The 110991-nt window shown below is 45.7% G+C and overlaps 2 protein-coding genes across 3 annotated transcripts; one reads left to right on the top strand and one right to left on the bottom strand.

Moving 5' to 3' along the window:
* Window positions 1-24911: 24911 nt before the first annotated feature.
* Window positions 24912-34575, bottom strand: LOC135261822 (gonadotropin-releasing hormone II receptor-like). Its single transcript, XM_064348458.1, has 3 exons — window positions 33964-34575; window positions 30521-30722; window positions 24912-27553 (listed from the first exon to the last, which is right to left on the bottom strand). Exons 1-3 carry the CDS (start codon window positions 34543-34545, stop codon window positions 27144-27146), a joined length of 1194 nt encoding a protein of 397 aa, XP_064204528.1. The 5' UTR covers window positions 34546-34575; the 3' UTR covers window positions 24912-27143.
* Window positions 34576-61040: 26465 nt separating this feature from the next.
* On the top strand, window positions 61041-110648 carry gatad2b (GATA zinc finger domain containing 2B). 2 transcript variants are annotated; one of them, XR_010332043.1, is made up of 12 exons: window positions 61041-61296; window positions 96348-96698; window positions 97502-97631; window positions 97897-98028; window positions 100218-100346; window positions 101354-101524; window positions 101749-102100; window positions 103423-103625; window positions 104170-104280; window positions 104692-104917; window positions 105630-109948; window positions 109996-110648. XR_010332043.1 is itself a non-coding variant. In XM_064348457.1 (11 exons), exons 2-11 carry the CDS (start codon window positions 96349-96351, stop codon window positions 105764-105766), a joined length of 1941 nt encoding a protein of 646 aa, XP_064204527.1. In that variant the 5' UTR covers window positions 61041-61296; window position 96348; the 3' UTR covers window positions 105767-110648. The 2 variants fall into 2 exon arrangements, 1 of the variants encoding a protein (XP_064204527.1); XM_064348457.1 differs by having other exon boundaries at window positions 105630-110648.
* Window positions 110649-110991: the final 343 nt, after the last annotated feature.

Raw genomic sequence — 110991 nt, 5'->3', positions numbered from 1 at the left:
GCTTTGATTTCTCCTGTAGCTTTTCCATTAACAAGAGCTCTTATTTTAAAATCTTTCTTTTTTCGCAGCTTCACAGTTCCAACGGCGGGAATTTGATGTTCTCACTTTTTTCTTAGTTTTAGTGCTGAGTATTACTGTCATGGTCCTGCGTTCCTGTCTGCGTTTTCCCTGTTGGGCCGCCAGATGGCGGCACTTCTGTTTTGTGTCCTGCTTCCCCTGTGTTAATTGTATGATTGTTTCCAATTGTCCAATCATTGTTTTCTGGCTGTCTCGTTTTCCCTTCCCCTTCCGTGGCCTGATTGTTCATGGTGCCCTCCTGTGTCTCGTCAGTGTGTTCTATTTAAGTTTCCCCCTCCCTTGACTCAGGTGCTGGATTCTTGTGGTAATGTCAGATTGTTTGTTCGTTAGCCTCTGCTCCATGTGTTCTTGCCTATGCCCTGAATTTCTAGTGTTTTTTTTTAAGTTTTCCTTGTTTGTTTAAGGTTGCCCTTTTGTTCCCTTTGTTTCCTGGTTTCCAGTAAAGTCTTTTGTTCTTTCACGTGGAGTTTTGTATTTTTTCCACCCTCTGCGTTTGGGTCCCAACCCCACGCAACCTGACAGAAGAATCCAGCCAGTGCTGGACCCAGCGGAGTTTTTTTTTTCTTCCCCCCCTCTTCCCTTTTGAAGAGTTTTTTTTTTTCATGCCACCAGTCTGGAGCAAGCCGGTGGTCGCTGGGGGGGCCTCTGAGTTCAGCCCTGCCGTCGGACAGGCCCTCTTGTCCAGTGGACATGAGGCGGACCAGCTGACGAGCATACGCCAGGGGTCGCGGTCATTCATAGAATACGCGACCGAGTTTTGCTCGTTGGCTGCGCAGAGCGATTTGGCCCAGGCTGTTCTGTGCCAGTTATTTCTGGACGGTGTTAAGGACTCCCTCCATGGTGGCCTGGCCTACTCCGGGCTTATCGGGTCATCTGACCTAAAAGCCCTGATGACCGTGGCCCTCCAGTGGGAGGCTTACCTCCAGGGGCGCACAGAGATGCCCCCACTGGCCCAGCCCTGTCTCCCGCAGGGGTCTCCGCTGCCTGCTCGGCCCGCCGTTCCCCAGGAGCTGCCTGCTCGGCCCGCCGTTCCGCAGGAGCTGCCTGCTCGGTCGGCCGTTCCCCAGGAGCGGCCTGCTCTGCCCCGCGCCCCAGAGAATCCGCCTGCTCCGTCTGTTCCGCAGGGGCCACGGCCGCCTGCTCCGTCTGTTCCGCAGGGGCCACGGCCGCCTGCTCCGTCTGCAGTCCCGGAGGGGCCTTCACGGCCTGCTCTGCCCCAAGCCCCGGAGGGGCCTGCTCGGCTTGCACTGCCCCACGCCCCGGAGGGGCCTGCACGGCCTGCTCCATCCCACGTCCCGGAGGGGCCTTCACGGCCTGCGCCACCCCAAGCCCAGGAGGGGCCTTCATGGCCTGCGCCGCCCCAAGCCCAGGAGGGGCCTTCACGGCCTGCGCCGCCCCAAGTCCCGGAGGGGCCTCTGTCGCCGGCTCTGACCGCCGCTCCGCAGGAGCTGCCTCCTGCTTCGCCCCGCGCCCAGGAGCTGCCTCCTGCTTCGCCCTGCGCCCAGGAGCTGCCTCCTGCTTCGCCCCGCACCCAGGAGCTGCCTCCTGCTTCGCCCCGCGCCCAGGAGCTGCCTCCTGCTTCGCCCCACGCCCAGGAACTGCCTCCTGCTTCGCCCCGCGCCCAGGAACTGCCTCCTGCTTCGCCCCGCGCCCAGGAACTGCCTCCTGCTTCGCCCCGCGCCCAGGAACTGCCTCCTGCTTCGCCCCGCACCCAGGAGAGGCCTCCTGCTTCGCCCCGCGCCCAGGAGAGGCCTCCTGCTTCGCCCCGCGCCCAGGAGAGGCCTCCTGCTTCGCCCCGCGCCCAGGAGAGGCCTCCTGCTTCGCCCCGCGCCCAGGAGAGGCCTCCTGCTTCGCCCCGCGCCCAGGAGAGGCCTCCTGCTTCGCCCCGCGCCCAGGAGAGGCCTCCTGCTTCGCCCCGCGCCCAGGAGAGGCCTCCTGCTTTGCCCCGCGCCCAGGAGAGACTTCCTGCTTCGCCCCGCGCCCTGGAGAAGCCTCCGAAGCTGCCCGGTGCTCCTGCCCTGCCTTGTGCCCCTGCGCCCCCTGTTCCCTCGTCCCTAGGTGTTCCCTCATCCCTTGGTGTCGTCGCTCCCCCTAGTTTTCGCCCTCCCCCCTGTGTCCGTCCTCCCCCTAGAGTCCGCACTCCACCTAATGTATTCACGCCACCCAGTGTTCCCAACCGTGTGTCTGTGTGTTCCCCGGCCCCCGTATCTATTTGTCTGCCCGCCTGTTTGTCTGCCTGTTTACCCGCATGTGTGTCAGCCAGTTTGTTAGCCTGTTTGTCTGCCCCCCGGGCCATCGGCTCATCGGCTAATGTGTTCTCCCGCCTGTCGGCCTGTCTGTCTGCATGTCTCTTGTCTTGTCTGCCTATTTGTCAGTCCATGTGCCAGTTGTTGGGTTCCCCCCTCTCCTTCCATGTCTGTCTGTCCCTTTGTGTGTCGGTTAGTCTAGCAGTGTGCCTCCCCGCCTGCTTGTCCCTTTGTCTGTCCGTGTAGATCTCCTGGTGTTGTTCCTGTGTCTGTCAGTCCGTTTTGTCAGTCCTGGTCCACCCCTGTGTAGTGTCCTTGCCCGTCTAGTTCCTTGTAGTGTTTTGTTCTGCTCCGTGTTTGTCTTGTACCCAGTCCTGTGTTGGGTGGGCATCTGTTATGTAGGGTCTTGGTGTTGTCCCTTCCTGTCATAGGTCCAGTCCGGTGTTCAGTCTTGAGTCTTTACCCAGTCCAGTGTTCTGTCTCGTCTCGTCATGTACTAGTCCGGTGTTTGTCGCGTTGTTCCTGTCCAGTGTTTCTGTCTAGTCACGCCCCAGTCCAGTCCTGTGCGTCTGCCTCACCCCAGTCCAGTCCTGTGCATCTGCCTCACCCCAGTCCAGTCCTGTTTGTCTGCCTCGCCCCAGTCTGAGTCCCTGTCCAGCCCTGAGTCCCTGTCCAGCCCTGTCCAGCCCTGAGTCCCTGTCCAGCCCTGTCCAGCCCTGAGTCCCTGTCCAGCCCTGTCCAGCCCTGAGTCCCTGTCCAGCCCAGTCCAGCCCTGAGTCCCTGTCCAGCCCAGTCCAGCCCTGAGTCCCTGTCCAGCCCAGTCCAGCCCTGAGTCCCTGTCCAGCCCAGTCCAGCCCTGAGTCCCTGTCCAGCCCAGTCCAGCCCTGAGTCCCTGTCCTGTCTAGTCCAGCCCTGAGTCCCTGTCCTGTCTAGTCCAGCCCTGAGTCCCTGTCCTGTCTAGTCCAGCCCTGAGTCCCTGTCCTGTCTAGTCCAGCCCTGAGTCCCTGTCCTGTCCAGTCTTGTTCCTGCCCCAGTCCTGTTCCTGCTCTGTGTCCAGTCCCTGTTCCTGTCTGAGTCCTGTTCCCCTGTCAGAGTCCGGTCCAGAGTCCTGTTCCTGTGTTCTGTCCCTGTTCTTGTCAAGTCCAGTCCTGAGTCCGGTCTCCAGCCCCCACCCTCTGTTCACTCCCTCCCCGGGTCGGCCTCCTGGGACGTCAGGAGCCGTCCCTTGGGGGGGGGGTACTGTCATGGTCCTGCGTTCCTGTCTGCGTTTTCCCTGTTGGGCCGCCAGATGGCGGCACTTCTGTTTTGTGTCCTGCTTCCCCTGTGTTAATTGTATGATTGTTTCCAATTGTCCAATCATTGTTTTCTGGCTGTCTCGTTTTCCCTTCCCCTTCCGTGGCCTGATTGTTCATGGTACCCTCCTGTGTCTCGTCAGTGTGTTCTATTTAAGTTTCCCCCTCCCTTGACTCAGGTGCTGGATTCTTGTGGTAATGTCAGATTGTTTGTTCGTTAGCCTCTGCTCCATGTGTTCTTGCCTATGCCCTGAATTTCTAGTGTTTTTTTTTTTTAAGTTTTCCTTGTTTGTTTAAGGTTGCCCTTTTGTTCCCTTTGTTTCCTGGTTTCCAGTAAAGTCTTTTGTTCAATGAGACGTTCTGCACCGGCTGTCGTCTGCAATTAGCTGAATTCTGGTTGGCACGTGCTTCAATTGGCTGGGTGTGGGGGATGTCACATACGAACACATAATTCAGTCATATTTGCCCGGTGTTAGTCACAGGGTTGGGGCCGACACTTGGGCTCCTTTAAGAGAGGGGCGCGGATGTTGAGCGGGCGCTCGAGAGTGACCTGTTTGTCTGTATTTATCAGGAAGTTTCAGGAGGTAGCCTGACAGCTGTGCTGGATTCACTGGGAGATTGATAATTGGAGTCTTGGTGCACATGCAGATCGGGGCGTAAGCCGATTCGCCGGTCGCGGGAGTTGGGGGCGTGGTGCAGCGGGTTTGTGTGTGCCCTAACGAGCTTGCAGGGTTAAGGAGGCAGGTGAGAGGGAGAACACAAGAGACGCCAGGGGTGAATGTTGGGTTCCTCAGATGAGGATTTTTCCTTTATTTAGTTTTAAGTTAGTTTAGTTTAGTTTTTGTTGAGGTTGGGTTTGCTTTCCTTTTGTTATTGTTATTTCTGCTTCCTTCTTTTGTTTGAGCTGTCTCCCGTCCTGGTGTTGGCTGGCTGGTGGTCCCGGACGCTGCACTGGTGCCACGAGGAGCGAGCTGCGCCTGGACTAAGTGGAAAACGTGGTGGGATTCTGGGAGGAGCGGCGCTGTGCAGAGCCGGACTGGTCCTGTGGCAAGGACACTGCGCTACTTCGGCAAGGACCAACGCCACGAGGGGAGACTCTAGACTAGCCCTGATGAGGACGGAGGAACAGCGAGTCTCAAACTCTGTGAGACTGTAAAGCGCAGACCAGGACCGGAGCCGGCGCCGACTCGCTCTCCAGCGGCAGGGCGCAGCAGGGACTCTGCGTGGCAAACAGTGGGACGTCAATAATGTGCAGCGGACGGCAGAGTGGCCCAGCCGCCCAGCAGCCCAGAGACTGACGTGGACAGTAGGAGACAGTGGAGGTTTGATTTTTTTGCTTTTTCTTTTTTTGTGGATGTAGAGTGGCCCAGCATTGAGGCGTGGGCCAATTACATCCTTTCTTTAATTTTCGCCTGTGTTAGTGGCTCCCCCTGTGAGACGGCAGGGTGAGGTCTCCCCCCTCCAGAGGCGGGGCTGAGACGCAGGGGGGCCAGAGTGGGTACACTGTTTTTCTGCTGAGTGTGGGCACATGTGAGGGGAATCCCAGCGGCTTAAGTGTGTGGCGTGTGAGGGGTGTCGCTCCTACCTGCGTCGGGGCTTCATGGAAGGGAAGGGGAGGGTCAGAGTGGGAGAGTGCTAGAGAAAGCCGGGGGGAAGAAGGGAGGGTGGGGTTGGTGCGAGATTGTGGCGTGCTCTGTTTTTATGAATTGACAATTAAATAAGTTTCCCTTTTACCTGCCTTGTCCTGATCTCCTGGTGGTGGGTGGGTTCCTGGACAGGAAAAAAAAGAAAACATTGTTAGGTGGCGGGAGGCAGCGTGGGGCTGCTCCTGACTCCCGACAGAAGTAATTAGTAAAGAGACACTCTGGTGTATTGCATCTAACAAACCGTCTTGCAGTCCTTTTGTTCCATGCTCCTCTACATTGGTGAACCTCATGTTCATTTTTGGACGCTTCCAGAGACTTTTTGAACATGGCAGTAGCGATCAAGCTACCGGATTTGGATAGCTCTTTGTTTCTCAGAGAGCTCAGTTCGTTTGAGGATTCCAGACGATACTAAATATTACTACGTGGTCTCTGCCCTCGGCAACGCTACCGTCCAGAGTAGCGCATCTGCTTGAGAATCCTCCGGAGGATAACAAATATGCTACATTGAAAGCGTATCTTCTAGAGACTTTTGGGCTGACGGAGGCTGAGCTTGCCCACCAGCTCCCCTCTCTACCCGGCCTGGGCGATGCTAAACCACCGGAGCTAATGGATTGTATGTTGCTCTACTGGGCAACTACACAGCAATATTATACAGCTAATTTGGAATACTCTGTTGACCCTGTCGAGTCAGCGCCACCCACTGTTGTTGCTACCACCACTAAAGCCACCACCGCTGCCCAGCGACACTGGTCCACAGGTATGTGCTTTTACCATGCACAGTTTGGCTCTAAAGCTAGGTGGTGCCGACCCCCATGTAATTGCAATGTGTCGGGAAATGAGTAGGCGGGTGCCCACTAGCTGCCATAGGTGTCGGCCGGGCGGGCAGTTCGTTATCCATTACGGACACACTTTATGGATGGCGTTTTCCTTGTGACACGGGTGCAGAGCGTCCTGCCCACGTCAGCCTTGGATATACAGGCGGGGGGGCGCAGGCGCGGGCCCGCCCTGGAAGCGGCCAACGGCAGTACTATAGGGACCTTTGATAAACGGAATGTGACATTGTGTTTGGGGCAGTTCTCTGGCGTTTGTTACAGCCAAGATGTCTAATCCTCTTTTGGATTACACTTCCATGCCCACTCAGTGGTTCCAGCTCATCAAAACTGTCCAGTGCACTCACCGCCTCCAACAGGTTTTCACGCCTGCTGGCTGAGAATCTAACATCTCACGAAACCCACCTTTTCATCAGCTACAGCCAAGCACAGTGTGAAATATTACATACTGACTACGGGCCCGCCGGTCTACGCCCGCGCACGGCGTCTCAATCCGGGGAAACTGGCTATCGCTGCGGCTGAGTTTGAAGCGATGGATCGCCTCGGCATCGTTCGACGGTCCAATAGCCCATGGACCTCGCCTCTCCACATGGTGCCGAAGGCTGGCGGCGATTGGCGCCCGTGTAGTGACCATGACCCCTGACCTCTATCCTATCCCACACATTCAGGACTTTTCAATCCAACTGGCAGGGAAAGTGATTTTTTCTAAAGTTGACCGCGTTTGAGGTTACCACCAGGTTCCTGTGCGGCTGCAGGACGTCCCCAAGACTGCGGTAATCACCCCTTTTTGGCTCTTAGAATTCCTCCGCATGGCTTTTGGACTTAAGAACGCTGCCCAGGCATTCCAGCGCCTGATGGATAGTGTGTTACAGGATCTGTCGTTCCTGTTTATTTACTTGGACGACATTCTCATTGCCAGCTCCTCCAGGGCTGAGCACATGGCCCACCTCCAAACTCTCTTTAAGCATCTTAAGGCTGCTTCATATTGTCCACGTCCGCGTGTAGGTGAGAGTATGAGCTTTCTAACGATGTATAGCATGTCTAATTTTGCTTTATGAATAGCGTTTTATAGGTCAGGGTAACTGAAAATTTTCTTATCAGCATGCGTGGAACGCCAGACTGACGCGGACCCTCAGTTGTAGTATGAATGGAACCGCGTGCTCGTCTGCGCAACCGGTACAAGTCCACAGCTGTCTGGGGAGGTATGAACGCGGAAAGTATGAAGCAGCCTTTAGCCAGCACGGCTTGATTGTCAACTCAACTAAGTGCCAATTTGGACTCACGTTGATTGATTTCCTGGGACATCGCATCATAAAAGATGGGGCTGTGCCACTGCCATCGAAAGTGGAGGCCGTGAGCACTTTCCCGCAGCCCCTCACTGTCCGGGCCCTGCAGGAGTTTTTGGGAATGGTGAACTTTCATCATCGGTTTGTTCTTAGGGCAGCCCAGCTCATGCAGCCCCTTTACGAGGCACTCAAGGGCAAGTCTGCTAAACTCACTATTACCTGGACCGAGGGGATGGACAAAGCTTTTAAGAACACTAAACAGGCCTTAGCTAAGGCAACCATGCTGGCACACCCATTATCTGATGCGCCGATTGCTCTCACAACTGACACTTTGGATTATGCTGTCGGTGCAGTGTATGAGCAGTTAGTCGATAGCGACTGGCAGCCCCTCGCTTTTTTTAGTCGGCAGGTCAGAGCCAATGAACGGAAATACAGCATGTTCGACCTTGAGCTCCTCAGCCTCTACCTTGCTGTACGGCATTTCCGTTGCCTGTTGGAGAGCCGCCCGTTCACAGCATTTGTGGACACAAAGCCACTGGCTTTTGCTATGGCAAAGGTTTCGGAGCCACAGTCCGCTCGCCAGCAATGCCAGTTGCCCTTCATCTCTGAGTTTAAAACGGACATCCAACATGTCGCTGGGAAGAACAACTCCGTCCCCGACAGTCTCTCTCGAGGTATCACCAGTACTGTCCACCTCGAGATCGACTACTCACGCACGGCAGCTGATCAGGTTTCCGACCAGGACGTCCAACCATGGACATGGGCCTTCATTTGGTGGACATCTCCTTTGACGATGCTGGGTCCACACTCCTGTGTGACGTTTTGCTTGGACAGCCACGCCCCATTGTTCCTGCCGCTTGGAGAAGACAAGTTTTCAATGCCCTCCACGGCCTTTCTCACCCGGACAGGAGACCGTCACAGCGGTTGGTGGTGGCCAGGTTCATCTGGCATGGACTCAAAAAGGACATTCGAGACTGGGTTAATGCCTGTGTAGAGTGCCAGCGCGCCAAGGTGCACCGCCACACCAAGGCCCCATTGACTCCTTTCACTGTGCCTGAAAGGCGGTTTTATCATGTTCATGTGGACCTGGTTGGACCCCTGCCACCCTCCTGTGGTTGCACCTACCTCCTTACTATGATTGACAGAACGGCCCGGTGGCCAGAAGCGGTTCCACTGTCTTCAACAACATCTGCCGGCGTGGCACGTGCATTCATTGGCACGTGGGTTGCCCGATTTGGTGCCCCATCGGACATTTCCTCATGACTGGGGGCCCCAGTTCACATCAGAGCTTTGGGATGCTGTTGGCCAGGGTCTCGGGGTGAAGCTGCACCACACCACCGCTTATCATGCTCAAGCTAACGGGCTATGCGAGAGGTTTCATCGCTCTACGAAGGCAGCATTCAGGGTCAGTCTCCGGGACAATGGGTGGGTTGACAGACTTCCGTGGGTCATGCTGGGCCTCAGAACAGCCCCCAAGGAGGACCTCCATTCCTCCTCAGCTGAACTCGTCTATGGGCAGCTGCTGCGAGTTCCTGGGTATTTTATCCCCAATACTACGACATCCTGGTTTGCAGCCCAGCAACGTTCTGTTTTCCTGTACAATGCCAAGGTTTTCGCGCCTGTACCCACGTCACAGCACGGTTTGCTCTGGGCCCACATTCCACCTGATCTTCATACGGCAGAGTACGTCTTTGTCCGCCATGATGCCCATCCAGCACCACTACAGCCGCCTTAGGTGGATCCTTCCGTGTTTTGAAGACAGGGGACAAGTCGTTTGTGGTCGACATAGGAGGGAGGCCGGACCACATTTCAGTGGACCGCCTGAAGCTGGCTCACGTGGACCTGGATCGGCCCGTTCCCTTAGCTCAACCTACGAGGTGAGGCCGCCCTCCGGCTGTCAAGTCCTCAGCCCGCCCGCAAGTGGCCGCGAGTCCCACCACAACACAGACTCTGGACACCCGCAGCCGTTTCGGCAGGGGTCCTCAACGACTCATGTTGCCAGTTCTAGTAAATTCTGTGGGGGCACATGTGTGGGATATCACATAAGGACATGTAATTCACTCATATTTGCCCGGTGTTAGTCACAGGGTTGGGGCCGACACTTGGGCTCCTTTAAGAGAGGGGCGGGGATGTTGAGCGGGCGCTCAAGAGTGACCTGTTTGTCTGTATTTATCAGGAAGTAAATAGTAAAGAGACACTCTGGTGTATTGCATCTAACAAACCTTCTTGCAGTCCTTTTGTTCCGCACTCCTCTACAGGGGTGGGGCCTATGTCATCCATGCACACCCTCTTATAGAACTGCGATCAATTACAAGATTCTTTATCTGAGCTTGTTTTAATCTATGTTTTGACTCAGGTATCACATTTAATATAACAAAAGTAGCTCTGAGAGCATGCCAGTACTTTCAGCTGGTGTTGAATTTTTGGTGGTTTTTGTATTGTTTTTGGCTGGATCGCAACAGCAGGGCCAGCCCTACAAACGTGAATGTCTGTGACTGACTGAGTGAGTGATGAAGTTACACCATTGGTCGGCCGAGTTATGACGTCACACCATTGGTCGGCTGGTCCAGCCATATACTAGGTTTTCACCTGGTCTTGTTTCTGGTCATGCTGGCTGTGTAGTTGAAGGATTTGGAGCCAGATCCTTCAACCAGATCCTGTTAAAGCAGTCATTTTTGGCGGGAGCTTTATGTAGTTGTTAACGTGAATTTAACAAATACGTTAACTGATGTATTAGTTATATGATTATTTATACTCTAGTAAACCATAGGATTAACTTATAATTTGTTAAGCATTAACAAATACATGGACTGTTTTAAAAAAAAATTCTGTTATGAACTGGCATTAACCAATGCAGTTGTTAGCATGAATTAATGGTGTACAAATACAGTAACAAAGCTGTACAGATTAACTTTTCAGTAGTTAGTCATTAAAAACTGCATTAATTAATGCAAATTCATGTGACCTTATTGTGAAGTGTCACCGCAGAGTTAACTTTCAACAATAGGATTTCCTCCAGCTTCTGTTTGGCAGAATTTCTTGGCTAATTTAGGGTCTGATAAACTGACCTGATTTTCACACTATAGTTTAATTAGCAGTTTTTTTTACATTAGTTTATTAGTCGAATAGCTGTTGGTTTATTGCTAACACCAATGAAAATCATAGGAGAAAATTAAATGTATAACTTCCTTACGAATTTCCACAAAATGGTAAAAGGTCAGTGAAGCCGTGAATCATCTGTGGTGAATGTTAAGCCGAGCAGCTTGGAGATTCAACCAATGGGGTGCATCAGAACTGTGCGATTGTGCTTGTTTGTGATATCACAATGCTTCCCTTCTGCATTGTTTCCCAGAGACGGTCAGCCTGCCCTTTCCACCAGGCCCAGACCAGCCACTGTGATGAATCTTTGGGTGCCGTGGAAACCAGTGGGTATTGCGATGGTGCCATGTACCCAGTGATAAATCCTGATTGGTTAGCAGAGGAGCGCAGAGCCACACTCTGCGGCATTTGTTCGGAAGCACGGGGTAGGGGCATGAGGCTGTTGATTCGTGGGCCAGTTTAACAGTGACTCCATCCAATGAAAGGGCAGTTTTGGTGTAGTCACATTTGATGCCTACACTGGAGGATCCATCTGCATCATTTCTCATCTTCCTTCGTTTTCCCTTCATCTCTGGTTTTTGTTTTTCCTCCTGCTCTCTCTCTCCCTCTCTTCTGTTTTACATTTGTGCTTTCTTCTCTCCTGTCTCCTCTATCTCTCCTCCCCTTCCCTTCCTCTCTTTCTAAACTTCTCTCACTCTCTATCTCTTTCTCCTTCTCTTTCTAAACCTCTCTTCCTCTCTTTCTCAACCTCTCTATAATCATACTTGGTGTACTTATGAATTGATTGATGTGTACGATCACATTATTTGGACCTGCTTGTTTGAGACCACTTGCCCCTGATGACAACCTCCTGGCTGAGACACATTGTGTGTTAGTCTTCGAATGCTCTTGTCAGCACCATAAGTGTATTTATTTATTAACCCTTGAAAAGAATGTGCTTTTGTTGAGATTGTATGGTATTATTTATTTTAGTCACGTTCATCCCAGTGTAGCCCAGGTGTTAGCAACGGGCGCCAGTGAATATATCAACAAAGCCAAACAGGTGTGCAGCATCCTGTGTATCCCCCAGGATCTCCTGAGATACGGGATGGCTGGCTGGTGTTCAGCCACTCCAGGTGTGAAGGTGGTGTTCAGCCACTCCAGGTGTGAAGGTGGTGTTCAGCCACTCCAGGTGTGAAGGTGGTGTTCAGCCACTCCAGGTTTGAAGGTGGTGTTTGGCCACTCCAGGTGTGAATTATCTAGCATAGATCCCAAAACCTGAAATTGCAGGAAAATGTCTTTGCTTCTTACAGAAAAAGAACTACTGCTCATAAAAGATGTGATCAAAGTTGTTGCTTTGTGGAGCAAGGGCTGTTTATCTTTCAGAAAGAACAGCCAAAAGCAAGAGGAGAAAAGCAGATCCTGGCAGTCTTTTTTGTGAAAAGGTCAGAAAGATTTTATTTACAAAAACATGGTTAGTTAGTTTGGTCATTCTTTCTCAGAGGTCAGAAAACATCGCCGGTCATTCTGGCGTAGACTGCGGATAAAAATCTGGGTAAAAAATGAGAGCTTTTTACTGTAGGTTGTCTCGGTTTCTTATTTGACGCAAGGTTTGTGATTGATTTCTGAGATATGATTTTGCACTTTAACCCAGAGCTACAGATCTACAATGATATCTGTGCCATCGTAGAGACACACAAGGGCTTCAAAACAAAGATGCATTACAGTAAGAGAACATTACAAGCATTTAGCAGATGCTCTTACCCAGAGCAACTTACACAGCTTTTTAAATATCATTTACATTGCATCCATTTATACAGCTGGATATATACTGAGGCAATGCAGGTTAAGTACCTCGCTGAAGGATACAACGGCAGCATCCGACCTTAGAGTCAAACGTGTGACCTTTACAAGTGCATTTCCTTACTCCATTATACCCCACTGCTGCAGAAAAGCAGCTCCATATTGTGGTCTTGTAATGTCTTGATAAAAAGGTCAGCACTGATTTTCACAGTCTAACTGTGATGTGGTTGGGTTAAATGGGGTGTTGTGGCAGGTTAAATGGGGTGTTGTGGCAGGTCAAATGGGGTGTTGTGGCAGGTTAAATGGGGGTGATGTGGCTGGTTAAATGGGGTGATGTAGCTGGTTAAATGGGGAGATGTGGCTGGTTAAATGGGGGTGTTGTAGCTGGTTAAATGTAGGTGATGTGGCAGGTTAAATGGGGAGATGTAGCTGGTTAAATGGGGGTGATGTGGCTGGTTAAATGGGGTGATGTAGCTGGTTAAATGGGGGTGATGTGGCAGGTTAAATGGGGAGATGTGGCTGGTTAAATGGGGGTTTTGTCATTGGTTAAAAGGACTCAAAAGCTGACTCAGACAGACAGGTACTGTTCAACTCAAAGAGATATATTTACTACAAAAAGAGGCAGACAAAACCGGACTGGATTCCGACAGGACAGGACTGGATTCAGGCAGACAGGACCAGACAAGACCAGACTGGATTCCGACAGGACAGGACTGAATTCAGGCAGACAAGACCGGACTGGATTCTGACAGGACAGGACTCAAGCAGACAGGACTGGACCGGACTCAGGTAGGACAGGACTGGGCTCAGGCAGACCGGACCGAACAGGGACAGGCTGGACGAAGCTGGGCTCAGACAAACTGGACCAGACAGGACAGGCTCAGACAGACGGGACAGGTTACAGAACTTTACATTCACCCCCTATCGCAGAACTAGCGGTATAAGTTGAAAATGGAACGGCAACAGAACAGTTCATGACAATGTAATGTAGGAATGATTTTATCAAGTAAAACCTGCCCCCGCCCCAACCCCCCCCCCCCCCCCCCCCGGTTGACAGAATCCAGCTAAATCCCCCCCACCAACAGACTTGTTTAGGGCCACCAAAACCCTAGGGCCGGACCTGTGATCTTCATGAATATATACTGTGCACGCCAAAGGGAAGGCTTTAGCAGAAGAGATAGCTGTTTGCCTTACCCCATCACTGCAGGCCAATGGAATTTGTGACCATGGTCTGTGGTCTAATTTGTTCACAATAACAAGCCATAGCCAAAGTAAGGCAACATAGCCCATTTGATTATAGCGACCCTAGAACATAAACCACTCAAGGTTCCAGCTGTCTGCTGACAAGCACAATGTTCCTCTCTGGTACATAAACAATCATTAGTTCTCTGTATCCAGGGAGTGGGGTCAGTACTCTGATATAAGCACTCCAATGTGATTGGGCAAGACCAGTACTGAAGCCAAATAATCCCTCTGACATGAGAGGCACCTAATTAAAGAAAAATAATAGCTTGTTACAATTCCGGGATTGCAATTGTGGTTGGAACAAAAACCAGCATACATAGTGGGCCCCAGGACCGAGATTGAGAACCACTGGCCTATACTATGCAGGGTTTTGCGGCCATTGTAGACTCTGTTTGTAGACCCCACTCACACTTCCTTTGTCCTCAACCCCACCCACACCTGGGTTGAGGACACACTAGAAAAACAAGCATGAAACCGTCCAGACCCACGGCGCACCTGTACAAAGTGTCATGAGTAAAACTTGGCTAACTATATAGCAAGCTAGCCATGGCATGTCCTCACCTCTGTAACATTATTCGCTGTCCTCCGTGTGTCCATACATCTGTATCGGTGGTACGCGCTAACTAGGTTAACTAAAGTAGGCAAAACGCTAGCATGTTAGGGTTAGCTAAAGTAACGTTAGGCAATAAAGCTGTGCTTAAAAATGTTGTGCCGTTCAAAGTGGTGATTTTGGGAGATGTACCTGCGCATGCGTCCTACTAAACGAAGCACCACCGCACCACCTGTGCATGCATCCTACAAAACGTCTCTCAAAGGTCGTCCATGAGTGAGTGACCACAATTTGCCATGCATAGCCCATGGCGGCAGGCAATCCTGCACGCCGTGGGAAAAAGGCAAGCGAAGAGGTCAGTGATTCTGATGAATTAATGCAAATTCATGTGACCTTATTGTGAAGTGTTACCACAGAGTTAACTTTCAACAATAGGATTTCCTCCAGCTTCTGTTTGGCAGAATTTCTTGGCTAATTTAGGCTCTGATTAACTGACCTGATTTTCACACTATGGTTTAATTTGCAGTTTTATTACATTCGTTTATTAGTCGAATAGCTGTTGGTTTATTGCTAACACCGATGAAAATCATAGCAGAAAATTAAATGTATAACTTCCTTAAGAATTTCCAACAAATTGTATAAGGTCAGTGAAGCCGTGAATCATCTGTGGTGAATGTTAAGCCGAGAAGCTTGGAGATTCAACCAATGGGGTGCATCAGAACTGTGCGACTGTGCTTGTTTGTGATATCACAATGCTTCCCTTCTGCATTGTTTCCCAGAGACGGTCAGCCTGCCCTTTCCACCAGGCCCAGACCAGCCACTGTGATGAATCTTTGGGTGCCGTGGAAACCAGTGGGTATTGCGATGGTGCGATGTACCCAGTGATAAATCCTGATTGGTTAGCAGAGGAGCGCAGAGCCACACCTTGCGGCATTTGTTCGGACGCCCAGGGTAGGGGAATGAGGCTGTTGATTCATGGGCCAGTTTAACAGTGACTCCACCAGCACTCATCCAATGAAAGGGCAGTTTTGGTGTAGTCACATTTGATGCCTACACTGGAGGATCCATCTGCATCATTTCTCATCTTACTTCATTTTCCCTTCATCTCTGGTTTTTGTTTTTCCTCCTGCTCTCTCTCTCCCTTTCTTCTGTTTTACATTTGTGCTTTCTTCTCTCCTGTCTCCTTTCTCTCCTCCCCTTCCCTTCCTCTTTCTAAACTTCTCTCACTCTCTATCCCTTTCTCCTTCTCTTTCTAAACCTCTCTTCCTCTCTTTCTCAACCTCTCTATAATCATACTTGGTGTACTTATGAAGTGATTGATGTGTACAATCACATTATTTGGACCTGCTTGTTTGAGACCACTTGCCCCTGATGACAACCTCCTGGCTGAGACACATTGTGTGTTAGTCCTTGAATGCTCTTGTCAGCACCATAAGTGTATTTATTTATTAAACCTTGAAAAGAATGTGCTTTTGTTGAGATTGTATGGTATTATTTATTTTAGTCACGTTCATCCCAGTGTAGCCCAGGTGTTAGCAATGGGCGCCAGTGAATATATCAACAAAGCCAAACAGGTGTGCAGCATCCTGTGTATCCCCCAGGATCTCCTGAGATATGGGATGGCTGGCTGGTGTTCAGCCACTCCAGGTGTGAAGGTGGTGTTCAGCCACTCCAGGTGTGAAGGTGGTGTTCAGCCACTCCAGGTTTGAAGGTGGTGTTCGGCCACTCCAGGTGTGAATTATCTAGCATAGATCCCAAAACCTGAAATTGCAGGAAAATGTCTTTGCTTCTTACAGAAAAAGAACTACTGCTCATAAAAGATGTGATCAAAGTTGTTGCTTTGTGGAGCAAGGGCCGTTTATGTTTCAGAAAGAACAGCCAAAAACAAGAGGAGAAAAGCAGATCCTGGCAGTCTTTTTTGTGAAAAGGCCAGAAAAAGATTTTATTTACAAAAACATGGTTAGTTAGTTTGGTCATTCTTTCTCAGAGGTGAAAAAACATCGCCGGTCTTTCTGGCGTAGACTGCGGATAAAAATCTGGGTAAAAAATGAGAAAGCTTTTTACTGTAGGTTGTCTCGGTTTCTTATTTGACGCAAGGTTTGTGATTGATTTCTGAGATATGATTTTGCACTTTAACCCAGAGCTACAGATCTACAATGATATCTGTGCCATCGTAGAGACACACAAGGGCTTCAAAACAAAGATGCATTACAGTAAGATAACATTACAAGCATTTAGCAGATGCTCTTACCCAGAGCAACTTACACAGCTTTTTAAATATCATTTACATTGCATCCATTTATACAGCTGGATATATACTGAGGCAATGCAGGTTAAGTACCTCGCAGAAGGATACAACGGCAGCATCCGACCTTGGAGTCAAACGTGTGACCTTTACAAGTGCATTTCCTTACTCCATTATACCCCACTGCTGCAGAAAAGCAGCTCCATATTGTGAAGTCTTGTAATGTCTTGATAAAAAGGTCAGCACTGATTTGCACAGTCTAACTGTGATGTGGTTGGGTTAAATGGGGTGTTGTGGCAGGTTAAATGGGGTGTTGTGGCAGGTCAAATGGGGTGTTGTGGCAGGTTAAATGGGGGTGATGTGGCTGGTTAAATGGGGAGATGTGGCTGGTTAAATGGGGGTGATGTGGCTGGTTAAATGGGGGTGTTGTAGCTGGTTAAATGGAGGTGATGTGGCTGGTTAAATGGGGAGATGTGGCTGGTTAAATGGGGGTGTTGTAGCTGGTTAAATGGAGGTGATGTGGCTGGTTAAATGGGGAGATGTGGCTGGTTAAATGGGGTGATGTAGCTGGTTAAATGGGGGTGTTGTAGCTGGTTAAATGGCGGTGATGTGGCAGATTAAATGGGGAGATGTAGCTGGTTAAATGGGGGTGATGTGGCTGGTTAAATGGGGTGATGTAGCTGGTTAAATGGGGAAATGTGGCTGGTTAAATGGGGGTTTTGTCGTTGGTTAAAAGGACTCAAAAGCCGACTCAGACAGACAGGTACTGTTCAACTCAAAGAGATATATTTACTACAAAAAGAGGCAGACAAAACCGGACTGGATTCCGACAGGACAGGACTGGATTCAGGCAGACAGGACCAGACAAGACCAGACTGGATTCCGACAGGACAGGACTGAATTCAGGCAGACAAGACCGGACTGGATTCTGACAGGACAGGACTCAAGCAGACAGGACTGGACCGGACTCAGGTAGGACAGGACTGGGCTCAGGCAGACCAGACAGGACAGGGACAGGCTGGACGAAGCTGGGCTCAGACAAACTGGACCAGACAGGACAGGCTCAGACAGACGGGACAGGTTACAGAACTTTACATTCACCCCCTATCGCAGAACTAGCGGTATAAGTTGAAAATGGAACGGCAACAGAACAGTTCATGACAATGTAATGTAGGAATGATTTTATCAAGTAAAACCTGCCCCTGTCCCAACCTCCCCCCCCCCCCCCCCCCCCCGCTTGACAGAATCCAGCTAAATCCCCCCCACCCCGCTCGACAGACTTGTTTAGGGCCACCAAAACCCTAGGGCCGGACCTGTGATCTTCATGAATATATACTGTGTATCGCACGCCAAAGGAAAGGCTTTAGCGGAAGAGATAGCTGTTTGCCTTCCCCCATCACTGCAGGCCAATGGAATTTGTGACCATGGTCTGTGGTCTAATTTGTTCACAATAACAAGCCATAGCCAAAGTAAGGCAACATAGCCCATTTGATTATAGCGACCCTAGAACATAAACCACTCAAGGTTCCAGCTGTCTGCTGACAAGCACAATGTTCCTCTCTGGTACATAAACAATCATTAGTTCTCTGTATCCAGGGAGTGGGGTCAGTACTCTGAAATAAGCACTCTAATGTGATTGGGCAAGACCAGTACTGAAGCCGTAAGCAGAACAGCTCTGTGTGAGAGGAAGAGAGTCTGAAACGTTACACGGTGCCCTGTTCAGGATGAGCACAGTATTACAAATAATAATCCAATAAAATACACAGCAGCAGAAAATTTTAATTAAAATAAACAGCAGCAGCTCTAGGGTTGATTGAGTTTGTGTGGAGCTTTTTAGGAGTGAGGAAAATCAAGTAAACGATGGTGGTAAACAATGCCTTTCCAGTGTGGGGCGGCACAATAAATTAAATTTTAACGGTCTTGCTCAGCCAATGACTCGTGATCCGAGGCACTCGAAACAGGGGCACAAAAAGTCTTAAAAGTCTTTGTGTAAACGGGCGTTAAAAAAACCTGCGCTTCGAACGAGCGCCGCATTGCGGCTAACGAGCCTTCATTCGAGGACAGGAGCAGTGGCTGGCAGTGTGAGATAATGGGCAAGGCACTTGTCTTGTAACCTAAAAGTTGCACGTTCAATTCCTGGGTAGGGCACTGCTATTGTACCCTTGAGCATGGTACTTAGCATTGTACTATGAAGCATTGCTTCAATATATATCTAGCTGTATGAATGTATGCCATGTGTTACGACCCCAGAGTGTCTAGGGGTATATAGGGAGGTAACATAAGGTCTGGGTTTGGGTTGGGTGAAAGGGGACAGAAAAAAACAACAAAATATAGTGCAAAACTGGTGGGCGTTTGTTGGAGCAAAAACCAGCATGCAGACCAGCCCTTCCAGAGTTGTGCACCTCTGTCTTAAACTTATTACATACAGCTGTCAATCATAGGTCTGTTGTGAGATTTCTGTATTTCCTAGTTTTTACTGCAACTGTTTTTATTCAAGTTATTCTTGGATTTTTCTCCGTCTCTGTGAAGACACTGAAAAAAGATGAATAATAAAGCTTAATGAAGTTAAAAACGGCCTATCAGTATTAACAGATAATTGTTGTAGATATGATATAATTATATCATATAACTGCATACACTGTATATTAAATAGATACTTGTGTATACTACATACATTGTTCTATTTCTGTTGGGTGCTAAAACAAATTTCACCCTGGTTTTAAATATTGACAAACTGTGTCTCATTTTTTGTGGTCAGTGGTATGTTCAGTCTGTATCATTGCTGTGTAGGTTATGAGTTCATTTCAGCCGGACAGACAGCAGTTCTTTCCTGTTGCCGAGCTGTACACCAGTGCTGCTGTGCTGCTACTACCTGGGAGCAGTGCTGGTTGTGTGCAGTCTGCCGGCACCTGATTGGTCAAGGCATCTGCAAAGAAACTGTATGTTTTTTAAACGGTTAGATCTGACTGCAGTCATAAGTATCCAAAGCAGCTGTGCCTGTAATTTCCTGATGGGGGTGGTCCCACGCTGTTAAATTCTACACTGTTAGTACTTAACACACCATTAACACACACACACTCACACACACAAACACTCACTCACACACACGTACACACACACACTCATGCACACACACTCACACACACACTCACGCACGCACACACACACACACACACACGCTCACACGCACACACACTCACTCACACACACGTACACACACACACTCATGCACACACGCACACACACTCACGCACGCACACACACACTCACACACACACGCTCACACACACTCACTCACACACATGTACACACACACACTCATGCACACACACATACACACACTCACGCACACACACGCACACACACACACTCACGCACGCACACATACACACACTCGCTCTCACACACACACACACACTCACAAACACTCACTCACACACACGTACACACACACACTCACACACACAAACACTCACTCACACACACGCACACACACTCATTCACACGCACACACACATGCATGCACACACTCACGCACACACACTCATGCACACGCACACTCACACACACACTCACGCACGCACACACACACCCACACACGCACACACACACTCACGCACACACACACACACTCATGCACACACACACGCACACACTCACTCACACACGTACACACACACACACTCATGCACACACACACACGCACTCACGCACGCACGCACGCACACACACTCACGCACACACACGCACACACACACGCTCACACGCACACACTCATGCACACACACTCACACACACAAACACTCACACACACGCACGCACACACACACACACACACATCTTAATATGCTCTCACTGTAACAGGGCTCTTTCAGCATTTCAGTCCTGAAATGGAAAGAAATGCTGACTCATCACTTTGCAAGAAAAGTAAGAACCTTAAGTTTTTTTGGGAAAAGAGCAACTTTAAGATGTTTCTCTTCTTTGTTTAACTCCATTTGTCATATAAATTGCTTTATTTTGGAGGGTTTTTTTGTACCCCTCTTCAATAGAATTTATCATCCTGATTAAAACTCCTCAGAGTAGATTTGTAGTCCTGGTGTGACAGAGCAATGATTGTGTTGTGCCCTATTGGAAAATGCATTTGATCTTGGATTGAAACCTACAAACCCATCAACACTATATTACATTACAGGCATTTAGCAGACGGTCTTATCCAGAATGACTTACACTTTTACATAGCATTTTTTTTCACATTGTATCCATTTATACAGCTGGATGTATACTGAAGCAACGCAGGTTAAGTACCTTGCTCAATGACCTTTCGGTTACAAGCCCAGTTCCTTACCCACTATGCTACACTGCCGCCCACTATGGTGGGCCATAGACCTGTTTGCTGGGGACATGAGTCATAGCTGACGAGACGGACTTCTGACACGAGGGCTGTAATCCGCTATACCGCCATTTTCTGATCACGGAAATGCAAAACCTTTTGTGTTGGTCAAAAAACAAAAATGGCTGTCTTTTAAGGGCATCAAGGGTCCTTTGCAAAACTATTAAGCTGCTTTGTTGCCTTGGTGTTCAGCTTCTTGGTGCTTAACTTCTGTATCTTGCCTAAATCCTGAGGTAAACAAAATAACACATCACAATGAAAAATCCAAATAGCTTTCTGAAAATTAAACCTGAGTGTAAAATATTAAGTCATACCGAGCGCTTTCCAAATGCAAGAGACAATCCATAAAAACCTGACCAATAAATAAAGATGAAGCAACACATTTCTCTGGATGTTGTATTTTTACTTATGAGATTTGTGAGGTGGTGGCACCTCTCACTCATTGATTTCTGTGTGTTAATTGTCCCTGATGAGGGGCAGCTGTGTGCGTGCGATGGTGAGGTGACCCCTCGGGGTTAACTTTTAAATCCCCTCAGTCCACAATTGCGTCCCACCTTCCCCAACCGTGACAAGATTCTAGTGGAAGTTCAGGTAGTAGTAGTATTGGCTTATTCATAAACTTGGAAGTCTTGAGATCCACTCGCTTTTTAAAAAAGTGATTTTCACTCTATATCGCTTTAATTTGCACTGAAATACATATGCTTACCCATGATGCCACTTCCGCAGGATCATGACTCAGAGTGAACAACGTGAAGGGTGTTCTAGGGCAGGGTTCTACGCCTCAGATGTTTAATTGGAGTTTTCATGCTGTTTTTTGTGTAGGTGCTGTATGACAGATGGTGTCTGATGTGAAAGGGGAATTTGAGCAAAACTGGCAACCCTGGCCCGCAGGGTCTGGAGCAGACTCTGTGCTGCAGATGAAAGGTGTTCCCCAGTGAGTGAGGTAGATTAAGGCCTTTCAGTAGCGCATGACACCACCACTGCACGGAGGCTGGGATGTGTGTGTGTGTGTGTGTTTGTGTGTGCTTTAGTATGTGTGTGTGTGTGTGTGTGCATGCATTAGTGTGAGTGTGTGTGCTTTAGTATGTGCATGTGTGTGTGCATGCATTAGTGTGAGTGTGTGCTTAAGTGTGTGTGTGTGCTTGCATTAGTGTGAGTGTGTGTGCGTGCATTTGTGTGTGTGTGCTTTAGTGTTTATGTGCGTGCATTAGTGTGTGTGTGTGTGTGTGTGTACCCTTTAGAGAGGTCTGTATCTTCCTGCTCAACCACTTTGTGATGCATCACCAAAGACCAAGAAACTGACAGCTAATATTTCGCCAGAAACACCATGATATTACAACCAGTCACCTGCCATGGCTTGGTGTTTACATACACCAAGTTGACTGTCTCCTTAAACAGTCTGGAAGATTCCAAAAGTTGATGTAATGACTTTTTAAGCTTCTGATGGGCCAATTGTCATAATTAGGAGTTAATTGGCACCTGTGGCTGTATTTAAGGGCCTACCTTTAGAGCCACTGCCTTTTTGCCCTTGATACCATGGGAGAATCCAAGCAACTCAGCCAAGAATTGTAGACCTCCACAAGTCCAGTTCCTCCTTAGGAGCAATTACCAAACAACGGAAGCTACCATGAGCATCTGTACAAACAATTTTATGCAAATATAAAAATCTTGGGACCACACAGACACTACATCCTTCAGGAAGGAGGCACAAATTAACTCCCAGGGATGAACGAACTTTGGTCTGAAAGGTTCAATTGAACCCCAAGACAATAACAAAGAAACTTTGGAGGCATCAGGTACCAAAGTATCTACATCCAACATTAAATGAATCCTACATCACCATTGCCTCAAAGGCTGTCGCACAAAGAAGAAGTCCCTACTCCAAGACCGGCATAAAAAAGCCAAAATGAAGTTTGCAGGTGATCACCAGGTGACCTAGCCTTTTGGAGGAATGTTTGAAACAAAAATTTAACTGTTTGGCCATAATGATCAGTGCTATGTATGGAGGAAAAAGGGTGAGGCTTTTAACCCAAAGAACACCATCCCAGCTATGAAGCAGGGGGAGGCAGCATCATGTTGTGGGGGTGTTTTGCTGGAAAGGGGACTGGTGACTTCAGAAAATAGATGGCATCACGAGGAAGGAGAATTATCTAGAAATACTGAAGTAACTGGGTCTTCCAGCAGGACAATGATTCCAAGCATACCTCCAAAGTTGTAACAAAATGTCTTAAAGACAACAAAGTATTGGAGTGGCTATCACAAAGCCCTGACCTGAATCCCATAGAAAATTTGTGGACTGAACTGAAAAAGCGTGTCCGAGCAAGGAGGCCCACAACCTGACTGAATTACATCAGTTCTGTCAGCAGGAATGGGCACAAATTTCTGAAAAGTACTGTGAGAAGCTTGTGGAAGGTCAATCAAACATTTCATTCAAGTTAAGCAATTAAAAGGCAATGCCACCAACTACTAACAAAGTGTATGTAAACTTTTGACCCACTGAAAATCTGATATAGTAAATACAAGCTGAAGTAAATCTGTCTCTTAGCTATTATTTTGAAATGACCTATTATGGAAATAAAGTAGATACCCTAATTGACTTAAGACAGGAAATGTATGGTAACATGAAATGTGTGGAGTTGTGAAAAATTGAGTCTGAATGTCTTTAGCCTAGGTGTATGTAAACTTTTGGCCTCAACTGTATCGACTCATCATTCACTGCATGAAGGTAGGGCATTTACTGAGACAGAGAGAGAGAATGACAGAGTGAGACATTGAGAGCCAGAGATCAATTCCATGCTGACCAAAAAATGACATCAGGGCTCCAACTGGTCCATGGTTGCCAGATTGCAATCCATTGGTCCTCCGATTGGTCCAGCCGCAGTGCCAGATTACAATCACTGGCGCCCACTCAAGATTCATACCCTCTATACTGCTGGGATAAGCCATATCTCCCCCCATTATCAACTACACTGATATATACTCTGTTTGTAAATGTCTTATGTCTGTGTTATAAATGCTTAATATCTGCATTATACCAGTGTATCAGTATTATTCATGTATATTCTGTGCACTTTAAATGCAAATCTATCACTAATATACTGTATATGGTTTATGTTCAGACCAGCAAAAATAAATGTTCGCGAATGGCACCATTAAGGACAGTTGGGGTTGCCAAGTTGTGGTTGAAATTCCACATAATGTTACATCAAGGAGTGTTATATGTAATATGTTATATGTAATGATAAATCCCAGTACATCCAAGCAATGCTGATTGTAGCTGAGGTGGACTTTTCAACGTGGCAACCCATGCCTCATCCTTAATAACAGATTTACTAACATCTTTTAGTGTTGAACTAAACATCAACAGAGCATATTGATGATAATTCAGGGGGATTGCGTGCCTAAAGAGTGCTGAGCTTCCTACCATTAAAGGCATTTCCAAGCCTGCCACGGTGCATGTTAAATGGCGCATGTTAAACCCCTCATTCTCTTTCCCGATTCTCCACTGATCCATGGACTCTGGGTTGCCACAGCTTCCAAACCCCTCTGTTTAGGTGAGTTGTGGGAGAAGAAACCACCACCAATCTTACCTATTAATCTCTTCTGCTTCAGAAATGAACTGCAGCTCTGCTTGGAGATAAGGGCAGATGATACAATAATGTTGTCATGATAAAAAGACAGGCTGAACACATGATGCTGTCTCACAGGATATTGGGTAAATGCCCCTTCCTGTCATGTCCTCTGTCTTTTAAAATTCAATTTAAAATGTTTTTTTCTATTTTTTCTTTTTTTCACTCAAGGCACCAAAATGTGGCTGTAGGATATCCCATTTTAAATGATCACAGTCAGTCTTTTGATTGGCTGTTGGCATATCAGACTCCACACTTCATTAATGCAGCCTGATTATTGACTGGCTGTTGGTGTAACATACCCCCATTCTACATTAATGCAGTCTGATTATTGATTGGCTGTTAACATACCCACATTCTACATTAATGCAGTCTGATTATTGATTGGCTGTTGGTGTAACATACCCCTATTCTACATTATTGCAGTCTGATTATTGATTGGCTGTTAACATACCCACATTCTACATTAATGCAGTCTGATTATTGATTGGCTGTTGGTGTAACATACCCCTATTCTACATTATTGCAGTCTGATTATTGATTGGCTGTTGGTGTAACATACCCTCATTCTATGTTAATACAGTCTGATTATTGATTGGCTGTTGGTGTAACATACCCCCATACTGCATTAATACAGTCTGATTATTGATTGGCTGTTGGTATAACATACCCCCATACTACATTAATACAGTCTGGTTATTGATTGGCTGTTGGTGTAACATACCCCCACACTACATTCATTTGGTCTGTATCTGGCCTACATGTTGATAGTCAACACACTTGTTCTCATCACTGCCTGACACATAGAAACAGACAGCGAGAGAAAGACTTTGTAGTGTTTTCCTCTTGTTTATTGCCTTTAGTTTTCTTCTGGCATGAACACCAAACCCCCTAATTTGGGTGGTAATGTGTATTTTCCAGCCTGTGCTTGCTGTATGCCCGCTGATTACTGTAAACCACGCACATCCAACCAACCCCTCCGTCCCCTGGTAACCTCCAGCGCCATTGTTGCAAATTCATTGATTTAACACCCCCCCCCCCCCCCATCACTGCTCTCACACATCGCTCACACCCCTCTTAACCACCCCCCTTTGTCCCCGTACCTTTTCCTGGCTCTATTTTGAGAGACGGGTGATTTATAACCCATTAGACTGTCTGCCGGTCCACAGTAGCCTCCCAGAGAGATGCAGAAACAGGATAACACGCAGAGCAGAACACAATAACGCTGTTACACACTGTAAAACCAGCTCCTGCTGTGTACATTTAACTCTAATGGTGTACATATGCTCATTTCTGGACTGATATAAGCTTCGTTAGAACCAGCTTAACCACTTTGGCAGGTAACAACCCATTACTCGGAGGTCCTGTTCTAGATGTCCGGTAGTCTGTTATAACGGTGAAACTGCCTGGTGACTTTTGGGATGCACCAGCCTCTGTGACCACCAGATGAATAAGTTAGTTTCCTGCCTCGGTCATGTGACTTTTGAGGCTGTATGGTCCCTCCTGTGATTGGCAATCGGCATCCCAAGTCCTGTGAGATGGGCGCCTCAGTTTTACCTGTCCAGCAGGAGGCTCTGGTTCCTGTGTCAAAGTTTGGCGATGGGAGGGGGGGTTGTGTAACAATTCTAGGTTCTGGAACCCAAGAAACGTGGGACCCAGGTTCCGTAGAACTTCTGACCAGCAGACGGGAAAATGTCTCAATGGCACGTTACAATGTTTGAAATGGGTCAGGGTATCCTTCCGCTGAACCAGCAGCAGGTTTCCGGGGACAAAAACAATAGCGAGGTCGATTCCGCTGATAATTTGCACACTTAAGTGTTGTTTTGGATGGCTGTGCCGGTGCGTGCTAAAGAGCAACAGACAGGTGTGCCGCACACTACCTCTCCTGGAGCCGTTACCGGGGCAACGGCCCATCAACTGTGTATGGCATAAACATCAAGAATGCACAGCCGCTTATTACTCTCTCATTTTAAAACATGCAGTTATGCTCTTTTAAAACAGAGCTGTCCGGTTGATTCAGGACATCAATCAAGGAGAGCTGAAATGGGGGGAGGGGGGCATTTGTGGAGAAGGGAAGGGGTTTATCTGTGTTTTCAAGCTCTAATCCACAGAAAGTGTCCATACCAATCCCAGTTTGCAGTGCGGAACAGGAAGTCTCTGTCACACTCTTTGGGTGAGAGATATTTGGGTCTCAAAATATTAATCTCTGTAGTCATTAATTTATTAAACCACTGATTATGTCGCCTCAGAAACAAGGTGCAAATGAAATCATTAAATCAATCTGAATGTCGGATTCAATCCCTGGGTGCAATGCAGCACAGGAAGCGTCAGATTCAAGCCCAGGGTGTAATGCAGCACAGGAAGTGTCTCAATCAATCCCAGGGTGCAGTGCGGCACAAGAAACACCTGACTCAATCCCAGGGTTCAATGCAGCATGGGAAGTATCTCAATCAATCCTAGGCTGCAATGCAGCACAGGACGTTTTTCAATGAATCCCAGAGTGCAATGTGACACAGGAAGTGTCTGACTCAATTCCAGGATGCAATGTGGCACATGAAGTGTCTGACCAAATCCCAGGGTTCAATGCAGCACAGGAAACATCTGAATCAATCCCAGGGTGCAGTGGAGCACAGGAAGTGTGAATTAATCCCAGGGTGCAATGCAGCACGGGAAGTGTCTGATTCAATCCCAGGGTGCAATGCGGCACCCGAAGTGTGTAATTAAATCTCAGGGTGCATCCACAGCTCAGGCACATGTATCTGCACATCAGAGACAGGAAGTTCCCCAGTCTGCACCAGCAAAGGCACAGGAAGCATGCGAGCTGTCTACCCACGAGTGCCGTTGGCCTGGTCACCACTGGGGGCGTCGTGCTCCGTCTCGGCGATGGGGGGGCCCCGGTGGGTGGAGGAGAGACAGTCCAGTGATTTGGGGGAGGAGTCGTGGTGACGGCGGCAGCAGCAGGCCGCCAGGTCGGCCCGGAAGGACGGGGTGTACAGACCGTATATGATCGGGTCGCAGCAGGTGTTGAGGTTGCCGAAGACGAAGAAGACGTGGTGAACGTACTCAGGCGTGACATGCAGCATCTGCGGGTGGAACCAGTACCAGATCCCCAGCAGGTAGTACGGCGTCCAGCACACCACGAAGGACACCATGATGATGATGGTCATCTTCAGCATCTTCATCCGAGCTTTGGGGATGGTGTCTGTCCCACTGCGCCTCAGACACACCTCTCCGTCTGAGGACAGGCACATGGACAGATGCAGAAAAACAGACAGGTAGACAGACACAGACAGATAAACACAGACAGGCACATATTCCATTGTTTTCCGTTCAGCGCATTCCTAAAACTGGATGTTTTACTGAAGCACTTCAGGTTGAGTAGCTTTGCTGAAGAGTAGCACAGCAGTCCCACCTGTGAATCAAAGCTGGGACAGGTATGGATATATTAATTAGGTGTGTCAGAAAGTTTCAGACCCACCTGGAGGGTGAAGTGAATGCATAAGGTGAGTGTGGTTATAAAACAGGATGTACCTGTGCAGGTATTTCTCGAGCGCCATTAACCCCTAAGCGCACAAGCCAAATCTTGCCAATCCTTGCCCATCTAGGGGGTACCCTATTTAAAGCTTTATAACTCCAGATGTGAACACCACAGAGACTTGAAAAATGGCTTAAATGAAGCAAGACATTTGTACAATTTACAATACTAACACAAATTAGTTTATATTCATAATTTTGGAAAAAATGAAGTGCCACAAATGCAATTGTCTAGACAAAAAATAAAAAATGAATTTGCACATTTTTAGTTTGCAATGAAATACTGAGGGATTGCATACATACAGAAGGTTAAACTACACATGTGCTGGATCAAAAACTTCTTGACCAAGTTCATAAAATCCAAGGGTGGATATGTAGAACTACTATAGATGTATGAAGTAAAAACTAAGCAGTGTACCCAGCGTCTCCAAATCTATCCAAAATGTCTAAATTATGCATTGCTGTAAATCACATCATATTCCCGTATTTCACTACAAATCAACTGTTTTGACTCAAGAAACTCACTGTTGAATCATTTTCAAGTGGGAATTTCAAGTTTTCAGTCAATACAGTGGTCTAAAATATCTAGGAGTCCAGAAACATATCTAAAATCTCTCCAAAATTGAATAAAATGCTTTATGCCCATTATAAAGCATATAAATGAGCCCCTTATGAAGCCCCTTAAGATGAAACATTGCTATCATAATTAAAAAAATAATGCAAAAATATTGTCACAATGCAGTACAGTACCTAAATGTGTGATAATTAACTCTTGTATGTATTTCTATACTCTGTATTCACGTATGTTTTCTTGTATGGGGTTGGGACGACATGAAAACAATTTTCAACCGTCCACCACGTTTTGTCTCAAAAGGGACATCTCTACGTGCAAAACCAACAGTAAGGTTGTATATTTATTCACTATTTAGTCCGAGATATTAACTATAGAATGACATGGTATCATTTTTAAAAACTTTTTCTCGTTTATTTCGTTATTTAGTGTGCAGTGTTTTCACTGCTGTAATTGGCATATCTTAGGGCTATTGTCAGGTTTATCTTATTGCTATGACGGAATATGATTTTTTAGTGATGAAAGAATATTGTCCATTATGTCATGGGTGGGGGGTGTAGTTGCAGATGAGACTGCAGGGAGGGGGTGTGCTAAGAGGTTAAGGGAGGGGCTGATTAAGGTATGAGGGGTTTTGGGGTGTGTGAGAACGATTACCCTTTTGCTTTCGTGTGTCTGGCGGTTGAGGTGTAAAACAGGTGAGATGTACCTGTGCTGGTGTAAAACGAGTAGGGCATACCTGCACGTGTGTAAAACAGGTGGAGTGTACCTGCGCAGGTGTAAAAGTGGTGGGACATACCTGCACATGTGTAAAATAGGTGGGGTGTACCTGTGCAGGTGGAAACGTGGTGGGATATACCTGCACATGTGTAAAATAGGTGGGGTGTACCTGTGCAGGTGTAAAAGTAGTGGGACATACCTGCACATGTGTAAAATAGGTGGGGTGTACCTGTGCAGGTGTAAAAGTAGTGGGACATACCTGCACATGTGTAAAATAGGTGGGGTGTACCTGTGCAGGTGTAAAAGTAGTGGGACATACCTGCACATGTGTGAAATAGGTGGGGTGTACCTGTGCAGGTGTAAAAGTAGTGGGACATACCTGCACATGTGTAAAATAGGTGGGGTGTACCTGCGCAGGTGTAAAAGTGGTGGGATATACCTGCACATGTGTAAAATAGGTGGGGTGTACCTGTGCAGGTGGAAACGTGGTGGGACATACCTGCACATGTGTAAAATAGGTGGGGTGTACCTGTGCAGGTGTAAAAGTGGTGGGGCATACCTGCACATGTGTAAAATAGGTGGGGTGTACCTGTGCAGGTGGAAACGTGGTGGGATATACCTGCACATGTGTAAAATAGGTGGGGTGTACCTGCGCAGGTGTAAAAGTGGTAGGACATACCTGCACATGTGTAAAATAGGTGGGGTGTCCTGTGCAGGTGTAAACGTGGTGGGATATACCTGCACATGTGTAAAATAGGTGGGGTGTACCTGTGCAGGTGTAAAAGTAGTGGGACATACCTGCACTTGTGTAAAATAGGTGGGGTGTACCTGTGCAGGTGTAAAAGTAGTGGGACATACCTGCACATGTGTGAAATAGGTGGGGTGTACCTGTGCAGGTGTAAAAGTAGTGGGACATACCTGCACATGTGTAAAATAGGTGGGGTGTACCTGCGCAGGTGTAAAAGTAGTGGGACATACCTGCACAAGTGTAAAATAGGTGGGGTGTACCTGTGCAGGTGGAAACGTGGTGGGATATACCTGCACATGTGTAAAATAGGTGGGGTGTACCTGCGCAGGTGTAAAAGTGGTAGGACATACCTGCACATGTGTAAAATAGGTGGGGTGTACCTGTGCAGGTGTAAACGTGGTGGGATATACCTGCACATGTGTAAAATAGGTGGGGTGTACCTGTGCAGGTGTAAAAGTAGTGGGACATACCTGCACATGTGTAAAATAGGTGGGGTGTACCTGTGCAGGTGTAAAATAAGTATAACTGCGCAACTTAAAACAGGTGGGATGTACCTGTGTAGGCGTTTGATATGAAGGGGGTGGTGCGTAAAGCCGCAGGGAATCGAGGGGGCTGGAGCTTTGGACACATACCTTTGCTTTTGCGCATCTGCCGGCTGATCTCCATGAGAATGCGGGTGTAGCAGCAACTCATGACCAGCAGGGGGACCACGTAGAGTGTGACGAAGTGGAACATGTTGTACACAGTCTCCTGCCAGCGCTTCTGGAAGCTCCCGTGGGTCACGCACTGGGTGAAGTCCACGCCCTCTGCCTTGATTGCTCGGAAAATGAACAACTGTTGCAGAAGGAAGGAAAGAAGACAATGAGTGGGGAAAAAAAGCTGGCGAGTTAGGGTAATTTTCGAGGGTTTTTTAACTGTCAGCATAAACTGTTTTTCTCAGAAAGCATTCTTACATGTGTCTGAATGTCTAAAAAGGAACGTGTAGGGTAATAAACGAGTATCAGCAATCTTATTTAACCCATGAAGGTACAAGGCCGCAAATATGCGATTAGAATGCTTTGAACTGAACATTCTAATGCTGACGTAACAATCATTAGTGGTGATTGAAAGCAACAGAGTTCTAGATCACTGACTTAGAATTTTGAAAAAAATTTGCCAAAAGATTTTAACTTGAGAAAAGAAACAATGAGAAACAATATAACAAAAGAAAGTCAGGTTTCGTATCTACACCGCAGTCACAGCGACATGCCCTTTTCTTGTGTAATTACTTTGGGGTTCAGCGTTAGAGGGGATAGGTGTGAGGAGTTACTGCAGAGTAGAAGAGTTTGGGTGCCTACATAACTCTCAACTCTTTTGCAAGGAACTGTTACAGTGGTCACTGGTTTCAGACAGGGGCATGTCTACGGGTGGGCTGGGGTGGGCATTGCCCACCCAGAGGAATCATCTGCCCATACAATGAAAACGGGAAAAAATCACCGTTATAGCTATTTTTTTGCGTCCATAGTTTTCTGTAATTTTGTCATTGGTCATCAAAAATGCACTGCTTTCCTATTGGCCATTTTGAAGGTGTGGGTGTGCTTAGTCAGTGCTGCTCCTTTACATTATCGCCAAACCACGCCACTTCTTCACACATGGTTAAGTGAACTGCAAAACCTGTTTGTAGTAGCTGCTATCAGCAATCCAATTAAAACTGCTAATACCTTTTTCTTTCTTTATTCTTTTCTCTGATTCTTAGTTATATCAGTAGTCTTGTATATATACAAAAATACAAAAATTAGTCTTGTATATATACAAAAATACAAAAACTAGCAGCCCTGAGGAGCAGGTGCAACATACAAAAACAAAAATCAGTAGCCCCAAAGTGCACTGTTTGGACTTCAGGGCTACTAGTTTTTGTTTTTGTATGTTGCATCTGCATCTCAGGGCTGCTTGTTGTTGTATGTTTCTGTTTTGCAGTTCGGGGCTACTAGTTTTTGTATGTTGCATCTGCACCTCAGGGCTGCTAGTTTTTGTATGTTTGTGTTTTGCACCTCAGGACTGCTCCTTTTTGTTTTTCTATGTTGTATTTGCACTCCAGGGCTGCAAGTTTTGTTTTTGCATTTTCTTTTTGTATTCGTGTTTTGCACTTCAGGGCTGCACGTTTTTATTTTTGTATGTTGCATCTGCACCTCAGGGCCGAAAGTTTTTGTTTTTGTGTTTTTCACTTCAGAGCCACCGTAAAAGATAGCCAACTACTCGCAAGTAAATGACACGTGTAGCCGTTAACTAATAACATCGCACCGTTTCAGGCTGGATAATAACCTGTTAAACCAGAGAAATTGCCGAGTTGTCTTAGAATCTTTATCGCCGCAGAATGCAGCAGGGCTGGGAGCGCCGGCATAGGAGCGGACGCCGCAACGAAACTTCAAGCATGTCACAACGGGTACAACCTTAGACATGTTTATGGGTACAACAGCTGTTTTAGAATGTCATTGCGTCATTTTTGCAGCCCGGCTCAAAATACGCGTGACACAGAGACTGTAAAAAAATATGGACAAAGCTACTGTGACGTCACCCATTGACTCTCTGTGGGTCTCTAAAACACATTCTGAAGCTCAATGGCGGGCGCGGCCATGTTGTCGATTTGGAGCCAAAACCAGAGTTAAGCGGTTCTGTGATTTTAGCAGTGTTTACGACGTTCCTCTAGGCTAGCTGACTGTCTGCCGTAATGTTTTAAAATATATTATTAAATGTTTACGGAGTTTAATTTCCATTTGTGACTGTACTGTGTCATGTAATCACGTTATATGTATGACATTAATAATAAATTGAAGATAACTGAACATAATTGTATGTTTCTCAGCAAAACGAATATGCTTAGCTAGCATATCAGCTTGCCAGTGAGCTAGGTAGGCTATCCGTGGTTAGCTCACGCATTAGCAATATGAACCACAGGGGAAGAACATTGAGTACACTGATGGTCAATCAATCAGAGATATGTAGGCTACTGGTGATTTGACTAGGCTAATTTTCATAACTGTCTGGTAGACCTGCTTTTAACTGAGCACGTTATCACCGTAGGTTATCGCCACAGTCAGTTAATGAGCCAGTAACTGCTAGCCTACTATTCCATCGCCATTTGTGGTGTTCACTTGCTGGGTGACGCTATCTGACCGATCGTTCGTTATTTTGTGTCAGGTATGTTGGATTTTTGGGTAAAATCATACCTTAATTTATATGCTTAGCTAGCTAATACTATCTACCCATCCCCCCTTTGTTTGTAGAACACAAGGCTCATCATCGTGGATGTTTTTTAATAAATGCTGACAAAAACTTTACAGTTACACAGAATATAAATGAAAGATGCTAAATATTTAATGGATGAGTAGTCAATACAGTAGCCTACATAACTTAAGGTATGATTTTACCCAAAAATCCAACATACCTGACACAAAATGACAACCGCAAATCCATGTTTCGGTGCCTGGATTCCAGTTGTTTCTGCAAATTGCAGTGATCCATTTGCTTCTCTTTTCTTTAGCTTTCGGCAATCTGTAAAAAAGATAGCTCCGATTTCTTGTTGAATCTATTTGTACAGTCAATCGCACAACAGCTCTTTCCCATTTTAGATGTGTTTTTTTGTGTTTTCAAGGCATTCAAGCTGAACGCTAATGCTATCACTCAGTAGTCTTTCTGCCACTCAGTGGGTGTAACCGCAGTGACTTCCACCTACTGTGACGTCATGTGCATACCCTCTATTATGCACAGCTATTTTGGAAGGTACCCAGGCATCACAAATGCACGTATATTTCACAACTGGATTGTCCAAGACAATAATAACCACTCAGTCTCAAAAGGGACATCTCTACACGTAAAACCAATGGTAAGGTGAATGGTAGCTCACTTTTAAATGTTGAACTCTGAAATATTGGGAGTGCTCCAGCTCTAGAGCACCCACAGAGTAGGCGCCTATGCCTGTAGGGGCCCAGAGTGCTCTGCCCCTGTTTCCAGGTGTACAGGTGAGGGTGCAGTGGGAGGAGGACTTGGCAGGTGGGGACGGGGGCAGGTGGAGGAATCGGGGGGCAGGACATATTACCTGCGGAGACGCCAGCAGCAAGCTGAGTGCCCAGGCCAGCAGCAGCATGTGCCTGTTGCGGCGTCTGGCATCGAGCACGTCGAAGGGGCGCAGGATGGCGCGGTGGCGGTCCAGGCTGATCACCACCAGGATGAAGGCTGCCGAGTGCATGGCGAACAGCTTGAGGAAGCAGAGCAGCTTGCAGGCGGCGTTGCCCGCCCGCCACTGCACTGTCACATTCCACGCCGCGTCCAGCGGCATCACCACGAACGTCATCATCAGGTCTGCCGCCGCCAGGCTGGCGATCAGCGGCCGCAGGTGGGCCGCCAGACGCCGGCCCCGCCCCAGCACCACACTGGCCAGCACCGAGAGGTTGCTGACAGCGGCGAACGCAAAGAGGACTAGCGTGGCCACCACGCGGAACTGCGCCGCCTGCGTGAAGGTCGGCACCTCCCAGTCGGGGGGCGGAGTCTGACGGAGAGGCGGCAGGTCTAGGGAGGAGTTGCGCAGGAAGCCTGTGGGAGGAGCTGTCGACGTTGTCAACAAGAAGGACGAGTTCCCGGACATCCTATTGGAGGCATGAGACAGGAGGTTAAAGACCATTCTGGATCTTAGGTCATTCGGCCATTTTGTTGTAGAACAATGCACATCTCAAGTCACAGAACTGGACCAGAGACAGAAACCAGAATCAGCTCTGTATTATAACTACAGTCACCTGCATCCAGCAGGCCATCTGGACAGTGTATTCCCGTAGACAGTGGAAGCTGCATCTCCTTAAAATTCAATTAGAAAACTTATAGAACCTGTCCCTAGATAGCCTCCTCCTTAATGAAAGCATCCATTACTGAGTGGGCCTTTTTTTTCTAAAGATTTGACGCAGTACACTTCACAGTATACGCTGGAACCCCCACAAAGCAAGCCAGAGACCACATTGGCAAGGATAATAACTTTTGGAGGAACCAGCACAGGGAAATGAGGTGAGGAGGGATATACTGGATCCTGTCTAATTTTCAGGTGAATGCAGGAGTAATGATCTGAATTTTAACAGATGGTCAGCAGTTATTTCAGAAATGTCACTGAGGACTGAATTACTCTCACACGCCATACTTGCGGTTAACGGCAGCGTCTGTTGAGCGCTTGCAGTTTTCAAAACTTCCCCCGGATCCGCGAATCACTTTGAAAGCTCTTAATGAAAATTGGTTCTGCTGTTTTCCAATTCCCATACACCATGGCTGAAGCGTTAAAAGTAGCATAGCGTACTGCAGAGGATGTTAAATTCAATTTGTTCTGGCCATAACCGCATTATCCCTTGCTGTCTTGCACCTTTTGACGGTAATGCTTTTGAGCAGGACTTGTGTAAAGGGATTGTAATCCTGACCCAGCCTGCAGGCAGATCCGCGCTGGCCCATTAACCGTTCCTCTGGTGAATCACTAGATGTGGATCAAACTGATCTCAGATCAGCAGGGAGTCCTCTGTAGTCCAACCAGTGGAAACACGTATTTGTCAGAAGGCAGTTAGGTCACTACTGTTTTAGGAAGCAAGCACACGAACACATGGAAACGAGTTTTATTAATAGCCTAATATCAAATGTTAATTTTTGGGGGGTTACAGGTGAGGTTGGGGAGAGTTTGCTGTTAAGGTAGCTAACAAGGCACCCTCAGTTGTGCATCTTTAAGGGTTGAGAGAGAGGGGGAGGGGGCTCTGTTTATCGTGTCTTGGTAAGCTCACAGGCACCACATATCTGCTTTCTTCAAAAATTGATTTATTCTGATCTATCTGAGCTAAACGGTGTCGGCTGGCGCGCGGTATGGGGGTAATTCAAGGGACTTGCCAGTAAACGATCGGGAAAGCGGCTGCGTTTGAGAGATCAAATAGGAGGCGGAACCGAAAGCGCTGCTATTAAGCGATATTACCCGGAGACATAAACGTAAATATTGTGTTGAAAACGTAGATGGTCTATCACTACATGGTGATAGCCTCGGTTAATAAACCGTAATAAGCGGCCCTCCATGCTGGGGTTTGGGTAGGACAGAATCAAAAGCGTCATCAATTCTTCTGGGAGCAGCGCGCGCACAAAATAACTAAATATTAAGGGTAAAAAATAAAATTAAAATAAAAACACCGAAAAAGCGAGTCGCACCGAAAAAGCATTTCATCAATAGTTGTGATAAAGAGACAGGTCCGACGACATCTTGTGTGCAGGGTAACGTAGTGAGTTAAATTTTCGCCACTTTGGTCTTGATTTTACAATTCCCCGATCCAACCCTCCCCTGTTGAAAGCTTGACAGTTGTGGGAAATGGATACCCTTTTTGTGACACCTGCACGCAAAACCTACAGGTGTCGTCGGACAAGACGAGAGAGCGGTGCTGGAGTGACGTGTTGCGGAACACTGCGCCATGAAGCCGAAAACTGCATTCTTGAATTGCACTTTATGGATGCCGCATTGAGATTTTTCCCGCCGTACAAGGGGCGCGTGCATGCTAGAATAGAGAGTATGCATTGCAGGAGACAAACGTGATATTGCCAGTCAATCAATGTCAAATATTTCTGTTCGCTACTTATCTTTAAATATGACTTCATTATTTTAAAGCCATAAAAGTCTGAACGAATTGTACCCCGGTGATCTGAACGTCGACTCGCGAGAGAGGCACCGCGAGCTACAACATAATTGTGTAGACCATTGCCGCCTTTTCTCACAATCCCCAATACCCGACAGAAATGAGTCAGCCTAGGCTATATCCAGCAATTCCACGAGTTTTGCTGCAGCACTCTCTCTCCCAGGCAGGCAATAATAGATAGGCTATATTAATTAAAGAAGGCATTTTAAAGACTTTTGTCACAATGGGGAAGTCAGAGAGCTTTGAGAAACCGGATCGTTGAAATCCATATCGTAGCATCGTTTGTATTGGGTCTATGTAGGATTTAGTTTTAAAAAAAATTTCCGGTGTTTATTTCTATTGTATAGCCACAACAAAGAGCGCTCTAGTAGCCTACTAATAGCTCACTTTGACGATATCGTGAAAACCAATAGTTTTAAAAATGTTGCCAAGTAGTATTTATCCTCGTTTAATATACGTGCAGCCTATCTATATGGTTTGCCATGGTCTAACCCGAAGTGAGATTCGGTCAGGTTCGTATTGCAGTTTGCGCACGGATCTTCTTGGCAACTCTGAAAAACGAAGAAATAAGAGCTGATAAATGAGCCTTCAAGTTTAATTTACACCTGTCAAACCAATTTCAATGTTTTTTTCTGCTGGTACGAGGAGTTGAAAATATAACATCTTTCTGGTTAACACCTGTTCAATCTACGCGCGCAGAATACGCCATTAACAGAAATTGCAATGCATTATCTGCTATTGGCTACAATTATGCCGAATATTATTTCTCGGGATTCGAATAGCACTCTCTTACCTCATGAATTTATCCAATAAACTCGCGAGGAAATCAATTATCCCCAAAACTTGAATGGTATTTTCTTCAGTCCGCAACGGTACACTCCAGGTGTTGGAGCTAATTTGAAATAATTATGGCTGTTATCCAACGAGGCTAAGCGAAATGTAAGCTTTCTGAAGATGAGTAGGCTTGTATCTCTGGAATATACATGTACAGTCAAATCAGTAGACGGCCCATACTTACTTCCAGATATCTAGTAGTTTTCGCAGTTTTGCCTCCTAAACACCAAATCGTTTTCATTTTTGCAATATACGATCAAGCTGGAAATCTGCCGTCGGTAACGCGTTCCAGTGGCACACGGGAATGCCGCAGTCAGCACTTAACCACGTGCAGCTTCCTAAGCGGACTGGTAGTGATTTTCCCCCAAGGATAGATTTTTTTTTTCTTACTCGCCACACATTCGCCTACCTTTCCATCTTCTACTTTAAGCGCGAAAAAGGTGCAGTGACAGGACTCACCCAACGCGGTGTAAATAACCGGAGTGGTAGGGAGCTGCCCCTATGCGAAGTGCTGAATCGTTGAAGCGGTGGTGGTGTCTTCTAGACCGCCCACTATCTCGAGGAAAGTTGCACGAATGGCACAGTAGTCCTGCACTACTATATATATATATTACCATAATCAAATATTACCATATATCATACCAACATAGAAGGAAGTGACATTAAACTATGAATTAAGGTAGTAGGTATATCGCATTGAGCGCATAGTGAGCAAAATAACTAATTGTTATAATAAAAGAGCAGGGACGTCAACCAGAATGCACCGTCTAAGTAATTCAGTGACCACGTGCTAATTGGCTAAAAGTAACAGGCTACAGAACAAATTCCGCCAGTGTATGTAATGGAAATTCCGTATATATCCACAGAATTTCTTTCCTTGTCAATTTCTCCCCCTCTTCGTCTTTCGTGGCACGGTCAGTGACCAGTACCATTTTCTTTAGTGTAAGAGAGAGAACATTCATCTCTGCACACGGCGCATAATGAGTACTGAGACCCTCGGTAGTACAGTGTTCCAACTTAAACGGAGAAAAACAATCGCTTGTGTCACGCGAGGGAGGGCTTTTCGTCCGTCATCCCTCGAGCAAATGTACTGAATAGGTGCAATTATGTAATTGGTTCGTTTGTATTTAACTTGTGATCCGAAATGCTGACCAGAAATTTTGAGAGCGTAAAATATTATACTTGTAAAATAAAATTACATACATTTTTTTAAATAGTTTATTTAGCATCTGTATGGTAAAAATGATAATTTAATTGGAAATTGAGTAGACGAAAGAACCAAGACTGAACCCTGTTAAATTCTGTCCTGTTAATTATTTAAAGTTCTTTTATCACAACATTTTTCATTGCACTTACACAACCTGCATTTTTACATATCCATTTTCCTTACCTGGGACCCTTGGCTTATCAGCCCAGTTCCCTACCCATTATATTACACTGCCACCCCTGTCTTACAAGACCCCTAAGTCGCCTCCAGGCGTATTAAACACGTTTTTCTTTTCCAGCCTAAATAGCTCGTAAAAGTTTCCTTTGGATGTCCACGCTTCCGAATAAATGTGATGCCCTGTTGCCCCCGAGATAAAGAAGATAGTGTTGCCAGTACGCAGGTCAGCTGCATATTGCTGTTCAGGCGGCTCGTCTCTGAAATCGCGACTCCCGGCCGATGGCTCGTCACGTTGCACCCAGAGTCCGGCTCACGCAAACGCCGCCATTCTTGTGCCGCCATCCGGACCCCACACCTAGTCCGACGTTTTGATTGGTGGAAGAAAACTGCTGGCGCACAACGGTGTGTGTGTGTGTGTCAGATAGAGAGAGAAAGAGAGATTGTGCATGAGTGTGTGTGCCTGTGTGGTGGGGGAGAGGGACTGTCAAAAATCAGATACAGGACGATTCCCAGCTCTAATGAAGTGCACTGCAGCTACTTTGGACCGTCGATCGCTTTTGTGAACCAATCAAATTGCTTTGTCCTCCACGAAAAAAACTCAATGGCCTGGCTTCAATGAAAAAAATCCTTGAACACTCGCTCTCAGTTAAAAGCAAGTACTACTTAATTTTCTTCAAAAAAAAAAAAAGAGGAGACAGGGAATTCTGGTAAGATTTACAGACAACCTCTGACGCAGGAGGTTCAAGGCGAAACGCACTAAGGTTTAATGATGTCAGCATCTCCCAGACTTTCTAATTGGATTCGGCATTTCCGGAAAGTTGCGATCACATGCATAAATGCACAGTCCCAAACCTGAACAGACAAACACAGAGACACGCTCACACATACATGCACACACACATACACATGCACACACACGTACACACACCCGCACATGTACACACACATTCACATGCACTTACACATATGCATGCACATACACAAATGCACACACACGCACACACATACCCATGCACATACACACACACAGACAGACAGACACACATGCACACACAAGCACACAAGCACACACACACATGCTTGAATTTAGAGCCTCAACCACATGGCCATGTTTTTAGGCTGAACTCTGAAATGCTTCTTTCTGCTGAAATGTAGAATAACCCGGAACATGCACTGGTAACTCAGTGAGGTCATTCAGTCACAAACTCCACAAAAAATAAAACTGAATGAATTGCTGAGGGGGCAGGCAAAACATTTTGACCACTTGGTTCTTCATCAGGTCAAAGTTTTTAATGCTTACTAAAATGACACGTATCAAAATGATTCAATATTTTACCATATTAAATATGCCTGTCTTACCACAGTAAGTTGTAAAATATTTATTGGGTAGGACTATTGAATGTAATTTTCAGGCTTGACATTTTTTACATACTTTGGGTCACATTAGCCAATGAATCCTTGAATAAGCTGTGCTGATTAGAGCTACATTCTCATCATACACAGTTCCACTCTAGGACTGCTGTATTTGCTAGTCTTTAATTTCCTAGTTTAATTTTCTGAACAGCCGTAAAAAAATATTCTGGTTCACTCCTATATCAAACCACATTAAAACCACAATTTTCACCAAGGATATGCTTGACATCTGCTTTGTAGTAGCTTATGACTTCATCAAAAATGATAGATGAAATAAATGATTGAGCTACTTAAATAAATTAGAGTGGAAAATGGCATGAAATCCAAAATCAGATCAGACTTGTGCGTCCCATACTAATTAACCTTATCGGTTTTAAATGCCACCGCCCCCTCTAGTGGCAATACGGTGGAACAGCATGGGCTTAATGGATTTCGCTCCTTCAAAGTAGTGCGCATGCTCCAATGAAACCTAGTATATCCCGAAGACGTCATTACTGAGGATTACAGACAACGGGATTGGTCAACATCCCCCCGTCACTGTGGTAATTAAAGGAACACGGGCACTTAACACTTTAAGGTGTGAGGTCACAAATGTGTGATGTTTTTAAACTGAAAATTGTAATGCTGATGAAACAATCACTACTGGTGACTTTTAGGCAATGAAGTTGTAGAACACTGGCTTTTGAGAATTTTGAGAAAATATATATATATTTTTAAAACCTACTCTTCAAAGGGTTCATCCAAAGAGTTCTGGATTCCTCAGTGTCCCAGCAAAATTCTTCATCTGACTCACTCAGTCAGAATTCCCAATCTGGCTCACTCAGTCAGAATTCCCAATATAGCTCCTGATATACCCAATTAATCATTCTGAAACAGGACTGGCTCTTCCTCTTTAAGGATACACTTTCTCTGAAGGCTGGTTCAGACCAGAAAACCACCAGCCAATGAAACGCTTAAAAAAAAAAAAAAAACTTAACACACTAATTCCTGGACGCATGTCTAAATCATGATGCGATACAGTATGGCTTTATATGAGACACATACTGTGTCTAGTGCACCGTAGATATGAGATAAATCACAATGATCTTAATGTTGCCACGTGCATTTAAACCTGACATTTTCTTTTTTGTAAACTGGTTTTGTTTTGTCTGAAATTCTAAAATGTGCAATTTATGGAAATGGCAGAGCTAAAAACGCAAATACAATAAAGATAATATTACATATACAAAATATCTTTTTCCATATTCCTGAGAACCCAACTGCAGGTAATTTGAGGGACTGCAGTGTCCAAATACCACTACTAGAGACAGACATCAACTATTCTACTCGTGGCAGAAGGCTTCCCGGTACAGAGAAACAAGCTCAGTTTATGATTTTTAGACAGTGCGGATCAACTCATAGAAGCTGGCCCAATGACATGGAGGAGACTGTCTGATTATCAGAAGAACAGTGACACTGCGCTGATGGACGATATGAGGTCACAGAGTAGATATGATTATAGTAAATATGAACATGTTCCTGTTATCAATTAGGTTTGATGGAAGGTGTAACTGATGGGACTAGAAATGTAGGAGTCCCCATAGACCAGGGGGGCACAATTCTGATCCAGAAGGGCCAATCTATCTACTAGTTTTTGTTCTAACCACAATTACCTTAGCTTTATCTTTCTGACAGCTCTATAAACTATACTGGTTCACTCCAGTACTTGAGCACAGGAAAATCTTTAGGATACACTTGTGTATACAAATATCAGATCAAGACATGATTCAGCTAATTAAATAATTAAGAGCAGGAATTTGGCACAAACTCCTGAAACAGATTGGCCCTTGTTGTGAACCCCGGCCACAGATACAAGCTCCCCTGTTCTCCCCGGTTAAGATGTGATTCAGTGAAGCTCTGGGGCCTGTATCACAAAGCAGGATTCCCGTGTTAGCTGGTGTGACGGCTGCAGGCTTCTTCTCCCCTTTTCCCCCCTCTCTGTTTTTTCTTGCTCCTCCAGGTGTAATCAAGGAGATTGGGTGCACCTGAGGAAGAGGCCTTATTAGTGGGCGTTTCCTACCTGGTAAGGCTTGCTACTTTGTTGCTACTCTGCAGCCAGGCACCCCCACCGGAGTGTTTTTCCACTTCATTTATTTTCTGCTTTTGCAATCCTCTGCCTTTTGGCCGAGTTTCCTTTTTTGCAGTTTCCCTGATTTGGCTGTATTATTTAATAAATACTTATTTTCTTACCTCGTATTTTGAGCCACTGTGTCTTTTTATGTTATGGTTGATGTCAGGGGGTTCAGCCATAACAGCTGGATAACTGCACTAAACACAGAACCATCCCAAATCTGAAACAAGAACTGGAGTAAAAATAGCTGTTCCAGGTTTTGCTCAGTGCAGTTATCCAGCTCTGTAATCTGACTGAGTTAGCTGGATAACTGTAAAACTGACTGACATGTTGGTCACCAATCAACACCCTGAGCCGACCACAGGAGGATGGGTTTCCCCCTTGTGCCTGGTCCCTTCCAAACAAAACAATATCTCCAAACAAAACAATATAAACACAGCCATTTTATCTCTTGATGCAGAAAAAGGCTTTGACAGGTTCAGCTGGACATTCCTCTTTGCAGTGTTGGAAAAATTTGTTTTCGGAGAATCGTTCATTCAATGGATCAGAACACACTACAACTCACCCAGGGCTGCAGTCACCACTAATGGCATTACCTCACAAGCTTTCACACTCCACAGAGGCACCAGACAAGGATGTCCGCTCTCTCCATCATTATTTGCATTATTTATAGAACCATTGGCCACCGCAATACAACAAACTGACAATATCACTGGTATCACAACCCTCAACACAACCCACAAGATCAGTCTCTATGCAGATGATGTATTGTTATTCCTTCAGAATCCAACCATATCAATGTGTGAAGCTATTAAACTCATTGACACATACACTAATACATCCGATTATTCCATAAACTGGAACAAATCAACAATCCTACCAGTTAGCGGAGATAGCTGGAATGCTGCATCTCAGAACCCCTCTCTCCCTCTCACCACAGGAAACATCACATACCTTGGCATACATATTTCTCCCAAGCTGTCTGAGTTATTCCATCTCAATTTCACACCACTACTAAAAACAATAGAAGATGACTTAAACCGCTGGATGGCATTACCCATCTCTATCATTGGACGAGTTTGTCAGGAGGTGAGCCTGACAAGCCGCCGGCTTCGCTGTGCTGGAATCACGGGGGAATTAGTTCATTGGAATCTGCGTGTGACATAGGGGCGGCATAGCTCAGGAGGTAAAAGCAGTTGTCTGGCAGTCGGAGGGTTGCCGGTTCGATCCCCACCCTGGGCATGTCGAAGTGTCCCTGAGCAAGACACCTAACCCCTAACTGCTCTGGTGAATGAGAGGCATCAATTGTAAAGCGCTTTGGATAAAAGCGCTATATAAATGCAGTCCATTTACCATTTACATGCATTCCAGGGTAATTGGCTGATTGCGGGTTGCACTGGCGGGGGAGCGGCGCAGCTGAGTCCCGTATGTAATTAGTGATTTGTGCGGGTATAAAGAGGGGAGGCAAGAGGCAGAGCACAGGAGAGACGCCAGATGAATGAATGGGTTTCCCCGTGAGAGGATTTTAGCTTCTGTTTTTCGCCTTTATTTTTTACGGCTTTGCTTTCTTTGTCATTTGTTTGGTTTTTTTTGTATGAGTGTTTTGTCTCTCATCCGTCTGGCGGTGGCTTGCTGAAGGGCGGTCCCGGGGGAGGAGGAATGCTGCACTGACCCTGTGAGAGATGCTACACTGGTCCTGTGAGGGGAGACGCTACGCTGGTCCTGTGAGGGGAGACACTACACTGGCCCTGTGAGGGGAGACACTACACTGGCCCTGTGAGGGGAGACGCTACACTGGCCCTGTGAGGGGAGACGCTACACTGGTCCTGTGAGGGGAGACGCTACACTGGTCCTGTGAGGGGAGACACTACACTGGCCCTGTGAGGGGAGACACTACCCTGGTCCTGTGAGGGGAGACACTACCCTGGTCCTGTGAGGGGAGGCGCTACACTGGTCCTGTGAGGGGAGGCGCTACACTGGCCCTGTGAGGGGAGACGCTACACTGGTCCTGTGAGGGGAGACACTACGCTGGTCCTGTGAGGGGAGACACTACACTGGTCCTGTGAGGGGAGACACTACACTGGCCCTGTGAGGGGAGACGCTACACTGGTCCTGTGAGGGGAGGTGCTACACTGGCCCTGTGAGGGGAGACGCTACACTGGCCCTGTGAGGGGAGACACTACGCTGGTCCTGTGAGGGGAGACACTACGCGGGCGTCACTGCTGTGAGGGAGCCTACACTGGTCCCTGTGAGGGGAGACGCTACACTGGTCCTGTGAGGGGAGACGCTACACTGGCCCTGTGAGGGGAGACGCTACACTGGCCCTGTGAGGGGAGACGCTACACTGGCCCTGTGAGGGGAGACGCTACACTGGCCCTGTGAGGGGAGACGCTACACTGGCCCTGTGAGGGGAGACGCTACACTGGCCCTGTGAGGGGAGACACTACACTGGTCCTGTGAGGGGAGACGCTACGCTGGTCCTGTGAGGGGAGGTGCTACGCTGGTCCTGTGAGGGGAGACACTACGCTGGCCCTGTGAGGGGAGACGCTACACTGGCCCTGTGAGGGGAGACACTACACTGGTCCTGTGAGGGGAGACGCTACGCTGGTCCTGTGAGGGGAGGCGCTACACTGGTCCTGTGAGGGGAGACACTACACTGGTCCTGTGAGGGGAGACGCTACGCTGGTCCTGTGAGGGGAGACGCTACACTGGCCCTGTGAGGGGAGACACTACGCTGGCCCTGTGAGGGGAGACGCTACACTGGCCCTGTGAGGGGAGACGCTACGCTGGTCCTGTGAGGGGAGGCGCTACGCTGGCCCTGTGAGGGGAGGCGCTACACTGGTCCTGTGAGGGGAGACGCTACACTGGCCCTGTGAGGGGAGACGCTACACTGGTCCTTACGAGGGTGGTGAACGCAGCGAGTCTTCAGCTTGGCGAGATCCTCTCGTGGCAGTCTCTGAGACCAGGTCGGAGCACAGTGTGCAGCAGAGTGTTCCGGGACGCAGCCCAGAAGCCTAGAGATGAAGTGTGGACGGGCGGGAGGCAACGTGTTTTCGTTGTGGTTTGTTTTTTTTTTTTTTTTTTTTTTTCCCATCTTTCCTCCTTTTTGTTGTTTAATGTGTGTTCGTGGTGTGTGTGTGTGTGGGAGTGAGAGGTGTGGAGCGTGTGTGAGATCCCCTTTTGGTGTTGGTAATTTCCCGCCCCCAGATGGCTGAGTGGGGTCCCCCTCCTGGAGCGGAACCGCATGCAGGGGAGCCAGATTGGGGAACACTATTTAGCGTGTGGAGTGAACACGTGTGAGGGGGGAAACCTGCAGTGGCCTACGTGTGTGCTGTGTGAGGGGAGTGTGCTCTTACCTGTGCTGGGGCTGCATGGGAGGGAAGGGAGGGGGGCATTGGTGGGTAGCGGGGTGTAGGAGTGGGGGGGAGAGCAGTAAGGGCAGAGGTTAGTGCGAGATCGTGGCATACCCTACTTGTACAAAGTGTATCATGAAATAAAGAGTTTTCCTGGAGGATTCCTGGGGGAAAAGGAAAACCTGGTTACTGTTGGGTGGCAGGAGCTAGCGTGTGCGACTCCTGACATATTGCAAAAATTAAAATGACAATATTACCAAAAATTAATTATTTATTCACAATGATCCCAACCCACTACCCAATGGTTTAACACAATAGACAGGCTAACAACAAAATTTTACTGGCAAAATAAGAAACCAAGAATAAAACGGACAACTATACAAAAACGACAAAGCTCATGGGGGACTACACGCCCCCAACTTTCACCATTACTACCTAGCAAATTAATTACAGTATTTGACCAAATGGATCCATCCAAACCACTACCATAACACATGGCTTGACAGAACAAGCTGAATGCAAAGACATATCTATCACACACCTATCTTTCTTTAGCAACACCATAAAACATCACAACTGTTTTTAAAACACTGTAATCGCTACAACCCTGACAGCCTGGTGGAAAGTTAATAAAATCACAAATTTCACTATGACATCTTTCCCAATGCCGTACTTCTGGACCAATTATTGCAAGCTGAGTACTGTGTTATTTTCAAAGAGGCGGTGCAGGTGTGTGATGCCTTTTTCTTTCCACTTAGTGCCTGTTATTGGTGATTTGTTTACTAGAAAGTCCGGGTTGTAGAACAATACCTAAAGTACCACTAACTGAAAAATGCAATCATGGCAAAGATCTATATCTCCAGCCACCCCTTCAACCACCACCACTTATGGAAAACATCAATATAATTGCAAGTTCAAAGAAACCTCTCTCTAAACTATGTAGACTTCTATCTTCCACAGACTAACACTATCTCTCGTCCTACTGGGAAAAATCTATATATCAGTACCAATGCCAACTTTTGGACCAATATCTGTAAAAACACCTTAAATATGTCTAATAATACTAATATACAACTAATTCAATACAAAATCAACCACAGAGCACATATCACTCAACACAAGATGTACAAAATGGGATTCACAGACTCAGACAAATGCACTCACTGCACAATCCACACAGCTGACAACTACTTTCACGCCCTCTGGCAATGCCCTCCAGTCAATCAATTCTGGCAAGAAATCATCACCAACATATCACTACTTCTGCAATGCAGCCTCCCACTATTCCCATCACTGCGCTTACTTGGAGACTCATCAGTAATTGACACTTCCAACCAAAACACAACTCCAATACTTGTAGCCCTAAGTATCGCCAAGAAAACAATCCTACTAAACTGGAAAAATAGAGATCAACTTTCCATCTCACAGTGGTTAAACCTGCTAACAGAACATATATCAATGAAACAAATGTCAGCCTCAATCACAAAACAAACTGAAAAATTTAATTTTAATAAATTAAATTTAATAAAAACTTCTCACCACTCCTAAAATCTGTACAATTGCCGGTGAACTAAGACCACACACACCCCACTACTACTCTACCCACATATACACATACACGCACACACACGATTGATTTTTTATTTATTTATTTTTGTCCATAATTATGATGATGATGATGATGATGATGATTATTATTATTATTATTTCTATTGTTATCACCATAAGCAATGGTCAAAACACATCCACAGAAATACTTCTGTCCCTCCATAACTTGATTTACTAGACTTACTCTCCTCTATTGCACTACATCTATCTCATTTCTCTCCTATCTGAATGTCAGCAGGCATGGCTGGGTACCCTTTCCAATATGGCCTGATCCCACTCTTGTTTGCAAATGTCCACTACTCAGTCTATTGATTACCTGCCTGTCTGTCTGTCTGTCTGTCTGTCAATTTGTTTGTCTGCCTGCCCGTCTGTCTGTTGGTCGATCCAATTATTATTATTATTTTTTGACCAAATCGTGCAGCCCTAATAGTGTGTGTGTGTGTGTGTTGGGGGTGGGGGGGATAGCAGGGGTGGGGACGGGGGAGGGGAAGCCAGGTGTTTTGATTGAAGGGGGAGGGGAGTTAGTGGAGGGATTTGAAGCGGCTTCACCCTGCTTTGTAATAACTGTAGAATGGAAATGAAGAAATTTTATTAAAAATAAATAAATAAACAAATAAATAAATAAATAAAAGACCTGGTTTCTTCTGAGGTTTCTCCCCATCTGCCACAGGAAGTTTTTCCTTGCCACTGTTGCGTTAGGCTTGCTCCTGTGGGGGTTTAGGCCAGGGTTGTCTGTAAATCGTATTGTGACAACTGCTGTAAAATACACTATACAAATAAAATTTGATTGATTTGATTATCCTGCTTTGTGGTACAGGGCCCTGGGCTATAGCCATGTTATTGCTGTTGTTATTGGGCAGTAGTGGGCGGATTATCTGGCAAGCATTGTTGGACTGAATGGCCTGTTCTTGTCATTATGTTATGTTATGTTATGCTATCTCATAGATTTGAATCTTGGACAGGACAGCGCTGCCCCATCCCTGGGCCAAGTAATTACCCTGATTTTATGAAAGATTTTGTGTGAAATGGTAGCTATGACACACACACACACACACATATGCACACAACTGTATGTACAGACCATGTGTAAAACAAGCTGTCGCATCCATCGGTGTGAATAGATGGTGTCTAAGGTATAAGATGTGTTAGTTGTTCAGATGGGGGGGGGAGTGTGTCTTGTAAGCGAGTGATTTTGTGAGATGCTGAGCTTGTGAAGCTTAGAACTGTTGCTGTTTCTCACTTTCTCTTTGTAGGTGAGGATCGCAGTTTGCAGGGCTCTACAACGCTTCCATTTTAGGAGCATTGAGAGCTCCTGAAAATTGATGCGCGCTAACTGGAAAAATAATTGAGGATTACATCTGCTAATTGGGATGCACTGGTATGTTCCTGGATTTTTCAACTTAGGAGCACATTTGCTTCTTGGGGAAAAATATTTTCGCATAGAGCCCGTGTGTGATGTATTTCACTGAAGAATTGTACACCCTCATGAAATATGACTCAGTATATTGATGAATCCACACATGTGAAATTTCTAATAATTAACCCTTTAAAGGTATAAGATCACAAATGTCTGATTATGCTGATAATGCTAATATGTGATAAACAGTGGTCTCACAGTGGTCTCAAAAGTGCCATGGAGGGCCGTGTGTATGCTGGTTTTTATTCCAGCCTCAGATCTTGATTATATAATTAGTTCAGTTGAATTATATAATGAATTAGGGATGCAGGTTTTCACATAATGGTGACCCGACGTCTATGGTGACCCGCATTGTCTAAATAAAAACTTTCTTATATTCTGTGCTTCAATGCAGTTAAATGCATATGGCTGAATGAGTAATTGGACTCGATTAAGGCAGCATTGATTGGTTAGAATGAAAACCTGCATACACATGGCCGTCCATGGCAACAAGTTTGAGACCACTCGATTAGAATGTTCTCTGCTGAACATTCTAATGTTGATGTAATAATCACTACTGGTAATTGAAAGCAATAGACCTCATGTTTCATGTTTCAATGTCTGGTAAAGTATCGCCACCTCTTCTCCTCGCCACTGGAGTTCCCCAGGGCTCAGTCCTCGCTCCCCTTCTCTTTTCCTTATACACCAGATCCCTTGGCCCTGTAATCCCTGCCCATGGCTTGGCCCAGCACTGTTATGCCGATGACACGCAACTCTTTCTCTCCTTCTCCCCATCGGACACACAGGTCCCTGCCCATATCTCTGCTTGCCTGAGGGACATACAGAGCTGGATGGACAATCACACACTTGTTCCTGGTTATGGTTATACACTTTGTTGTACGTCGCTCTGGATAAGAGCATCTGCCAAATGCCTGTAATGTAATGGAATGTAATGCCTTTTCTGATAAATAAAAAAACAACAACAACAACAACAACAACAACAACAACAACAACAATAATAATAATAATAAATCATGTCGTTTTGAAGCAGGACAGTGCTGTTTAAAGTGTTATGTCACGGTTGTGCCTCCTCTGTTCCCGCCCATAATTTTTGTCCTGTCTCGTGTCCCTTAGTTTGGTCTGCCTGCGTATGTCTGGTTATTGTTAATTGTTGTGGTATGGGATAATTGTGATCACATTCCACACGTCTGTCTCGTTATTTAATTATTGGTGTCTCATTATTCTGTTGATTGTGCATTATGTTCTCCTGTGTCTTGTTAGCCCGGTGTATATAAGTTCTTTGTTTGCTTGAGTCGGGTACTGGATCCTACTGTTTTCTGCACTTGCTATGGTTCCCTGTGTTTCAAGATTTCTAGTTCCCTGCATGTTTCAAGTTCTCTAGTGCTTCAAGTTCCCCTGCGTGTTGATTTGTTTTTTCATAGTTTTGTGTTTTTGGATTTGCCCGTTGTGGTGTTACTTTTGTTCATTGTTTGTTTTGGTAATTAAAGCCTTCATTTAAAATATACCTTTTGGACTTTTTTACTCTGCGCTTGGGTCCTACCTGCCAAACCTTGACATGGCAGTGTAGTATAATGGTTAAGAAACAGAGCTTGATAACTTCAAGGTGCAATTCCCAGGTAGGACAATACCGTTGTAACCTTGAACAAAGCACTTACCAAATAACCTGAATTTCTTCAACAAATATCCAGCTGGATAAATGGATGCTATATTTGGGGAAAAAAGCTGTGTAAGTCACTCGGGAAATATGTCTGATAAATGCTTGTAATGTCATGCTTTGGGTCAGTCCCTTAATTTAGTTCCTGGGTTAATCTTTGAGCTTGAATCATTTACTGGTCTGTGAGTCTAAATTAACCTCTTAATCTTTTCATCAGTCTCTCGGTCCGCCTCTAAATCTGAAGACTTAGTGTTATATTAACTGTTATATCATCCCCCAAATGTATGTCAAAATACACTCTGTACATGACTACTATGTGTTAAAAACATTTGCCAGTTTTGCATGTGGCTAATGCATATTTTTGAACACTGCAGAATTGTACACCCTCATGAAATACAGTTGAGGCCAAAGGTTTACATACACCTAGGCTAAAGATATTCAAACACAGTTTTTCACAACTCCATACATTTCATGTTACCATGCATTTCTTTTGGCAAGTCAATTAGGGCATCTACTTTGTTCACATCAGAGGTAATTTTTAAAACAATCGAAAGGAGAGATTTATTTCAGCTTTAATTCACTATATTAGAATTCCAGTGGGTCAAAAGTTTTCATACACCAAGTTGACTGTCTCTTTCCTTGAAGATTCTAGAAATTGATGTAATGACTTTTTAGAAGCTTCTGCTGAGCCAATTGTCATAATTAGGAGTTAATTGGGAATTAATTGGCACTTTGACTGTATTTAAGGGCCTACCTTTAGACCAGTGGTCTCAAACTCGTTGCCATGGAGGGCCGTATGTATGCAGGTTTTCATTCCAACCAATCAATGCTGCCTTAATTGAGTCCAATTATTCATTCAGCCATATGCATTTAATTGCACTGAAGCACAGAATATAAGCAAGTTATTTAGACAATGCGGGTCACCATAGACGTCGGGTCACCATTATGTGAAAACCTGCATCCCTAATTCATTATATAATTCAACTGAACTAATAATACACATGGCCAGCATACACACGGCCCTCTATGGCACTGAGTTTGAGACCACTGCTTTAGAGTCACTGCCTTTTTGCACTTGATACCATGGAAAAATCCAAGAAACTCAGCCAAGACCTCAGATAAAAAATTGTGGACCTCCACAAGTCCGGTTCCTCCTTAGGACCAATTTACAAACAACTGACGGTACCACAAGCATATATACAAACAATCGTATGCAAATATAAAAATCTTGGGACCACATAGACACTGCAATGCTCAGGAAGGAGGCACAAATTAATGCCCAGGGCTGACCGAACTTTGGTCCAAAGGTTCAACTGAACCCCAAGACAACAACAAAGGAACTGGTGAAGGAGTTGGAGGCATCAGGTACCAAAGTATCTACATCTACCATTAAGAGAATCCTACATTCCAATGGCCTGAAAGGCTGTCGCGCAAGGAAGAAGCCTTTATTACAAAACCAGCATAAAAAAGCCAGAATTAAGTTTGCAGGGGATCACCAGGACAAAGACCAAGCCTTTTTTGAAGGGGTGTTCTCTGGTCAGATGAAACAAAAATTTAACTGTTTGGCCATAATGATCAGTGCTATGCGTGGAGGAAAACGGGTGAGGCTTTTAATCCGAAGAACACCATCGCATCTATGAAGCATGGGGGTGGCAGCATTACATTGTGGGGGTGTTTTGCTGGAAAAGGGACTGGTACATTTCAGAAAATAGATGGCACCATGAGGAAGGAGGATTATCTAGAAATACTGAAGCAACACCTCAAGTTAAAACTTGGTCACAACTGGGTCTTCCAGCAGGACAATGATCTTCAGCAGACTTCCAAAGTTGTAACAAAATGGCTTAAAGACAACAAAGTGAAAGTATTGGAGTGGCCATCACAAAGCTGAATCCCATAGAAAATGGGTGGACTGAACTGAAAAAGCGTGTCCAAGCAAGGAGGCCCACAAACCTGACTGAGTTACACCAGTTCTGTCGGGAGGAATGGGCAAAAATTCAGGAAAAGTATTGTGAGAAGCTTGTGGAAGGCTACCCCAAGCGTTTGATTTAAGTTAAGCAATTAAAAGGCAATGCCACCAAATACTAACAAAGTGAAAATCTGATATAGTACATAAAAGCTGAAATAAATCTGTTTTTGACCCACTGAAAATCTGAGTTTGAATGTCTTTAGCCTAGGTGTATGTAAACTTTTGGCCTGAACTGTATGACTCAGTATATTGATGAATCCGCAAATGTGAAATTTCCAATAATTAAGCCTTTAAAGTTGTAAGATCACAAATTATGTTTATTATGGTGAAAATTCTAATATGTGATTAAAATGATCTTAACTGAACATTCTAATGCTGATTTAACAATCACTACTGGTATTTGAAAGCAATGGAATTCTAGAACACTGATTTAGAATTCTGAAAAAAACATTAAAAGAAAACCTACACTTTGCTTCATTTGTTTTTGGCTGGACCGCAACAGTGGGGCCAGCCCTACAAACGCGAATATCTGACTGAGTGACTGAGTGACTGACTGAGCGATGAAGTTACACCATTGGTCGGCCGGATCACGTGTGTCATGACAACCAAATAAACAACAGCGCAAGTACATAATTTTCTCCTCAGGCAGAGTGACAAACAGGGCTGAGGATAGGATTACGTTACGAAACGTAATCCTATACGAAAAAAGGTAGATTTAACTAGCTAACGTTAAGTTAGATAGATTTTACAGTTTAAATAAACATTTGCAATGTATTCTCTATTGATGTTCATGGCCAACTAATTCTTATTAAAATTAATAATATATTGTGGCGACCCGGGGTAGCCAGCTAGGCAGCTAGCTACGATTACCGTTGCCGGTGCCATGTAAATACTTGCTTGTGTATAGCTGTGTGTAGCTAGGTGTAGTTAGTATGCTTTTGTGTGTTAAAAGTGTAGATATCCATGTTATGTGTGCTTGTACAGTTTTGTTGTGTATCGCGTCTCTTGTAGTTGTTGTTGAGTTTCCTCCGTGTTCCTTGCCCCTCGTCTTGTGTGTGTCGCATAGTGTTGTGTCGTTCACGAACGATTCATTCAAAAGAACGAATCTTTTGGGTGAACGAAGTGTACTGAATCACTTCGTGAAACCACAAACTGGTAGTTCACTGACTATCGTTCGCAGTTCAGTGATTCGTTCACTGAACGTACTACGCCCGCCCCGAATCGTTCACGAACGACAGTACACTTGCCCGAATCGTTCGCAAATGACAGAACACTTTAGTGTTGTGTCGTTCGCGAACGATTCGTTCAAAAGAACAAATCTTTTGGGTGAACGAAGATTACTGAATCACTTTGTGAAACGATTCGTTCGCGAACATGAACTGGCCGACATGCAACCCCCCCCCCCCCACCCAGGGCGACCGACCGACGCTAAGCATAGTTACGCTACTGATTTGGTGAATAAATCTTTTGAACAAATCTTTTTAGTGAACTGATTCTACTGATTCAATACACTAAAAAGAACTGTTTTGCCCATCACTAGTGTCACAGCTTGGAGTTGGGTAGAGGCAGGAGCAGCTGCGGCTGGCTAAAAAGTTAGAGATAGACAGCCAATCAGTGGCTGCTCCGGCAAGTAAACCTTATTTGCATAGCCCAGTCGATATAAGGGGAGACTCCGAGCAGGGTAAGTCATACTGACTTGTGCTGTGTTGTGTGTTGTGCCAAAGTGTTGTAACCGTCTGAGAAGTAATAGTCCTTTTTAGGACTGGTTAAATAAACCGAAGCTCTGTGCGAGCGATTTGTAAACTCCAACTCCTGTCTCTGCCTCCATTTGTCAAGTGCGCCACAATATCGTGAAATAATGAAACAGATTTGCAACTATATAAGAAATACTTTCGCAATTTTTTTCAGTGCTGGCAAATAAGTCAGAGGTGGCCCAGCGCTAGCTTTTGGTTGCTCAGGGGACCTGTATCGACCACCCCATATAAATGAATGGAACTTGACATCAATTTGCTAGCATACTGTATAAGTGTCCCGTCTTGTGTATTTGAGGCTAGTATGAGAAAGGGTGGTCGCTATCGGCATGTCCAGGAATCCGTACACGTTCACAGTTGTAACCCAAGTCGCAGGACGCAAAATAGCTGTTAGGAAAGTAGTTTGAATCGCGATGAGATAATTCCAAGCGTGTTGCTTGTCTTAAAGTTGATATAGTAAATAAGGTTGTATTAATATAACTAAATGTATATGTATGAAGTTGGTTTTTCACATTTAGACAGTTTATTATGTGTATTTTTACAGGAATTACATTTTAATAGGAACGATGTCCAGTTCTCTCTAATAAATTATGAAGTAAATACACTAGCGATTCAGGTGGTCGATACACGTCCCGCCCCTCGGGTGGTCAATAATGTGCTCTCGCTCTAACGTTACTTTCGCTAGAGAGGGGCTCAAGGTTCTTAGCTATGCCCCAGTTTTGAAGGGAAAAGAAATGCCTTCTAGTTCTAAAATATGTAACGTTAGTGGTGGCTACTACAATATTTTAATGTTCTTATTGGTTGCGTGATCAACTATTTGTGATGTGAGTTACTCAGTCTCAAATGTAACCTTATTAGACAAGTACACAGGCAGGAGTAGTGGAGGCGAGTGGAATAGGAGAGCAGAGTGAAGCAGGAGAGAGGGCAGAAAGAGATGAGTGGAGAGGAGAGTGGAGGAGGACAGGAGAGAGGAGAGAAAAGGAAGACTAAGGACAGGCTATCAGGCTGGCACCCTAAATGGGTAGACAAGACAAGGTTCCACCCATGGCTCTCAGCCACTGAGGCTAATATAGGTACAACAAAAACCTTTCCCCCATTGCTGAAAAAAATCCTAGAGGAAACACTGTTAGGTCCAGCCATATACTAGGTTTTAACCTGGTCTTGTTTCATGACATATGTTCTGACATATTCTGCTTTTATTGTGGGCTTCGTAATTTTTTGCGTGGGTGTACTCTACGTTACTTGTTTTGAGAGATGTCCAAAATCGTGCAGGGAGAGCTTGCCCTATCCTTCAACGTAACCCTTTCTCTCTCATCTTGAACAACCGCAAATTCTAACCCAAACACAGGCCCAAGCAGAGCTGACTAGTCTCAATAAGTGACAAGAGTGTCTACTAACTGTGACTGTGTCTGTGACTACCAGTGGGCCCCCTAATTATTCTAAAATATTCATATATTATTTAAGATGTTAGGTTGGGTGGGGACCCAAAATCCAGACCTGCTTAGGGCCCCTCAGGCTAGGCCCTGGGCCTGGGAGTCATTTCAAATACAGAGTTTTTCCGTTAAACATTTGGACTCATTACATTACATTTATTTGGCAGACGCTTTTATCCAAAGCGACGTACAAAAAGTGCATTGTCATAGACAACTACTAAACACAGGTTCAGTAAGATACAATACTTACTTTGTACAGCTATTTCTAGCCAAGAACACAGTTTAGTTCACAGAGTGAACACTACTCAGACCTAACCTCTGCAAAGCCAACTAGGCAGAAGAATAAGCTACAGACAGCAGACAGCACTGCTGAAATTGGCATTTATACTACTTGTTCTCTTGCCTGGGTTCATAGACCAGTGCTAAACCCTTCTAATCTGCACAGACCCCATTTTTAATTTGACCACCATGCTGACACCTTCTCAAATTTGAGCAGCGCCAACTTGCAGGGCACAACCAGTTTTAAACAAAGCCCCACCACCCCCTTTCCAAAAATGGCCTTCCACAATCATTGCTGCGGCTCGTCTGGTCTTTAACCTCCACAGACACTCCCACGTCACTCCCCTGCTCTGTACCCTCCACTGGCTGCCTGTTATAGCTTGCATTAAATTTAAAACATTGGTCCTAGCATACCAGGCAGTCAAGGGATCAGCCCCAGCATACCTCCACAAGATATTCAAACGCTACATGCCAGCCAGATCCCACTGTTCTGCTACCTCAGGACGCCTGGCACCTCCCCCTCTTCGCACCTGCACTTCCAGAACACGTCTCCTGTCTGTTCTGGCCCCACGATGGTGGAATGACCTCCCCGTGGAGGTCAGAACAGCTGAGACACTGACCCATTTCAAACGACGACTGAAGACTCACCTCTTCAAGCTGCATCCTCTCCCCATCCCTCCCTACCCCCCTGTAAATGACTGTAAGCTTAGGGTTGTAACTAGGCAGCTGTTTCGTAGGTGACTTAGGTGCATTAACTGTCTTAACTACTGCTTGTATTTTTTCCATAGACTGCGTTGTTGCCGTTCTCGTTGTGTTAGTGTTAACCAGTTTAACCTTCAGGGTCCAAGTTGAACTATGTGGTTGTTCCCTGCACTTGGACCGGTACTTCTCTATAGGCTTTTCGTCATACTTGTTCCTGGTTATGGTTATACACTTTGTTGTACGTCGCTCTGGATAAGAGCGTCTGCCAAATGCTTGTAATGTAATGTAAAATTGCCCTTTTTCATATTGTCAGTTCATTCATTTGTTGGATTAGGGTCAAACATCAGATCCAGCAGAAATCCCAGTGCATGACCTGATGTGGCCTCAAAGAACCTCACTACCTACTCTGTAAATACCTCCCCCCACAGTTCATCTGGAGTTAATCTGGACCACCATATTCTGAGTGCATGGATAAACTGGAATAAATATACACCATCTTTCATTGTGCATGGATTTATTTCTTTATTTATACTCTCCAGCGGATTATTAAGCCGTTTTTGTGCGTTGTGATACTCTCGAGCATGCCAGATTTGACCTGTGATCACCAGTGCACGTGCTTCTTGGCTTGAAAGACTCACATCATTACCCACAATGCTATTATATGAGATATATCAGCAATGTTAATGTGCAGTGCCAAGAATAGACAGCTGGGCCTGAGTTTCTGAGTGTGAGGTGGGGGTTGGGGGGCATGCAGTATGTGTGGAGGCAAAGGACAGAAAGGGGATTTTACATCAAAGAGGTGGAGGGGGGGGATCCACAGAACTTTGTTTTTACATGCACATTTTAGTATGAAGAACCGAAATGACTCCCTGTTATGCACGGAGATGTGCCTCTAGTTTTTTATTGGTGGACTCTTTATGTCAGTTCACTTTGCTCCGCCCCCTGTCTTTTCCTATTTCATTCAGTCCAGAATGTTGCTGGTTTCAGCTTCTGCGCCGTAACTAATAAAAAAAAGTCAAAATGGCGGGCAAACAATATGGCAGACATAGGTGGTCCAAATAGCAAAGTTGTAGAGCACATTCAGATGCATAGGTCGATGCAGTTTTGTGTTGATCTGACTTATGGTGTGGGAGTTATGGCCTCTTAAGCATGACCCTTTGTTATAGCGCCACCATCTGGCCGACATAGGTGATTTGTAGTACCTGAGTAGTGGGGGGGCATAGGAACCCACCTACCAAATTTGGTTGGTCTAGGACTTATGGTTGCTGAGCCTCAGACACTTTTAGCGAATAATAATAATAATAATCATCATCATCATCATCCTAACAGATACAATAGTGTTCCAGCAGCTTCGCTGGTTGGACCCGTAATAATAATCCTAACAGATATAATAGGGTTCCAACAGCGTCGCTGCTTGGACCACTAATAATAAAACGTCAACGCGTTAGAAACGGAGCTCGTTCTAACTTCAGTCAGTTAGATGTTTTAAGTGTAATCGAGTTGCCTCGTGATCGAAACTAGATCTGGTTGGTTCTGCTGGCCCATCAAAGACTGCATGGCCCTTAAGTTGACGTCATTATCATGTTTTTAGCCCGATGCTGCTCAGGTTCCCATTTTAAAATCCCTGGCCAGCAAGATTCGTATAAAGGCGATTTTTATAGGTCTATAAAACTTTATTTGTTATTTGCATTAATTACATCATGCAATGGAACAGAACGTCCCTGTTAATGCGGGGCATGCAAACGTCCATTTGTCGTCCTTCGGTGCTGTTGATTTGCATGGGCTTGCCCATAGCCCTTGTCTGATTTTCCACCTTGCACTTATCAGATCTCTCTGTGCCCTCCCGCCCTAGGTCCTAGGCTAGGAACACAGTGGAAACGGTTGCTGCGACCGTCGACTTCCGGTGATTGTGGTCTATTTCCGCCCCCAAATTGTTTATCCCTGACAAGAGGGGCACCATTGCACGGTTTAAATAAATTAAATAATTTTTTTTTTTTAACTCGATAAATAAAGAAATACACGATGGGGGAGGGGGTCTCACCTCTGCTGGACCACTTTGACTAAAATTCAGTCCCTAAAATAGCACGTATTTATGAAATATGTACAATTTTTTAAAAATGTTATTATTGTTGGCGTATAGCCTACTCTATTTACAGTTTTTATTGCATGGATTGCGTATCTATTGAAACTATCTCATAACATGCATTTGAGTCGAAAGGCACTCCGTCAGAGTAGAATATTTAACGCGCCAGTGATGCGTGACGTAAGCCTTTTTAGCCTATATTTGATATTACAACGATGGCAGCAGCCTAATGTTCTGCTTGAAACGGATTTTCGCACTGCATGCGATGAATATACTAGACTACGTGTGCCGGTAGCATAGCAGAGTAATAGCCGAGTAACCGTAAGCGAGGGAAGTTTCTTTTCTTTCTTTTTTTTTTTTTTAACAACAATCAACCACCTTAATGGAAAAATGTCCCAATGAGGACTTTTGAGGAAAATAAGTCTGGTCAATATGGGCTACAAAAAATGTTATGACTCTGAAGCCTCCTCTGGAATGTAAAGAGTTGCACAACTACATATTTTCAACGCGACACGTCAGTCTAGGATTTTAAAGGTAATGGCATTTCTGTTTTAGGCTGTAGGCTTGACGTCTGGACAAACTCGGCACGCTTAACCACAACCTGTGATGTCATTACCTAACTTAAACGCTTCTTTTAGCTACTCTACGCTGAATCCCAGCGGATATTCGATGGAGAGACCGACGCCGAAGCCTTTAGAAGGGTGGCGGGACGCTGCTGTCAATTTAACGAACGTATGGTTTTAATACAAGGCACCTCAGACCATATTTTTAGTAGTTTACTTGAAATGGCAGTTCGAATATCCGACGGAGGCGTAAAGCAAACCCTATTTTGGCAGGAGAACCACCAGGTTACAGTGGTTGTACCATAGCTATACAATGTCTCCCCAACCTGCCCGTTTGCCAAACGGGACTGCGCACAATTGCACCACTAGAGGGCGTAATTAGCATTGCAACCGCTAACAATGAACATTTTCCAACTCGCTTTTAGCCAAGTGGGATGTTGTTGAACGAGTAGCTACGAAGCTAACAGTCTTTGTGTGTGGCAGATAATAGTACCCCCCCCCCCCCCCCAACAAAAAACAAACGGCGTTTTCCATATCAAAACGTGCTTAACACAGTTCAGAATGTAGTCTAAATGGTGTTTGTAGCGCGACGATCTGTCACGAGCTTCCAATAGACATGAATTTCTGTCATTAGCCCTGTAAATAAATTTTACAAAATGCATGTTATCACAGAGACTCATACTATTGGAAATGACCGACTGTGAATATGAATTAACAACCGGCTGCAATTTTTCACTGCTGAATTCCAATGTAGGACTCTTAACGCATGTCTTTTTAAAATTACTTCCCTTTTTTTGAACTCGTGAATTTAAATCCTCTTTCTATTCCACGTTTTATGGGCAATGTTTGTATTATTGCATTTTAACAAGCGAATAGCCTATATGATTTTCGTTTTTAAAAAAAAGTCTTTATGTGTTTTGCAACTATAAGGGAACGCAACTAATATTCATACCATTAAAACATATTTAACACGGTCAGCATATTTGTGTTGGAATCTATAGCCATTTTTAAAATCAACTTTTAAAGGAAAGTATGTAGTAGGCTACCTAAGTCTGAGTGAATCTGATAAATAAGCTAACAGTTTACCGTAGACCCCCTTATAATTATTATGTCTTTGGTTATGCATGTGCGTTAAGATGCCCAAAGGTCACTGGTCATTTAGATTGGGTGGTGCACCAGTGTCTTGGCCTTGCCGTATACTGAACTGACAGTGGACTCATAATGCAGCATCAGAGGCCGCGGTCTGGAAGGAATTCACCTTTATTGTGTCAGTCAGGTCATGGACAATGTCGACTATCCGTCTACTGTTCATAAAAAAAACGTAAATTATACTGTTAACAGTTCTTGGTCAACGCCGTAGGTGCTCTGATATTTAACAACACAGTTAGCTAATAATCGACCACTCTAATTTAGCCATGGCATACACTAGCCTGCGTGTCTTAGTGTTAATTTCTAATTATGCACCAATTAGTCACAAATCAGAGCAATAAATGTCACTCAGAATGAAGTGCTCCTGTAATGAGCACGTACGGGGGTCGTAAGTTAAGTATTTTATTGTTTAAAACAATCAGGACTGTTCATTTAATTAGCTTGTGAGCTGTCGTTCATCATCCGTGGGCGTATTCAACTTTAGCATTACTGTTTTTTTCTTCCTTTTTTTTACAGAATAGGTAGGCCTCTGGAAATCAAGAAACGATGTACCATTATCTCCGCAGTATTTTTTCATGGGAAACTTTTGGAATTTCAGAAAGACTAAAAAGGTGACAGTTACGCTTTGGCTGTATTGTTCCTCTGGAATCTACTCAGTAGCCCCGGCGGAATGGCAAGGGAGATAATATGGCTGGCCACAATTTATCTGTCATTGTAGTGAGCTTGCCTTGCGCCGTCTACACGGAGCGCATAACAACCCATTTAGTTCCCATCATTTCGTTGGTTCTTGTCCCCTCCCCTCAAGACACAGACAACAACACACACCTTAATAGGGGCGCGTCTCCGACACAGCCGCCGACCAATAACCCGTCTGTCTGGGCAGAGACCAAGGGGGATGAACGCTTGTCGGGGCCCAATCAGCGCTTTTGTGTTGCCTGCCGGTGCCGGGGACTGGTCGTGAGGAACTGCTGCAGCGCTTCAGGATCGGAAATTGAACCCGGAGCCAGTGGAACCTGAGGGGTAAAGGCGAGTCAGGTGAGGCCGAGGATTTGACTGCGGCCTAGTCGAGGTGGAATGGGAAATTTAAAATAGCCACGGCGGGTTTTCGAATGGCTTTCGTACGATCGGTTGACTTCCTGATGTGTCGGTCTTTGTGTTCAAGGCTACCGAGGGATTAGATACGGTTGGTGAAATTGTGGTGCAAAGCCAAGACAATTGTTATATCAATGTTGTAGCTGGCAATCAACAGCACCCCAGTTCGAAGTAGCCAAGCACATTAAAACGGTCTCGGGGTTCTCGGCGTCCAGTGAACGGAGTATAGCCTACTGGGTTACGATGCTCAACTTTTCGACGCCGTGCGTTATTAATGGGGAAATAATTAAGAGTAGTGGGGAAATCGTTTCGTCTAGGGCTCCAGAATCCGTTTCATTGTTTCATCTCGTGTCTCTAGGGGTTAACCCAGATCGGTTGAGCGAGTCCTTGGTCTTCACGGCTGTGTAAGTACAGTAGCAGTGAGTGCACACAATGCGAATCCGGTACATGGGCTACTTATTGTGTTTTTTCCCGATCATTGTATCAAAAATATAATTTCGATTGTGAACTTATGTGACTAGCGGTCGTTTTAATGTTGGAAACAGGGGTGTTTTGACAGCGTTAGTGGGCGAAAAGTGGTGTGTGCGGTGGAGCTGATGGTTGTTCAATTAAAAAAAAAAAAAAATCCAAAAATGCATCAGCCATTTACGTAAGTGAAGACGTTCTCTCGCTCAACTTGCTCCACATGCACGCAAATGGCTACCCTGCATTTGACACACGTAAGACTGCAACTGAATGTAATGTGAATATAATGTATTGATCGTAACCAAACTAGGTCTGCAAATAAATCGGTGTAGATGACGTCGAAAAAGAATCGTAGATCAATAATTATATGTTGACTAATATCTCGTTGCGGCAGACACGGTAATGGTGAGACGGTGACTAATTTATACACAGGGCATCCAAGGGGCTAGATCGAAACGTCTGCGTCTCCACGTAGTTTGAGACATTTCTAAAACCCAGTTGTCATGGATTAAACCTAACCAAAAAAAGTTGACAGTTTTGACAGAAATTACTTGTATTTATCAAGTAAATCCGTTTATTTCAAAACGTACAAGTTTACAAGTGAATGTGATTTTTGAAAAAAATAAATGTTTTATTTAAAAGTATTTACATTTTTCTGATCAGCAACCTTTTTGAATCGTTATTTTACTTCATTTTGGAGCTGAACGAGTGTGTAGACGTTGCGGTTAATTTACGCAGCGACTGGACGATGCGCCAATGAAAGTTGAGGAATCTGGGTGACTGTGTCGTAACTTAATTTTTTTTTTTGCTATGCTTGCTGTTGTTTTACTTCCTGCTATGCAAAACTTTTTTCTCGACTATTAAAAAAATTCCCATTTCCCCCGTTTCGAACAGTGGTGGACATGTGGAGATACTGAAAAGGTTCCGAAAGAGGTTTTATAAACGTTTCCAACCTCTACTGTCCCATCGTATGATGTTCAATCTCAAACCTGTTTCTGTCGGTTCTGGATTACGACTGTGCGATGCCAGAAGGCATTCTCTAACCCTGTCAGCATTCAAATGGTTGTAATAGTGAATTCTTTCCTTTTACATTATTTGTTGTAGAGGCTGACCCATGGCGCGCACACACACCCACACCTCACAATAATTCAGAGTCTTGGATGGTATTATTTTGAGAAAACAATACCGAGTGAAACTATATTAGCCCTCTGAGCATTAGTATGCATTCTTCGGCCTTGTAGGGACTATTTTGTAATCAGAATTTAAAAATGTAATTTAATTTTTGAAAATGCCTAATAATTTTCCAAGGTTATTATTTGTCAGATTGTTTCGTGTCCCAAATAGATCTGTGTCGAATGCTAATTTTAAGGTAAACCATTGATCATTCTCCTGTCTCTATAATTAACAGAATGATTGGGTGTCCTTTAAGGGACTCTTTCCCTGTTTGGGTTTGTGCCCAGGGGTCGTTTAGTGTAGTGTAGTGTAGTGTAATGCAATGCATTGCAGTGCCGTGTAGTGTGCTGAGGGTTTGATATCTGAGCAGGCACTTTACCTGAACCGCAGAAGTAAAATATCCAGCTATGTAAATTGGTTGTGTGTTTAATAAGAATGCAAAGTTGCTCTGAATATGAGCGTTTGCCAAATGCCTAAAATGTAGGCTAAATATAGATGTTTTCAACAGATACACAAGATACACGTTCAAACTTTTTTTTCAGCGATTTTTGTCAGACTGTGTAAATTAATTGCCTGTTTCAAAAACACAGTCGGCACAAATATCCCAAAAATGGTGGCAGCCCATGTTTTGCAGCCCTGCTTTACACTGTCGCCCACACCTGTGGTTCAACCTGGGGCTGTCTCTCACTGTAGGGCAGGGAACCCAGCAGACCCAACCTTCTCCTTGTGGAGCCACAGGGTCTGCTGGGGTCCCAAACCTAATCCTTATGGAGCCACAGGGTCTGCTGGGTTCCCCAACCTAATCCTTATGGAGCCACAGGGTCTGCTGGGGTCCCCAACCTTCTCTCTATGGAAGCACAGGGTCTGCTGGGGTCCACAATCTTCTCTCTGTAGAACCACAGGTTCTGCTGACATCCCCAACCTTCTCCCTGTGGAGCCACAGGGTCTGCTGGGTTTCATTGTTACTCAGCGCTTAATAGATTAATTAAAGCAATTGATTAATTACACAGTTAACTCTCCACACTTTGTTTCTTGGGTCTAAACTCGTTCCTGAATTTCAATGAAACCGAGAATCGACACTTCCAGTAGTTCCCTAGGATTAACCTGGCAAACCCTGCCACGGGGGAACACGTTTTTTTGGCAGTGCCTTGTTTATGAATTTTAGTTAAGAATTGTTGCTTAACTATTGCAGTTAAAACATATCCTTCAAGTGGTACTACAGTGAACTCGCTGTCTGTGAATTTCGGGTGATGATGACATGTATTACTGAGATCCAAGAACCAAGTGCCCCAAGGTTTTAACATGAAGGGCAGCCTCGGAAAGGTGTTCCTGTGTGTTCTACACACCGTTTGGATCCCCTGGATTGCATGCCGAGTGCAGTTTTATTTCCACGCCCCATAGTCTACCTTTCAGAGTGACTGTCTAGTCTAGTAAATGCGTGAGGCTTTTGACACTGCTCAGAGTAATTAGATGTAAAGGTTGTGCCGTCAAGCACCTTTGATACACGTTCTGCTCTAATTGATAGATAGAGCTTTATTGTCATTGTTCAAGACAACAAAATTACAGAACCCTCTTAGTGCACAGCACATATAGCAAGATAAGATAAGAAGTAAAAAACAATAAAGGACTGATAAACATTGTCAATTAAAACATAAATAAATAAATAAATAAAAATAAATGAAAAAGTAAATAATAAATAAAAATGTATATAAAAGTACTGGGCTTGTGCTCCAGTTATTGCACACGGGGGGGGGGGGGAGGGATAGGGGTAAAAGCAGCATTGTTTAATTGTACCACAGCCCTGGGAAAGAAGCTGTTTTTCTTCCTGGAAGTCAGAGCTGCAATGTTCCTGTGTCTCCTTCCAGACGGCAAGAGGTTGAACAGGTGGTGGCTGGGGTGGGATGGATCTTTTGTGATGATGTGTTCACTATCCGCTGGACTGCTATTGATACAGATTTCATTGCAGATAGACCGATTAAAAAATAAAAACCCAGGTATCACCTGTGTTGTAGCTGCTTCCAGCCATCGCTAAGGTGTCATTCAGGTTTTTTTGAGATGGTAGGCCAGTGGCACCAGGAACAGGGATGGAGATCTGTTGCCTAGAAGAGATCTGTTGTGAAGTGTTTGAGCTCCACGATCTTTGTGTGTGTGGATGGCCCGGATTGGTGTGCTACAGAAGCCAAACATATCTGGTTGTATATTTCTAAAGAACACAAGTTTTGACCCTACTGATAGAAGGCACCGTTGACCAGCATAAGTTCCAAGTCGGCTGATGTTGCTGTACTGCTGGTAAAAGCTGGCCAGTGCTGGTTTTATGCTGATTTGGCTAGCTGTGCTGGGGAGGTGTTTCACAAAGCAGGATTACGGAGTCAGCTGGATAACTGTGCTGAGTAAAACCCGAAACAGCTTTTTTCACTAGTCCATGTTCCAGATTTGGGAGGGTTCTGGGTTTTACTCAGCACAGTTTTCCAGCTAACTCTGTAATCCTGCTTTGTGAAACAGGGCTGAGGCAGGCCTGTTTAGTCAAGGTGTTGGTCATGCTGGTAGTTTCCACTTGGTGATGCTAGACCAGCAGGTTCCAGTATGCTGATCAACAGGATAACAGGATAACTTCACTGGGGTGTGCTGTTTTTCTCAGCAGGTCATACTGGCCACACCAAATCACCCCCACTCATCCCCCCCACTCTGAAAGCAGCAGCCAGGAAGTGAGCAGCAAGCACCTATTCCTTTTTAGTCCCTTGTGGCCTCAATGCTGAAGTTTGGTTTTATTTTTACTCTCTGGTAGTACAGGCTTACATATGCCATATGACCACTTCCTGTGCATTGTGTACAATGCAGGTAGTATTATTTTATTATCTGCTGCAGTGAGGTCCACTGCCCAACTGAGGATGAGTGCGTCTACTCCACCAAAAAACGGCCCTTCATTCTGTCCTATTGACCCTGGCTTCGTTGTTATTCAAGCAGTCGCGCCCATAGAAACTACGTCTGCGTTCAGTTGGCCATTTGCACGCCTGCTTGCCCTGGTAACAATCCGGCCCTGGCCTACCCGCAGGCCTTTTGTGAACGTGGAGCAGACGAGCGAAACGATTGCGGCTCCACCGGCATTTAGAAGTTAGCCCCCCCACATTCATTTTGGAGCCCCGTTTCTCTCGAAAATTAAAGAGATGAATGCTCACGGTTTAAGAGGAAAATCGGTGTAATTAGCACTTAATCAGGAAAATTAATTTTATTTAAAAATACGCCCAAGTGAAAATCCTTTGAGGGAAGGCGGTTTGGGTAACGAGCACGTGAAATTAATTGATATGTGATGTTAATGACTGCGTATGAAATTGAGGCGATAAGCCAGACAGCCAATTCCCTATGACAACCGACACAAAACCCGCAATTTTCCTGTTGCTTTGGCGAATGGAAAACATCCTGGAACTGGACAGAACCGTCTTGGCGGACGGGGCGCCAGCGCGCGTGAATGGCGTGGCGGACCCGGTTTCTGCGGAGATTGGCGCTACGGTTGCAGGGGTCAGGGTTAGCAGAAATACATCCACAGACATTGTAGTCAGAGGGGGCTGCTCCCTGTGCTGGTATGGTCCCAGGATAGGTGCTCGTCAGTCGTCAGTTGGAACCCGCGTAGCGCACCCACGTCATTGCGGTGTACCCCAGGTTCGGCTCTCTCTCTCCCGTTGATAACGGGGGTTTCTGGTACTGGGGATAAATACATTTTGTTGTCCCTGTGTTATGTTAGTGGCACAGAGCAGGCTGTCAGGGGAATAGGCTCGCCCTCTAGATTCTGGTTCCTCCGGAGATTTCTTCCCAGCGGGGAGTTTTTTCTCGATGCTGTTTGAGTGTTTTTTATCTCACTTTATGGCTCTTTTTTTGGGAGTGTTCAGGCTTAGTTTTTCCCTCTTTTCTTACCTTCCTGCAAAGCGTCTTTGTGACGGCGTCTCCATAAAAAGATGCGTCTCTGGTGTGTGTGCCCTGTGCTGAGACGCAGTGCGTTGTGGGAAAGGTCTCAGTGGAAAGGTGGGAGACCGGTTAAGCCAAGGTAACAGAAAGCACAGCTTGCACATCACCCCCAAGTGCCATCAACACCCAGGATGCAGTTCATGTGACACACCTTTAACATCCAGGACGCAGTTCATGCGATGCACCTTTAACATCCAGGACGCAGTTCATGCGACGCACCTTTAACATCCAGGATGCAGTTAATGCGACGCACCTTTAACATCCAGGACGCAGTTCATGTGACACACCTTTAACATCCAGGACATAGTTCATGCGATGTACCTTTAACATCCAGGACGCAGTTCATGCGACGCACCTTTAACATCCAGGACGCAGTTCATGCGATGCACCTTTAACATCCAGGACACAGTTCATGCAATGCACCTTTAACATCCAGGGCGCATGTGATGCACCTTTTCCACTCTTCACCAAACCACCTGGGAAGAACAGAATATCGGCGTTCCTCCCAACAGTCATATTTTTCTCACCACTGACTTTTGTTTCTTCCCACTGGGGATTGTCTGTGCATAACCTGCCGAATTTTTGGGGGATTCTGGCGTAGTTCTGCCAAATCTTTTCCCAGTTTCCTCTTTCTGTAAAGCGTTGTTGTGACAATGTCCCTGTAAAAAGAAAAGCTGTAAACAAATGAAATTGAATTTAACTGAATACGGTTAAACCTTTGTTTTGGGGATCTTTAGGAATGGGGTAGGACAGCCCTGCTCTAGCTGTTGAATGAGGTGTGCTTTGTTAGGGTTGAAGTGAAAACCTACAGGATGCTAGATCTCCTGGAATAGGGTTGGGCAGCCTTGCTCTTGCTGTTGAATGAGGTGTGCTTTGTTAGGGTTGAAGTGAAAACTTACAGGATGGTAGAGCTCCAGGAACAGGGTTGGGCAGCCCTGCCCCATGTGAGATCCCCAGTCTGGACATGGACCGGGAGACCCATCATGCTCTTCGGGATGGCATCTGCTCACCTTTGTTCCTAGAGTGCTGCCTAACTTCAGCGACATCATCGGTAGCCAATCACCAAGTCAGATGGTGGATTGCTTCCTATTTGATAATGGGCCAGTAATCATGTAATCAGTGGACCAGGAACTGGCCGTTTGCTGCATTGTGCATGGAGGGGCTTGCGTGTGTAGCCTCTGGTCGACGATGCTCGTTGCTGGATGATCTGCTGATGGGTGTGCTGCGCCGTATAACATACATGACATCACGAGGACGCGGCTGGGTCGCAAAATTGTGTGCGCAGATGGAATCTACTGGATTTTTGCTTGAAATTTTGCTTGAATCCAGCATTGCAACCATCACCTGACAGGCCTGATAAGGTCGTTAAAAATGTGATAAAAAGGAGCTAGCGGGGATTTGTATTGGATTGATTGGCGTGTTTTGGTGTCAACCTTGTTAGCACCTGAGTGGGGTGCGGGGCACTAGCAGGCTTCATGCTATGCTTGTTAAGCCCACAGAAAAACACTGAATAGAGCGCTATGAGGCTTAATTACAGGTCCTACCCAGCTGTGAGATTTACACACACACACACATGTGGGTGCACACGCACGCATACACACACACATACGGGTACACACACACGCACGCACACATGCGTGCATACGCACACATACGTGTGCACACATGCACACATGTATGCACATACTGTACACTCACACACATGTATACATACACACACGCACACTTATACAGGCACACGCATACATGCATGTACACACACACTATGCATGCATACGCACACATGCTTGTATACACACATCCACACATAAACGTATGCACACACACACACTATACACGCGTACGCACACATGCTTATAAACACACATTTACATACGCACTTACACTTACATAAATGCACAACTTGTACTCTTATAAGTATACATGTATTCACTCACACACACACGCAGAAGCAGTAAGTACAGCCGTTTAAGTGTTTCGTTAACCTGGTTTCACGTGTGTACTCTAGTATTGGGCTCAGAATTAATGAAAGCAGAGTTCACTGTTGGAAACACGAGTCACTTAAGCCTGATTAATTCCATCTCGCCTGCGCTAATGCGGCGGCCGATTGGCAGCTGCACGACCCTGAGAGCACTAGATCTGCAGCTCCCCCGCAGAGTGGACGAGAGGAGGCAGTCGCAGGGAGCTTCCCCTCTGATGCAGTTTTGCGTCTCTCTTCTTACCGTCTGTGAACCCTGTGGCCCTCCTCCCGGTGTCCCTCTCCTTGTCCTGGAGTCAGCCAAACCTGCCTGTCCCATTCCCACCACCCACAATGCCATGCTGCAGATTTGGGAGAGGCACGCTCATGCTATCGTGCATGTCAGCCCCTGATGTCTTCATTCCCCAGTTCCCTAGCTGGGCAGGTGTGGTTGTGTGCTCATTCTACCATGCTGTGCAGAGTTGTGTAGTTAGATCGCAGGTGCCCAGTAGACCAGAGGGGGTGCTCTTGTGTGAGATCAGTCATGGGGCTTCCTGTTAGCTGAAAGCCCTCCCTCCCAGTGGTACGCAGCCTGGTGCATTCAGGTTCAGGTTAGGATACTGGCCTGGCATGGTCAGGTTCTGGTTAAAATACTGGCCTGGTATGGTCAGGTTTTGGTTGGGATACTGGCCTGGTACAGCCAGGTTCTTGTTGGGATACTGGCCTAGTACAGTCAGGTTCTGGTTTGGATACTGACCTAGTACAGTCAGGTTCTGGTTGGGATACTGGCCTAGTACATTCAGGTTCTGGTGGGGGTTCTGGCCTGGTGCAGTCAGAATCTGGTTGGGATACTGGCCTGGTATGGTCAGGTTCTGGTTGGGATACTGGCCTAGTACAGTCAGGTTCTGGTAGGGGTTCTGGCCTGGTGCGGCCAGGTTTTCGTTGGGATACTGGCCTGGTACAGTCAGGTTCTGGTTGGGATACTGGCCTAGTACAGTCAGGTTCTGGTGGGGGTTCTGGCCTGGTGCAGTCAGAATCTGGTTGGGATACTGACCTTGTACAGTCAGGTTCTGGTTGGGATACTGGCCTAGTACAGTCAGGTTCTGGTAGGGGTTCTGGCCTGGTGCGGCCAGGTTTTCGTTGGGATACTGGCCTGGTACAGTCAGGTTCTGGTTGGGATACTGGCCTAGTACAGTCAGGTTCTGGTTGGGATACTGACATAGTACAGTCAGGTTCTGGTTGGGATACTGACCTAGTACAGTCAGGTTCTGGTTGGGATACTGGCCTAGTACAGTCAGGTTCTGGTTGGGGTACTGGCCTGGTACAGTCAGGTTCTGGTTGGGATACTGGCCTAGTACAGTCAGGTTCTGTTTGGGATACTGGCCTAGTACAGTCAGGTTCTGGTTGGGATACTGACATAGTACAGTCAGGTTCTGGTTGGGATACTGACCTAGTACAGTCAGGTTCTGGTTGGGATACTGGCCTAGTACAGTCAGGTTCTGGTTGGGGTACTGGCCTGGTACAGTCAGGTTCTGGTTGGGTTACTGGCCTACTGTGTTCAGGTTCTGCTTAATATACTGGTCTGGCATGGTCATGTTTTGGATGGGATACAGGCCTGGTATAGTCAGGTTTCAGTAGGGATAATGCCCTTGTACAGTCAGGTTCTGGTTATAATTCAGGCTTAGTAAGGTCAGGTTCTGGTTGAGATACTGGCCTGAGACAGTCAGGTTCTGGTTGGGATACTGGCCTGAGACAGTCAGGTTCTGGTTGGGATACTGGCCTAGTACAGTCAGGTTCTGGTTGGGATACTGGCCTAGTACAGTCAGGTTCTGGTTGGGGTGCTGGCCTGGTACAGTCAGGTTCTGTTTGGGATACTGGCCTAGTACAGTCAGGTTCTGGTTGGGGTACTGGCCTGGTACAGTCAGGTTCTGTTTAGTATACTGGTCAGGCACGATCATATTCTGGTTGGGATACAGGCCTGGTATAGCTAGTTTTCAGTAGGGATTATGGTCTTGTACAGTCAGGTTCTGGTTATAATACAGGCTTAATATGGCCAGGTTCTGGTTGAGATGCTGGCCTAGTACCGATAGGTTTTGATTGGGGTACTGGCCTAATACAGTCAGGCTCTGGTTTGGATACTGGTCTAGTACATTCAGGTTCTGGTTAGTATACTGGTCTGGCATGGTCATGGGATGCAGGCCTGGTATAGTCAGGTTTCAGTAGGGATAATGGCCTTGTACAGTCAGGTTCTGGTTATAATACAGGCCTAGTCAGGTCAGGGCCTAGGTTGGGATACTGGGCTGGTATAGTCAGGTTCTGGTTAGAATACTGGCGTGAGACAGTCAGGTTCTGGTTGGAATACTGGGCTGGTACAGCGAGGTTCTGGTTAGGATACTGGCCTGGCATGGTCAGGTTCTGGTTAGAACACTGGCTTGGTATGGTCAGGTTTCAGTAGGAATAATGGTCTGATATGGTCAGATTCTGGTTGAGATACTGGCCTGGCATGGTCCGGTTATGATTAGGATACTGGTTTATCATGGTAAGTCAGTTGCCGCCTTTAGGATTTCTCTGAGAGAGTGAGGGAGATGTGCTTACTCTGGCTATGAAGGTCACTGCAGGAGAGAGTGCAACAGAGGTTACTGGGGTTTGGATACATTCTTTCTCTCTCTCCCTAAAATGTATGTTCTTCCTCTCTCCTCTGTCTTTCCCTCTCTCAAACTCATTCTCTCGCTGTTGCTCTCTGCCCACTCTTTCTCTCTCTCACTCTCCTCTTATGACCCTTCCTCTTTCACCTTCTTCTCTGTATCTCTCTCTCTGGTGACCCATCTTTTAGGGGTTGATGTACACTGCTTTGTCTCTCTGGGTAGAACAAGGTGTGCTTTATGCCTCTGGAGAACATGTATCCTCCTCTCTCTCTCTCACACACTCTCTTCCTCTGTTCTGTCTTTCTCTCTCCCTCCCTCCCACTTGGTGTTTCTGTACGCTGTGCTCACGGTGTAGTGATGGACTGTGGTAATGGGAAGCTGTTAGCATAGCATCACCTGCGGCAAAACGGCACCGTTAGCAAAACTGCGTGTTTTGCAGTGGTGCTCCTCACGGGGCCCCCTTTTGGAGGGGGGAGGTTGAGGATGGACCTCGCTTTAGCCAGTGCTTGACACCCCGCTACCTTCTGACAGATGGGCGGCGGCCATTTTACAGTGGAACACCCGCCATGCTCCAGCAGGGAAGCGGAGGATGTGATTTATTTGGCTAATTAGGTGGGGCTGAGAGGGGGGGGGGGTGATTAGGTGTGCAGGCATAGGAGGTGGCAGACTGGGATTTGGGCCAGGACTGAGGTTTGCCACAGTCGCTCTCTCCACAGACTACCTTCGGTTCTGACACTCACAGCCCAAACTCCAATACCCAGAACCCCCAACAAAAAGATTATTTTCCAGAATTTTAAACTTGCCGTTTTGGTCTGAGGCAGGTCCGAGTCTGCTGCCGTGGTTCTTGGGCACCGTACCTTGGAGAAATGAATAATTTGAGTTTGTGCCTATATTCAATTTGACAATGACAATAAGGAAGTTGAAGGTTGAGATCTGCTGAAAAAGCTATTATTGGTTCAGTCAAATAGTTCTGGTCTTTTTTTGGGTCTAGGTCTGGTAGTCTTCAGTTTCGTTACAGTTTCGTTACTTCTTCCTGGTGCTGGAGTTGTTAGGTCCACTTCAAGCTAGGGCCCCGTATCACAAAGAAGGATTGCTGAGTTAGCTGGATAACTGCACTAAAACCCAGAAACCCAGAACTGCTCTTTTTACTCCAGTCTATGTTCCACGCCTGAGAGGGTTCTGGGTTTTTCTCAGCAGTTATCCAGCTAACTCAGTAATCTTGCTTCATGGTGCAGGTTCCAGGTCTATGTTTTATTTATGTGCCCTACGATGGTTTGGTGACCTCTCGCCTAGTGGATGCTGGGATTGCTCCTGTGACCTTGACCAGGAATAAGCGAGTTAGATAATAGATGGAGTGTTTCTGAGGCTTAGCTTTATACTGTTATGCAGCTGTTATACAGCTGGGTATTTTACCAAAGTAGTTTATGATAACCTCTTAGTGCAAGCCCCTAGTGGTCGGCATGCCGGCATGCCGAGATTACTGAACTGAGACATTCGGCGCTACTGCAACCAAAGTATGAGTTCAAAACAGAAATGCGTTGTTTTAGTTTCATTAGTAGACGATACACGACAACTATGCCGAATACGGAGTTTTGCAGCGCCACCATTGTCGCTCTGGTCGTTCATTTAACAGGCACCCCCTCCCTGCAGTCTCATCTACAACTACACCCCCCACCCATGACATAATGGACAATGTTATCTATCTTGGCATTCATAAAAATATTGTTTCACCACTAAAAAATCGTATTCCATCATAGCAACAAGATAAACCTGACAATAGCCCTAAGATATGCCAATACAGCAGTGAAAACGCTGCTCACTGAATAACAAAATAAACGAGAAAAAGTTTTTAAAAATGATACTGTGTCATTCCACAGTCAGTATCTGGGACTAAATATTGAATAGATATACAACCTTACCCTTGGTTTTACGCGTAGAGATGTCCCTTTTGAGACATATATTGAGTGGTCATATATTGTCTTGGACAATCTGTTTGTGAAATATACGCGCATTTGTAATGATTGGGTACCTTCCAAAATAGCTGTGTATAATACCATACGTGTTGTTTACGACATTGTCGCCCTTTTTAGCCCTTTTTTACAGTCTGGCTTGATTGACAAATCATTTATTCAGTAGATGAGAGTATAAGCTTCCTAACGATGTATAACAGCGTAACCAAAATTTTTTTTATCATATTCACTTACGCATTCACTCTGTGGTATCCGTAAAATATGCTGCACCTAACGAAACGTGGTCAACGTTTTTTTGTAATTTCCTGGAAAATACTATTATTATTGAGGACTTCTGGGCATACCTAAGCCATATGTTTCCTGATAGACCTAGCTGAAATCGTTTTCTGGAGCAAAACAGAAGCGAATAGAACAGTATCATTAATTTACTGTCTCTGCCTCCATCTACTGAACATAGATAAGATTTCATCATTGCTATGTAAGTATTACTGCTCACAATATTTCGGTTATATACGTTATTTTTTAAATAGGTTAGTGGTATTATATAATGTGGATATTTCACACTGTAATGTAAGCGTTAGTTAGTAGTGTAATAGTTTTTGTGAAGCATGCAACAGTGATGATGTGAGAGTTGGGACATTGCCCAAACGTGGTGGACGGTTGAAAATTGTTTTCATGCCGTCCCATCCCCATACAAGAAAACATACGAGAGTACAAGAGTTAATTATTACACATTTAGGTACTGTACCGCATTGTGTGACAATATTTTTGCATTATTTTTAAATCTGGTAGCAATGTTTCTTCTTAAACCTTCATAAGGGGCTAATTTATATGCTTTATATTGGACAAAGAGCATTTTATTCATTTTTGGAGAGGGGTTAAGTACGTTACTCAAGGGTGCACCAGTAGAGCACTGTCTGGGATTGAACCGGCAACCCCTCCATCGCAATCCCAGGTTCCTCACAGTGCACAGTGGAATCCCGGAGGGTCAGATCGCTCTTGCCCTTCCCCTCTGCGTATGCTGCTTGGCGTGGCAGTGCCCAGAGCTGCAGGGACGGGCCAGAGCAATTGGTCCCATTCTCAGAGAGCGGTTTCTGGGGAGTTTGGCGGATCTGTACGCTTGCTTCCATTGATTCCCTCTGTCCCTTTTTTCTTTCTTTCTTTTCTGTCCTTTACTCTTTCTCTCTTTCTAGTCTTTTACTCTTTCTTTATTTCCTGTCCTTTGCTCTTACTTTCATTCCTCCCCTTTACTCTTTCTTTTGTCTTTACTGCCTCGTTCACCCCTTCTTTCACCTCTTCTGTCTGTCTTGCTGTATTTTTCTCCTTTTCATACTCTTTCATCCTCTGTGTCCTTTCTCTCAGTAAAGGTTCCTCTGGCCTCACAGTACCACTGTTCTGGGATCAGTAAAGGTTCCTCTGGCCTCACAGTACCACTGTTCTGGGATCAGTGGAGATTCCTGTGTCCTCACAGTACCACTGTTCTGGGATCAGTGGAGATTCCTGTGTCCTCACAGTACCACTGTCCTGGGATCAGTGGAGATTCCTGTGTTCTCACAGTACCATTGTTCTGGGATCAGTGGAGATTCCTGTGTTCTCGCAGTACCACTGTTCTGGGATCAGTGCCTGTTCTCTCTCGACTCTGTGGTCTGTTTCTCATGGTGCAGTCCCACTTCTCCACTGATCCTATCTGGCTTTGACAAACTGTGCCCCCCACTCTAGAACGGCAGATCACCTGGCGTGTGTGTGTGTGCCCGCTTATTTGTATGTGTGTGTGCATGCGCGTATTGGTGTGTGTGTGTTCACATTTGTATTTGTGTGTGTGTGTGTGTGTGTGTGTGAGAGAGTGTGTGTATGTGTGTGTGCATGAGAGTGTGCGTGTGTGCATGCTTGTGCTTGTGTGTGTGCATGTTTGTGTATGTGCTTGGGTGTGTGTGTGTGTGCGTGCTTGTGCATGTGTGTGTGGGTGTGTGCTTGTACGTGTGTGTGCGTGCTTGTGCATGTCTGTGTATGCATGCTTGTATGTGTGTGTGTGTGTGCATGCTTGTGCGCGTATATGCATGCTTGTGCGTGTGTGTGCATGCTTGTGCGGGTGTGTGTGCGTGCTTGTACGCGTTTGTGTATGTGTGTGTTCGCATGTGTCCATGTGTGTACGTGTGTGTGTGCATGCTTGTGAGTGTGTGTGTGTGCATGCTTGTGCGTGTGTGTGCATTCGTGTGCTGTGTGTGTGTGTGCATACGTGCGTGCGTGCATTCTTGTGCGTGTGTGCGCTTGTGTGTGTGTGTGTGTGTGTGTACTTGTGCATGTATAGTAAGAGATAAACAAATGGATAGATTTTTATTGGCTGTGGTGCACAGAAATTGTGAAAGTCCAGTTTCTCCACTCCTTTTATTTAAACCAAGAGGAGCGCGAGTTGAGGTTTGGGGGGAAAAAGCTATGAAGCACTCAAAACCTTAATCGAATGACTCCAGAAAGGAGGCAGAACCCAGACGAGCGTGGAACTGCACCACGGCGGCAGGCGGGAGGGTGAGGAGGGGTGTGGTGGGCTGAGGTGGGCATGGCCAGTTTAGGATCAAGCAGTCCAAACATATGCTGGGAGACCTGAGGTTTTCAGCGAGTTTCATATACGGCTCCATTCTAGAAAAGATGGTCAATAATGGAGAGATTCCAGCACACACACTCTCTCCCTCTGTCTTTCTCTCTCTGTCTCTATAACGAGGGATCAGACACATCTTGGTGAAATTGGTCTCCTGCCCCTTTAAATACAGTCACAAATCTTTCCCCCTCTGTTTCTTTTAAAAAAATGTATTTATTTATTTTTTTTAACTGGAGTGATCAGCGCAGGGAAAATGTGAGAGCCAGTCTAAGCCGGTTTGTAACCTCAGGACACGGAATTATTTCTTAACATGTAGCCGTTAGCGGTCAGAACGTCACAGGGAGACTGGAGTGGGAGAGTGAAGGAGAGAGAGAGGGAGGGAGGGATTGAGAGAGACAGGGAGAGGGACGAGAGAAAGAGACGGGAGGGTGGGGGTGTGTTGGGGGAGGGGCGAGCGATCCTCATGCTTTGGAGAAAGAAAGGAGACAACGGGTATGCACTTCTGCAGAAAGCAGGATCTCAACCTGGCAGCTTCACAAGAGGCTGAGCATGGAACTTAAGAGCGCTGGGTGGGGCCTGACAGAATGGGGGGGGTGTGCTCACGTTTAAAACACAGAATGGGGGGTGTGCTCACATTTAAAACACAGAAATGGGGGGGTGCTCACGTTTAAAACACAGAAGGGGGGTGTGCTCACGTTTAAAACACAGAATGGGGGGTGGGCGTTTCCTCACGTTTAAAACACAGAACGGGGGGTGGGCGTTTCCTCACGTTTAAAACACAGAACGGGGGTGGGCGTTTCCTCACGTTTAAAACACAGAACGGGGGAGTGTGCTCACGTTTAAAACACAGAATGGGGGGGGGTGGGGGTGGGGGTGGCTACGTTTAAAACACAGAATGGGGGGGGTGTGCTCACGTTTAAAACACAGAATGGGGGGGTGGGGGTGGGGGGTGCTTACGTTTAAAACACAGAATGGAGGGGGGCCGTGTGTGCTCACGTTTAAAACACAGAATTAGTTCACACAAGGTGTGTTTGTAGTTATGTACCACGTAAATGTGTGTGTTTGTCTGTGTGTGTGTTCAAGGTGTCTGCGTGTGTGTGCACGTGTGTGTGAGGTGTGTGCGTGTGCAAGGTGCTTGTTTGCGTGTGTGCGCGTGTGTGTGTTTGTGTGTGTGCTTGTTTGTGTGTGAGGTGTGTGCGTGTGCACATGTATGAGTGTTTGTGTGTGTGTTTGTGTTTGTGTGTGCATGTGTGCATGTGTGTGAGAGGTGCAGTCATTACTGCCTCTCCTCTCCCTGTCCTCCTCAGGACATGTCTAGACTCTTTCACTTTCGCTGCTGTTCCATGGCCTGACCCCTCCCACCACCCCTCACCCCCCACCACCCCTTCCCCCCCACCCCCACCCTTTTTTCTACTTCCTCCTTACTCCCCTTTGGCCCCACCCATCCTTGCCCAATCGGCCCTCGTCTCCACCCCTCCCTGCCTCCCTCAGGCGACAGCAGAAAAAAGGAATTGATTAGTGGCACGGTTTAAAAATAGAAGGGCCCGTCACTATGGAAACGGCCACAATGAGCTGTTGTCTTATTTAATGAGGACCCTGGGTTTGAGTGTGTGTGTGTGTGTGTGCGCGCGCATTGTGTGTGTGTGTGTGCGTGAGACTGTTTGTGTATGGTATGCATGCATGCATGTCGTCGCTGTGTGTGAATGTGTGTGTATGATTCCTCTGTGAGACTGGTTTGGTTTTTCTCAGCTGGAGGTGTTGGTCTCATCCCAGATAGGTACTAATTTAAATATAAAAACATATGAACTGTTCATGCCACATATACAAACCCTGCTAATTACTCATAAAAACCCTGCCAATTCCACATTAAAATACTGTTATTTCCGCCTATAAAAACTACTAATTCCACATGAAAATACTGTTATTTCCACTTATAAAAACTCTGCTAATTCCACATAAAAATTCTGTTAATTCCACATATAAAAACTACTAGTTCCACATAAAAATGCAGTTTTGTCCACATATAAAAACCATGCTAATTCCACATAAAACTTTGTTTCTTTCCACATATAAAAACCCTGCTTGTTCCACACATGAAACTGTTCATTCCATATATAAAAACCCTGCTAGTTTCTCATATAAAAACCCTGCTAATTCCACATGTAAAAACCCTGCTAGTTCCACATATAAAAACCCTGTTAGTTCCACATACAAATACTGTTGATTCCACATAAAAAAGCCCTGCGAATTCCATGCATGAAACCGTTCATTTCACATATAAAACCCTTCTTATTCCACATGAAAAAACTGCTAGTTCCACATATAAAAACCCTGCTAGTTCCACATATAAAAACCCTGATGATTTCACATACGAAAAACCAGTTTATCCCACACGTAAAAACCTTGCTAATTCCATATATAAAACACTGCTAATTTCAAATAATAAAAAAATCTAATCTAATTTCTCATAAAAACCCTGCTATTTCTACAAATAAAAACCCTGAGTGTATGTGTGCGTGTGTGTGTGCGCGTGCATGTTGTCACTGTGTGTGAATATGTATGTGTGTATGATTCCTCTGTGTGCCTGCTTTGTTTTCTCTCACCTGGAGGTGTTGGTCTCATCCCAGGTAGGTACTAATTTCAAATTTAAAAACATATGAACTGTTCATGCCACATATAAAAACCCTGCTAATTCCATCCTATAAAAACCTGCTGATTTCACATAAAAGCCTTGCTAATTTCACACACAAAACTCTTCATTTCACATATAAAAACTCTGCTAATTCCACGTAAAAATCCCTGGTAAAATATCACATATAAACCCCCCCTAATTCCACCTATGAAACCCTGCTAAATTCACATATAAAAACATACAATTTCACACATTAAAGCTGTCCTAATTCCTCGTATAAAACCCTATTAATTTCACCTATAAAACCCTGCGAATTTCACATTTAAACACCCTCCTCATTCCTCTTATAAAATCAAACCTAATTTCGCACTTAAATGCCTTGTATAAGATACCCGGCCCGTTCCACATATAAAAGCCCTGCTAATTCCTATTGGCTTTGCGTAGCCGAGGACCTATGCTGCCTCCTTATCCACGTCCTGTTACCCACAACTCTCTGTGCAGTCCGCGTCAGCCAGTTATGCCTCTGTTGCCATGGGCACCATCCCCCTAATTAGGCTCATTAGTGTCAGAAAGTAGCCGGATGCAAATGGTGGTCATAACCGCCCCAAACCACCCCCACCAACTCTGTAATCTGCAGCTGGGGTGTCAGTGTGTGGGTTGATGGTGATGTAGCGCCGCCAATTAGCAAATTAGCCGACTTGTTTAGCGGTTGCCCTCGTGCGCCGACCTCCACTTCTTGCTCTTTTATAACACAGAGACTGTTGTGTTCGTGTTCACGGCCGAGGCGGTGGTGGGCTGCCCTGGACCAACTGCAGTGGTAAACGCCATTTGTGTTGCGTGTCACCCTCTTTTTTATTTTATTTTAAATATGCATTTTATTGATAAGGAAATTTGATTCACGCTCTTTCAATATGAATACCATAATATAGCTGGGTGACTACTGGAGTAATCTGGGGTTTTAAAGTATTTTTGCGTAAGGGTGCGTGGGAATTGAACCTTTTAACCTCTGAGTCACAAGCCTGGTTACCTAACCATTGTGCTACACGTGCGGCCTCCTGGGTAATGTAGTCCTCCCAGTTCAGCAAGCGGGCCTGTCCTCTCTGCTGGGGGGCTAATGGGTAATTAGCAGGCAGTTGTACTGTTTATCTGATTAGATTGCCTGATTGCCCCCACCAGCCCCCCTTCTCACCCCCGTCAGGCAACTGAGGGGCCAAGGCCCCGCACCTCTCCTGAATAACCGGTCATTTTGAGCGCCGGCTGTTGTCGATGCTGCCGAATTTTATGGCCGCCCAGGCCTTTGTGTAAAAAATTATTGACTTTGTGACGGGAGCCTTCCTGCACACCAAAGCTTTTTTTTCTCCATGGCTTCTCCATCAGCTGCTGCCGCAGTTAACTGTTGATTTAAAAATTAGTGTCTCTCCGTGTATGTATGTGTGTGTGTGTCCCTATGTGTCACTGTGTGTCCCTGTGTGTATGTGTGCGTCCCTGTGTGTGCCTGTGTGTTCCCATCTGTCCCTGTGTGTGTCCCTGTGTGTGTGTATGCGCGCATGTGTCCTTGTGTGTCCCTGTCTGTCCATGTGTGTGTGCGCGCACCTGTGTCCTTGTGTGTCCCCGTCTGTCCCTGTGTATATGTGTGTGTGTGTGTGTTCCTGTGTTTATGTGTGTGCGCGCCTGTGTCCTTGTGTGTCCCCATCTGTCCCTGTGTGTGTGTGTGTGTGCGTGTGTGTGTATGTGTGTGTGAACGCCTGTGTCCTTGTATGTCCCTGTGTGTGTGTGTGTGAGAGAGAGGGAGAGGGAGGCGGAGAGAGGGAAAGGGAGAGGGAGAGAGGGACAGAGACAGAGAGAGAGCAAGAGACAGAGAGAGGGAGAGGGAGGCAGAGAGAGAGAGGGAGAGAGAGATTGAGAGAGAGAGAAATGGAGAGAGAAACATAGAAAGAGACATTGAGATGGAGAGAATAGTACTTTCTCTACCTTGCAGCTAGATAACATCATCTGCTAGTTTTGTAGCCCTGTCATGCATTTCTGTTTAGTGTGTTTAATCCCCAATTCATCAGATTTAGTAAGCGATATTTGAGTTCCTCTCCTTGTCTCTGCAGTTCAGACAGAAGTACATACAGAGATTTTATTTTGTCACAGTTCTGTATCTGTGCCGCATCTGTGCCTGCTCTGCACCTTATCTGTGCCATATCTGCACCGTATCTGTGCCAGCTCTGCGCCAGCTCTGCGCCATATCTGTGCCTGCTCTGCGCCATATCTGCGCCCATATCAGTGCCGAATCTGCGCAGTATCTGCACCGTATCTGTGCCACACCTGTGCCACATCTGTGCCAGCTCTTCCCGCATCTGTGCTGTATCTGTGCCGTATCTGTGCCAGCTCTTCGCCGTATCTGTGCCGTATCTGTGCCAGCTCTTTTCGCCATATCTGTGCCGTATCTGTGCCAGCTCTTCGCCATATCTGTGCCGCATCTGTGCCAGCTCTTCGCCGTATCTGTGCCATATCTGTGCCAGCTCTTCGCTGTATCTGTGCCAGCTCTTCGCCATATCTGTGCCATATCTGTGCCAGCTCTTCGCCGTATCTGTGCCATATCTGTGCCAGCTCTTCGCTGTATCTATGCCATATCTGTGCCGTATCTGCGCCATATCTGTGCCGTATGTCTGCTGTATCTGTGCCAGCTCTTCGCCGTATCTGTACCGTATCTGTACCAGCTCTTCGCCATATCTGTGCTGTATCTGTGTCATATCTGTGCCAGCTCTTCGCCGTATCTGTGCCATATCTGTGCCGTATCTGAGACAGCTCTCTGCCGTATCTGCGCCTTATCTGTGCTGGCTGTGCTGCGCGCTGTGAGTGTGCCACCACAGTGGTGTACAGCGTTTACTGCACAGTCCGTCCTCAGGCTGGGCTCCGATGGCACCTGTACGCCAGTCTTTCTCACCGCTGTTAGGCGTGTTCTGTTTTTGTGTTCTGTTGCCATATGTCAGTAAGCAGAAAGGAACAGTGGGGCAGAACAGGGCAGATCTCTCTACCTGTTCCCTCTGTCGATTGAGTGGCCCCTCACGCGGCAGGAGGCGGGGGAGGATCCAGATCAGATGTTCTGGAAAAATGTGTTCTGACCACCAGCTGCCTGCCCCGCATTAACACACACACGCATACACACATACACACATACACACATACACACATACACACATACACACATGCGCACACACACACACACACGCGCGTGCACACTGCTCACCCTGTTTGACCCTGGCCTCAGCTCAGGCTTTTTGTGTATGTGGGTCAGACTGTGGCCCCTGCAGTTATGCTCTGTAATGATGGCATTATTAATAACAACAGCAGCACTAATAATAAAACACCGTTATGTACTTCCCTTTGGTCCTGGGCTGGGGGGGAGGGGGGACGGACTGCTCTGGGGGGTTCCCGCCATTTTGCTGCAGAGTGACGGCTACGCTCCAGCCGAGGTGAGGGGCGGTTTCATTCAGCCAGCTAAAGAAGCAGATGCTTGGGTTGCCAGATTGGGAGTGCTGATTGCTAAATATCCCCTGGATTTTGAGGCGAACGACCAAGCATAGTGGGGGGAGTGGGGCGTGATTTTGATGGTGCACGTGTAATGGGAAACAGCTCTACCCTTGGGTGTGGGGGAAATCATGCTCATGTATGAAAGACACATTATTAAAAGCCCCTCCCTGTCCCTGCCCCCACGAGCCTCAGCGTGCTGCTTATATTTACAGCCGCCCAGAAATGTACTGGGGCATCGGTGTGTTTTGGAAGGGGGGGGGGGATCACAGGCATAGTTGCTGCAGGGGTGGTCTTGGGCAAAGAGGTTCTCGGGGTGGGGGAAGAGGTGCTGTTGGGAGGGAGCATTGCGCATAGCGGCTTTGGGGGTAGGTCTTGGACAAAGCGTTTGTGGGGGTGGGGGGGGGGCTATGGCGAAGCAATTGTAGGGGGGATCTTGGGGGAAGAAGTTGTGGGGGGGGCCTTGCGAATAACGGCTGTTGGGGCAGGGTCTTGGGCGAACTGTTTGTGGGGGGAGCCTTGGGCGAAGTGGTTGTGGGGGGAGCCTTGGGCATAGTGGCTGTGGGGACAGGATCGTGGGCGAAGTGTTTGTGGGGGGAGCCTTGGGCGTAGCGGTTGTGGTGGGGGTGGCCTTGCGCATAGTGGCTGTGGGGGGTGCCTTTGGCAACACGTTGGTGGGAGGGTGATGTACAGTAGCTCAATGGTTTACAGTAGCGTGGTGTACAGTAGCATAGTGTACTGTAGCATCGTTTAAAGTAGAGTGGTTTACAGAAGAGTGGTGTAGAGTAGCACAGTGGTGTACAGGAGCTCTGGTGTACAGTAGAGTGGTGTGCAGTAGAGTGGTGTACAGTAGCGTGGTATGCAGTCGCTCAGTGGTGTACGGTAGAGTGGTGTACAGTAGCTCTATGGTGTACAGTATAGTTGTCTACAGTAGCTCAGTGGTGTACAGTGGAATGGTCTACAGTAGAGGGGTGTACAGTAGCTCAGTGGTGTATGGTAGAGTGGTGTACAGTAGCTCTGTGGTGTACAATTAGTGGTCTACAGTTATTCAGTGGTGTATAGTGGAGTGGTGTAAAGTAGCTCAGTAGTGTACAGTAGGGTGGTGCACAGTAGCTCGGTGGTGTACAGTAGTGGTGTATATTAGAGTGGTGTGCAGTAGAGTGGTTGTCCGTAGCTCAGTGGTGTTCAGTAGCTCAGTGGTGTACGGTAGAGTGGTGTACTGTAGTTCTATGGTGTACAATATAGTGGTCTACAGTAGCTCAGTAGTGTACAGTAGAGTGGTGTAAAGTAGCTTAGTGGTGTACAGTAAAGTGTTGTTCAGTAGCTCAGTGGTGTATAATAGCTCTGGTGTGCAGTAGAGTGGTGTACAGTAGCTCTGTGGTGTACAGTAGTGGTGTATATTAGAGTGGTGTGCAGTAGAGTGGTTTTCCATAGCTCAGTGGTGTTCAGTAGCTCTGTGGTGTACAGTAGAGTGTTGTGAAGTAGCTCAGTGGTTTACAGTAGCTCAGTGGTGTACAGTGGAGTGGTGTACACTAGCTCTGGTGTACAGTAGAATGGTGTGCACTAGAGTTGTGTACAATAGATTACATCATTAATGAGGAAAATATTAATTACATTTTGCAAAATGTGAACATATTTTAAGGTTCATTTTTCGTCAGACACGAATTAGCAGACTAGACTCTCATTGTGCCAATTGTGGCGTCCATTTGTCTTAAGCAGCAATGGAGGCTGTAGAAGTATGATTTTTAAGCTACTCAGCCGGAGACTTTCATGCTTGCAACTGCATACTTTATTCCACCGCTCACACATGACATGCGCATAGAACTACGGCAACCTTTCTAGGGCACACAAGACCGTGCCTATTACTACAGAGGCAAAAAAGATCCGAGAGAAAATTAAAAAAGAGAATTAAAAACAAAAAAAAAAAGGAAGGGCAGAAAAGTTCCGTGTGGGAACGATTCAGTGAAATACTTAACCATGACGAGTCTGGGCTGGGTATGTCATATGCAACAGCTGCGAAATAATGAGAAATAACGGTAATGTGTGATCGGGTGCGGGTCTCTAAATCGGAGAAAATAATTTGTTTGGGTGGGTGGCGGGTGGATGATTTATTCGGATGACGTCAGAGCCGAACCGTGCATCACTAGTCTTTATGTGTGAAACCGCACCCTGTACTCCTCCGGGAGCAGCGCACACTTTTGTTCGAGTTATTTGAATTTGATTTATTTATTTGAGTTTGTCAAGCACTTTAAACATCAGCACTTTTGAAGTTTATTTTTTAAACAATTGAGGTTATTGCGCGTTCTTGTTTGTGCTGTGATTTAAATAAAGAAAAACATTTATCTGCACCTTTATTGCTGTTTACAATCTTTTACATAATGTGTTAAGAAATTGCCAGTGTGTATGGGAACTGACAAAAAAGGTAATGCTTAAAATGTATTGTTGCGGCACCAAAAAGCGCGGTGAAAAATTTTGGGTGCACCTAAATTATGTGCTAGTGCACCTAAATGGAAAAAGTTAGGTGCACCAGTGCAACCAATGTAAAAAGCTAGTCTGGAGCCCTGCATGGGTCCAATCCATGCACTGAAACAGTGCCTTAACAGACCTTTTGATTTGTTGGGGGACAGTATGTTGTTGCCAGAATGCAACTGAGGCATATGATCAGTACACTATGCTCTCTGTCCTTTAGAGTTGGTTGTGGTGTAGAAGAATGTGCTTTTGTTTGCATTGCTCATAATGTAATGTAATTTATGTGGATATTGTGGGCAATAGTGCAATTAGGGTGTTGCTGGTGCTAATGCAATTTGTGTGGGCGATATTGGTCCTAATGGCAGTCTGATTTGGTTTGTAATTTCTGGTTGTATGATCTTAATGGAATGTAATGCTGTGTAGTATTTACAGTTTGGTGGTGTTGATTGAAACATAATGTAATTAAGTGTCTTATAGTGCATTTTGACAATGTATTGGGGACAATGTTGGTCGTGATGTCATTTAAAGTAGTCTAGTATAGGCCCTATATTATGTAATGAGGGCAGTGTTGATTGTAGTGTTGTGCATTGTAGGCAGTGTTGATTGTAGTGTGGTGAAATCTAGGTAGTGTTAATTGTAGTGTAAATTGAGCAGTCTTGATTGTAGTGGAGTGTAGTTTTTGTAGTGTTGATTGTAGTGTAATTTGGGCAATACTTATTATTGTTGATTGTAGCGTAATGAAGGAAGTGTTCATTAATCTAGTGTAATTTGAGGTGTGTTGATTGTACTGTAATGTAGTTCGTGTTGACTGTAGTTCAGTGTAATTTGTGGTTCCTATTTTCTTAATTGCTGGAAGACCAGGTTGCTTACAGTTCAGCAGGAGCTCGCTGTACATGAGAGGGAACGTGAAGGTGGATTTAACAGTTTCATACACTACGTGGCCAAATGTATGTGGACGTCCAATATCTCATCCAAAATTATGGGCATTAATATAGAATTGGTCCACCCTTTGCTGCTATAGCAACCTCCACTCTTCTGGGAAGTTTTTTTAACTAGATGTTGGAGCATTACTGCAGGGATTTGCTTCCATTCAGCCAGAAAAGCATTAATGAGGTCGGGGCACTGGTTGGGCAATTCGGCCTGGCTCGCAGTTGGCTTTCCATGTGATCCCAAAGATGTCGGACGGGGTTAAGATCAGCTCTCTATGCAGGCCAGTCAAGTTCTTCCACATTGTTCTCAATTAAACCATTTCTATATGGACCTCACTGTGTACCCGGGGGCATGCTGAAAAAGGAAAGGGCCTTACCTAAACTGTTGGGGAAGCACAGAATCGGCTCCATTTTGCCCCCCTACTTCACAAACACAGCCAGCACTCTTACAGACTAACCCATTGACCTGGAAATGGCCAATGCAGCCTAAAGAACAGCGCTCGCAATTATATTTTCAGTTCAATTAGTCTCTTAATAAAAACTAATTTTCATCGTCAGTGCATCGGTGAGATTTTCCCATGCAGACACGTATACGGGGTTCATAAAATATATGCGCAATCCGCACAATCCCGCTCTGAATTTTCGGCCCTGGATGAACGCATGTACTTTCTGGGGCAAAAGGGAGGAGCCTCTGCGGCAGCTTCCCTATTAGTTCATCAAACTGTCTGTCTCAGTGTGCCGGTTCAGTCCCGACTGAAACACACCAGCGAAATGGACGAAGCTATCGAGCTAACCCAAATTATCTGATAAAAACAGAATTATGGAAAAATCGAAGACGATTTTAATTCTATTATATCACAGACTTGACAAATACATAGCGTGACTTCGTTGAAGGACCGTCAGCGTGTATGTTTGGATAAGCTGTTATCAAACAAAGATGTATTCGCTTGCTTGCCTACAGGATTTGGCAAAACTTTAATTTTTCAAGCGTGGCCTACGGTATTCAGTCTTTTTTCAAATAAATACCCAGAAAGATGGCCAGAAGAAGCAATTGTTTGATAGTTACGATCAATAATGGAGGAGCAAGTGGAATTGTTGAACCGAAAAGGAATGAAATAAATAAATTTATCACCGATAAATAAATTGTTTCTTTTATTATCGAACCTCGAACCGCAGACTCTGCATATCTCTGTGATAAACTTTGATGGTGTGGTCGGTGCTCCGACGTTAACGTTAGCCATTTTCCCCAAATAGTGGCAAACCTAAGCAGGTCTGTGGAAAAGTTTGCCTCCGGTAATATTTTTCCGGTGCACGTTTCAGACCTCGCCTGGCCAAAATCGTTACCACATTTGGAGCGGCGCCCCTCTGCACTCTGATTGGTTGGGAAAATACAACTATCCCGGGAAGATTGCCTCCTTCGTTATGCCTAGAACATCGAGGCATCGGCCAGGCTCTGTTGAACGAAGTGATTAAAGAGACTGGCTAGCGAGGCTATGTAGAATGTGACTGTGTGCTGTAGCATTGAGATATGCCTTCACTGGAACTAAGGGGCCTAGCCCAAACCATGAAAAACAGCCCCAGACCGGGTCAAAGGGGTGTCGAGTTACTTTTGGTCATACATTACATTACATTAAAGTTACAATCTCGAAGATCTCCGTTTCGTTGTCTTTGGCGGCACTTATGGTGATTAGCGGTAATTGCAGGTGTGTTTTTGCACCTCACTTCCCAGAGATCCAAACAGTGTCGCCTGTGAAATGTCAGTCAGTTGGTACCTGGGCCACGCCTCCATAACAATTCGAGGTCACCAGTACACATGTAAGCGAAAAGGGAATGATGTCTTCTGAGACGGTAACTATAACGCTTACTGTTTACTGAATAAAAAATGGTTATTATAAAAGTAATGGTACATACTCATTCATTGTCTAACATTAGGCTTATTCCGATCATGATAATATATTGATGAACTTGATGGTAATGTAAATAACGGTAACGTTGGTTAGCTACATTGCAACGTTACAAGGTAGTGTTGAATTCGAGAGACGGTTTGCGAGAACGGTCCTGGTCGGTAGCATTAGCTAGCGTTTTTTGTAATTGTTAACTGACATTAGATTATATTAATTACATTAGCTAGCTAGCTAACATAACCTTACCTGATATGAGAGATGGCTACTGTGCGCAACATTGTCTAAACTAATGTTGCCTTTCTTGACATGGTCCGGTAGCTAGCTCGCTAACAGAGAAAATAAATTAGCCCCGAAACGGTCCCGTTTGTTTTTTTCAAACCTAATGATAAACAAACAGGCAATCTGCAATTCCATCTGGGGACTACCCCAAAACAATGGTCCACAATTTAGGTGGAGTAAATTTCATATTTATAAACGTTAGCGGTACCTACCAGCCCAAGAGAAAGAGAGCCACATCTGTATCTCCCCTCTCCCTTTTCGTCTTTCAATGCTCTCCACCTTGGCAAGGCAACGCCGATGGTAACTCTGTTTTTTCCTCGCTGACGGTCGCTTTGCTTTTTTGACTGTTTGGCTTCATCTGAATGTCGAATTTGTTTCTTTTTCTTTGGATTTGCACTTGTTTTTGAAGTTTCATTGTCTGTAGCCATCAATCTTTTCTTTGTTTGTTAGGCCATAGTAACCGTTTACTCACAATCGCAACGCTAGCAGAGACCAAAAAAAAAAACTGTACGCCCCTCACACACAAGTGAGTTGAAGAGCGAGCCTGTTGCGTTAGCTCCACCTACCCTCTCTGGCAGGCCAACCACTGCTGGGTGATGGAAACGCGTCATTAGCTGTGCGCTGCTTCTGATTTTTCCCAGGAATGTCGCCACAGACACCCAGTTCATAATCATAAATTAATACAATTAATAATAATATAAATTAATATAATAATAGGCTCAATCACCATTATGCTACCTAATTCGGCGATAGATAGTGACTAACAGACATTTGTTTAAATGAAAATCTTTGAGATTATTACTTTAATTTAGCATATGCTTTTATCCAAAGCGACTTACAAAAATGCATATTAAGGTCAATGGAACAAATACACAACACAGGTTCGATAAGGTATAATACACCCTTTGTACAGTTATTCATAGCCAAGAACACAGTCCAGTTCACACAGTGAACATTATTCTGACGTAACCTATGCTAAGTCAAACTAGGGGGCAATACAGGCTACAACATTAGGATGATAGTACAAAGTATATTAAGTGCGAGAATGGAGGTACATATAACATGAGTGGCATGAAGGAGGGGAATTTAAGTGAAATGATTCGCAGAGTGGTGGTAGTTAGTCCAGGTATAGTCTGAAGAGATGCGTCTTCAGACCTTGACGGAAAATGGGTAATTAGGGAGTGGTTCGAAGAGGGAACAGGGAGTTTGTTCCACCACTGTAGAACTTGGGTGGAGAAGCTCCGTGATAGGGTTGAGCGAGAACCCTTTACCCGATGGGAGGGGGTGCAAGGCACCCTGCTGCTAATCAAGACATGAGGAGCAGAGGCAGACCCCATCCAGGTGACCTGGTAGGACCTATCCGTAAGATAGGAAGCAAACCAAGACAGAGCAGTGCCAGAAATGCCTATCTCAGCCAGGGTGGAGAGGAGTAGTTTGTGGTTGACCGTGTTGAATGCTGCAGACAGATCTAGGAGGATCAGGACAGAGGAGAGGTGTGAGCCTCTTGCAATGGCGAGTGCCTCCGGCACAGCCAGGAGGGCAGTCTCTGTTGAGTGCCCAGATCGGAAGCCAGATTGGTGATGGTCTATAAGGTTGTTCTAATGGAGAAAATAGGTTAGTTGTTTAAGCACTGCTCGCTCAAGGGTTTTGGACAAAAAAGGTAGAAGTGATACGGGTTGATAGTTCATTACATCAGAGGGGACTGAGGTGGGTTTTTTAAGGAGTGGGGTAATGCGAGCCATCTTAAAATCAGAGGGAACATGGCCAGAGGCAAGGGAGATATATAGTGTATGTGATTGTGGTTTTGGAGTTCTTTATTCTTGTTTATGTCAGTGATATCTTTTTTTATTTTTGGTGCTTCCTGTTCATAGAAAGAGTTCCGCCTCCTTGTCGCAGCCACTGGTTTGTCATTTTATAAAGATTTTTTAAAGTTTCCTCTCGCCGGCGTCACCCTGTGATCTCAACCCATTTGACAGACTCAGCCAAATGGAACCAAAACCCTGACAACTTCAGCTTCTTTAATACGTGTGTGTGTGTGTGTGTGTGAGAGTGAGTGTGTGAGAGATGAGAGTGAGAAAGAGAGAGCAGAGTGACAGGATGGGTTGTGTGTGAGTTTGTGAATGATAGTCAGTGGGTTTACATGGGTTTGAAAAAGTCGATTTATTGTTTTAGTCCGGCTAAAAGTGGACTTTTAAAAATCATGTAAACGTTGTAGTCCGATTGAAATCGTACTAAGGCAATTTTTATTTAGTCGATTATACCTAGATAATGCGGTTGTGGGTCGATTTACTACGGCATATATACGCTTCAATAGGCCAAAAATTAGACTAGTTGTTCTGCGCATGTTCCGTAGGTTAGAGGTTCCACGGCGACAGGTAATTAACCCAGAAGTTGAACAGCGAGCACACAGTCGAGGAGGTATTATGGCGGAAAAAAAACACATTTCTGGACTGACGAGGAGACCACTATCGTGCTATCACAAATAAAGGAGTTAAATATCCTAAAATACATGGATGGAAGAAAAACGTGGAATGGCAAACTATTCAAAAAAGTTGTGGAAAAATTGGAGGAAGCAGGATTTTTAAGAAGCCCTGAGCAGATCAGTGTACGGTGGAAGCACCTCATCTCATTTGTACCAAAACAAAGGGTAAAGAACATATGAAATGTACAGCACTGTAAAGTTGTCCATTTTTTGTCTTTTATAGTCCAGGCACAGACAACATAGACAAAACCAACAAAAGTCCCCCGTTCAACGAGGGCGCCGTTTGCTACTAGCTGGTTCCACTATGTGATGCAAAAGGTCAACCGGAAGAAAGTCTTAGTCAGACACACCTCGCTCAATAAATCAATTCTTTCTGAGTCATGTATATTGGGACAACGACAGTAGTCCAATTAAATCTCATCTTTGGCCAAATCAAGCTATTAACCTCTTAGCGCAAAGCCCCTAGTGGTCGGCACGCCGGCTTCCCGAGATTACTGAACTCAGACGTTCCGTTTGTGAAATATACGCGCATATGTGATGCCTGGGTACCTTCCAAAATAGCTGTGCGTAATACCACGTGTGTACGCATAGTCGCCCTTTTTAGTACAGTCTGGCTTGATTGCCAAAACATTTATTCAGTAGATGGGAGTATAGGCTTTCTAATGATGTGTAACATGTCTAATTTTGCTTTTGGAATAGCATTTTTTTGGTCAGCGTAACCGAAATTTTTCTTATCGCGTTCACTTACGTATTCACTCTGTGGTAGCAGTAAAAGGTGCACCTAACGAATCGTGGTCAATGATTTTTCGTAATTTCTTGGAAAATACTATTATTATGAGGACTTCTGGGCATAGCTAAGCCATATGTTTGCTGTTAGACCTAGCTGACATTGTTTTCTGGAGCAAAACAGAAGTGAATAGAACCGTATCATTGATTTACTGTCTGTCTCCATCTACTGAACATAGATATGATTTCATCATTGATATGTAAGTATTACTGCTCAAAATACTTTGGTTATATACGTTATTTTTGAAATTGAGTATCTTTAAATAGGTTAGTGGTATTATATAATGTGGATATTTCACAGTGTAATGTAAGCGTTAGTTAGTAGTGTAATAGTTTTTGTGAAGCATGCAACAGTGATGACGTGAGAGTTGTAACATTGCCAAAACATGGTGGACGGTTGAAATTTGTTTTCATGTCGTCCCATCCCCATACAAGAAAACATACGGGAGTACAGAGTATAGAAATACATACAAGAGTTAAGTATTACATGTTAGGTACTGTGCCGCATTGTGTGACAATATTTTTGCATTTTTAAAAAATCTGATAGCAATGTTTCATCTTAAACCTTCATAAGGGGCTCATTTATATGCTTTATAATGGAAAAACATTTTATTCAGTTTTGGCAAGATTTTGGATATGTTTCTGGACCCCTAGATATTTTAGACCACTGTACTGACGGAAAGCTTGTAATTCCCACTTGAAAATGATGCAACAGTGAGTTTCTTGAATAAAAACAGTTGATTTGTCGTGAAATACGTGAATATGTTGTGATTTACAGCAATGCATAATTTAGACATTTTGGATAGATTTGGAGATGCTGGGTACACTGCTTAGTTTTTGCTTCATAAATCTATAGTAGTTCTACATATCAACCCTTAGATTTTATGAACTTGTGTTCAAGAAGTTTTGATCCAGCACATGTATAGTTTAACTTGCTGTATATACGCAATCTCTCAGTATTTCATTGCAAACTAAAAAAGTGCAAATTCATTTTTGATTTTTTGTCTAGACAATTGCATTTGTGGCACTTTTATTTCTCCCAGAATTATGAATATACTAGTCTGCATTAGTAATGTAAATATGTAATGTAATAATGTATAAATGTCTTGCTTCATTTAAGCCATTTTTCAAGTCTCTGTGGTATTCACATCTGGAGTTTATAAAGCTTTAAATAGGGTACCCCCTAAATGGGCAAGGATTGGCAAGATTTGGCATGTGCGCTAAGGGGTTAATATAGATCGATTTCAACTGTGCATGTAAACGCACTGACTGAGAGACAGAGCAGAGTGATAGGTTGATGTGTGTGTGTTCATGTGCTAGTCACATGGCCACATGATAGGTGGTGGTCAGAGATATGACCCTTCCTGGAATCAGGGTCACATGACTTCCCCATTCACTGGAGCTGCTGGGAGAAGCTGCCCTCTCATCCAAAATTACATGCGCCTTAGCCTGGACCTGGCGGGCAGGCTCTGTCCTGTGAGCTCCAAGATCACAGCCCATTTTGTCATCAGTGACTGCGGTATGATTGGCAGGCTGCTGTTCCCATTGGTAACCAATACAGTGTCAACTGTAGGCATAATGGCAGATCTTGCGTGTGCATGCATGTGTGTCTGTTGTGGTTATGTTTATGTTTATTTATTTATTAGTTGTCCATCCATCCGTCCGGCCCATTCTCTTGAACGCGATATCTCAGGAACGCCTTGAGGGAATCTCTTTAAATTTGGCACAAACGTCCACTTGGACTCAAGGATGAACTGATTAGATTTTGGTGGTCAAAGGTCAAGGTCACTGTGACCTCACGCCCGTCCCATTCTCTCGTGAACGCGATATCTCAGGAACGCGTTGAGGGAATTTCTTCAAATTTGCCACAAACGTCCACTTGTACTCAAGGATGAACTGATTAGATTTTGGTGGTCAAAGGTCAAGGTCACTGTGACCTCACGCCCGTCCCATTCTCTCGTGAACGCGATATCTCAGGAACGCGTTGAGGGAATTTCTTCAAATTTGCCACAAACGTCCACTTGGACTCAAGGATGAACTGATTAGATTTTGGTGGTCAAAGGTCAAGGTCACTGTGACCTCACGCCCGTCCCATTCTCTCGTGAACGCGATATCTCAGGATCGCGTTGAGGGAATTTCTTCAAATTTGCCACAAACGTCCACTTGGACTCAAGGATGAACTGATTAGATTTTGGTGGTCAAACGTCAAGGTCACTGTGACCTCCCAAAACACCTTTTTACCACTGGCCACTGGTTGGCGGAGGCATACAACCTCGAGGCGGTATTTCTAGTTATTTATTTGACGCCATATATAAATTATTTATTTGAGGCTAAATCAACTGGCTGTACAGACTTTTAGCCAATGTTAACACTTTGCTGTGGAAAATGAAAACACTTTAACCTCTTAAAAGCCCATAGTGGTCGGTACACCAGCGTGCCTAGATTGCTCAATTCAGACATTCTGTGCTCCTGCAACCAAATTATGAGTTGAAAACTCAAACTCGGTGTTCTAGCTTTATTAGCGGACGATTCAGGACAACTATGCCGAATACGGAGTTTTGCAGCGCCACCATTGTCGTGCTGGTCGTGCATTTACCCAGCACCCCCTCCCTGCAGTCTCATCTGTAACTACATTCCCCACACACTGGACAATTGTGTCGATTTGGGCAAACATGAAAACATTCTTTTACCACAAAAAATTTGTATTTTGTCGTAGAAACAAGATAAAGCCAACAATAGCTGAAGGTATGCCAGTACAGCTTTGAAAAACACTGCTCACTGAACACTGAAATAAACAAGATGAATTTTTCTAAAATTATACCATGTAATTCTACTGTCAATATCTGCGACTAAATATGGAATAAATATACAATCTTATCATTGGTTTTACGCATAGAGATGTCCCTTTCAAGACGGAGTGGTCATATATTGTTTTGGACAATCCGCTTGTGAAATATACGCTCATTTGTGACGCCTGGGTACCTTCCAAAATAGCGGTGTGTAATACCACACATGTTGTTTTCGGTGTTGTTGTCGTTTGTAGTAAAATCTGGCTTGATCGACAGTTAATCAGTCCAATAGGTGACAGAATAAGCTTTCTAACAATGTATAGCATGTCTAATTTTACTTTTGGAATAGCGTTGTATAGCTCAGCATAACCGGACGTTTTGTCTCATCATCAGTGGCGTACTAGGGTTGGTGACACCAATTACGTGTATTGCATTCTGCATGTATATGCATTCAAACGACAAAGCGCTTCTCGTCACATTAATACCGCTAATTAAATCAACCAGCAGTAAACCGCATCGGAGAAATTAGCTGTTTCAACTCGTCGCTACACAAAACACTGCACAAAATCTTTATTGCCAGTCATTTCTGTGACATTTCGGTGTGGACCGCACCGGGTGACACCATCAGACACCATCTCTCGTTGGTAGTTCAACTTGGACCGCTGTTATGCAACAAACAGGATATAACAGGCCAAAATACAGATTGTAACTGTTTTATATATCCTCTCAAACACATTTATGTTTTTATGCGAACATTCACTTTCATGTCTTGACATCCGAGGTGACAGAATGCATTCGCATTCCACAAATAACTGGTAACAACATTTATAGCAGAAAACATGCACACGTAAACAATTTGTTGTTGAATTGATTAATTCGACTCTCACCGTCATTTCCATATCGCAAAATGACAAGAATAACTAGAATGAAAACCCTGACTAGCGTGAAAATTTAAATTAATATTGCAGTGGTACAGCCACTGTTTGCTTTCATCTTTTTTAGATTCCTAGAAAGTTGCTAGTGGAGCAGCTAAATACTTGATGTGTGCCCTCCAAATGCGAACCATGCACCATAAAGAGTCCGTCTAGTCTGGTCTTTTTGTGGAATTGAAGAATTGCAGAGTAAAATTATGGCAGTGTGAAAAAGCAAAAGGGACGATTACTATAATTACCTGTTATTTTTTACCCTGACAAAAAGTGTGAAAGGTTTGCTTTTACTGTATCCCCAATGTAAATTACGCAGAACTACCGCATAGCCTACCTCACATAACTGTGTCAAGCGTTTTGAGTCAATTATAATGGGCTAACAAAGAAAATCCGGATGAAAATACTCAGCAACCAAATTAAACCATTTGAATGTTTTGGTACGTAATATGCTGTCCCAGCACGAATGCTTAATATTTAATAAAACAGACTTAATGCTGAAGCAAGAAAAGAACAGAAGAGGACACATTATAGTCTATAATCTTCATCTTCATCTTAATTTCTCATCTGTAGACGTTGGCAGGCTATAACCAAAAGTAGGCTGCTGTGCCGCATAACATAAAAATTTGAATTCAAGTCATTATTTTGAAAATAATCATTTGGTTTGCGGCTGCAGATTTTTTTAAATGGCGGTTGAAATAAAATGCTGTGAGTACTCGACCAATCAGACATGTTCAGCGCTTGCGCCCGATACCCAAAAGTTACTGTACTTTTGGAAAGTACTACCCCCCGAGCAGGGACTTTTTTGATGATAAAATCAAGTCCCCGGAACTTAATTTAGACCCTGGTCCCTGCGGTGGAAAGCACTGAGTTCCTCAAAAGGTTCCTAGTTCCTGGGTACAGTTCCTGCGGTGGAAACGCGGCTATAGTGTGTCCAGTTTCACGGTCTGTTCCTGTTCGGTAGTCCTGTTCATCGCGGTTTTGTACCCGCCCCTCCGTGTTTGTTTCCCTGGTTTCCCTGCCTTTGCCAGGAAACTGTTTCCTGGTTTGACTCCCCTGCATGTGCCCGCATAAACAAGATGACTTCACGAAAACCCCGCAACGGAAGGTTGTACAAACACTTGGTAATGGTTCGAAACACGTGCGTCAATCCCAAGCCACGTGGTAAAGGATAATGCTATTGAGATAAACGACTGTAAACATAAACGCTATATGGGTTCACGCGAGTTACGGCAGCCTCATCGGTTGAAATGTGTGTGGCTTTTGGGAGGCGTGTGCCTTCCTGGCTCTCAGTTCACTGAGCTTCAATGATACATTCTTGGCAGAACAACTAACATTGTTTTGTGTACAAGCATGACAATAATAATAAAAAAATCTAAAATAATAGTACTGATAATAATAATAGTAGTAGTAGCAGTAGTAGTAATAATGATAATGGTAATAATAGTAGTTGTAGTGCTTGCAGTAGCAGTCGTAATGATGGTGATGATGATGGCGATGAGGCTTTCTCTCCGTGTCTCAGGATGGAGCGGATCAGTGAGGAGGCCTTGCGGATGAACCTGCTGAAGCGGGGCGTGGAGGCGCCGGAGGAGCGGGAGGAAGCGTTGTCCAAGCGGCTGAAGATGGAGGGCCACGAGGCCATGGAGCGGCTGAAGATGCTAGCGCTGCTCAAGCGCAAGGACCTGGCCAGCCTGGAGGGCGGTGCCGCCGAGGCCAAGGGGGGCGGGGCCCAGGGGCCTGCGGGGGGGGGCGCCGGGTACGAGGAGAAGGTGAACGGAAGCCTGAGAGCCGCGGCTGGCGCCCACGGAGCTGCGGGGAAAAACGGGAAGGAGAACATGGCGGACGAGCCGGTGGACATGAGCGCCAGGAGGGGGTGAGTGGGGGATGTATGAAACAAGAGAGATTTTGGGGGGTTTGGGTGAGAGAGATTTTGGGGGATAGGTGAGGGGGATTGATGAGATAGTTGAGGTGTGATTGGTGGGATAGGTGTGGTGTTATTGGTGGGATAGGTGAGGTGTTATTGGTGAGATAGGTGTGGTGTTATTGGTAGGATAGGTGAGGTGCGATTGGTGGGATAGGTGAGATCTGATTGGTGGGATAGGTGCGGTGTTTTGGTGGGTTAGGTGCGGTGTGATTGGTAGTATAGGTGTGGTCTGATTGGTAGGATAGGTGTCTTAAGGACTAGGCATCCTCAGAGGGGATTTTCTGTTTGCCTGCAGGGTCTGAATGCTTCTGTTTTTAATATCATTATTGTTTTTAATTACTGGATTCATTTAGCAAAGCAGCATCAACTCAGAAAACATCAGCAGCCTACATAACCACAGACATATACACACTCACACACACACACACACACGCACACAGACACACTCACACACACACACAGGCACACACACATGCAAGCACACACACACGCATACTCACACACACACACACTTACATGCACTCACACACACACTCTTGCACACACAGCTGCTTAACTGAGAACTGTGAATTGTGTGAGTGTAAGAATTGCTGAATGAGACAGTCAGTGTGAGACATGAGTGTGACAGTCAGTGCGTGAGATGGTGAATGAGTCAGTCACTGTGAGTGTCTCAGTATGTGTGTGAATCAGTGAGTGACTGAGTCAGTGTGTGAGATGGTGAGGGAGTCAGTCAGTGTGAGTGTTTCTTCCAGGGAAGTGGAGCGAGAGCGTCGCACCCCCTCTCCAGACGTGATCATCTTGTCTGATAACGAGGCGTCCAGCCCCCGCGCCCCCCCCCACACAGAGGACCGCCTGCGCTCAGCCAACCTGGAGATGTTTAAGGTACGAGAGAGATTTGGGGTTTCGCTAGATAACATTAGAAAGAAAAAATAACTAAAGTCTGGGCAGTTGGGGTGCTGATGGCAGCTTTGAATTTCCTGTAGTTCAGAACGTCTGTCCAGGGGAATATAAGAAGCCCCACCAGCAGGGGGACTGGAGCCACCCCCAGGCTTGGATTTCCAATGCTGTGGGATTAACATTGTGCACGTGTGTGTGTGTGCGTGTGTGTACGTGCATGCTTATGTGTCCCTCTGTCCGTGTGCCCCAGGGGAAGAGTGGGGAGGAGCGGCAGCAGATGATTAAGGCGTTGAGGGAGGAGCTTCGGCTGGAGGAGGCGCGGTTAGTGCTCCTCAAGAAGCTGCGCCAGAGCCAGATCCAGAAGGAGAATGTGGTGCAGAAGGTCAGCGCGACCGCCTTCACCGCACGACCTCAACACAACCGCCTTCACCACACAACCTCAACACAACCGCCTTCACCGCACGACCTCAACACAACCACCTTCACCACACGACCTCAACACAACCACCTTCACCGCACAACCTCAACACAAAAACCACCTCAACCCACAACACTCAACACAACCACCTTCACCACACACCTCAACACAACCACCTTCACCAACCCACCTCACACAACCACCTTCACCGCACAACCTCAACACAACGCCTCACACCACACACACAACCTAAACACTCCCCACACACCAACACAACCCTCACACACACTCAACACAACCACCTTCACCACACGACCTCAAAATCACAACCACCATTCACCACACAACCTCAACACAACCACCTTCACCACCCCAACCAACCCTTCACCACACAACCTCAACACAACCACCTTCACCACACTCACACAACCCTTCACCACAACCTCAACACAGCCACCACCTCACACCCACACACAACCTCAACACAACCACCTTCACCACACAACCTCAACACAACCACCTTCACCCACAACCTCAACACAACCGCCTTCACCGCACAACCTCAACACAACCGCCTTCACCACACAACCTCAACACAACCGCCTTCACCACACACCTAAACACAACCATCACCACAACCTCAACACACACCTCACCGCACAACCTCAACACAACCGCCTTCACCACACAACCTCAACACAACCGCCTTCACCACACGACCTCAACACAACACCTTCACCACACAACCTCAACACAACCACCTTCACCACACGACCTCAACACAACCACCTTCACCACACAACCTCAACACAACCGCCTTCACCACACAACCTCAACACAACCACCTTCACCACACGACCTCAACACAACCACCTTCACCACACAACCTCAACACAACCACCTTCACCACACAACCTCAACACAACCACCTTCACCACACAACCTCAACACAACCACCTTCACCACACAACCTCAACACAACCCCTTCACCGCACAACCTCAACACAACCGCCTTCACCGCACAACCTCAACACAACCGCCTTCACCGCACAACCTCAACACAACCGCCTTCACCACACAACCTCAACACAACCGCCTTCACCACACAACCTCAACACAACCACCTTCACCACACGACCTCAACACAACCGCCTTCACCGCACAACCTCAACACAACCGCCTTCACCACACAACCTCAACACAACCGCCTTCACCGCACAACCTCAACACAACCGCCTTCACCGCACAACCTCAACACAACCACCTTCACCGCACAACCTCAACACAACCGCCTTCACCACACAACCTCAACACAACCGCCTTCACCGCTCGACCTCAACACAACCACCTTCACCGCACGACCTCAACACAACAACCTTCACCGCACGACCTCAACACAACCGCCTTCACCACACAACCTCAACACAACCACCTTCACCGCACAACCTCAACACAACCGCCTTCACCACACAACCTCAACACAACCACCTTCACCGCACGACCTCAACACAACCACCTTCACCACACGACCTCAACACAACCGCCTTCACCACACAACCTCAACACAACCACCTTCACCGCACAACCTCAACACAACCGCCTTCACCACACAACCTCAACACAACCACCTTCACCGCACGACCTCAACACAACCGCCTTCACCACACAACCTCAACACAAACGCTTTCAACGCACAACCACAGACACACACACACTGAGACACAGGCACTCACACGCACATGCACAGACACACACACACTCAGGCACTCACACACACATTCACAGACACAGACAGACAGACAGACACACACACACAGGCACTCAGGCACACACTCAGACACAGGCACTCACACACACACACACACACACACACGGCTACCCTCGTGGTTCAGTCCCTCTTTGTGCAGGAATGTTCACTGTCACTCTGACACTGGGATCGTGACCAGTTCTACACCTTATACTGATTGTAAAATAAAAATTTAAAAGATCTGAGATTTCCCAGGGTTCCCTCTTCCTCTCTGTGTATTCAGCCTGTCAGCTCCATACATCGGTTCATTCTATGGATTGGATTTATCTTACACTTATCTTACCCCCCCCCGCCCATCATGGTGTGGTGAGCGTTTTGTGACCCTGGTCTGCCTGGTTGTGCCCAGGTGCCGGTGGTCCAGAACTCAGGCTCCTCGGTCCAACCCTCCCCCCTGCACGGCTCCCAGGGCCTGGCCAAGATGCCCATGCGGCCTGGCCTCCACACTCAAGAGCCCCAGAACCTCCGCACTGTACAGGTGTGTGTGTGTGTGTGTGTGTGCGTGTGTAGTGTGAATGTGAGTGTGAGAATGTGTGTGTGGTGTGCATGTGTGTATGTGTGTGTGTATGAGAGTGTATGTGTGTGTGCATGCATGTGTGTGTCGTGTGAGCATGAGTGTGAGTGTGTGTGAGTGTGTAGTGTGTGTGCATGTGTGTGTAGTATGAGCGTGAATGTGAATGTGAGTGTGTGTGTGTGTGTGAGAGAGTGCGTAAGTGTGCGTGCATGTGTAGTGTGAGCATGAGAATGTGTGTGTGTAAGTGTGTTGTGTGCGTGTGTGTATGAATGTGAGTGAGTGTGCGAGTGTGAGTTTGTGTGTGTGAGCACGAATGTGAAAGTGTGTGTGAGCATGTGGAGTGACATGTGTATAAATGTGAGTGTGAGAGAGTGTGTGTGTAGTGCGTGTGAGAATGTGTTTGTGTGTGTGAGGGTGTGTGTGCGTGTGTGTGTGTTTCTGTGCATTTGTAAACATAACTGAATGGTTTAATGGTGTTGTTGGGTTTGATTTGTTTAATAAAAGGTTTCCACATATATTAGGAATATGTTCTGTTTTGAGCTCAGTCCGCTGGAGCTGTAATGGTCTTGGTTGAGTGATTCTCAATACTAATGTGTCTGCTCCCATCTAGTGGGCACAATGGGTAACGACACGTTCTGGAGTGTAGAATCGTGTCCTTACAAAGCGAATCAGTTCCAAGTGTAGTCATGTACATTGTACAAATTCCCTTTTCTGTTTCTGTTAAGATCAAGGAAAACATTTTAAGTTTAATTATTGTAGTATTTCTCCCTATGGATTTATTTTGAACACATTTTATATACAGATATACTTCATATAATTCATATACACTTAAGTGGCAGTCCTAGATGAGTTTAATGCTGTATTCTGTCCATCGTTATGTCATTCCCTATTTTCATGTATAGTTGTGTATAATACCTATAATTTAGTATTTCTTGTTTTTATGTTAATTTCGTCTTCGTGTCTTTCCGCAGGGGCATACAGTGATCAGGTCGGCCGCCAGCGCCGCCCTGCCCCAGATGATGATGTCACAGCGTGTCATCGCCCCGAACCCCGCCCAGCTTCAGGGCCAGCGGGTGCCCCCCAAGCCTGGAATGGTCCGCACATCCTCGGGGGGCCTCAACAATGCCATGGGTTACCAGCAGGTACGCTGGCATGTGTGTGTGTGTGTGTTACAACCTGGAGGCTGTCTGCACCCCAACGTTTTGTTTTAACACTGCACCCATTGTGCCCTCCATTGTTAATGTGGGAAATGTTGAAGGAACGTAACTGTATGGACCAGGCTGTGGTGTCACATAAAAAAGTAAAGTATGTGCATTTGTGTGTGTGTGTGTGTGCGCGCGCGTGTGTGCATACGTGTGTAATACAGGCCTCCAGCCAGCAGGTGGCAGCCTCCCAGCGCTCCAGCTCCTCGGCCATCTACATGAACCTGGCCCACATGCAGGCGGCGGGTGGGGTCGGGGTGGGGAGTGTGGGCGGGGTGGGTGCAGTCAGCCCCTCCACCCTCCCCAGCCCGGGTGTGGGGTCTCTGGGGGACCAGGTGAGCAGCCAGGCGGCCGCCAAGCTGGCCCTGCGCAAGCAGCTGGAGAAGACCCTGCTGGAGATCCCGCCCCCGAAACCACCGGCACCCCTCCTCCACTTCCTGCCCTCTGCCGCCAACAGCGAGTTCATCTACATGGTGGGCCTGGAGGAGGTGGTGCAGAGCGTCATCGACAGCCAGGGTGAGCTGCGGCGCTGATCCCAGATCAGCTGGGTGGGACACAGGGAACAGTGTGAATTGGGATTAGTGCTGATCCCAGATCAGCCAGGGTGAGCCGCGGTGCTGATCCCAGATCAGCTGGGTGGGACACAGGGAACAGTGTGAATTGGGATTAGCGCTGATCCCAGATCAGCCAGGGTGAGCCGGGGGGGTTAATGATGACCCCAAATCTAAAACAAACAAATTACATTACATTACATTTATTTGCCAGACGCTTTTATCCAAAGCAACATACAAAAGTGCATTTCATGGTCATAGACAACTGCTAAACACAGGTTCAGTAAGGTGCAATACTTATTTTGTACAGCTATTTCTAGCCAGGAACACAGTTTAGTTCACACAGTGAATGATCCAAGAATTTGAGTTTAGCTTCTCGACAGTTTACTGCGTACTATATGTAACTTGTTTAGAGTTTAGCAACATTTCATAAGAATTAACACATCACCCTTCTTCACTTGAAACACGTTCTTCTCATATGTGTCTGCAATCTACCTCCTGCATGTATTCAACCGCAAAGCATTATGGTCCTTGAAGGAACGTGAGACAATAAAGAACAGTCTAAGCAATGCTACCACCTTGTGGTAATTGTATGTCTTGCATTTTAATAACATCATAACATCAAATGAGTAAATATCCATTTTGAAAATACAACTCAGTAGAAACAATATAAATTGGGACTGATGTTGCGTTAGTTCCAATCCCAAATCAGCTGGGTTGGACACAGGAACTGTGTGATTTAGGATTAGTACTGATCCCAGATCAGCTGGTTTGGACACAGGAACTGTGTGATTTCGGATTAGTACTGATCCCAGACCAGCTGGGTTGGACACAGGAACTGTGTGATTTAGGATTAGTACTGATCCCAGATCAGCCAGTAGGGCAAATAAAAGATCCATCTGATTGAACGGTTAAGAGCAGACATTGGAAGGAAATTCAGAAACGGATCAGTCCCACTCCCCTCTTTCACGTAAATGTCTTGTGTACCCCTCCACCCTAGCTGCTCCTTGCTCTACCTGGGGCGTGAGTGGTTGCTTTCCTGGGGGGGGGCGGTGTGTACACAGGTTTCAGTTTCCAGCTAAACATTTCATTTCTGGACCCAAGAGCAGTCATATTGTTCTGTCGGGCATTTAACAAACAAAGCTCACGTAATCGGTGTGATTGCAGATAATTAAATTATTAAGAACAGAGGTCGGCATGCGCTTCGGAAACTGCAGCGTCTGAGCTTGCTCCACCCCTTGTGTTCTACATCACAACGACCTTTGACCTCTGTCACCCGTTGTCCAGGTAAGCTGCGGGGGGCGCTGTCCCGCATGGAGCCCTTCTGCTGCGCCCAGTGCCGGACCGACTTCACCCCCCATTGGAAACAGGAGAAGGGGGGGCGGATCCTCTGCGAGCAGTGCATGACGTCCAATCAGAAGAAGGCTCTGAAGGCCGAGCACACCAATAGGCTGAAGAACGCCTTTGTGAAGGCCCTGCAGCAGGAGCAGGTGGGGGCGCCAGGGGGGTGGGGGAGGGTCTGAGGTTGATGTTGGGATTTGGGATTTTACCCGACCCGAGTCCTGGAAAACCAGAGGGTTTGCTGAGGTTTGTTTTCATCCCTTAATCAACCCCTTCGGAGGGTGAATTATGCATGCGATCAAGGCAGAAAATTCAGGTCCAGAAAGTAAAAGTCCTCCCCAGTATTTTTGTTCCGATCATCTGGATTTGCTAATTAACAGTTTTTCAGCCAGGAGGTAGAAGTGATTGGTGAAACCAGCTGGGCTGAGCTCGTGGGTAGAAGAAACACATGGCAGGACTTTTACTTTCTGACCCCTGGACTTTCCACCTCTGATCTGCTTTAGTTTGTGAATAAGGTCCTGGGAAAGCCAGCTGACCAGGTTTCGGGTCTATACGAGGGCCTGGGCTGAGGACCCCTCCTATAGTTAATTGTTCCTTGTGTTGTGTGAGCGGGGGGATCCCCAGGCGGGATCAGAAAAGGGTGTGATTGGCTGTGCCTGACTGTGGCCCCGCCTCTCTGTATGTGTGTCACAGGAGATTGAGCAGAGACTTCAGCAGCAGGCGGCCCTGTCTCCCAGCTCCGCCCAGACCGTGCCCAGCGTCAGCAAGGCTGAGACCATGATCCGACACCAGGCGCTGCGACAGGTGAGAGCCCCCCCAAATGCCCCCTCACCCCCCAAAACGCCCCCTAATGCCTGACCCCTAACGCCCCAAAATGCCCCCTAACCCCCACCCCCTTACGCCCCAAAACACACCCTAACGCCCTGAAATGCCTCTTTCCCTCTTAAAATACCCCAAACCCCCTAAAACACCTCCTAATGCTTAAACCCCAGCCTAACACCACAAAAATGACACCTAACGCCCAAAATACCCCCTGTTCTGGCACAAACTGTAACACACGGGTGTGTTACATGCATACGTGCAACCATGTGTGTGTGTGAATACACCTACGTGTCTGATATTTTATGTGTGTGTCCTTGTACCGTGCTCTTTGATTGTCTATAGTGCGTAAAGTTTTTTTTGGTGAAAGGGTTTAACCCCCCCTCCCCCCTCCAGGCCCCCCAGCCCCAGGCCTCTCTCCAGCGAGGCCTGTCCAGCTCCGCGCGTGGCGTGCTGTCCACCTTCGCCCAGGCATCCCAGCTGTCCGTAGCCAGTGGGCTGATGGGAATGGCGGGGAAGCAGCAGCAGCAGCAGCGCTGCGGAGGGGGCGGGGCCAGTGGTGGAGGGGGCGGGGCCAGCAGGTCACAGCATGAGAGCCGGCGCCAGCTCTACAACATCCCTGGTGAAGGTCTCCCCTGGCAACCACTGCCCTACGTCTCCCCCGGAAACCGCTCCCCAACATATCCCTGCCCTCAACCCTCTATCCAGTAGCGCAGACTGTAGTCCCATTTCACTCTCCCTCTGTCCCACATTCTCTCACTTCTCCTTTTCTCTCTTTTTCATCTCTCCTCCCTCCTCCCCCTCTTCCTCTGTCCTGCTCCCAGCATCTCTACCTTACTCGTTATCATTTCTTTATCTCCCTCGTCGTTTTTTCTGCCATTTCCCTCTCTCCTTCCATCTCCCTATCTGTCCCTCTCCCTCTGTCTCTTCCCCTCTCTCTCTCTCTCCCTCTTTCCCTCACTTTCTCAGTTAAATTTAATTCAGTCAAAAGTTGGTGCTTTATTGGCAGAGCAACCAGAACACACAGAGAACACACATGTAAAGTGTGCCATTTAACATCAGTCTGACAGTGACTGTACTGTTCAACATATTACAGAACATTTACATAGCATTGCACATATTTATACAGCTGGATATATACTGAAGCAATGCAGGTTAAGTATCTAGTGTCCTACCCTGGAGTCGAACCTGTGAATTTTAGGTTGCAAGACCAGTTCCTTACACGTTACACTACACTGCCACCCACATATAGATATACCAGTGCTGTAAACACAAACAATAACAATGATAATAATACTTATAATGCCTCTCTTTCCTTCTCCCCTCTCTGATAGGGCTGAACATTTCCTACCTGAATCCAGGTGGGGTGGGCGGGCACAAGACCTCCAGCCTGGCAGACAGACAGAGGGAGTACCTGCTGGACATGATCCCGCCCCGCTCCATATCGCAGTCCATCTCTGGGCAGAAATGAGCCCTGCCCCCTCCCACCAAGACCACACCCCCCACCCCTGTGTACCCTGCCCCTAACCCCGCCTCCCCCATCACTCATAGCAACGCCCCGCCCCTGGTGCATTGCTGTCAGTGTCCACAGAGCCCACTAACCCATCTGAACAACACAATCAGCAAGTATAAAAGCTGCCAAGCTGTCAGTGAAGTTGCTTTCTTACTAGCAAAATCATCATATAATTGTTATTAGTATTATTATTATTAGTGTTATTATTAGTATTCATATTACATATAACCTTTATCGTTATTATCACTATTGCTTCTGTTGCTGTTCTTATTACATTTATTATTATGCTAATTGGTTCAATTATCTTCTATTTTAATTTTTTATTTTTTATTTTTTTTGGGATGGGGCAAAAGTGTCCCAAAATTAAGTTTCAAAAAATATATATTTAATGTTTACTCCAGCCCCACACCCATTTTCCCACTCGCACCTCCCTTCTCCTTCCCTCCCTTCTCCATCAACAGGAATTTTCCTGGCTGGATTATAAAATTTATCATTTAAAAAACAAACAAACAAAAAATGTTAAGTTTGAGGAAAAAAGCGAATTTGCCAGCTATTTCCTGTGGGTTGTTGGAACCTATGGAGCAGCACTGTGCGCCATAGGGTCTCTTTTGGTCCCTCTGCGTCTTCAAGGCCCTGGGGAACTCCAGAGAATTCTACAGCCCCCTCCTTCTGCGTCCGCACAAGAGGGCCTTTCCCACAGAAAAACGCATGTCACCTCGGCCCACTTTACCGATCTCAGTGGAACCGTGAAGACACGGCCAGTGAAGGTTGGCACATCGGTCCACTTTCAGAAATGCGTAGAATCTCACTGTTCCGGACCCGTGGAATCCGGACCCCATCGACGAAACAACTTTCGACCAAGGATATGCCAACATGAACACAAGAATGACCGCCATGGCTGGACACCGGCTCGCATGAAATGGAACACGTCACATGTAGGCAACACCATAGGTGCTAAAGGCAAATAGGCTTTGAGGTACCACCAAGGCTGTGGTCTATTCGCATGGCAACTGGTTGAGAGAGGAGGGGGAAGGTACTTGTTACTTCCTGTAATTTGTAGTTATAATGTTCGAACGGTTTCATGTCTGGCACGGCGCGATTAAACGGAAAGTGGTGTTTTTTTGTTGTTTTTGCCTCGAGACCCCCTTTTTTCCTGTTTTTTGTTTATGTTGTCCTTTGCATGTTTTGACTGATTGGAGAAGACTCGAATGAGGGCAGAAAGAGAGAGAGCTGGTTAATGTCGGAATGGTTTTTTGGCTTCAATCTGGGCTCTCGACCTTTTTTTTTTTTTTACGGCGGCGTCTCCCGTAGAAACCGTTGTGTGCCTGAGAGGTACTTTCCCGGGAGACGGTAATTTTAAACTAATGAAAAAAAGAAATCAATAAAAATATAAAATATCTATATAAATTATATATAGATGAAATATATTATTAAATGGATTTATCTATAATAGCAAGTCATGGATCAATCATCCTGTATGCACAGGAGAACCCTCCAGCGGCACTTTGTTATGAAGAGTTGAAAAACGGAAAAAGGAAATGTTACATTTCACAGGTTTTTTAGGTGGGTGGATACTACCCTGTTGTCTACTAGAATTTGGAGAACTAGGGTTTCTCCTTTCGCAAATTGTTATAAATTATCATTTTTTAAATCCACCTTAATTATTTTGATGTTTTAACAATCCAAACACTTATTAAACTGGATGGAGAGTGAGAGGGAGCTGTTGGAACTGGACTGCTATTGGGGAAAAAAAAAAGTTTCAAACTTTTCCCTCTAACATTAAGGAAACTTAAGCACTGCAATGGTAGCTGGTTACCTGAAAAGGTACCGCTAGATAGAATGCCCCCCAGGGGCTGAGCTTTGGTCAGTCCCACAAGGGTCTGTGCCTGGCAGTTGGTTCAGATGGCCTGGACTCTGGAGGCAAAGTGCTTTAATGCTACAGTCTGTGAGCCTCGGTGCTCGATGGGAGATAAAATAAAATAAGAATAAACGGCAGTATTCAAGCACTGAACAGTATTACATTCAAACTGGATAAACCAGTCACCAGGTCACTGAAAAAACACCCAATGCCGTCAGGTGGAGGGGGTCGTCTCAATGGCTTTTAGGCTCTTCGTTCTTTCTGTAAAGCTTACATTGTTTGCCGACCTGGTTTCTGGAACTGGTGATTTAAATGTCAGTTGGTACAGTTCACAAAGGTGGTGGGGGTGGGGGGGCGTTATGATCAAGAGATGTCTGAGGAGGCCTGTGGTCGCATGGCAATAAATCGATCCCTTATTCTGCTGGATTACCTGTTCTGTTTCGTGTAGCTGCTGCTGGCTTTATTTTGATCAGTGCTCGTCACACCTGACGTCCCAAGTTGGGCGGGGCTAAGGCTGGGTTAAACTGGGCATGATTGCCACTGCCTTTGATCATCGTAGCCCTTTCAGGCCCTGGACAGCAGCAACCAAAAAGAGTGTTTGGCTGCAAAAGTGATTTTTTTTTAATTAATCTATTTTTTAAAATGTAATTTAATTTTTATTTTTTTATTTTCTTTTATTTTTGGCAGGTGGAGGATGTTAATTGTGTCAGTAATGTGACGTACCGGTACCACACTTGACAGCCCCACCTGCTACGGCAGGGGTTCCCAAAATGTCAACGTCCAGAACCCAATTAATGGGTTTTTTTAGGACCCACCCCCACAGTGTCATCTAGCCTAATAAGTTCAGACACCAGAGAAGGTGAACAAAATGCAGTACATTTTTACGGATGACGGTGTAACTGCATGTGCCATCACCAGTAGGCAACTTTTGATTTAAATAATTCCTTTGGACAGGGTCAAAGTATGCATGTTACTACCCATCTTGGACCCACACCACCTCCACTGACTCCTGGCCCACACCACCCCAGTGACCATCCGTCCACTATTTTGGAACACCTAATCTCTGGCCCATCTTAAGATAGCCGGTTCCAACCTCAAAATTTTGGCTGTCCCGGCAAGCGGCATCTCAGAACTCGATACACAACTTGGAAGTCGCCAGGAGAGTAAATACTTGTGGGCACATTTGATCCGCAGGTGCAATATTTAAGAGAAGTGGGGAAGTTTACACTCTTGCGAGAAACTTTTTTTTTATTTTTTTTTTTAACATGTCCCCTGTTTACGGTTGGTTAAAGTGGATTGCAATACAATTATGTTCCTTTTAAATCTTGGCACGGGGAGGAGATTTAATTCTCTCTTGATGTTAAATTGTCTTGTTTCTGAGTCAACATTGCAAAGACTGACTTGTATATTGAAAACATCTTTCTCTCTATCTCGCTCTCTTATAAACTATGCTAGAAGCATCCGTGTACCTTAGTTTTAATATCAATCACAAAAAAAATCAAAAGATATCGGGAAAAAAAGGTTTTTAAATGTCAATTTTTTTAAGGTTTTAAATATTTTTTTAAAAACGTCTTTCGCTGACTTCACGATTCAGTTCAACAATTTGTTTTTCTTTTTTATTTGTAAACAAAAATTGTATGAACTATGAAATCAAATGACATGATATTTGCTAGGTCAGAAGTAATAATGACTTATTGTACATAAGCTTTTTTCCTTGGATTTAAGAAAAAAATTAAAATAAGATGGTTGTATATTGTGTAGAAAATCAAACAAAAAGCCATGAATATTGTGAAGCGCGTCATTTCGTTTTGTGATCACTGTGTATTAACTTGTAAGAAATGTGCAAAATGTATGAGATTATAATTCTCTCTTTGTTTTTGTTTTTATTAGCGATAAACGCATTTTTTGCCCTTACTGTATATTTTTGTAGTTCGTAGTGTTAGTAGAGGATTTGATCCGTATCTTAATAGAAGCTTTGAAACATTTCATGGGTAAATATGCGTGAACAGTACTTTTATTTTATTTTTTGCTTTGCGTCAATAATGGTAAAGTTAAAACACGGTTAATTTTGCTTAACAAATTGCCCGCGCAGTTGTGAGGAGTGCGGCTGGGGAGGGAAGGGAAGTCAAAGGAATAAGACGCAGTTTAAGATTTTTCCCTGCTAAGTTTGGAAATGATTTATTGTCCAGTCAGGGAAGCACATCGCCCGTATGTTAATGGTAGGCAGTGGGATTTCTGAAGAAGTGACCGGACAGTCCTAAATTCCCATTGTGCCAATTTAGGTCAGTTAGTGACCAGACAGTCCTAAATTCCCATTGTGCCAATTTAGGTCAGTTAGTGACATTAACTGTCCAGGGGGAAATTCGTTGCAGATATAAAATATCTGTAAAATATATTGCTTCGTAGCACCAATACAAAAAATGTAGGCCTACAATTGTGCTATGTATGTGCATGCTATTTCTCGTGACAAAATTTCAGTAGCCTCCATCTGAGTAGCCTATACCTTCTAAATTTATGACGGCTTAATGACAGCTATCAAATGACAGCTGTCATTTCAGTGTATCCATTTGAACTGACATGTTTGTTGTCGTCTATGAAGTCACTGAAATTCCTTGCTAAGCGCACTTGCCATTCACACTAAATCTTTCCTCAATATGTATATTTTAAGCGGCTAAGGGGATCAGGGAATGGGGTTAGAGAATAAATCGAATTTGATTCTAAGCAACAAGAAAAAACAAATAAGCGCTTTTATAATGTTTTACTTTTTATTTTGAACATTAATCCAAACCTTTTGCACATCCTTGATATTTAACTGTCTAAAAAAACAAAATGAAAAGAAAAAAATTAATGCTGTTTGAATACTGCCAGTTGATTAATAACGATTATGCATTGACTGAAAAAATAAGCTAATTTTGGAGGAAATAACTTTGTAATATTTATCTCTTGCAAGCTATGTTTAATAAAGGATGGAACAGTTTACAACTTGAGTGTGTTTATTGTGTTTAAGGCGATTCAAATATAATCACTCCTGCCAGACAATTCTAGTGCTGCAGAGTCACGGCGATGACTGATTGAACAAGCACGAAACTGTCCAGACCCACGGCGCAACTTGGCGAACTATATTTTTTGGTTGATTTTACACGCTCATATATGGCAGTTGGTTCTCTTAGAATTCTGACTGATAGCCAGGTCAATATTTTCACTGGAGACTTGATACAAGAGGTGGGTAACCCGGCTTCAAAGAGTAAAAAAGACTGACCATGTATTTGCTCCACCACCATGCACTAAACCAGCTGACTCTAATTAGCATAACTCTTCAGCATGA

The sequence above is a fragment of the Anguilla rostrata genome, chromosome 8, assembly GCF_018555375.3.
Source record: "Anguilla rostrata isolate EN2019 chromosome 8, ASM1855537v3, whole genome shotgun sequence".
Classification (NCBI taxonomy): domain Eukaryota; kingdom Metazoa; phylum Chordata; class Actinopteri; order Anguilliformes; family Anguillidae; genus Anguilla; species Anguilla rostrata.
This window is presented reverse-complemented; position numbering and strand designations above follow the sequence as displayed.

Coding starts and splice junctions, on each gene's coding strand:
- gatad2b (XM_064348457.1), top strand. CDS start 96,349: ATGGAGCGGATCAGTGAGGAGGCCTTGCGGATGAACCTGCTGAAGCGG. Junction 96,699..97,501: donor GACATGAGCGCCAGGAGGGG/GTGAGTGGGGGA, acceptor TGTTTCTTCCAG/GGAAGTGGAGCGAGAGCGTC. Junction 98,029..100,217: donor AGGAGAATGTGGTGCAGAAG/GTCAGCGCGACC, acceptor GGTTGTGCCCAG/GTGCCGGTGGTCCAGAACTC.
- LOC135261822 (XM_064348458.1), bottom strand. CDS start 34,545: ATGGTCTTTAACCTCCTGTCTCATGCCTCCAATAGGATGTCCGGGAAC. Junction 30,723..33,963: donor TGCTGCTGGCGTCTCCGCAG/GTAATATGTCCT, acceptor CTTCTGCAACAG/TTGTTCATTTTCCGAGCAAT. Junction 27,554..30,520: donor GCAGATGCGCAAAAGCAAAG/GTATGTGTCCAA, acceptor GCCTGTCCTCAG/ACGGAGAGGTGTGTCTGAGG.